Source organism: Meles meles, chromosome 9, assembly GCF_922984935.1.
Source record: "Meles meles chromosome 9, mMelMel3.1 paternal haplotype, whole genome shotgun sequence".
In the NCBI taxonomy this organism is placed as follows: domain Eukaryota; kingdom Metazoa; phylum Chordata; class Mammalia; order Carnivora; family Mustelidae; genus Meles; species Meles meles.
The window spans coordinates 25,527,746-25,671,924 of NC_060074.1; the positions used below are offsets into that span (position 1 = coordinate 25,527,746).

The 144,179-nt window shown below is 38.9% G+C and overlaps 1 protein-coding gene across 1 annotated transcript; it reads right to left on the bottom strand.

Annotated features, from left to right (window-relative positions):
* Window positions 1-15,768: 15,768 nt before the first annotated feature.
* On the bottom strand, window positions 15,769-95,593 carry BARD1 (BRCA1 associated RING domain 1). The gene is made up of 11 exons (XM_046018028.1): window positions 95,339-95,593; window positions 83,265-83,321; window positions 78,342-78,490; window positions 65,234-66,168; window positions 56,173-56,253; window positions 54,274-54,446; window positions 37,332-37,440; window positions 31,042-31,174; window positions 30,401-30,493; window positions 19,089-19,186; window positions 15,769-18,036 (listed from the first exon to the last, which is right to left on the bottom strand). The coding sequence occupies exons 1-11, from the start codon at window positions 95,479-95,481 to the stop codon at window positions 17,704-17,706; spliced, it is 2,304 nt and encodes a 767-aa protein (XP_045873984.1). The 5' UTR covers window positions 95,482-95,593; the 3' UTR covers window positions 15,769-17,703.
* Between the last annotated feature and the right edge of the window lie 48,586 nt (window positions 95,594-144,179).

Here is a 144,179-nt window from a genome sequence, read left to right on the forward strand (position 1 = left end):
ATCAACACAATATAGGTGTAAAGCAGTAAATAGGAACCCTCTTTTCCCCCAATAGGGAAGAGAAGCAAAGGGGTTTCCTAAGATCTGGAAAAGCGGGGAAGTCATAAGATAAAACTTTGCATATTTCATTGGCAAGCAGTCCACACTGTAGAGAGAAGACAGAAGCCTTTAGGAGGTATGTTTCCAGGAAAAAAACTATTACCTAATTTTGTCAAGGAGAAAAATTAAATTGTGAGACTTTTTTCAAAGATGTCAGAAAGTAGTTGAAGATGTAGACAGGTTCAAACATGTAGACAGAGTTTTAAAAACTGACAAAAATTTAAGAAAAACAAAAAGGTTTACAAAAAGGAAATGCAATCACTACAAAGAAACATGGAAGAGCAGGGACTATGTCCATAGTCATCATTGTGAAAGCCCTGAGAAGAAATTTAAGTTATCTGTTTGGAATAATTTAGAAAGGAAAGAAGGAATCTTAGAGTGGAAAGAAAAAAAAAAATCAGATACCACAATAGGAAATCACAGTCCTTTAAAATACATTAATCAAAAGAATGCAGTAATCCATACTTCCTTATATAGAAGGCAAATACCAGTGTAAACTACTAAAAGAGTACAAAATGATTATTTCTGAAGAGAAACTAAGAAAGATGTACAAAAGAGTGAAGCCTTTTAGTCTAAATCTCCTAGCACTATTTCACCTTTTAAACTATGTATACAAACTACTTTTCTATAAAATAGAAAATTTCAAAGTATCAACAACTCATTTAAAAACATTTTTTATTGGTACGTGGGTGGCTCAGTCAGTTAAGCAGCTGTCTTCAGCTCAGGTCACCATCCCAAAGTCCTCAGATCAAGCCCCGCACTGGGCTTCCTGCTCAGTGGAGAGCCTGCTTCTCCCTCCCCCTCTGCCTACTGCTCTGTCTACTTGTACTCTCTCTGTATCTCTCTGCCAAATAGATAAATAAAAATCTTCAAAAAAAAGCACAACACATTTTTTACATTAAAAAAAAATACCTTCCTTCTAATGACTATATCTGAATTCATAGAAAACCAGCATGAATATTAAAATGATGCATTTTTTCAAAAAGGTGGATGGAATAAAGCTGGATAGCTTTAACTAATGTTTAAATTATCTTGAGATTAAATTTGTTAACTTGGCAAATTAAACACTGATAGCAAAAGACTCATTTCCTATTCATGGCTTCAGCACGCTGCATTTCCTATTTCTGACTTGTCTTCTTAATTAAAAGAAAAAATAAAAAAATAAAACTCTCTAATAAAATATGGATAAAATGTCATTTCTGCAAAAGACAAGAAGTGTCACTCAAGGGGAATCAAAAAATGCTTAGTGAATATCATGGTGAATATCAAGTCATCTCATCCTAAAAATGAGTCTCAGGTACCCTTCCAAAAAATACTTGATTATGTCCAGAGCAAACACTGGTTGCTTCTTCTCCCAAGCAGGTGAAGTAGACTTGTAGAAGTATATGCTGATGTGGAAAAGCCCATTTGTGTGCAGGTTTTCACCAACACATTCCTCCTGCACAGGTCACAGGGGTGTGACTCACCAAGAACAATGCCTGTGAAATCTTTATTTTCTATTTTACTATCTTACTTGTTTGACTCTCCTACTAGAGCTCAAGCCCCTTGAGAGTTGTAGCCATGTCTTATTCACCTTCGTTGTTCCAAGTAAGCAACACAACGTGATGCCCAGTAGTTTCCCAATAAAAATCCAATGAATCACTGTACAAATTTGTGAGTAAATCAGTATCAGACTCTCAACCTCTTTTGAAAATGTAAAACGAGATCTATTTTTTTTTTTTTTAAGACAAAACTCGGGGTGCCTGGGTGGTTCAGTGGGTTAAGCCTCTGCCTTCGGCTCTGGTCATGGTCTCAGGGCCCTGGGATCAAGTCCCACATCAGGCTACCTGCTCAGCGGGGAGCCTGCTTCCCCCGCTCTCTTTCTGCCTGTCTCTCTTCCTACTTGTAATCTCTGTCAAATAAATAAAATCTTTTAAAATTTAAAAAAAAAAAAGACAAAACTCGTATGTGTAACTGCTAGTGAACCTTTGCACAGCATTTTAAGTAAGAGGATACTGGGGCACCTGGGTGGCTCAATGGTTTAAAGCCTCTGCCTTTGGCTCAGGTCATGATCCCAGGGTCCTGGGATTGAGTCCTGCATCGGGCTCTCTGCTCAGCAGGGAGCCTGCTTCCCTTCCTCTCTCTGCCTGCCTCTCTGTCTACTTGTGATCTCTGTCAAATAAATAAATAAAATCTTTAAAAATAAATAAATAAATAAGAGGATACTTTTTGAAAGCCAATTGCCTACTCTTTGTGCTTCTGTCACACATCTGCAAAGGAAAGGTCAATAGGAAAAAAAATATTTAGATTTCATTTACTTTTCAGAATGTAATAATTCCCTTTTAAAATAAACATCACACTTGCTAATTATTACTTCTACTGTTCAGAAAAATAGTCTGAACTTACTACCAGGTATCAGAACTTTAGCTCTCACAGGGCAAGGAAATGATTATTACAATGAGAATAGTGATATTACTGCACCTGCATCATCATATTCTACCTCAAGTTCCACATGCCTCAGCTTTAAAAATGTAGGTCTTGGGAAATCAGACACATTATATATATATTACATGGTCACATTTACACACACACACACACACATACACATTCTGCATTGCAGTAGATACCTGAATCAGAAATACAGTGTCACAAGGAAATTTTCAACAATAAACAGTGCCAAGCAGTGCCTTGCAACTGTGGTAAGTACAGGCATAAAAATAACCTAGAAAGCATTTTCAAATATATTTCTCCTTTCTATGCCCTCCCTATCTTGAAGGTTTTCCTTTTTGTTGTTTTTGTTGTTGTTGTTCTTGCTCCTTTAACTCCCATGGTCTGCCAGTTAAGAATCATTTCTGTACTGAGCCACAATTATTGACTGAAATATGTCCTATACTCCTGGCATGCTGTGGGGACAGCAACAAACATATAAAGGTCACCTACATTTTTAAGACATGGTTCAGTTTGGTGATGAATACAGCCTAGCTAATAAACCAACTTCACCAATTGGTGTGGCTGCCTGAAATCAAAGTTGAAAAATATTTTAAGACCCTTTTTGGATTCAGAAACAGATGTAGTAATTAGGAATGTCTGCTGAGGTAGAAGTAGGGGCTACAACATATTTGGGATAGATGCCATCTCCTCTTCTAGATGTCATAGGCCAGCCCACTAAGTTCACTCACGGTGAAGATCACAGGCTCCTTTAACAGCAAACACCTCGATTTACTTGAAGAAGTAATTAGGTTGGGAGGCAGTATGGCAGGAAGAAAGGAGCACACGTGCTCATCTGGGCCCTGCTAACAATGAGCTGTATGATCTGGTTCTCTGGGCAAGTTTCCTCATCTTAACACAAGCAAAGGGATCTCTGAGGTCTCTACCAAAAGGTCTAAGATTCCTTTTTTTCTTTTTTTTTTTTCTTTCTGTAGTTTCTAACCCATGAGAGCAGGAGTGTTTGAAACTTACATTTAAATCTCATCAACTCACAAAAATCACAGCAATCAATTAAGGCTCATCTTCTAATTTTTGTACTTTAAGCATAACCAGAGGCCTTAATTTAAATATGTAGGGTGTGCCCTGCATTTTGTAGAGATGGTAATGATAGATGGTGACTTAGTTTGACATTTTAAAGAAAATGTCCTCCTTCCCCCAGGAACAAAACTTATCATAACAGTATTTATACAGATTTATCTATGATTGAAACATTCCAAATATGAAAGAGCAGGGATTTAGTTAAATTATTATACATCTTGTTGATAGGCTACCATACAATTATTGGAAATTATGCATGAGAATGTTTAAATACATGGGAAAATATGGGAAGTAAAAGTATATTCGGGGTTTAATCCTTTAGGTATAAAAGCTACATGTGTTTGAGCTTAAGGAGAAAAAAACAAAAGAAAGACAAGAATGTTTTTTCTGGATTATAGACTAACTCTGGATGTCCAAAGCCAAAGTAAGTGAATAAAGGGTTACATATCTCTAGTGTGGAGGCCAAAGCAGTCCTGGTATCCAAAATAAATGTATGCATAGGATGAAGCCTAAAAAAAAAAAAAAAAATGTTAGCTGAATGAGTAGGAGAGGCCACACAGATGGAGACACTTCACTCAGAGATGGAGAGAGAAGTGAAGAGGTGAAAAATTAGTCAGCAAGGCTGGGTCCTAGTTACTTAAGACTAAACCCAGCAGAAGAAGAGTAAATAATAAAGATTAGAGTAGAAATCAATGAAACAGAAATGAACAGTAGAATAGATCAACAAAACTAACTATAGGATAGGAAAGCAACTGCTATGAAAGAATAAATAAGATTGATTAACTCTTGGACAAACTTAACAAAAAAAAGAGAGAAAGGACCCAAATTAATAAACTTATGTATGAAAGAGATCAAAATGAACACCAAAGAAATACAAACAATTAGAAGAACATATTATGAGCAACTATATGCCGACAATTAGGCGATGTGAAAGAAATGGATGAATCCCTAGAGAAGTATAAACTACCAAAACTGAAACAGGAGGAAATTGAAAACCTAAACAGACACATAACCAGTAAGGAAATTGAAGCAGTCATCAAAAATCTCCCAACAAACAAGAGCCCAGGGCCAGATGGATTCCTAGGGGAAGTCTACCAAATACTTAAAGAAGAACTAATATCTATTCTTCTGAAGCTGTCTCAAAAAATAGAAATGGAAGAAACTCTTCCAAACTATTTCTATGAGGCCAGCATTACCTTGATCCCAAAATTAAACAAAGACTCCACCAAAAAGGAGAATTACAGACCAATATCCCTAATGATCATGGATGCAAAACTTCTCACCAAGATACTAGCTAACAGGATTCAAGAGCGGGCTATGGACATTGGGGAGGGGAGGCGAACCATAAGAGACTATGGACTCTGAAAAACAACCTGAGGGTTTTGAAGGGTCAGGGGTGGGAGGTTGGGGGAACAGGTGGTGGGTGATGGGGAGGGCACGTTTTGCATGGAGCACTGGGTGTTGTGCAAAAAGAATGAATACTGTTACGCTGAAAAAATAAATAAAAAGGGAAAAAAAACAAAAAAAAAAACAAACAAAAAAAAACAATACATGAAAAGGATTATTCACCATGATCAAGTAGGATTTATTCCTGGGCTGCAAAGGTGGTTCAAAATCCCTAAATCAATCAGTGAGATACACTACATAAATAAAAGAAAGGACTAGAACCATATGATCCTGTCAAGAGATGCAGAAAAAGCATTTGACAAATTACAGCATCCTTTCTTGATCAAAACTCTTTACAGTGTAGGGATAGAGGGTTCATACCTCAATATCATAAAAGCCATATATGAAAAGCCCACAGAAAATATCATTCTCAATGGGGAAAAACTGAGAGCTTCTCCCCTAAGGTCAGGAAGAGGACATGGATGTCCACGCTCACCATTGCTGTTCAACATAGTACTAGAAGTCTTAGCCTCCACAATCAGACAACAAATAAAAGTCATCAGAATTGGCAAAGAAGTCAAACTCTCACTCTTTTCAGATGACATTATACTCTATGTGGAAAACCCAAAGGACTCCACCCCCAAATTGCTAGAACTCATACAGGAATTCAGCAAAGTGGTAGAATATAAAATCAACGCACATAAAGCGGTTGCATTCCTATACACTAACAATGAGACTGAAGAAAGAGAAATTAAGGAGTCAGCCCCAATTACAACCGTATCCAAAACCATAAGATACCAAAGAGGCAAAGGATCTGTACTCAGAAAACTATAGGGCACTCATGAAAGAAATTAAGGAAGACACAAAGAAATGGAATAACATTCCATGCTCATGGATTGGAAGAACAAATATTATTAAAATATCTATGCTGTGTAGAGCAATCTATACACACAATGCAATCCCCATCAAAATACCACCAACTTTTTCACAGAGCTGGAACAAATCATCCAAAAATTTGTATGGAACCAGAAAAGACACTGAAGAGCCAAAGGAATATTGAAAAAACAAACAAATAAAGCTGATGGCATCACAATTCCAGACTTCAAGCCCTATAACAAAGCTGTAATCATCAAGACAGTATGGTACTGGCACAAAAACAGACACTTAGATCAATGGAACAGACCTGAAATACCGGAAATGGACCCTTAATTCCATGGTCAACTAATCTTTGACAAGGAGGAAAGAATAGCCAATGGAAAATAGTCTCTTCAACAAGAAGACAGTCTCTTCACATGCTGAAGAATGAAACTGGACCATTTCCTTACACCACACACAAAAATAGACTCAAAATGGATGAAAGACCTAAATGTGAGATAGGAATCCATCAAAATACTAGAGGAGAACACAGGCAGCAACTTCTTTGACCTTGGCCTCAAGAATTTCTTGCTAATTCTAGGAACAGAAAATCAACCACTTTCTCAAAAGTAGGACATGCAGAGAAGTGAATCCAAAGCCACAGGAACATGGACTGCAGGGGCAGGGACCAGCAACTGGCAAGCAATTGAGCAGCAGAGCACAAAATCGTAATTTTTAGAAGTTTGCTCCAGTGAGGGACATAGCTCCAGAGGTTAAAAGGGGGTGAACCCTCACAGCAACAGTGTAGTCTCAGGACCCATGGGGACACAAAAAGACCAGGGGTGTCTGAGGGTGGTAGAGCCCCCAGGTATCAGAGCAGGGAAGCTGGCTGGAGAGACAGAGCCAGACTGTGGGCTCTCAGTTCGGGATTACCTTAAACTGTGATCCTAGGCACAGTCAGACCACTGCTCTTTAAGCAGGGACCCCACAAGTCATAGATCTGGAGACCCCCTTCCTTCCTCCTCTGGGAGGAGAGGCACGGGAGTGGACAGCAGGAATCTGCTGGGTTTGGAGACTCCAAAGGGGCCATGCACCAGAGATAGAAATGCTCAGTCTCAGGCAGAGTGCGTCCAGAGACCAGGGAATTAGGAGGGATTGAGTGCTTTTTTCTGAACACACACTGAGGAGTGGAGCCCCAAGCTCTTGGCTCCTACAGGGCCAGAAATTGGGAGGCCGCCATTTTCATTCCTATCCTCCAAATCTCTATGGAAAGCATTCAGAGAACTGAAAGCTACCTAGAGTGAACTGGAGTAGATTATTTAGACTGGCCCCTGGCAAGGGCGGTGCAATTCCACCTTGGGCAAAGACATTTCAGAAGCACTGCAAACAGGTTTCGTCCCCCAGAAGATCAGCAAGAACATCAGGCCAAGACCAGGTTCATGGATCAATGAGAACTGCAAAACTCCACAGCTAGGGGAAAGCAAAACATGGATTTCATGACTTTTTTTCCCATGATCCTTTAGTCTTTCAAAGTTGAATTTTTTAATTTTATTTTTTCTTATTCTATTTTTTTAATATTGCTTCTTTCGTATTTTAACATCTTTTAACTATTTATCTTATCAACACTCTTTTAAAAATCTTTTAAAATTTTCATTGTTATAGTCATCTTTATTCTTTCATTGTATTTAACCTTATTTCTTGTAGACATATAGGGTTTTCCTCTTTAAAATTTTGGAATACAATTTCTTATAATAGATCAAAATACACCCTAAATCTAGCACATAACTTTGTTCTAGCCTCCAGCCTGATCATTCTTTCCTCTTTCCTTCTTTTATGACCAACTTCTTATCAATTCCTTTTTAGAATATTTTTTAATTTTCATCATTACATTCATATTCCATCCCTTCATCATGTCTACCTTATTTTTGTAAATTTTTTTTGTTTAAAATTTGGGGAGGTAGTTTCTTCTAACAGATGAAAATACACCCCAAATCAAGTGTATATAAATTATTATATTACACTATATTAACTATATCTATTATATTAGATATAATTATTATATATAAATTATATGTTATACTATATATGATATATGTATAAATATATTTTTTTCTTTTTCTTTTTTCCCCCTTACCTCTCCCCCTAGTTCTAGGTCTCTACTGATTTTGTTAGTGTATATTTTTCTGGGGTCATTGCTAACTTTTTAGTATTTTGTTCTCTCATTCATCTATTCCTACCTGGATAAAATGACAAGGTGGAAAAACTCACTACAAAAAAAGAACAAGAGGCAGTACTGATGGCTAGGGACCTAATCAATATGGACATTAGTAATACGTCAGAACTAGAGTTCAGAATGACGACTATCAAGGTGCTAGCTGGGCTCATAAAAAGCATGGAGATATTAGAGAATCCCTTTCTGGAGAAATAAAAGAACTAAAATCTAACCAACTTGAAATCAAAAAAGCTACTAATGAGGTGCAATAAAAAATAGAGGCTCTAACTGCTAGGATAAATGAGACAGAAAAGAGAATTAGTGATATAGAAGACCAAATGACAGAGAATAAAGAAGCTGAGTAAAAGATACACAAACAACTACTGGACTACAAGGGGAGAATTCGAGAGATAAGTGATACCATAAGATGAAACAATATTAGAATAATTGGGATCCCAGAAGAAGAAGAGAGGGGCAGAAGGTATACTAGAGCAAATGATAGCAGGAAACTTCCCTAATTTGGCAAAGGGAAAAAGCATCAAAATCCAGGAGGCACAGAGAATCCCCCTCAAAAGCAATAAAAATAGGTCCACACCACGTCATGTAATAGTAAAACTTACAAGTCTCACTGACAAAGAGAAAATACTGAAAGCAGCTCAGAACAATAGGTCTGTAACATACAACAGTAGAAATTTAGATTGGCAACAGACCTTTCTCCAGAGACGTGGCAGGGCAGAAAGGACTGGCATGATATATTCAGAGCACTAAATGAGAAAAACATGCAGCCAAAAATACTATATCCAGCTAGGCTGTCACTGAAAAATAGGAGAGATAAAAAGCTCCCAGGACAAATAAAAACTAAAAGGATTTGTAAACATCAACCAGTATTCAGGAAATACTGAAAGGGGTCCTCTAAGCAAAGAGAGAGTCTAAAAGAAACAGACCAGAAAGGAACAGAGACAATATACGGTAACGGTCACCTTACAGGCAATACAATGGCACTAAATTCATCTCTTTCAATAGTTACCCTGAATGTAACTGGGCTAAGTGCCCCAATCAAAAGACACAGGGAGTCAGAATGGATTTTTTAAAAAATGAGACCTATTGATATGCCGTCTGCCAGAGACTCATTTTAGACCCAAAGACACCTCCAGATTTAAAGTGAGGAGGTGGAAAACAATTTGCCATGCTAATAGACATCAAAAGAAAGCTGGGGTGGCAATTCTTATATCAGATAAACTAGATTTTAAGCCAAAGAGTATAATTAGAGATTAGGAAGGACACTGTATCATACTTAAAGGGTCTGTCCAACAAGAAGATCTAACAATATTAAATATCTATGCCCCAATATGAGAGCAATCAATTACATAAACCAATTAATAACAATATCAAAGAAACACACATTGACAATAATACAATAATAGTAGGGGACTTTAACACCTCCCTCACTGAAATGGACAGGTCATCCAAGCAAAAGATCAACAAGGAAATAGAGGCTTTAAATGACACACTGGACTAGATGGACATCATAGATATATTCAGAACATTCCATCCCAAAGCAACAGAATACACATTCTTCTCTAGTGCACAAGGAACATTCTCCAGAATAGATCACATTGTGGGTCACAAATCAGGTCTCAACTGATACCAGAAGATGGGGATCCTCCTAGCATATTTTTAGACCACAATGCTCTGACACTAGAACTCAATCACAAGAGGAAAGCTGGAAAGAACTCAAATACATGGAGGCTAAAGAGCATCCTATTAAAGAATGAATGGGTCAACCAGGAAGTTAAAGAAGAATTTTAAAAATTCAAGGAAACAAATGAAAATGAAAATGCAACTGCTCAAAATCTTTGGGACACAGCAAAGGCAGTCCTGAGAGGAAAGTATATAGCCTTACAAGACATTCTCAAGAAACAAGAAAGGTCTTAAGTACACAACCTAACCCTACACTTAAAGGAACTCGAGAAAGAACAGCAAAGAAAGCCTAAACCTAGCAGGAAAAGAGAAATAGGAAAGATCAGACAGAAATCAATGAAATAAAAACCAAAAGTATAGTAGAACAAATCAATGAAACTAGGAGCTGGTTCTTTGAAAAAATTAACAAGATTGATAAACCCCTGGCTAGAATGATCAAAAAGAAAAGAGAAAGGCCCAAATTAATAAAATCATGAATTAAAGAGGAGATATCACAACCGACACCAAAGAAATACAAACAAGTATGAGAACATATTATGAGCAACAATATGCCAGCAAATTTGACAATATGGAAGAAATGGATGCATTCCTAGAGACACATAAACTACCACAACTGAACCAGGAAGAAATATAAGACCTGAACAGATCCACAACCAGTAAGGAGATTGAAGCAGTCATCAAATACCTCCCAATAAACAAGAGCCCAGGGCCAGACGGCTTCCCAGGGGGATTCTACCAAATATTTAAAGAAGACTTCATACCTTTTCTCCCGAAACTGTTCCAAAAAACAGAAATGGAAGGAAAACTTCCAAACTCATTTTATGAGGCCAGTATTACCTTGATCCCAAAACCAGACAAAGAACCTATCAAAAAGGGGAATTACACAACAATATCTTTGAAGAACGCAAATGCAAAGACTAGCCAAAGACTAGCCAAAGGCTAGCCAATAGGATCCAGCAGTACATTAAAAGGATTAGTCACCAGAGTGCCTGGGTGGCTCAGTGGGGTAAGCCTCTGCCTTCAGCTCAGGTCATGATCTCAGGGTCCTGGGATCGAGCCCCGCATGGGGCTCTCTGCTCAGCAGGGAGCCTACTTACTCCTGTCTCTCTACCTGCCTCTCTGCCTACTTGTGATCTCTCTCTCTCTGTCAAATAAATAAATAAAATCTTAAAAAAAAAAAAAAAAAGGATTAGTCACCACAAACAAGTGGGATTTATTCCTGGGTTACAAGGTTGTTTCAACACCCACAAATCAATCAATGTGATACAATACATTAATAAAAGAAAGAAAAAGAACCATATCATACTCTCAATAGATGCTGAAAAAGCATTTAACAATGTATAGCATCCTTTCTTGATCAAAACTCTTCAAAGTGTAGGCATAGAGAGTATATACCTCAATATCATCAAAGCCATCTTTGAAAAACCGACAGCCAATATCATTCTCAATGGGGGAAAACTGAGAGCTTCTCCCCTAAGGTCAGGAACATGGCATGGATGTCCACTATCACCATTGCTATTCAACATAGTATTAGAGGTCCTAGCCTCAGCAATCAGACAACAAAAAGAAATAAAAGGCATTCAAATCAGCAAAGAAATCAAACTCTCACTCTTCTCAGATGATGTGATACTTTATGTGGAAAACCCAAAAGACTCCACTCCAAAAGTGTCAGGATATAAAATCAAGCCACAGAAATCAGTTACATTATGAACAGCAAGTCAGAAGAAAGAGAAATTAAGGAGTCAATTCCATTTACCATTGCACCCAAAACCATAAGATACCTAGGAATAAACCTAACCAAAAAGGCAAAGAATCTGTACTCAGAAAACTGTAGAAAGAAACTATAGAAAGAAATTGAGGAAGACACAAAGAAATGGAAAAATGTTCCATGCTCATGGATTGGAAGAACAAATATTGTATAAATGTCTATGGTACCTAAAGCAATCTACACTTTTAATATGATCCCTATCAAAATACCATCAATTTTTTCCAAAGAACTAGAACAAATAATCCTAAAATTTGTATGGAACCAGAAAAGACCCCAAATAGCCAGAGGAGTATTGAAAAAGAAAACCAAAGTTGGCGGCATCACAATTCCAGACTTCAAGCCATTTTACAAAGCTATAATCATCAAGCCAGTAAGGTACTGACACAAAAACAGACACATAGATCAATGGAACAGAATAGAGAGCCCAGAAATGGACCTTCAACTCTATGGTCAACTAACCCTCGACAAAGCAGGAAAGAATGTCCAATGGAAAAAAGACAGTCTCTTCAACAAATGGTGTTGAAAAAATTGGACAGCCCCATGCAGAAGAATGAAACTGGACTACTCCCTTACACCACACACAAAAGTAGCCTCAAAATGGATGAAAGACCTCAATGTGAGACAGGAATCCATCAAAATCCTTGAGAATACAGGCAGCAAGAGAGTACCATGCTAAGCAAAATAAGCCAATCAGAGAAAGAAAATTAACATATGATCTCTCTGATATGAGGAATTTGAGAGGCAGAGTGGGGGCCCATGGTGGGTAGGGAGGGAGAAAATGAAACTAGATAGGCTCGGGAGGGAGACAAACCATAAGAGACTCTTAATCTCAAGAAACAAACTGAGGGTTGCTGGGGGGTGGCAGATAGGGATATGGTGGTTGGGTTATGGACATTGGGGAGGGTATGTGCTATGGTGAGTGTTATGAAATGTGTAAGCCTGATGAATCATAGATCTGTACCCCCTTGGGCAAATAATACATTATATGTTAATTTAAAAAATAATAATAATTTTAAAAAATTTTTTAAACTTCTTGCTACACTCATCTCCCAAGGAATGGGAAACAAAGCCAAAAATTAACTATTGGGACTTACAACAAGATTAAAACCTTCTCCACAGCAAAGGAAACATTAGACAAAACTAAAAGATGACCCACAGAATGGAAGAAGATATTTGCAAACGACATATCAGATAAAGGGCTAGTATCCAAAATCTATAAAGAATTTATCAAACTAGCTCTCCCTGCTTATGCTCTCTCACTCTCAAAAAAAACAAAAACAAAAACAAAACAAAAAAACTATTAGAAAAAAGAGCGAGGGGGGGCGCCTGGGTGGCTCTGTCGGTTAAGCATCTGCTTTCAGCTCAGGTCATGATCTCAGGGTCCTGAGATCGAGCCCCGCATCCTCCGCAGGGAGTCTCCTTCTCTCTTTCCCTCTGCTGCTTTACCTGCTTATGCTCCCTCACTTGTGCTCTTTCTCTCCCCAAAAACAAAAACAAACCAAAAATATCAAACTCAACACCCAAAGAACAAATAATCCAATCAAGAAATGGCAGAAGATATGAACAGACATTTCTCTAAAGACATACAAATGGCCAACAGACACATGAAAAAAATGCTCCACATCATTCTGCATCAGGGAAATATGAATCAAAACCATCATGAGATACCAACTCACACCAGGATGGCTAAAATTAACAAGTCAGGAAACAGATGTTGGTGAGGATGCAGACAAAGGTGAACCCTCTTATACTGTCGGTGGGAATGCAAGCTGGTGCAGCCGCTCTGGAAAACAGTATGGGGGTTCCTCAAAATGCTGAAAATAGAGCTACCCTACAACCCAGCAATTGCACTACAGGGCATTTAACCTAAAGATACAAATGTAGTGATCCACAGGGGCATGCGTACCCCTATGCTCATAGCAGCAATGTCCACAATAGGCAAACTATGGAAGGAGCCCAGATGTTCATCAACAGATGAATGGATAAAGAAGATGTGGTACATATATACAATATAACATTACACAGCCATCAAAAAATTGAAATCTTGCCATTTGCAATGACCTGGACGGAACTAGAGGGTATTATGCTAAGTGAAATAAGTCAATCACAGAAAGACAATTATCCTATGATCTCACTCAGTTGTGGAATTTAAGAAACAAAACAGAGGATCATAGGGGAAGAGAGGAAAAAATAAAACAAGACAAAACCAGAGAGGGAAATAAACCACAATAGACTCTTCATCACAAGAAACAAACTGAGGGTTCCTTGAGTGGAGCGAGTGGAGGAATGGGGTAACAGGGATGGACATTTAACATGCAACATAATGAGAACCAGGTGTTGTATAAGTCTGATGAACACAGACCTGTACCTCTGAAACCAAGAATACATTATGTGTTAATTAATTGGGTTAAAAACAAAACAAAAAAACAAAGAAACAAAAAAGCACAGCCCAGCAAAATGAGGACAGGACAGCCAGCTGTTGAGCAGGAGTTGCGGACAAGAGCCAGGACTATTCAGAACTGAAATGAGCTGTGCTACCAGAAGTCACCTTCTCATGAACAGCTTTTAGAGCGGTCTCTGATCCATATTGCTCACCAAGGTTTTGGAAGGTGGATCCTCTACATGCCCAAACAAGGTGCTCAACGTTTTTGTCCGTCTTTTTGCCCATGTGAGATGGAGACTATTTTTCCCACTTCGTAACTGCAGACACAGGCTAGCTAGTAGAGATGATAAACCCTAGTCCAACTGAACCCAAAGCCTCTGCAGGAGTCACATCCCACCCCTCAGCTCGCCAGTCCAATCTATCTATAATCCAATCTCCAAGTATGACAATAGGCTTACTGACCTTCTGGAAGTAAACTACATAGGCCCACAAGGAGCACTGGGGCCAAAGGAATCCTCTTCAGGTCTGGCGGAGTTAGTCATCAACCTTTTAAGCCAGGTCAAGGTCAGAAAGGTCTAGGGCCTTCAACTTCTCCCACATTGCTATTCTAATAATAGGGAAGTGTGATATGTGCCTTAGAAAGCGACATAATCGACAATCCTTAATTCATAAGAGAGCATGTAACCAAGTAGCCACAGTATATATTAGTTGACTGAAAAAAAATTAGAACTTAGTTTTCATTCATAATGTGATCATACATGAAGTTCACAATTTATAGTTCAAACAGAATAGTGGCTTACAGTTATTAAATAAAATAAGCCCCGCTTCCCACCATTTTGTGTCCTGGTTAGAGAATACACTTTCGCGGCTGTCATGAGGTCCACAAACCTTCAGATCACAAGAGACTTTTTCTGCCCCAACCCAAGGAAGTAATTACAGCTCATGTATGGTGTGACTGCCCCTCCCTGCATTTTCTTATTCCCACAGAAACATCACACCTCGCAGAAGGTAATCTTCACCTGTGCAGATGTCACTTCATCACGAAATTCACAAAGCAGTCTCGAAAGAAGTCAAGACAGGTGGAATAAACGGTAAATCTTTTCTACAAAAATCTCTTAGGTGAATCATTCAAACCATCACATATTGCTTATTTATCCTCAACTCACTCCTAATTTTAATATGGTCCCTGCCTGGTTTTCAGTCCTTAGCAAGTCAAAAGGAAAAAAAATTAGGGTGAAGTATTAATGGAAACAGGTAAGTGGGGAGACCAGGGGGCTCAGTTAGTTAAGCAGCTGCCTGGAACCAAGCCCCACATCTGGCTCCCTGCTCAGTGGGGACTCTGCTTCTCCTTCTCCCTGTGACCCTCCCCTGGCTTGCTCTCTCTCTTCAAATAAATCAGTAAAATCTTAAAAAAAAAATTTTTTTTTAAAAGGAAATAGAAAAGTAGCTACAAAGTAGCAGCTGCCAAGGGAAGAAGCTCCAAAATGCAGGCAGTAGAAAGCAGCCATGTGATGCTGTGGACAGGCGGACGACCCTCTGGCTCTAATGGAATGATGAAGGAATCACTGTGTAGTCACTGACCCTCCTAATGATGATTCCAAACTATCAAGGTTACATTGTACTCAGACAATTTATTTAAGGTGGTAAAGTATCTAATATAGTTAAGAACTATTTCTATCCAAAATTAACTACAATGTGTTAAGTGTTCCAAAAGATAAGCTTTTGTTAGCTCAAAGGTCTCCTCCCACTCTTACTGAGTCTCACTCTTCAATAGTCCAAAATAAAAGTAAACCACTTCTATAAGAAGACACAGAAATACAGAAACACAAATAACTTTAATGATTTATAGTCAAGAAAAGGGAAGCTTGAATCTGTGATTGAAAAATGAAAAGTTACAAGCATATCTACACAGAAATTACAAGGTTCAAGAGCTTAACATCAACCAACTGCTGTAAAAATAAAGGTTTAAAGAAACACAAAATAAAACCGCTTAATAGTGGGGGACAATGAGGGAAGGGGTATAAACCAAGAAAATGAATAGAGGCCAGGCAGCAACTCCCGAATTTGTTTTACAAACAGGGGTCCACATCAGAGGAATAGACACAAACCTGTCTAGGAATGTGACTGATGAGAGAACAGAGAGTGACCACAAGTAAGTTATAAATCAAAAATGACAACCGAAATCCCAGAGAGCTCTGAATTATTTAATCCAGACATTATCTAACCCCTCAGATTTGCTTGGGGCTCTGGTGTTCGTCATTCTCCATTAGAATGGGACAAACACATTATTGGTTGGAGGGGGCTGCAGAGCTAATCCACCTGTGAGGGTTAGGGTCCACAGTGTATCAGTGTGCTTATATAATGCGTTTCTTGATATGGAAACGTGACATGTCACGTGACATGTCAAGAAAGAACTACAGTAAGATTTATTTTGAAATAATCAACAGAATTTCAAACTTAGAAATAAATGAATCTCACTGTGTTCCTTCACTTCAGACTCTCATCTGGTACTTCACAAATCTCCAGCCTCAGGGACCAAACCTGGTAGGTCCCACAGTGTCTCCCTTCCCATGTTTCAGAAGTATATTCAGTTTCTAGGAAGACTTATTAAAGAATTCCTCTTACAAATATTTTTAAATGAGCTAATTTATCTTGTCGATTCATTCACAAACATGAACACTCCAATCAGAGTAACCTCCCCAGGACTCCCCAGGCTCGGGCATGTCTCCTATTCTGCAGCCCTGCCAGTCATGGATTAGGAGCCCTTCCTACTCCAGCGTTCAGACTTATTGTGATAGCCTTTTATACCACCTGGACAAAATCTGTTCTAATCAGATAATCCCCAATTTCTGCCTCCACAGCAATCTAAAAATGGAAAATAAAAAGCTTCACAAAAAAAGAAATTAAGACCTTCCAAAACAATTATTTTAGCAATATGTAGTGAGGTCTACCAGCAAAAGGACTGGCCCCTAATTTAATTAACATCTGATGGACAATTTACTAATCTGGTGAGACCTAAGGAATACTGATACTAAAATGTGTTACAGAAAATGCTCAACGTATATATACATATACTGTAGATAATAAACAGTCACAAATTGATAATTAACTGTAAGTAAATATATACAATAAAAATAGGTACCATGAGTCCAATGTTGATTTTCACCACCAAGGAAAAATGCTATGGTTTAAATCATGATTTCTTGATGACTACATATGATAAAAAGCGATAAAAACGTAGGAACTGACATCCACGTAAATTTCAAGAAACTAAACACAATGCAAGATGAAGACAATTGTAGACAGGAGAATTTAACACCTATGGTGGTACATTCAGACCAGGTACTCTACTACAATAAAGCCAGAATCAGTTATTTGACAATATTCTTTGTTTACTAAGGATGGCAAGTACTTTTGCTCATGGCAAGCGTGGACTGTTTTCATCAAAGAACATTAAAAGGCTGAGATAGTAACGATACTGCTTGTATTTAAACCAATAGTTCTGATACTCTCTCATTAATCTTTGATAGCTGATTATTTGAATAAAAAGACATGATGAATCAAAACATACACCAGTTTTAAAAAGAAAAATCCTTCAAAGCAATCTCAGCATCTAAATGATAAACAGAGAACAAATCCCAATTCTGGCATGTTTTGTTTTGTTTTTTTAATTCAAGGAAAAAGTATGTATGAACGAAGCCTACTATTTATAAAAACGTGAATGATCGAAACAGTGCAATGGCTGGGTTCTCACACCATGTGAGTTCAATGTGAAACGTTCACCTGGTGCAATATTCAGCTGTCAAGAGGGAGCAGCTCAAAGGACATCACACAATCGATAAACCAGCTGGAAGGAGCCATCCAGACTTTGCCCTGCCGAACCCTCTCCGGGCGATGATTAGACAAATCTTCATAGATGATATACTGTGTGCAGAAGCGCTGATCGGAGTCCGGTCTCGCATGATACGCAACCGTATTGATGGTCTGAGTCACGTCACTGTCTGGCTTGGGCTTTCTACTGAGGACCTGGCCCCCAGCTGCAGCGACAAGCTTAATAAGGTTGTCCTTTGGATGGTGTTTGAAGGTTCCCCCAAAATAGAAGTAACATCCATCAAACAGCTTTGGCAACTGAAATAACAAGAAAAGGCTTGTTAAAAGCAGATCAAAATATTTTAAAACACTGAATATGAATGAGGAAAATAAAGATAAATAGTCATGAGCTGTTATGAAGCTGCTAGGATAAACTGTATTTCAAGTACATTATTTAGGTCAAGAAATACTTGTGTATTTATAGGTTTCCTAGTTATAATTTCTCTCCTAAAACTCAGTCACTATCTCAGGAACTTCACTCTCCTCAGATTTTAGGTGTTAGGTGGAGTGTGTATGTTTCTGATCCACACACACATTTTAAAAAGCAAACAGAAATTGCTCATCAGACTTTATCAGAATGTTATCACATTTGAGGGACTCAAAGTCCACAAACTCCTAGGGGATCTGAAATGTGCTTCAGGGATACGCAGCTACAATTAATAAAATTATACGAGTAACATCACTTCTGTGGATCTTGATCCAGTTCTGTCCATCCTTACTCAGGTCCCTATGTGTGACCAACCTTGAATCTCGAGGACAGCCCCAGTGGGCATGTGGCCTCCAAGGTTCCAGATACATCTTCCCTGGGGTCCAATATACTATGAAGGCATGGTCAGGCATCCAATTAGCTATGAAACACAGCACTTTGTGTGTTATGAAAAAAAAGTTCCACAACTGCCTTTTATGAAAAGTTTTCTTCGTCCTTTCTAATACATATACACACACGGATAATGGAGTATTATCCATTAAATCTGCAACATGTGACAATCCAGACATATGGGAACTAAATCCAAGCAGCAGCCATAATCCTCTTTCAAGTTACTCTCTGTATCTGAGACTTATCTCAGATTCAGAAAGGCTTATGGGAAGAAGGTTCAAGATGCCAACAATCCATTAACAGTATGAAATTATCACCTTCTGGATTTTACTGCTCATTGCCATCATCTCTCAGAATCAAGTGCTTGAAACAAGCACAATTAAAATTTTAATCAGTCACCTGTACTTGTTGAAAGGGCAAGAGACGTTTTTCCTGATGGTGATACTATTAAATTACAATAAGACCAACGAAAGTAGTATCAAAACACAAATACCAGCTGCTCCTTGTTGAGCCTGCTTCGCTGTGGTCCTTCAGGAATCTCATATTTTTCCTCCCGTTCACATGCTTTTCTCTGGAGACATGCTTTCACCCCTAATAAAAAATAAGGATAAAAGCAAAGTAAGTATCAAGTGAGTATTTGTTTCTCACTGAAACAAGTAATTGACCTAGGTGATGTGTTGTAACTATTGTGAAACAGAAAAGAAATCTTACTTATGCTAAAACAAAATGGTAATAAAAATGGTTTTCCACATAAAGAAAATATAAGAAATCTTTCCTTCAGAGAACTGAGCAATGAAGTGCACTGAACACTAATTTTAGTTTCTCTTCTGAAAACCTAAATCAATATGCTATTTCACACGCAAATATTTATAGCAATGACGAAAAGGACGGTGGATAAAAAGTCCCTCATTTAGTTCAGCCCACAGTGATTTCAACTTGAGGGCTGATCTCCTGCGCTCCTCATTTCCACAGTCCTGGGTCTAACCTCCTGTTAAGACTCTACAGTGAGCCGACAGAAGGAAAAGTGCTTCAGCCCACAGAGCCTCGCTCAGCCGGCCACCCAGCAGAGACTCGAGAGTGCTTGTTAAATGTTAAGCAGAGCTTGGGACTCGCTTGGAATTTGACAGGTACACAGCAGAAGTCTCTAGTCTAGAGATGACTTGGTGAATATTTCAAATGCTTTAGAGCTGCTTCAATAGAGATGTTCCAAGATACTGCTGAATATAGAAAAGTCGCGAGATTTTAACAACTCTATTCTCCATGTCTCCAGAAGCAGAGCTTTGTCAAGAGACTGAATTTTTTCTTAACTTGGGACTGTTAATGCATACTCAAATTCAACACTCCACCTTGGGATAGCTGTAATTCCTTATCATGTGATTCTTAATTTGTTAATTTTGCTTATGTTTTGGTATCCCTTTCTTCCAATTTTTTTTTAAAGATTTTTATTTATTTATTTGACAGATGGAGATTGCAAGTAGGCAGAGGAGATAGGCAGAGAGAGAGGAGGAAGCAGGCTCCCCGCTGAGCAGAGAGCCTGATGTGGGGCTCGATCCCAGGACCCTGGGACCACGACCTGAGCCGAAGGCAGAGGCTTTAACCCACTGAGCCACCCAGGCGCCCCACCTCCAATGTTTTTAATACAAAAACCGTATTTAGCCAAGTTTGTTATGCTGAACTTCTGAATATTATTCTAACTTATCATAAACACAATCATTCTGTAAAATTGCTGGGTTTCTACATGTAATGAAAACTGCATCTTAAAAATATAATTTTTAATAACTGCCCACTGAGTAAAAAACTGTCTTTCTAATGAACCTAATATTAAAATACATACATATACTGAAAATGAGTCTCAATATTTTTGAGTAGGTCTAAGTATCATACCAGAAACAATGCCAGTGTGTGTACATTGCATCATACACTGTTTCTAATATTAAAAACCAACCTAAAAAAATTAGCAATCCAGCTCAATCAACTCATTATTTTACATGTAATTTCTTCTTTTTACTTTTTATCACTTAAGCATGTAGTCCCCTTCCTAAATCTCCTTTCCTAACGACACTCGCAGAGCATTCCTGCCAGTATCTTTAGATGAATGAACATGACAGCATATAAAGCCAAGGACTGAATACTCCTGTAACGACTGTAAGAAATGAAGAGCAAATGTCTTCATTACAGAATAAAATGCGCTGGGCTTATGCTTGCTGCTTATCCATTTTACAAATTCATTTGGTTGATTATTTAAAGAAAATAATTTTAAAAAACCATGCTTTAAAAAAATATATTAAAACGGTATCTATCGATCCTGGTGATATGCTGGCATTAGCGTCAGTCACCAGATACAGAAACGAGAGAAGTGTAGCATCTGGCAGTCACAGTTAGGGCAGCAGTTCCATGGGAAGACGCCAGCGCTTCTACTGCGTGACTGCCTCAAGTCATAAAATGTACAGCTTTATAGCAGTTGTTCAATAAATTTCTATAGAGTAAGAAAGAAAAATCCGGTGCTCTAATTAGTGCTTTGAATTAAGAATACATTCTTCTGACATTCTCTTATTCTAAGCAACAATCTGCCAACTCTGTGCCACTTCATTACCAAGAAGAAAGAAAATAAAGCATTTTTCCCTCTGAAAGTTAAGGAACAGTGTGTAGGTCTTTAATAACAAGCTTGAATGGTGGGTAAGTGTTCTGGTGTTCTGTTAGTTGCTGTCATAGCACAGAAAACATCAAGAAGTTTTTGAAACTTTAGGAGTGACCTCATCTACTCCAAGGGTTGTAATTTCAATGCCCACAAGGGCAAAATGTGTTACGTAAACATATAAGGAACACGATTTCCAGGGCCAGGAAATCATGGCGACTGTAACCAATAGGAAAATGAACATCATACATAAAGACACAAAACGTAAGGGAAAAAAAAGACACAAAACAGAAATGGTTTACTGGACTGAGCTGTCCACGTAAACTGTATTTGCTTTGGCCCTTAGACTACCAATCTGAAACGCCTGATGCTTCATCTAATCAATCTCTTCATTTCAGATAAGAAACTTAAGTCTTTTTTTTTTTTAAAAAATTCTAATTATTTATTTATTTGAGAGAGCAAAAGCAGAAGCGGGGGAGGGGCCGAGGGAGAAGGAGAAGCAGACTCTGCAGACTCTGAGCAGGGACCTGACCTGCGACTGGATTCCAGGAGCCCAGGATGGTGACTTGAACTGAAGGCAGATGCTTAACCAAATGAGCCACCTTGGTGCCCTGAAACTTAAGTGTTAAGATATCTAGGCAGTATTCTCAGTGACACAACTAAGAACAAAAACTCAGGTATCTTTAACTCGTAGATCAGTTTTTTAATCTTTATCCTTCTTTAATCTTTATTCTTTATTTTATTAAAAACTAAAGCATCTAAGGAAATGTCAGGCATTCTCTACTCAGATTTAACATATTGTACCCTTCTTACAATAAGTCCTATAGCCACTTAATAGACAACTAAATAGAAGGATCTTCATTTTTAAGAGATTAACAAAAAAGTGTACCAAATGACAAAAACTGGTGACTGCCGTGGGGAGAGGAGGTGTGGGAAGAACAATGCATTTGACTTTGTCTTAGTGAATCATTAAGTTTATTGCTACTCTTTCTCAATACTTACTTATTGACATTTATGAAAATTACATGTCAATTCATATCAATCTTCTAGTGAACCTCTTTTGAGATAAACCAACTACCTTGATCTACTAGACAAGTTAAAAAAAAAAGAAGAAAAGGATAAGATTCTTTCTTCCTTTCTTTTTAAGATTTATTTATTTGACAGAAACAGCAAGAGAGGGAACACAAGCATTGGGGGGTGGAGTGGTAGAGGGAGAGGAAGGCTTCCCGCAGGGCAGAGAGCAGAGAGCCCAGTGTGGGGCTGGATCCCAGGACCTGAATCTGAGCCCAAGGCAGCGGATTAAGGGCTGAGCCACCCAGGCGCCCGGAAGAGAATAAGATGCTTTAAAATAAACTTGCAGCAATTTAAATGTGATACATTAACATCATCAATGGACTTGAAGGAATCTACCAGACAAAACATTATCAAATTAACAAGTCGAGATAATGGATGGTATTTTAAGATTTTATTTACTCAATGGAAGTTAAGCAAACTGTAGCAAGAAAATTCCTAAATCTATCTCCCATGTTAAACAAAATATCAGAACTTTCATAACATTCATTGACATAAAGTAATCCAAAGTAAATTTATACTATAATCCTTAGTCTCTATATGTACATCGATTTTAAAATAGGCCATTTTCCACCAAATAAAAGACACTTCTTAGGGTGCCTGGGTGGCTCAGTGGGTTAAAGCCTCTGCCTTCGGCTCAGGTCATGGTCTCAGGCTCCTGGGATGGAGCCCCACATCGGGCTCTCTGCTTAGTGGGGAGCCTGATTCCCCCACTCTCTCTGCCTGCCTCTCTGCCTACTTGTGATCTCTCTCTGCCTGTCAAATACATGAATAAAATCTTAAAAAAAAAAAAAGACACTTCTTAAAGCTTAACCAAAAAATGTTTTGTTTGTAATATTTATTTACTAAAGTTGGTATTATTCCATCATCAGACACTAAAACAGCTTAGCAGAAAGATGGATACTTATTCTCTCTTTTGAAGAAGTCAGAAGCATATGCAAGACCACTTACTGGCTTTTCAGCTAATAATTTCCAAACTAAAATGACTTTAAATGAACAGGCTATGTTATTTATGTAAATACAGATTTCTACATATGCCAGAATGATATATACATTAAAATGTATGGAGCCACTATCCTTATAAAAAGTTCATATCCTTTCTTCCTTTTTACGTGTTCCATTATGTTTTGAGATTTTGACTGATGCTATCACTTTGCGAAATATAGGAATAAATTACCTCTTTTATTAAAATTCAGAGATTCTTTTAGCCCACATATATTCCTGATCATGTCTACCACTTCAGGTAATCTTTCCTTTGGCCCTGATTTATTACTTTTTTACATATAGGAAGCAGCCCAATTCCCAAAGTACTGCTTAACTCAAAGTCATTAAAAGTAGCTCTGGCTACCTTAGCAAAGCCTGGAATTTTTGCATACTAATGCAGCTTATGAATACTGGGCTACAATAATTTTTTAAAAAGAAGCTTGTACTATACAGAAAGATATTCCTTTATCTTAAATCTCTAGTAACCACTCTTACCTCCTACACCTCGTAATAGCACATATATCAAAGAATGTGTATTTTCATGAACTGATGATGATGTTTGTGAATCTATACTAAGCTTAACCACTTTTTTCTAGTTTTAGAAGGGAAAATCTAATTTTAAATCATGGTAATGGGAAGGAGTAGGAAAGCCAGTTCCTAAATCCATAGTTATATACAAATGATTATAAAATACAATGAAGACAGGATAAAGCTTTAAAATGGAAATCTATTAAATGTCCAAAGTGGGAAACTACCCTTCCACAGAAGGCCACAGAATCTGCTCACTTTTGTCAAAACCTAGAGCAGTAAATAAACTCCTATTTTAAAGAACTGCTATTTTTCTGGAGTCACTGGCTATCCGTAACTGGAAGCACTGAAAATCAGAATTAAATATCACTCTCAGCCAACACCTAAGTCCTAAATAAGTAAAAATACAGAATCAAATATCATTCTATGTCAAAATCAAAAGTCCTAATAAATATATCATTGATCCAAACCAGGCACTTACGAAGTTCAAAGTAACGGCATATTAGTAAAACAGACATTGAGAAATTCCCCCTCTGACTCTATTAAAAATGAATATCCAAGCTGTACAAATAAAATAATTTATTTTTTAAGTGCTTTTCTATTGGACTTTTTAGGGGAAAAAGCTATGATATTACTAAACTTCAGAAAAAAGAAACTCATCACAGGAAAACTTTCACAACAGTGACAAAAACAATGGAAAAACAACTTACACTCTCCCTGCAATTTCTGAAAACCTGGCACTGGTACAAGAAATAAGCCCAATATTATGAAATGCCACAGTATAGAGTACAAGGACAAGGAAATGAAGAATGAAAATATAAAATAAAAGCTAAATGTTTCACTCATGCCATCATAAACTTCTAGACTAGGGATATCAGAGAAAATGCTATCACAGATCATTAAACTTTGTAATTCTATATAAATACCTTTAACAACTGGTTATTTCTGGCTACTTTTTAAGCTACTATTCCAATTACAAACATATTTATATATAATAACATATATCTTCATAGGACAGTATGCTGAATTTATTTTATTCAATGCATATTGAAAAGCAGATCAAATTCTACCACAAAAATATATTACATGCTGTATTGGGGTGGCTGGGTGGCTCAGTCGGTTGAGTGTCTGACTCTCGACTAGCTCAGGTCATGGCCTCAGGGCCATGATCTCGAGGTCATGAGATCAAACCCTGCCTCAGGCTCTGCACTCAGCCAGGGTCTGCTTGAGATTCTCTCTCCCTCTCCCTCTGCCCTTTCCCCTGCTCACACATACTCTCTCTAAAATAAATAAATATATCTTTAAGTATTTAGATATATATTACAGGCTGTATCACAAGATTTTATCAGGCAAAATGTGGGTATCAATTCTAAAACCTCATATTATGAATAATACCAATATCCCCTTTTTATTTTTTTAAGGATTTTATTTATTTATTTGAGAGAGAGAGCATGAGCGAGCACGTACAAGCAAGGGGAACAGCACAGGGAGAAGGAGAAGCAGACTCCCCACTGAGCAGGGAGCCCGATGTGGGGCTCGACCCATAACCCTGAGATCATGACCTGAGCCGATGGCAGGTGCTTACCTGGCTGAGCCTCCCAGGTGCTCCCAAATAATCCGCTTTTTTAGAGTTGTGGTTAAAGACTAAACTTCTTTCCTTTTTTTAAACATTCAAAATTTTTCCTTAATATAATAATTTAAAAACTCATACTTGGCGTTCTTTAGTCATATATTTAAATTTTAAATAGGTACATCAGAATTTCTGTTTTGACTGGTAGAATATCATCACAATAAAACATACCTGCTAGGTCTACAGAACTATACCCAAAAGACTGGGTATATCTGACTGCAGCAAAGTACACACACGTGTTAATTTCCATATAAAGACTGAAGCCCTTGTCTAGCCAATTCATCTTTGGAAAGTTCCAAAAGAAGACAAACTTTCTAAATGTCATGACAGCTTGAGAAGCTGAGTTTCTTCCTAGAGCACCTGGATTTCATTTAAAAGACACATGGGGTGTTTTCGTTTTTGTTTTTGTTTTTCAGAGAGAGAGAAAGAGCAAGCAGGGGGAGGGGCAAAGAGAAGGGGAGAGAGAGAATCTCAAGCCGACTCCACACTGGGCACAGAGCCTGATGCATGAGCAGGAGCTCCATCTCACAACCCTGAGACTACGGCCCAAGGTGAAATCGAGTCAGATGCTTAACTGACTGAGACACAAGGCGCCCCAGACACACATCGTTTTTTTTAAATGTCACGAAACAGGCCTCTGCCTATCAATCCACCTGTGTTTTCTCTTGACTGTCCTTCGCCTGTCATTCACACATTTAAATAATGTTAAAAGTGAAGAGATAATTGTTTTATGCTTTTTAAAAATTTCAACAATCCTGTTTTTTATAATACTTTTCGTCTTAAAAGTTATCACATAAAAATATAAAGTTTTTCAGAGAATATAATTTAAACTTTTCTTAATTATTTCTGATTTAAGGTTATCCCCCCTATGTCCTGCTATTGGGAATAACAATGAAAATAACTTTTTTCTTTCTTCTGTATTTCTTGCTTAGGACAAATCCTCAGAAGTGGGACTATTAGATTAAAAGACTTTTTTTTTTTTTAAATAATTCCTACAGAATCTTTTGTGAAGGATTTCAGTAAACATGAAGTTGCCTATCAATTTTAGTTGATAGAAATGCTTTGGTGTATTTATTTTCTTAGAAATTAGCAAACTTTAAATAGAACTAAATAGATTCTATTCTATTTTATTGAATAGAATAAAATTTGAAGAACATATTTAAGTATAAGTCTGTTAGCCTAAATATAAGGTTATTTATAATATGAGAGGATAATGATTGTCTTTTAGGTTCCATCCTCCTCAACTAAAACAGAAACAAAAAAAAAACCATCCTATTTGGCACTTCCTCACCTCAAAGACACTAGTCTAGAGTAAAATATTTGGCACATTCCCATGGCAATGCCCTTGGGTGCTAAGGACTTTCAAAACTTCTCCAGCAGCTAAACTTAGAGGAGAATGGGGAAGAAGGAGAGATTATTAAAGAAAAGATGACAGCCATCTGCTCTCCTCTTCACATTGAGATGAGAAGTGAAGAGGCAGAATTTAAAAAAAAAAAAAAAAAAAAAGTCAGGCTAGAGGAAAATTCTGAAAGCAGTGTACTAAGAGGAAAGGTCAATAGAAGATACGTCCTCTTTTTGAAGGCTAGTTTACATCTTTAGGATGTAGTTCCATCATATTCACAGTCTACAAGGTGAATAAAAATCACTTATCATGTATCTTCTATTTTTTCATTCTAGTCATGTCTTTTAGTTACCCAGATTCACCCTTGTACGATGATGGTTCTAAGTTGCATGTGAGGAATTAGCACCAGAACCAGGACTTAAGCAGGAGCTCAGCTTTACATTTAATCTTAAAGGCATTTTCCAACTGTTATCTCCCATTTCTGTAAAATAAGTATAAAATAAATACGATGAAACAAATGGCTGGCACAATAATTTAAGTAGAGCCTCGGCTCAGAATCTCCACTGGTGTGTCCATTAACTGTGACATTGTAATATACTCTTCACATACAATGTGGGAAAATAAGAGACAGTAACCAATTAAGACAAAACATGGTTAAACAGAGAATTTCCAATAGCTAAACTTAGAGAACTATAATTCTCTTCTGTTAATTTGTTTAAATTCATTTGATTTGTTACATTATTTTGGTAATTATCTGCAGAGAAAAGTTTAGATAGAATTTCATCTTGAATCTACTTGGCTTATGGAATGTTCCATGAAAAGATAATACTGAAGTTTCCATGTAGTTAAACAAGTCAAGATTTTGTCTACTGGCAAGCTAACTTCTATCTTCAACCACAAGACCTACTTTTAATAAATCATAAATCTTTACAATTAATTTTGAAAGCTTTGGTCCATCTCATGTTTCTTCAATACACATGTTTGTTTCAGAAAGTTCTGAACAGATCCAAACATTTTTAAAAAAGCAAACTGACATGTCTGATACAAAAAAAACAACGAAGTGAGAAATATATATTAAGACAGAAGGTATTTGCAGTTTCTTGTCTTCTCTTGATAAACCCAGTGACTATTTACAGTAATTGCCCCAAACCCTGACCCTATTTCTCTCTGGATTCTTTGTTAGAAAGTACGAGGATATGAACTTTTAAAGAGATGTCATACGACAAGGGCACTGGGTGGCTCAGTGGGTTAAGCATCTGCCTTCGGCTCAGGTCATGATCAAAGGGTCCTGGGATGAAACCATGTGGGGCTCCCACTCAGCAGGGAACCTGCTTCTTCCTCTCCCTCTTCCTCTGCCTGCTGCTCTGCCTACTTGTGCCCCCCACCCCTGTCCGTGTGTCTAATAAATAAATAAATAAATAAATCGTTTAAAAATAAAAAATTTAAAAAATTAAAAGGAAAAAAAAGAGATTCCACACATCCTTTATCCTACAGAACTATGGACACTGGAGGGTGTTATTCACCACTGAGAGCATCCCCAAATAGCACACTACTGAGTCAGCTTGAGTCCATCGTGATTCTATAAAAATGACAGGCCAAGCCATTAAAATGATAAAACTTCCATTTCCTAAAGAAGGCAGATTTTATGGAAATGAATCACGTAGCCTGTATATTTAACCAGGTACAAGTTAAGCATATTCACAAGCACAAGACTTAAACTGGCAATGCCTTAACATTCAAAATTTCACATGCCTTCTTTATTGTTAAGACTTTGTTATTACGAAAATCTGTTCCTTCCCGTAACCACTGGCAAAGCCTCTGGAGTAGGTTCGGTAAAACAGCATCTACAGTCATGAAACCAAACGTTTTAAACACTGAGACCTAGTAAGACTTAGCACAGATTTAAAAGGAAAAAGAAATTCAAAAGAAAGAATGACACAGAAAGGGAAACTTTTTTTTTTTCTATGTACATAATCAGTCAGTCCGACTGCTTATCATACTCCTTGAACTGGTGGTCATAACCAGGCCAGACTCATCACAGATAGGATGAGCAGAGATGAGTGACAGTGCTGGTCACAGACTTAGCTGGATCTGACCCAGCGGTGGAGACGGGCCTCACAAGGACAGTGGTAGCTGCATTTAAAAAGGACATGAATACCAAGTACTAAAGGGAAACTGTTCTACAAACCAAATTATTTTAAACTAGAGATCAAATTAATAACACAATTAAGATCTTGATAAATCAAGTATTCCTACCATAAAAACTTCAAAGCACAAAGCCATAACATGGAGTTTTTAAAAACTAATTCTAATCCAATCTTTGCTTCCTAAAAAGAACATTCCATTAAAAATACTGGTTATCCTTTATTAACTTTTTAATTTGGAATAATTAATCAGAGGAAGATACACAGAAATGTGCGGGGAAGTCCCATGAGCCCTTCTTCCGGTGTCCAATCTAACTCCCTATACGCAGTTAGAGCACAGGATCAAAACCAAGAATTTGACACAAACACAATCCATTGAGCTTCTCCAGATTTCATCAGTTATACATGCGTTCCGGTCTGTGTGTGCATATAGGCACGCAGATCTGTACAATGCAATCACATATGTAGCCCTGTGCAATGTAACCACCACCAGGATCAAGATACTCACCCCCATCATCACAAGACCCCAGTGCACCCCTTTACTGCCATTATTCTCTTCTAAAAATTTGTTCAAAAAACAGGTATACCCACTGTCCAATTTTAGCCATTGTATGCAAAGCAGATACTTTAGCTAATGACGAATAGGAAATAACAGTGTATGAGCTTTTTTTCTGAAGTCCTAAGTGAATCCAAGGACAAGTAAAGCCAGTAAGCAGAGCAGGGAAGGAAAAAGGCAGTTCTCAGAGTAGTGGTGCTTGACCATCAACAAAGAAGCAGATAAGGACAATACATCTGTGGCAGAGGTGTGGTTAACAGCCGGTGTAATTGCTCCAAATCAGTTAGTACAAGGCAGTCTAAACTTCCAACAGTTTCCAAAAATATACTGGATCAGCTAAGAAAGCATACACAGTTTTTAGAAATCATAAAGCGAGGGGTGGCTGGATGGTTCAGGAGGTTAAGCATCTGACTCCTGGTTTCAGCTCAGGTCATGATCTTAGGTGGTGAGACTGAGCCCCAGGTCAGGCTCCACACTGGGCATGGAGCCTGCTTAAGATTCTCTCCCTCTCCCTCTATTCCTTTCCCACCCCTAAAAAAATATCATAAAACGAAAGCCTTAAACTATTTCTATCATGGTAGCATATTTTAAACATGTGTTTATTAAGTTAAATATATCGTAACATTGATATGTATTGCTTAAGCTTCAAAGTCTACTATATAATCCATTTATTCTTTATTAAAATAGTTCATAGTGTATTAAAAAAGACTTCAAAAAAGACTAAAAAGCACTTCTGTGGACACATCAAGAACATCTAAATGATACCAATATAAGAAGCTTTTTCAAAATGCAGTGACTAACCAGAGGTTAAAAAAAAAAAAAAGTTCCTTAAATAATTATAGGCAGTAGCGTACCATACAAAATGAAATTAGTCAACTTAATTCATTTTGTAGTTCTCCCAAGTCCAGTACTTACATTCAAATTTTAAGATCCAACATCCATTGAGAATCCCAAGCATACATTTTAGGGTACTTTGAACTGTATCCCCAGGAACAATGACATGAGTCACTAGAATACAAAAAAAAAAAAAAAAGAGAGAGAGAGAGAGAGAGAGAAACAAAGATATAAACCAAAATAATTCTCCAACTATTATAATCTGTACCTCATAATCTGGGTTCTCTTCAAAAGCAACAATCTTTATACTACTTTTTAAATTTAATATCATTCTCCATCCTGGCCAACAACATGAAAAATCAGATCATAAACCATGAAACTTAAAGCCATATTAGCAAACATATTTTTCTCTTATTTTCAAATTATAACTAAGAATTAAAGCGTTACATTGCACACAATTTATTTGTCATTAGTGAACTCAAAAGTTTGCCTTTCTGATGCAGTTCTGTCCTAAAATACGTGCAAAGCTTTAAACTTCATATTTCCTAACTAAATTAGACCTATAAGTAGTTTATAACTATAAACACATTTTCAACATATTACAAGATTCAAAGTACACTGCCAATCCCCAGTGGTTAAAACATATAAATTATCAAGGGAGGTCTACAAAGGGATTACTTATTTAAAATTTTTTTGAACCAAAGTAAGTATATAAATCTCACCTGTATTGTCAAATTCAGCACATTTTTTAGCCTTAAGAATTGCTGCAAGCTCGCTGAGCATTTTTTGTTGTTCTGAAGAAAGCCCACTGCCTATAAGCACAAGAGGTCCATCCCTACGCTGACCGGTGTTCATCTGTTAAGGGAGATACCACAGTGTTAAAATCATTTAAAGACTAGAGAAAGATAGTAAATGACTTGCACTTGATAGAAGCTTGAGTCTCTTATCTTCCTCTATCTAGTAATTCCCCACAATTTCCATCAAATTGTCACTCAGAGCCTTAATGCTCAATGCATTTTATTAGTCCTTTATTTTTTCCCCAATAAAACGCTATTTGGAATAGCAATCTAAATGCAGGGCATCTTGTTTTCTTGATACTGCATTGGATCTCTGTAGGATTTTACAACTTCATTCTGTCACCAGGAAGCCTTTTTTTTCTTAAGTAACCCAAAACACTAAAAAATATCAATTCCCTATCCCCCCTCCACTAAAGTTAAAACTCAATTTGGTCTTTTTATTTTAAACTGAGATTATGTGAAAAATCAAAGAACACTAAAGCTTCTAATCGCACTGAGCTCAAAAATCGAAAACAAACTCTTAACATCAAAACAGCTACCTACTAAAACAAAGAAAATAAAAAGAAACAAGGAAATGCAAAAGTTAGATCAGATTGGACTCTGAAAAACAACCTGAGGGTTTTGAAGGGTCAGGGGTGGGATGTTGGGGGAACAGGTGGTGGGTAATAGGGAGGGCACGTTTTGCATGGAGCACTGGGTGTTGTGCAAAAACAATGAATACTGTTACGCTGAAAAAATAAATAAAATGGAAAAAATAAATAAAAAAAAAAAGTTAGATCAGATTCACCAACAGTAATAACTCAACATAGCTCATGAAAAGGAAAGAACTGCTCTAAAAACGACCAATATTTTCACTTGAAGGGAAAGACACAGAACTTACACGAGACAAAGACAACAAAAATAAAGAGAAGACACCAATGGGTAGCATTTGAGATTAGAAGTGAAAGATTCGGGACGCCTGGGTCGCTCAGTTGGTTAACCCGCTGCCTTCGGCTCAGGTCACGATCCCGGCATCCTGGGATCGAGTCCACATCAGGCTCCTTGTTCGGCAGGGAGCCTGCTTCTTCCTCTGCCTGCTACTCTGTGTGCCTGTGCTCGCTCACTCGCTCTCTCTGACAAATAAATAAATAAAATCTTAAAAAAAAAAAAAAAAAGAAGAAGCAAAAGATTCAAAGAAACAATGAGATGGATAATGCCTCCAACACCAGCCAACAGAACTTAACGAATAGAACTGGAATGAGAGTTAGCCACAAGCTATCTGATACAAGACATTGATGCAATGACCCAGCAAAGAAGAAAAGAAAAAGCAAATCACCACCACTGTATTAGAGGATAAAAAGCCACACAGTACTGTAATTTTCAAATATAAGACATAGGGCCCTCTAACGTGTGTGACTTTATATGCAGAGGATTTTTCTGGATTGTCAAAAGCTCCAAAGAACACGAGTGAAACACTGAAGGTATGATCACTAGCACAGTTCAACAACTAGATTCAAGAAAGTTTGTATTTAAATATTCACTTTACACGTCAGAGTAGTGATGATTCAGTCTGATGCCCTACAGTGAAACATCTAAGTGGTTTAGCTACATCTATAAACAGATCGAACTCATTCACTGAAATCTATTGACGGATTCTACTACTTATTAAGCAAGTATGTATACAAGAATTTTTAAGAGATGTCTAAGACAAGTTTTTTTTAAATGGCAATATTTAGCACTTAAAAGTTCAGTTTCCTGAATTACTTATTTATATAAGGTTCAAGGGGTAAGGTTTTACTGGACAAGTTGGCACACACTTCTGTATATGTATCTTCCCTATTCTCTAACTTATAAGGTGATGTAACCATGCCTAACCTAAACTAAATATTCCTTAAGATGGAAATAGTGCGGTACACTTTATGGATCATTCAATCACTAAATAATAGTAAAAAATAGTAATTCAAAAATTATCGTTATAATTATACAAGTAAGTGCCACAAAAATAGCTCTAAATGCAACACATTACTTTCTAATTTATATAACTCTACTTGAGCTAAATGAGTTCTCTGCACAAAACACAAGAGTGGAAAGATATCAATTCTAAATATAGCATATGATACTATTTCCATCAACCCCAGAAAAAGCACCAAAGTGGGTCAAGCATTTTCCTATCATAGTTTCTACATTTGAATACAAAATAGAAACTGGCACTAATTTCTCATAGTTAAGAAATACTATTCAAAAAAAAAAAAAAAAAAAAACATAAAGCAAACGGCCATCAAAGCTACACATTTGATTTGGAACAGGAGGTGAGGGGTGGGCAAGGAATTTGGTTAGAATAAACAAAGATCTTAGAACCACGAGGTTCAAAAGATGTTGAGAAAATATCCCATGGGCTCAATACTTTGATTTTATAGATATTTGTTACTATCTAAAATGACATTAAATAAACTTTTTTTAAAAATATTTTATTTATTTGAGAGAGAGGAAGAGAGAAAGAGTGAGCACAAGCAGGAGGGAGGGCAGAGGGAGGGGGGAAAGCAGGCTCCGTGCTGAACAGGGAGCCTACCAGGGACCTACCAAGGGAGCTTGATCCCAGGACCCTGGGATCATGACCTGAGCTGAAGGCAGATGCTTAACCAACTGATCCACCCAGGTGTCCCATGTTGTCTCCATCTTCACTCTTGCATTGAAGCTCCAACTTAGCAGAGATCACAGTATCCCCAAGTGCCTGAAACACTTGACTGACAGATTCCAGACACCCAATAAGTATTTGTCAGATACGTGAACACATTTACCATCATGCCTGCATTGCTGTTTCTCTTAGAGCTGATAAACATTTCTCAATACCCATGCCATTCTCTTAAGGGCCTGAGATAAGGAGGTACATTCTAAGAAATCAAAGTTCAGAGTCTTGGGTCTGTTGCTATCTGGGCACTTGGCTGTGGAGATGTAAGAACAATGGAGGAAAAAATCCGATAAAATAAAAATACATTTGGCCAGATTAGTGGTATGGGAAAAGAAAGCCAGGTTGGGAGGACAGGAAGGCACTTTGCTACGTAAGCTATGGCAGTACAGAGCCCTGATAGGACTACCCCAGAGCTGGATGCCATGCGTACACCCAGCTCCTTGCAACTGTTCCTGGCAGAGAAGACAGCCAGCGTAGAGGACCTGGAATCGGAACGTGTTTGGTGGATTCAAGAAACAGTGAGGCAGCCCAACGTGGCTGAAAAAGAGGGAGTGAAAGGGAGTCTGGCAACAGCTGAGGGAAGAAATTCCAGAAAGACACAACCCTTTCAACTTAGGACTTCCGTCCACTATCTTTTCCTTAGCCAAGAACCTACCACCACGATAGTAAGTAAGGATATTCTCAGGCCACATCCATGTGACATGAGGAAAATATGTTTCTTACATTTAATAAAAACACAACAGTAACTGGACAGAACTGAGAGGAGGATAACCAATTTCCTCTTCTCTGAAGGACAGCCCCATTTTCACGCTCCAAGAATCCCATAATGACATCCTTATTTTTGACACATTTAAAACAATTCTTCTCCAGCTTTTCATAAAAGCAACACTGGCAAATGACAGCTTAGTTCTTAGTTCTATGTTCTGCCAGGAGAGACCAAGTCCAAATGAATAAAATAAATGCCAGTTTATTTTATCATATTAAGTGTGGTGGGACTGAAGGGGTACTGACCTAAGATATAAGAATTTCAAGTTCTAACTGATCCATTCAAATAAAAAAAAAAACAAAAAACTTACTTTTCTTTTTTTGTAATGGCTCCTCAACCAAGAGCAAATCAGACTAGGTTTCAGCTTTCTCATCTGTAAGCTAAGAAAATTAAACTGCTGATTTCTACTTTCTCTTTCAGTTCATTATCAACATTCCAGCTCAGTGCCCACTTGCAGAGCTGACATCCAGAAGGCAGGAGACAGCGAGTTCTCCGAGTACAAAAGTTATTGGCCGGCGACAGCACCTATGACCCTCTCCCGTACCTCAGCTCACCTCCTCATCCTCAACAACGGGATCAATCACTGTACCACTGCCCTCACTAGACAAGAAGTGCAGGGCCTCTGGGCACAAACCTCAACTCATCCCTCTCTCTCATCTTCGCCAGTCTTGTCAGTTGCAACGTGCCCACCACACCCCTCCTGAAAACCCCACTTCTTCTCTCCCTGCCCACATCACCCTACCCTGTCACTGCAGAGCTCTGACTATCACACAGCCTCGCACCCAGCCGGCCCACTCCGAGTGTCCTCTGCCCTGGAACTCACCGAGACTGCCCCACTGAGTAGGGCAGTCATGTCCAAACTCCTCCTCAGGGAACCCCAAAGCTTTTATGATCTGATCCCAACCGTGCTCTTGACCTCCGGTTCCTCTCTAATAATACACCTTGTGCTCCTCACGCTAAATCTAGTTTCTCAGATTTCAAAGGTCCTTTACGCCTCCTTGTCTTTCAGCTGTTGGTTCCTTAAATTTGGACTGCCATCCCCATTTTGTACACCTGGTCACAGTGCGGCACGCTCACTGGATCCCAGACCTCACTCCCTCCACACTACCAAAATCCCAGTGTTTACAGACATATCTGCTCTTCAAGGACTGACCCCGTCTTCAGACACAAGGTATATCAACACCAATTGTGTGACCAATTCTGACCAGTAAAAAGTAAGGGAAATCCAGGAGAAGGCTCCTGGGGAAGGTTTCAGACACCAGACACTGCCCCATGGACAACTGCAATCATCCTATAACCACTGAGGGGAGATTAGTGAGGACAAAGCCCTCAAGCTGAGGATGGTAATGCAGAAAGACAGAAAGAATTTGGGTCTCTGGAGCAACCATTTAATTGCTGAACTCACCAAGGAAAGCTCTCCTATACTGAGATTATCTTCATACAAAATAATACACTGCCTTGAGGCATCTGAGTCAATGTTTTTGTTATTTGCAGCCAACATTCTATTAGACACCTTGCTGAAACTTTTACAAGTTTACATGCCTTCTCTGTCACCTTCTCTGTGAAGCTCTTCTGATCCCTCCTGAAGTCAGCTTCTCCTTTCTCTATAAATCTATTGTACATTTTTATGGCTTCTATTATAAATTTACTACAGTACTTAATGAACTTTTTTCACATCTATAGTCCCCACTAAACCGTAAGTTCTTAAGGAATAAGCGTTCTTTCCACTTTCCAGCTTATAGCTCTTTCCTAAGCTACAGACACCAGCCTGTTCAACATGTTTGCTGCCTTAGAGGCATAAAATTGGCAGAGAATTACTGATTTCTTTCCCCACACCAGGAAACGGCACCGGCACCGGCCCCCACGGCTGAAGTCACACCAGCTCTATTTATCCACACTGCATACAGAATCCGTCAGAAAATGTGTTGCCATTAACTCAAAAATATACACTAAACCTCATCACTTCTCACAATCTCCACTCATTACCTCAATCCGGAGGATCATATCCCTTCTTGTCACAGTGCATTAGTCCTCCATAATCGTCCTGGTTCTGCTCTTGTCCCACCCGTCTCCTTCCTACAACGCAGCCAGAGTGAACTTTCTAAAACATACATCGAATCATGTCATTCCCTTGCTTTAATTCCTTTCAGTGGTTTCCATTACTCTTGGACACTGACTAGTAGCCAGCAAGTATGACCTTCTCTCTAACCTTCAAACACACCAAGCTCATCCCCAGAGGGACTACAGGGAACACTGTAGGGAACACTTGTCATCCAGAGAGATGTTCCCCTGGATGCCTCCTCCTCCTCGTTCAAGTTTCAAATCAAACAACAGCTCTCTGCAGGCCCTCCCCAAGGACACAGCTAACGTAGAGTCTTTCCTGGAGCCCTCAACCTCCACTCAGTTATACTCTACAAAATCTCCAAACCACACATTTATAAGTTCCTGAAATTATTTCATTTATATAGGCTTACATATTTACAGTCTTTCCCTTTCCTATCTCTCCTTACAATGTTAGCTCCTTGAGAATAAGGGCTCCATCCATCACACTGGTTGCAGTGTGAATGCTCCCTAAAACATACAGGGGGCTCCAAAAAATACTTGTTTGACTTATTCTGATTATAACTGTCTTTGAATTCACAATTCCTAATACAAAAGAAGTGTTCGATAATTGCTTGGTGATTGAAAGTAATGTGTTAACTGGAAATTTTCCTATTATGTTCCCTTCACAGCCAATTTCAATAAAAGACATACATTTCCCAAAGTCTAATCCATACTTACTACCGAGCAATGGCGAGTGGATGATGAGTCATTCTTCTCTGGTAGCAACAATAGTGATTTCATATTTTCACCGTCTGCATAATCCACAGGCCGCAAACCAAATATGTTACTGGCAAAAATAAGTGCAGATGGGTTTAAGTAAATAGAATGTGTGACTTGAATTTTAACTAAATGGATGCACCAGGGGAAGATTTCTTTTAACTTCCTTAATAATATACAACTTTTGGGGCGCCTGGGTGGCTCGGTGGGTTAAGCAGCCGCCTTCGGCTCAGGTCATGATCTCGGGGTCCTGGGATCGAGTCCCACATCGGGCTCTCTGCTCAGCAGGGAGCCTGCTTACCTCTCTCTCTCTCTCTGCCTGCCTCTCTATCTACTTGTGATCTCTCTCTGTCAAATAAATAAAAAATTAAAATTAAAAAAAAAAAATAATATACAACTTTTAGGGCGCCTGGGTGGCTCAGTGGTTAAGCCGCTGCCTTCGGCTCAGGTCATGATCTCAGGGTCCTGGGATCTAGCCCCGCATCGGGCTCTCTGCTCAGCAGGGAGCCTGCTTCCTTCCCCTCTCTCTGCCTGCCTCTCTGCCTACTTGTGATCTCTCTCTCTGTCAAATAAATAAATAAATCTTTAAAAAATAATAATAATAATAATATACAACTTTTACTAAAATAAATGACTCAGAATTCACACAAAGCATAAGGCTCAAGTATCCCAACCTGCTGAATTCAATGGAAAAAAGATGTGAAATTTCATTTGACATCAGACCATTCTAGGGAGTATTTTTAATTGAATAGGTTGTTACTTACACATGAATTTTTTTTTTACAACTCTGCATGCTTCTGTATTCATATTCACATTTATAATATAGCTTCATAATCATTAATCACCAAGGGAAAGATGCTTTCGAATGCAAATAAAAATAATTTACCATAGCTATTACAAGCTCTATATTCCATATAAACAAATGCAGAAATTAGATAAACACACAGGACAGACATTCAGATCTGCAGAAAGAAAAGCATGCCAGAGGACAAATAAATGAATAAAGCAGAGAGCAGGGCACTTTTAAAATTAACTTTAATATGTATGTACGTTGTATAGTAATCACATTCATCGAGAGAATCAACTGGTGGTTTGGGGAACAAGTGGACGCAGACTTCTCAGCATGTCCTAACTCACAAGTCACAGAATATGTTACACTGGAAGAGAATTCAGAAACAGTACAAATCTGCTATTTCCATAGATAAGAAAACAGAACAAAGTTCCAATGACTTGACTAAAGCTGTGTTTTTCTTGTGTATTCCAATGATGGTCAATATTGGCCATGATTCGTTTCTTTTGTCTACTCTTCCACTTCCTTACATATGGTTTCAGAATAATTTAAAATATACAAAATGTATTTTATTATGACAAAAAGTTTCCTAAAATGAGCATTTCTTTTATAAGCTTTTATGGTTTTTAAAATTGTGGTGTATCCAAGTAATGGCCTTTAAAGTGCATATGTACATGCAATGTGTTCAACAGGACACAAGACGTAAACATGGTACAATGGTACAATAAATGATAAACATGGTCCTTACACACAATACCGCTTTTTAAAACTATACTGAATGTACAGAAAAAGATCTGCAAGGGAACAGTGGAAGGAAGAGGAAAGAGGAAGGTGTCAACTCTGATGCTGTGTGAACGGCATAGAGATGAGGGACAGAAGCATCAATTTGGCTTGGAGACAAGGTCAGACCTTGGAGAAAGTGGTTTTGATGGCAGAGCAGGAAGAGATGGCTAGTGCATGAAGCAATAAACCACAGTAACTGTTTCTCTAGTGAGTGCTACTCATGACTATCAGTTTACTCATGGGATGTGCCCACAAATATCAATAAATTAGTACTCTCAGATTTCCCTTTACACCTAGGTTCAATAATTTGCAACCTTTCTGGGGCAACTGTCCTTCTCCAGCCAAGAACTGTATTGTGTTTCTGCTTTCTGGTTTACAACAAAGTGACAAGCTATTGTGCTGGACTTGGTGTCTTTCCAAATTCCCATACATTTAGAGCAGACAATCTCAGTTTATTTCAAAATGCAGCTGATTTCATCCATTATCCTTGATACTTCTTAATTCCATTCTCTTAAATTACTGTGCTTACTGGCCAAATAAACAATCCCCTCACACATATATTCTGCGAGTATGCCAATCAAAAGAGAAATCTGAGAGTATTAATCAATATTCTAGGTCTTAAACCACCAAGTACAAAAATGAATAATCAACAAAAAAGATATCACATTATATGGCATCAAAAAAAAATCACCGTGTACCAAAGGACTTTTTAAAAAAGACAACTGTAAATCTCATATTTCAAAGAAACAAAATGTCAGAGCCGAAGCAAGTACATTCATAAACAGTAACTACAGTAACTTGTTTTACACAGATAGGAGTAAGTCCACTATGACAACATTAAACAACGTCAATGAAAGTACTTCCCAAAAGTACCACGAGCAGCCAGTGGGCTTCAAAGAAAAAGTAACCAATAAAACAACTGTCTGAACAAGTGAGATGCTCCGACTATCTAAAGTTTTCCTTCATAAAACGGCTGGCAGGATTTTAGTTTACATTTCAAGTCCTTATACACAAAGCTCACTATCTCATACGGTTTTCAAACACACGCTTGGACGCTTCTGCTTATACACAGCCCGTTAAACCCTAAGCCCTCCTGTATTGCTAATAAACTGGAGAATGGCACAGACAAACGCTACAGATGGAAAGATACTCAGTTAAACCTCAGCCCCGCATCACAGGAGACGGAGCCTATTAAATCCTGTCATGTTTCTGCTCTGTTGTGGACCACTGAAATTTGAAATGAGGATCAAGTTTTTATGCAGCACCTTCAAAACCCCATAGCAAGAGGAGACAGGGCATACGTAAGATTTCTCCTTTATCACATGGGCACAAAAAGTCGCATGACTTTTTTTCCCCATAGTGATATATTTCAATGGACTAACACTTTCTTCAGACTTACTGTAAAAAACAAAACAAACAAATAAAAAAAAACGGTTTTAAATGTACATAATTAGGGGTGCTTGGGTGGCTCAGTCAGGTAAGCAACTGCTTCATGGCTTAGGCTCAGGCTGTAATCTCATGGGGCGGGGGAGTCTGCCTAAGATTCTCTCCCTCCTCGCAATGGCGCCTGCTCCCCCCTCCATCTCTTTCTCTCAAGTAAATAAATCTTTAAGCAAATAAATACATAAATAAAATGTACATACTTAGATTTATCTTCTTTTTTGCAAAACGGTAACATTTGGAAGAAAAGTCACATGTCATTACATGCACAGAAGACTATCAATGTGACTGATTATTAATTGAAGACAATGAGAATAACTTTGCTCACTAGGGTTCTTTCTGATTACTAAGACTAATGAGAAGAAGTTCTTGTTAAAGAGTTGAACTGTTGTGTTTAACACTGCAGCTTTATCCCAAAGGCAAGAGTTCAGAATACAGTATAACCCTTTAGTGTCCTTTTCACTCAAGAATATGGTAGAACCTGCCCACAGCAAGGCCCAAAAGAAGACTCACCACTCAAAAAAAAGGGGGGGGGGGCGGGGAGGAGGAGAGATGGACAAATTCAAATTTGCACATACACATACAGAGCATCCAGTCCCAAACACTCATGCAAAAAGGCATTTTTACTAATACTAAACCTATCGCTCATGACAGGCTACCAAGACAGTTCATGAATGAAATCCTTCATGAATTCTATAAAATTGCAAACACATAGACTTTAATTTTTCAAGTCACTTGGCTTGCTGTGAAGCAGGAAAGGCACAGAAATTCAAAAGAGCAACAATTTTTTAAGCTATGAAACAAATTATGTTATACCAGATTAATTTTTTAAAAAATTAACTAGGGCAGTGGGACAATTAATAGGTCCAATGGTCCACGTAATATTTTCTAATTACGAATTCTTACACCCTTGCAAAAAAAAAACTGTGTTAATGTCAGACCAAGTACCAAATTGTAAACTTTATACATCTCTTAAAAAAAAAAACATATGCTATTCTCCATATACTCAAAGTGGTTCTGATGGGATGAAGAATTTTTTTTTTATGTTTGTGGGGGATGAACTGAAGGCAAAAGAGGGCCAACCACTGAGGTTTTGACCAGTCACCAATATAAATATTCTCAGACAAAAATGAAGCACAGAAGATATGAACCTTTTAATCTGAGGTTGAAACAGAAGTCATTTTCCCTCTTGCATAATGGACTCTTATTTTAGTGCATAAGAAGTAAATTTCCCATGTAAAACATCAGTAAAATCAGAGTTAAGTGAATTAATACTGCACTTAAATGCAAAATTTATCTTTAAAAGTGGCAGAGTTTGCATAGCAGAAACCCAAAGCATGTAAGAAAGTATTCTAAGTGGAAAGTGATTTAAAAAACAGTATGGTGTTAGATTAACATTAAATCTAAACAAAAGATCAAGTCTGAAGTAGATACATATAACCTTCTACTATATAATTATAAAGACTTAGGGTCCCAAAATCTTGCAGTAGGAAATTCATAGTTCAGGATCATAGCCTCCACGAGGAAATACAGGACTGGGTAACTTCACTGGTGAATTTATCAAAGTCCTTGTGTTTTTAAATTAAACAGTGAAGATGGTAGATAATATGAATGATAGTACTGTATGTAGTTAATACCTAGTTACCTTGTCTTGCCTTATTTGTAGGTTTCAAGATTTCCCTGCACCAGTATTCAATGCTTTTAGATTTGCTTAGCTTTGCGATAAATCATATTCTATTCTTTCTTTTCCTATACCTGACCTTCCATCGGTATTCAGTGCCTAATTACATTTCTGAGTTGTTGACTCTCTCCATCTCCTAAACTTACAAAAAGATTGTTATTTTCACATTTTAAAAGTATTACTGGTGCCTGGGTGGCTCAGTGGGTTAAAGCCTCTGCCTTTGGCTCAGGTCATGATACCAGGGTCCTGGGATTGAGCCCTGCACTGGGCTCTCTGCTCAGCAAAGAGCCTGCTTCCCTTTCTCTCTCTCTGCCTGCCTCTCTGCCTAGTTGTGATCTCTGTCTGTCAAATAAATAAATAAAATATTAAAAAATACTAATAAAAGTATTACTAAAACAAATAGCTCTTGAGCCTTCTTTCCAAAATTTAAAGTCACATGGTCTTACTACCTTTTATGACAGCTTAATACCAGAACATATCAGAATATATAGCTTTCTAATCTAGATCCCTTAGTCCTCATATACAAGATTTGCTCTCTTCTAAAGACAACCAAAAATAATTCCAAGGCTGGATTTTTGTCTCAGATTTTCTTTGTCCTACCAGCGCTAAGTTACAAAAATTTTTACCCCTCTCTATAAGTTTGCTTTACACACAACTGAAATAATTCAAGTTAAATTCTTATAGTAGCAGAAAGGGTATAAAGTCAATCAAAAAGTATAAAATGTTGGGACGACTGACTGGCTTGGTCAGTAATGCATGTGACTCTTGATCTTGAGATCTTGACTACAACACTCACACTGGGTGTAGAGATTACTTAATATATATATATTTTTTCTATGTTTGGTATTTTATATATATATATATATATATATATTTATATATATATATTGATCTATATTTGGTATAAGGACATATGTCTTCCATCAAACTTGCTTTCAATAGAGACGACATTAGCCATGACTTCCTTATGTCTGTAGTGCAATGAAAATCAACAGACTCAAGACAGGTTTATACGCCTCCTTTAGCTTACAGGGTCCTCAAGTATATGGAAACAAAGACAGTATTTTTTGGCATTCAGTACTCAAGAACTACCACAACATTTGACTAAAATATACAGAGGCAGACCCAAAGCTTTATAGATTTGAGATACTCTGCTATACATACGAGAAATATAATAAAGACAGTAATTTCCTCACAGAGTCTGTCTCACTGGTGTGCCCTGTGCTAAGGATCAATAAGATGATCTTCATGGGCCTTCTCTTAAAAATCATAACCTTAATGGTGAGTGCTGTGAAATGTGTGAGCCTGATGATTCACAGACCTGTAGCCCTGGGGCAAATAATACATTATATGTTAATTTAAAAAAAAAAAAGGATTCGGGTAAAAAAAAAAAATCATAGCCTTAGATAAAACTGCAAAATAATTTACAGAGACTGTTTAAAGACAAATTTAATGAGATAACAAAAAATCCATCTTCTCTTTAAACCTGTATTCTACTATTAATATATTACTACTTGAGAGTGATAACTACTAATAACAAAACTGGAGAAATCTCCAAATGTTATGTACTACGCAAATTATAAAACTGACAATGGTGTGCCGAACAGTTTATTTCTGTAAGGTACTCCATTCATGTTCAAGTAACCAGAAAAGGTAGAAAGCATCCTTGATTATCCTTAAGAAGTGGAGTAGGAGACTGGGAAGATGGTGAAGTAAAAGGATTCTAAGATCAATCACCTTGTCCCATGGATACAACTAGATAACACTCCTGTCAGTGTAAATAACCCAGAAAACAACCCAATGACTGGCAGAACAAACCCCACAATGAAAGACAGAAAAGGGGTTAAGAAGAACAGAGACATGGTGGGAGGCCAATCAGACCATGGCATCCCTGAGAGGGAAGGAGCCATGGGCATAGAGAAGGGAGAAAAAACAAGACTGTCACCAGGGAGCTAACACAGGTAAGACAATTCCCCATAACATTTGGTTTTTAAAGTGAGTTCTTACAACAAGAGGGAGTTAAAGCCTAAAATTTAAAAATCAGCCAACTGGGTTCTGGGAGAGCACAAAGGGCATTAGAAGTAGAGTTCCCACCCTTAAAGAAACATAATGAACAGCCAGGGGAGATGCAGCATAGAAGCACCAGTTTAAAAACCATGGGTGGTGGGGGTAGAGAAACCATCTGGGGGATACCAAGAGTTATTTACTCATCTCAGAGTGGGAGGGAGTTTCACAGGGAGACTGCACCAGGAACAAAGGAGTCATTTTCCTCCCCTGCCACCAGGCACAAATGAACTGTAGGGGAAACAGCACAATGCCAACATTCACTAACTTGTTTATATTAAGTCCCGCCCCCTACAACCCATCTTGCCTCAGTCCCAGCCCCTCCAGAAGACCTGTGCAAGCCTTGCCAACACCACATCTCTCTACCCGCACACATTGCAGGGCCTTGGTCAGAGGAGTGGTGGAGAGCCCCCATGGACTACCATACACCCTATTAAAACTACATACCTCACCCTAGCTAGGGACCCAACAGTGCCCGTAACTACACTACAGATGACTAGATTTGAGGGGAAAAGTAGCCAGGACACAACATCAGGGGTCGTGCTACATACACAGGAGACACTTCAGAAGGACCAGGTTCTGGGGAAAGGGAACACTGCACTGCAGGGCACTACAGGACCTCTTCTTCACAAGGCCACTACTTTTAAGAGCAGGAGACACAGCTGACTTTCCTAACATACACAGACAGACACAGAAAGTCAGACAAAATGAGGATACACAGAAATACATCCCAAATGAAAAATAGGACAAAACCACACAAAAGACGTAACAAAAACTGATATAAGTAGTATGCCTGATAGAGAATTTAAAGTCATGATCATAAAGATACTCACTGGACTTGAAAAAAGAGTGGAGGACACCAGTGAGACCCTTAATAAAAAGATAAAAAAGAACCAATCAGAGATGAAGAATATAATAAATGAAATTAAAAATACACTAGGTGAAATAAACAGAAATAAACAGGTAGAAATAAACAGTTAAAGGAAGCAGAAGAATGAATTAGAAACTGGGAGGAAAGAGTAATGGAAAGTAATCAAGCTGAGCAGGTGAGAGGAAAAAATTGGGCAAAATTAAAATAGACTAAGGAAACGCAATGTCCATCAAGTGTAATAACATTTGTATAGATACACCAGAAAAAGAAGAGAAAAAAAGGAGGCAGAAAATTTATTTCAAGAAATAATCTCTGAAAACTTCCTTAAAGTGGGGAAGGAAACAGATATCCAGATCCATCCAGTGGGCACAAATATTCCTCCAACAACATCAAGCCAAGGAACTGCACACCAAGACATATAGTAATTAAAATGGCAAAAAAAAGGGGGGGGGAGGGTACCTGGGTGGCTTAATCAGTTACTCAGCCGATTTTTGATTTCAGCTCAGGTCATCATCTCAGGGCTAGGTGATCAAGCCCCTAGTTGAGTTCAGCACTCAGCGTGGGGTCTGCATGAGATTCTCTCTCCCTCTTCCTCTGCCCCTCCCCCTACTTGTGTGAGCATGCACTCTCTCAATAAATAAATAAATAAATAAATAAAATCTTTTAAATAAAATGGCAAAAAGTGATAAGGAGAGAGTTTGGAAAGCAGCAAGAGAAAAGACAGTTACATACAAGGGGAAACCCCATATGGCTATCAGCGGATTTTTCAGCAGAAACTTTGTAGGCCAGAAGAGAATGGCATGATAAATTCAAAGTGCTGAAAGGAAAAACTCTGAAGCCAAGAATACTCTGTCCAGCAAGGCTATTATTCAGAATAGAAGGAAAGATTCCTAGACAAACAAAAGCTAAAGGACGAGTTCATAACCATTAAACCAGCCTTCTAAGACTGTTAAAGGGAACTTTCTCAGTGTAAAGACAAGACCACAAGTAAGGGTAAGAAAAGCAGGAAGCACAAAAGCACTAAAAATAAATCAATAAAAATAAATCAGTCAAGGGAATTAGAAAATTAGAAAATAAAATAACATAAAGTATAACACCATATTCCTAAAATGGGAGTAAGGGGGGAGAAGGATTCAAACTTAAATGACCATCAACTTTATGCAGACTACTATATACAGAAGGTATTATACACAACCTAATGGTACTCACAAATTAAAAACCAGTAATAGAAATACAAAATAAAAAGAAAGGAATTCAAGTGTATCACTAAAGAAAACCATGAGAGACTAAAGCAAGAGAAGAAAGGATCAGAAAAGAACTACAAAAACAACCACAAAACAGGTTAACAAAACAGCAATAATAAATACGTACCTATCAATAATTAGAATGCAAATAGACTACACTCTCCAATCAAAAGATGGAATGGGTGACTGGAATGGATTAAAAAAACAAGACTCATCCATATGCTGCCTATGAGAGACTCCTTTCAAACCTAAAGACAAATGCAGCTTGAAAGCGAGGGGAGAAAGAAACATTTATCATGCAAATGCATGTCAAAAGAACACCAGGGCAGCAATACTTGTATCAGACAAAATAGACTTCGAAACAAAGATTGTAACAAGAGACAAAGAACACCATATAATCATTAAGGGGACAATGCAACAAGAAGATAAAATGATTGTAAATATTGATGCATCCAACATGGAGGTATCCAAATACATAAAACAGTTAGTAACAAACATAAAGGAACTAATCAATATAGTGATACATTACTAGGGACTTTAACAACCGACTTACATAAATGGACACATGACTGAAACAGAAAATTAACAAGGAAACCGTGAACGACACACTGGACCATACAGATTTAACAGATATATTCAGAACAGTCATCCTAAAACAGAATACACATTCCTTTCAAATGCATAAGGAACATTCCCAGAATAGGTCACATAGGTCACAAGTCTCAACAAATTCCAAAATATCAATGTCAGACCATGCATCTTTCCTGACTGTAACAAAATGAAACTAGAAATAAAACATGTGAAAAAAATTAAGCACAAATACAAGGAAGTTAAATCAAATGCTCCTAAATAATGACCAAGTCAACCAAGATATCAGGTAAGAAATCAAAAAGCACATGGAGACAAATGACAATGAAAACACAATGGTCCAAAATCTTTCGGATGCAGCAAAAGCAGTTATAAAAGGGAAGCTGGCAGCTATACAGGACTACCTCAAGAAGCAAGAAAAATCTCAGATACAAAACCTAATCTTACACTTAAAGGAGCTAGAAAAAGAATATATAAAATTCAAACCAGCAGAAGGAAAGAAATCATAAAGATTAGAACAGAGATAATCTATACAGAAACTAAAAAAAAAAAAAAAAAAAAGAATAGGTCAATGAAACCAGGAGATGGTTCTTTGAGAAGATCAACAAAAGTGATAAACCTCTAGCCAGACTCATGAGAAAATCGAAACAAAAAAATTATAAGGCTCAAAAAAACAAAATCACAAATGGAAGACAAGAAATAACAAATGACACCAAAGAAATAAAGGATTTTAAGAGAACATTATGAAAAATTACATGCCAACAACTGCACAACTACTGATAAATAAATTAAGGTCGCAGGATACAAAATCAATGCACAGACATCTCTTGCATTTCTATATACTAATAATGAAGCAGCAGAAAGAGAAATTCAGGAAACAATCCCATTTAGAGCTGCACCCAAAAAAATCCATTTATGATAAAAACCCTCATAAAAACTTTCAACAAACTATAGTTAGAAGAAGCAAACATCAACAATAAAGGCCTTATATGAAAAACCCACAGTGAACATCATATTCAATAGGGCAGAAACTGAGAGGTTTTCCCCAAAGGTCAGGAATAAGTCAAGGATGCCCACTCTCACTTCACTTGTATTCAACATAGTACTAGAAGTCCTAGCCACAGCAATCAGATAACAAAAAGAAATAAAAGGCATCCGAATTGGTAAGGAAGAAGTGAAACTTTTGCCATTTGCAGACAACATGACACTATATATAGAAAACCCAAAGACTCCACTGGAAAATTGCTACTTTACACTACACACAAAAATAAGCTCAAAATGGATTAAAGACCTAAATGTGAGACATGAAACCACAAAAATCCTCTAAGAGATCCCAAGCAGTAATGTCTCTGACACTGGCCATAGCAACATCTTTCTAGGTAGGTCTCCTGAGGCAAGGAAAAACAAAAGCAAAAATAAACTACAGGGACTATAGCAAAATAAAAAGCTTCTAACATAGCAAAGGAAACAACCAACAAAAAAAGAGAACCTACTGAAGGGGGGAAGGTAATTTGCAAATAACCTATCATCCAATAAAGGGTTATGTTATCTAACTATATCAAGAACTTAGATAGCTCAACACCAAAACCCCCAAATAATCCAATTAAAAGTGGGCAGAAGACATGAACAGACATTTCTACAAAGAAGACACACAGATGGCCAAGATGCTCATCACTGATCATCAAGGAAATGCAAATCAAAACCACAATGAGATACCACCTCACACCTGTCAGAATGACGAAAATCAAAAATACAAGAAACAAGTGCTGAGGAGCATGTGGACAAAAAGGAACCCTCTTCCACTGTTGGTAGGAATGCAGACTGGTGCAGCCACTGTGGAAAACAGTGTAGAGGTTCCTGAAAAAATTAAACATAGAACCATCTTACAATCTGTAATTGTACTACTATTTTCCCAAAGAATATGAAAACACTAATTTGAAGGGAGACATGCACCCTTATGTTTATGGCAGCATTACCTAAAGCCAAACTATGGAAGCAGCCCAAGTGTCCATCAAAAGATGAATAAAGAAGATATAATGTGATATACACACACACGCACACACACAAAAATATTATTCAGTCATTAAAAAAAAGAAAATGATCTTGCCAATTGCAAAGGGCATGGATAGATCTAGAGTATCAAACTATGTGAAAAAAGCCAACCCAAGAAAGACAAATTCTGTATGATTCCACTCAAATGTAAAATTTAAGAAACAAAGCAAACGAACAAAGGAAAAGAAAGAGACAAACCAAAAAACTACCTCTTAACTAAAGGGAAGAAACAGATGACCAGAGGAGAGGTGGGTGGGAAGACGAGTGAAAGAATGCACTTACCTTAAGAGCACTGAGGAGTACATGGTATCACTAAATCACTGTATTGTACACCTGATACTAATACAACACTGTATGTTAGCTACACGGGAATTAAAAATTTTTAAATAAATTTTTTTAAAAACTACTTTTTTAAAATAAATTTTAAAAAAGAAATTTAAAAAAGTATAATTTTAATATCAAAATCTGAAGGCAAGATTTAATAAAAGATTATCTTTTATTAAAGATAAAAACAGATCATTTCAACTTATAAATGCAAAAATACTAAATAAAATTCTAGCAAACTGATATAAAATATTTGTTTAAAGAATAAGCACACTGGGGTGCCTGGGTGGCTCAGTCCGTTAAGAGTCTGCCTTCAGGGGCGCCTGCGTGGCTCAGTAGGTTAAGCCTCTGCCTTCGGCTCAGGTCCTGGTCTCAGGGTCCTGGGATTGAGCCCCCCATCGGGCTCTCTGCTTAGCAGAGAGCCTGCTTCCCCCTGCCTGCCTCTGTCCCTACTTGTGATCTCTCTCTGTCAAATAAATAAATAAAATTTTTCAAAAAAAAAAAAAAAGTCTGCCTTCAGCTGAGGTCATAGTCCCAGGGTCCTGGGATGGAACCCCACATCAGGCTCCCTGCTCAGCGGGAAGCCTGCTTCTCCCTCTCCTCCCTGCTTGTGTTCCCTCTCTCGCTGTCTCTCCCTCTCTGTCAAATAAATTTAAAAAATCTTTAAAAAGAAAGAAAGAAAGAAAGAAAAAAAGAAAGAATAAGCACACTATATTAAGTCAAGTTTATCACAGGAATACAACACGGTTTAACATTTTAAAATATATTAATGACATCAATAAGCAAAAGGTCTAAGATTATCTCAGTGTAAGTGAAAATTCGTGTAATAAAATATAGTCTTGTTAAAAAATAGTAAAATTACTAGATCTTTATTTTTAATATTGATTTTAATGCTAACTATAAACCTACATTCAATATTTCTTAAAAATGAAAATAGAACTATGCCAACTATCACATTATTTTATAATATTGTCCTAGAAACTCAGACAAATGCAGTAAGAAATTAATAAATGATAATCCAATCCTTAGAATTAGGTGTTAGCTAGCTTTCCCGTATGTCAGAAATAACAAGCTCTATTTATTAACAGAACAGCCAGTTCACCAGAGCAACAAAAGAATCAAATACCTAGAAAATCTCTATAAATACTAAGTGAAGTTTATTAAATCTACTGTAATCCATACCCTTATTCAATTTCAATCACAACCCTAATAAGATATTTCTTAACACCGTGTATCAGACTTCATGTGTAGGAAGCAGCTGATAAAAAAAGTAAACTCCCTCCCTCACTGTCACTGAGTGTCACTCCCTCCCTCAGCCACCACTGTCCCCACCACCACTTCAGCTCAGACTCACCCCTCCAGGTTACCTGACACACCTCCCTGCTGAGCTCCTGTGCAGGATGAACTTTTCAATGTAAAATCTGAACCCTCTGGCACACAGGGTCTCTCTGCCTCTGCCACCTTCTGCAGCCTCAAGGGGTCACCTTCTTCCCTTTCATACCAGTCTTACCGTCACTAACCAAAGCTCCTAGAACTGAATGGAAAAATGGTCTTGGCTACCGTGTACCTCAATGCCCACCAACTCCTTCTGAAAAGCCTATTCTCCTATTCCTCGTCCTCAAAAGCCAGTGGAAGTCCTCCTTCCTCTAGAAGCCTTTTACGATTGCCTCTAGTCACACGTATAGCCCCTAATCTAGATTTTCACAGAATCTTATGCACTGACCTAGGAAGGCATGTGTCACAGGGCTCTGTAATCACTGCTCTGTTCATGTCACTAGAAAACGTGGGGATGAGGAAGCAGGGAATGAGGAAGGCAAGGAGCAGTGGGGAGAGTCGGAGAACACCTAACAGGATGTCACTGAAGACCCAGGAAATGAAGGCATCCAAGTAAGAAAACTCCTTCAACCTCCAAAGAATGAAGAAGACTACCAAAATGTCTGTTACGGAGCTGAAGATTTTCCCTTGGAAACTCAGAAGAAGCAAACCAGAAACTCTACCCGCCTACAACTTCAATTAGTCAAAGTACCAAGCCATCAAGAAGGAAGGACAGAAGAACAGCTTTCACCCTTTCCCGTTCCAACCCTTCTTCCTTCTTCCAGGGATAGAAAGAGTCTAGTCCTGGTTATTGAGAGAAGAGTTCCATTAAAAGTAAGTGACATGTACAGAAATAAAAGTATAAGCAGAGAAAATTAAAGTAATATGTTTGCCAACTCAGATTCTAGAGTCAGAGATATTAATGGCTTAAAATGAACAAGAGCTTCAGGCCAAAAAAAAAAAAGAAAGAAAGAAAAAATGTAGTTAAGAAGTCCATATAGTCCCCTGGCTCCCTCCCCAGGCTCTACTCTTAAACGGAGAAAGTCAAGAAATGAATTCCATCTATTGTCACTTGTCAGTACTTAACTCAAAAGGACAATATACAGAACCCTGGCAGCAAGAAAAACAGATCTTAAAAATGTCAAGGCAACAGGAATGGGAAGCCATGAGCCCACGGAAGGTAACATATGGCTGCCCAATGGACAAGAGACTAAGGATTCTGCCCAGGGAGCACATGTCATTTACTCTAAAATGTGCCATGAACCAGAGCTACTGCCCCGGAAAAGGAGTAGCTTACGAGAACTTGGTTTCAGACTTTGACTCCGCACTTACAGTGACTCAGGGAGCAGAAGGAGGTAATTCCTGTTGCTGTCAGATCTGACCCTTTTTCAAAAGGAAGGAAAAAATATACCATCTTTTCACGCATTCGAACACTTAACTCATTTCCACTACAAATGAATGTGGGTACAGATATGTTAGGCACTTGGCAGGACCACGAGAGAAGGCATGATTTAGAAAGGCTGGAATAAAAAATGCTGGAGGTCCAGGGGGGTGGGAGGAAGAGCCGCAAGAGGAGGCTGGAGAAGCTGGCGGTGCCACACCACCCAGGACCTTATGAACCACGTTGTGAAGTTTACTTTAAAAGCATGAAGAGGTGCCAGTGAAGGGTTTTAAGCAAGTGATTTGACCAGACATCTTTTTAAAAGTTCCTGGGCTGCGGTGTGGGGAATGAACAAAGAAAAATAATCTGAAAAGGAGGAGACCAGTTAGGAAACTGGTGAAGCCAATCAGGTGAACAAGTACTATGAAATAATGCAGTGAAAAACACAGCAAATACCAGAGAATGATGCCCACCAGTCTGGAAATGAAGGAATAAGGGTATTTAGAAACCGCTACCACACACTCTCACAGCTACGTGAAATCTACTGCTCTATTTGCACGATAGCTGCCCCACCAATCTCTACCTGATGTTATCCCCAACCCCTCACCAGATAAATCCTCTTCCCCCACTACCCTAACTTTATCAGCCAGCTGTCCGACTCAGTAGCCACCTGGCCCATGTGGCTATTTATATTAACTAAAGTTCATTTTCAAATTTAGTTTCTCAGTAGCAACAGCCACAGTTCAAGTCTTCACCAGCAACAGATGGCTAGTGGCTACTGAGCGCCCGGCACGGAGAGAGAGCATTTCCATCGCTGCAGAAAGATCTTACTGGATGGCGCTGCACTACAGGGATACCTCAATCTGCCACTGCACTAGGTAAGCCCATTTAAAAACAACACATTCATCTGAGAGGCACCTGTGAAGGCAGACTCGGCTCACTGTCTCGTGCCCACACCTGGTATATTAATAAGCTTCACGGTGTAGTGAAGAATCATGGTGTACAAACCACCAGACAGGCCCTGTGTTTTGGCTCATTAATCCTCACTATGCTCTGAAGAAATAGAAAGGCAGCAGGCATCACCCATGTTTTATAGGTGAGGACACCAAGGCACAGAAATTAACCTGCCTGAGGTTATAACGTCAATAATGGAGTCACAAATAAAACCTGAATTCCCTAACGCCCTGACCAGTGCTCCATTCATTAAAGTAGTCATGGCTGATTTAAGAACCCAAGGATGGAAACTATTCAGTTTCACCTGACCCAAACAACCATTTGCTTAGCAAATGGCTGGCTATACCCACAGGAGGGTCATACCTGTTGGTCCACGTGCGTGTGTCTACACACTCACACACACATATATAGACAGATGATACATGTGTGCACGCACACGCATGCAAGCCAGAAAAACAAAAATATAGAAAAATGGTACCCCTTGAGTGTGCCCCAACAATCTCACCACATGTGATAGAAAATAGAGATATTAGACCCCCTTTCTGAAACTAACAACACCAAGGTACTCCTGCATTATTAGCTTTTCAATTATGCTATAAAAAAATTACAACCTAAAAGCTCTGCATTCTATAATTCTTGTTTGCCTCTGTAATCAAAGTAAGCGTGACTTTCGCGTGCTCTTTCCAAACCTATATAAGCAACGGGGACATGAAGAGGCAGTTCTTCTATTTCGATTTCAACTCCCTCATTAACTGAAAAGAATAAAATAATATATAGGGAGACATGAACCAAGTTATAGATTAAAGATATAAAATCCATATACGGCAATTGCTTGTGACACTCTTGACAATAGCAATTTTAAAATGCAGCCGCCAGCATTCGCTAATGCATCTCTGTGCCCTGACACTGCAAAACAATTTACCCCGAACTTCATTTGACTGATGTGGAAAGTCTAAGAAATAACTTGATAGCACTTGCCCAACATCTGAATTCTTACATATTTTAACTATATATGCAGAAAAAGCATAAAAAAATAGAATTTCTAAAACAAATCTAAAGTACTGGGAAGCATACAAAATAGTTATTTCTATGCTTCTAATTCTTTTCTCATTAATAAGTATGACTCAATCTACAGAATATAACTAAGTTAATTTATGCAGAAAAATCAAAGCTTCCGAAATTAATTTGCCAATCGTTTCTAAAGTAAAGAAGCAAGTTCCTCAAAAATGTAAGTATTCCAAAAGAAAAAGGCACGAACGCTGATTTTAAATACAGACTATAATGGTCACGTCTGACTTCAGTTGTGAAAGGCAATAAAGAGAGCCACCCAGCTGGGTCTCCCAGGGTGTGTTCCGTCACAGTCTTGACTCAGGAATACAAGTCAACTGAACAATAGTATTTAAGCTGAACGACTTACACAGCGTTCCTGGAGGCTCCATAGGAAAGTAAGAGCTTGACTATATCCAAGTGCCCGTTCTTGGCAGCATCATGAAGCGGTGAGTCATTCTGATAGCCAGTGGTGTTCACCAATGCCTTATGCTGTAGCAACAACTCCACTACCTTCAGGTGCCCATGATTGCAGGCTTCATGCTAATTAAGTAATAAGAAAAGAAGGGAGAAAGGTGATGAGGAAGAACGATGTCTAGTATCACAATAAAATTGCACTTTAGAAAAATAAATGTGAACTTCAGTCAGTAAATTGGCTCTACCTAAAAATTCATACAGACCGTAAGTGTTGACCCAGAGTAAAGCCCTGTTAATAATCTTAATGATCCAGATATATGATGATCAAGATCTATGCAACTGATGGATAAAGGGGTTATTTATCTGAGCCTTTGGTCACCTTCTTTTTGTTTAAGAAAATGTAGCTGACCAACTCTATATATGCATAAACCAACTCTAGTTCCTAAACTCTTCCACAGTAAAAAATTACAAACAACAAAAAACTCAAAGTATTTAACAACTAGATCAACATAAATAGTGAAATTCTCCATGGCCAAATAGCATTCACTAAATCAGGTACTTAGCCATATGCTAAGTGGGGCACCCACACATATATATAATCACCCCACAAAGTGAATATCCAGGAGACAGTATCTACAAGACAGTCTTTTCTCTTTGCTGAAGCTACAGATTACTGTATGGCTGGTGTCGATAACAGAAATAACAGGGTAAGGGCTCAAAAAGAAGGAATGATGTAACAGGTAACAATGCAATATTCAAGATGCCTCATGTGCAAATCTTTCCTCACGTCTAATGAACTGTTAACGAAGCCACAATGCTGTCCTCCCATAAATCTCTAGCATACTGTGCTTTTTATGTACATCTATTCAATTCATAAAAAGAAATACCACGTGAAATGCCTGTAAAGTCTATTTCTAGGAGAAAGGAAGCCAAATCAGACATTGGGTCTTCTAATAAATCACTCATCAAACTTTACTACAATGTGCCTTACTGGCTTCAAAAAACAAAAACCAAAACCAAACAAACTAACAAACAAAAAACTGACCTTTCTCTGAAGAGGTTAGCTAGCCTGTGAAATAAAAACAACAAAGTGACTTTGATCCAGACTAAACCCTCCCAGCTTAGAAATTTGGTGAGAAGTTATCATACACAACTTTGAGCCTTTTTGATACCTGGCCTAATGAAAATCTCCCAATTTCTATGATAAATTTCCAGCTCATGGGGTAAGTTTTTACCTCCTCTACTGATATCACTACAGCTGTCTTCAAATTGCCCACGAGCCCAAATAGCATTTGTTTCCATGAATTTGTGCCATTTCTTTTCCAGACTATACTTCATATTGCATCTTTAGTAATAATAAAAGATTTTTTTAAATGTTTAATGTAAGTCAAGATTTTCTACTACCCCTCTATATTTGCAATTAGGTAGGGTATAAATGAGGCCACAACAGATCCTCAGTAAGAATCACTGCCTGTGATACAATCCTGTACCCTATTCCTCTGACGTCTCTGTTCCAAGAAATCTGGTTCCAATGACATGCAATGTGGCAAAAGGGAGCTTCATGTCAGTTATAGCAGTCACCTCCATATGCTGGCTACATTAAGCAATATAGTGTGACTCGATTCCTAAATCTAAAGGTAGTCAGTGAAAAGGTAGCCAATTTCTTACCTGTCACAATTGAAAAGTTAGATGAAAAATCATTACTTTCCCTTATTTGGTGAAAATACAAGTTCTTCAAATTAAAAAGAGAGTATATACTGCAGAAGATAATATACAGATAACTACATAACTATAAAGTATAGTAACTATAAAACACAAGCAAAATGAAAATATAAAACAAAAAGGAAACTACCAATGGTGTCCATCCAGCATGGTCTTTAACATTTGGGTCACTTCCATTTTGTAAGAGGTACTCAACAGAAGGTATGTCGCCCTAGTAGAACAATGAAAAAATAAAAAGAAATTAAAATCATCAAAAAAGAAAAGAAGACATTGAGATTCGGGTTTGGTTTGAAGATTCAGTCTTCTTAAAGATAGAATCAAACTTAAATCTTTTCTCTAATGCCTACTGCTCAAGAATCATAAGTAAGAACTAATATATGGATGAAGTATTCTGAGGTACCAAGTCATGAAGTCATACAGTCCATCCTTGAATATCAAGTACAAAATCCCTGAGATTAGCAACCTTTATCAAAAGTCATTTCAAAATACCAAATAAAGGGCATTAGCCAAAAATCATCTGATGATAATGAAGTATTTAAAGTCATCACTTCATTTGTGAAAAACATCCTTTTTGAGCATGCATTAAAGTAATTTCCAAGTACTGTTTAAAGAAAAATTACAGCTAAGGTTACTCAGTTAAAACTGCCAAAAATTGTTTTCTTATTGACAGTTACTCCATTTATCCTTAATACATCAATTTAGTTTATATCCACTTTATTTGCTCTTATTTTTCTAGGCAAAAGCAAGGCTTATTATCTCCAAATAATTCTGACACAGCTTACTCTGAAAAAGGCTGAGTAAGTTACATATGGCAAAAGTTACAGCGATGACTAAGCTACGTTTAACTGGTTTTGTGAAGTTTTAGGGAGAAGGAAATCTCTCTTCTCCAACTCCCAGCCCCAATATTCTTCTGAAATGAGTTTTTCCCTACTGGGTGGATTATCTAGAAGTCATTAAATCTCCTAAAAACAATAGCTTTTATTTGCTTGTTTTGGGCTACCTCTCAAACACAGCAAATCTTAAGACAATAGCTTACTTAGTTTTCTACTGAAAAAAAGTAGACTTGCAACATACATCTTTATGTTCCTAAATTAACAAAAAGAACTAAACACTTAATGGATCTAAAAAATAAACATGATATATGTTTCAAATCAATTGCCTAGCTTCAGTTAAAAAAACATTTTCCCAGAGAATCTTAGGGGTGCAAATTCTATACCGGTAGTACAAGTTAACATTTAGTTAGCAGCATTCACTCTATCTTCAAGTCAATTCCAAATAAAACTAGGAACATCCGTCAAGATACAAATTTGAAATTTTTTTTAAATTTTATTTATTTATTTGATAGAGAGACAGTGAGAGAGGGAACACAAGCAGGGGGAATGGTAGAGGGAGAAGTAGGCTCCCTGTGGAGCTTGATCCTGGAACCCTGGGATCATGACCTGAGCCAAAGGCAGACGCTTAACGACTGAGCCACCCAGGCGTCCCTTGAATTTTTTTAAACAATCCCATGAATCACTTCTCAGCCTTTTGGCTAAGATCAAGTGAAACAATCCCATAAATGTAGAGGCAGATGAACTGCCAGAACCATATGCATTCATACATTTCCAACCATCAACATGAAAGTATCCACAAACACACACACACACACACACACACACACAACACAATAAACCCTCTAAAAGATTTCCTCATTCTAATACACAGTAGTCACGAAAACACATTAACCTAAAGAAGCCCATAAAATAATATAAACACAACTATGTCACGGGGAAACAGTCACACAGAAACAGTGACAATCTAAAGACTCTTGTACGGTTGCTGGACAGTGGCATTTTTCTTTCATGTCGCCCTGTCATACTATCAAAGTGTCTTCTGTGAACAAACCATCCCCAGACTTCCCCGAAACATACAGCTGGTATGCAAACTGTTTGTTATTTATACCCACCCTGCTTTCTCCTCCCTAGTACTTAAAAGTCTGCCATAATTTCATTGTCCTATTTTATGTAAATTTAATGTCATGCACATAAATAAAATTATGAAAATTATAGATAGAGTCCACACCAAATGAGTAAGCTTGAACCAGTATGGAGTTTCTGGGAAATAAATTAACTTCTGCTTCTGATTTCTTTAAATTACTGTCTTTGCTAACAGAATATTTTCTGAATAATAAGTACTCACTTTTACACTCCCCACAACTTAAAAGAATAATTGAGATTTTCTTAAACCACAGCAAGAAAAAAAAAAATCATCTAAGGGGTTTTTCCCAATGCTTGTAAGAAATTTTAAATGGATTTGGTATTTTCAAGTAATACCTAAGAGGCTGAAAATAAAGGGAGATGTGTACCACAATCAATTTTCTTATTGCTAAACTTTTGTTCAAAAAGATCCTTCACACATCCATACATGTTACAGCAGTATAAATTAACTTTCCAAACACACACACACAATTTTCCTAATTATAAAGACCAGCTCTTTTAAAATACAATTAAGAATATTTTGATAAAAATGGTACCAGACATTATAATAATGGCAACTTACCCCAAATGGTTAAGCTTTTCCACATAAATGAACTAATCAGCTACCTAAAACTTCTAGATACTGTTAAAAAATTGTTTTTAGTCATCCAGAATGAAGCTCTAAAATATATTAAACACTTCCCTGGCTTCTGAGACTTTACTGAATACAACAGTTCCACAGATGATTCTGACAACCTCGTCTGTGATGGCAAGGTCCCGATATGAAGGAGGTTCAGTATTATAAAAGTGGAGGGTGACAGAGGGAGAAATGGATACTGAATCTAAAAGATGTTCTAGAAATTAAAATCTTGAAAATATCATGTTGCAAGTTTGCTTGAGTCCTTTACTACTTTCTCAGGAAGGTAGCATGAAGGACATGTAGTAACATGACTTGATACACACCATGAATGCCTTAAAATTCAATGAGAATTACAAAGCCAAATCCTAAAGGAGACTCCTCACTAGGGATGTTCTCTCTACCCAGGAGATTCCCATCACCTTTGTTATGTTAAGTGTATCATGCCTTGTAAGTTGCCTTCAAAATATGATTCATTATGTCTGCATCAAAAGTCTATCATGACATGCCAAGGTCAAGCCTTTTTTCTATTTCGTGATACATTCAATGCTATAGCATGAATTATGAGTAATCATTACCATTTTAAGAATCTGCTAGAAATTTGAGGACGTTTACTCCAGCAACTACAAATCTTTAAAGAAAGATGACATAATGAAATAACAAATCAAAATTTTCTCTATGTCTAAAGAAATACCAAATACTAAGTTTTTTAAAATGGAACCAGAAGAATAAATAACGAGTGTTTATTGTAGTTTCTACTTAGGTGGAACACTTTCTCATAAAATCTCACATTTATGACATAATATTCTCAGTAGCATTTTAACTATAGGTGACATTTACATTCAAATACACCTAGAAACACGGGCAATAAAGAGAACTGACTGGATCTCAACTTATGTTCTGGTTAAATGAGCACAACATCCCAGACATCCTATTAATGAATATTCTGCTTGAAATTCCACAGTGTAATAAAATGAAAGTATAAATAAGGAATTCAAGAATAATCCTCTGTGGGATTGACATCCAAATAGTACCGAATGTACAAAAATTAGATGGCTCATCTGTAAATCCACGATTCTAAGGGAAAAAGGATTTGAGAACTAATAATACAAACAGAATATGCCAGCAACAGAGTAGCTGTCTACGTTCAGGTAGCCTGAATTCAGGCAGACTGAGTATTTACTAAGACGCTTCTGTTGCCAAGTACAGAGGTTATCAAGATAAATATGCCTTCCATGAATCCAGAAGTCCACTTCCAGGAATTTATCCTAAAGATACACCCCCTCACATATGAAACAAAGATTGCTTACCACAGCACTGTTCATAAAAGCAAAAGAATAGAAACAAACAGGCATTTATTAGTAAGGGACTAGTTAAAAATAACTCACAGAAAAACTTCATAGAAAGCAATGCAACTATGAAAATATACAGAAACCTCTGTCCTAATATGAAAGCATTTGTTTACATTTACATAAAGAAATTCACAAAGGACACACAAGTAAGAAAGGTGAGTAGGAAAAAGGGGTTGCCAGTAATAGGGTGGCTAGGGGCCAAAATGGAAGTGAAGTTTTCTACTGCAAATACTTTTATTCTTCTTATTAAAACATGCAGTTATCACTCATATTTTGAAGTTAAATTTTAAAAGAAGAATATGCTCTAGATAACCACAGTATTTGAGTCATGCCATAAGCAGAAAGCTAAATGAATATAAACACAAACAAAATAATGTCACCATAGAGAAGAAACTAACTCTGGGAATTCTGAGACTTATTAAAAAGGTAGGATGTACTATGGACTCTGAAAAACAACCTGAGGGTTTTGAAGGGTCAGGGGTGGGAGGCTGGGGGAACAGGTGGTGGGTAATAGGGAGGGCAAGTATTGCATGGAGCACTGGGTGTTGTGCAAAAACAATGAATACTGTTACGCTGAAAAAATAAATAAAATGGGAAAAAAAAAAAAGGTAGGATGTAAACTGGATTTTGAAGGTTGTGTACAAAGAGCCAGTATGGAAAAAGGAAGCATGTAAAGGAAAGAATTTAAGAGTCAGAGAAAAGAACATGTGAAAAGTATTGGTAGCATTAATGAACGTACCAGAATAATTCATAAAACTAAAAGTTCAGTGTGACAAGAGAATGGAATGGGGTTCAGATAATGACGGCATAGAAAATTTGCTCATTTATTCAAAAAATTCACCTGTTATGTTCCAGGCAACATTTTAGATCTTGAAGACATAAGAGTGAACAAACAGAATTCCTGCTCTCGTTCTAAAGGGAAAGGCAAGAGACTAAGAGATCTATAATCATGTGGGGAAATAACAGGAAGAAATATAAAACAAGCAGGGCTGCTACTTTAGGTAAGCTAGGAAGTCCCTCTGACATTTGAGCAGAAGCCTGAAAGAGGATGAATGCATTGGGCTGTGTAGGCCATAGGAAGGACTGTGGATTTTATTTTAAGTGGGCCAGGAAGTTACTGGTAGGGGAACAGAGAATGACAAATTTTGACTTGGGTCAGATTATTCTGGCTTCCATATAGGGATCTGAATACAGGAAGTGTATAGGAAAGCAGGGCAAGAAATTAGGAAGCCACTTCAGTGGTGGTGGTTAGAATAATCTCCTCCCTACCCCTGCAAAACTGTCTGTGTCCTAAACCCCAGAACTTGAAAATGTTATATCATTGTATGTTATACAAAAGGGACTTTGTCATGTGCTACAGTTTCTACTATATTTTAGGGTACTGAGCTTCAATGGGGAGATTCTGCTTCACTTGTCCAGGTCACCCCACTCTAACCATAGGATTGTTTAGAAGCATCTGCTGTTGCAAGCTTTGAAGACAGAGGAAGGGGGGGCACAAAGTAAAGAACAAGAGAATGGGGGCACCTGGTTCACTCAGTCAGTGGAGCGTGCAGACTCTTGATCTCGGGGTTGTGAGTTCAAGGCCCCATATTGGGTGTAGAGATTACTTTAAAAAAAAGAGAGAGAATGCTTAGTGAAATAAGTCAATCGGAAAAGACAACTATCAAATGATCTCCCTGATATGAGGACGTGGAGATGTAACATGGGGGGTTAGGGGGGTAGGAGAAGAATAAATGAAACAAGATGGGATTGGGAGGGAGACAAACCATAAATGACTCTTAATCTCACAAAACAAACTGAGGGTTGCTGGGGGGAGGGGGGTTGGGAGAGGGGGAGTGGGATTAAGGACACTGGGGAGGGTATGTGCTATGGTGAGTGCTGTGAAGTGTGTAAACCTGGCGATTCACAGACCTGTACCCCTGGGGATAAAAATACATTATATGTTTATAAAAAATAAGAAATAAATAAAAAATTTAAAAAAAAAAAAGAGAGAGAGAGAGAGAACGGCCCTCAGCAGAAAGTCAGCAAGAAACAGGATCTCAGTCCTCCAACCACAAGGATCTATCCAGTTCTGTGCAACATCCCAAATAAGTAAGGAAACGTGTTCTCTCTTAGAGCATCTAGAATGTAACACAACTGACAAACTCATTTTAGTCCAGTGAGACCCATACTGGCCTTCTAACCTATAGAACTGCTGAAGAAGGAAGAAGAAGAAGAAGGGTGAAGAAAGAAGAAAGAAAAAGAACAAGAAGAAAGAAAATTAATTTGCCTTGTTTTAAGTCACTAAATGTGTCATAACTTGTTACGAGAGCAACAGGAAACATGCGGTCAGGGCAAGAAAGATAAATAACTTCCACTAAAGCAGTAGCTGTGGAAAGGTTATAACCAAGAAAGATGCCAAGAGACAGGTGCGTTGCAAGGTATTAAAGAACTTTTATCAACGACGTTAGCAAGATCGGAGATGACTCTGTAAAGCCGTACCTGCATAGGAGAAGCTAACTAGCTGGGAGAACCAGCCCAATATAACTGCTGGGGGGAGAGGTCCTCTACCCTCAGTACACACACCAAGCAAGTGCACCCATAGAAGCTGACTGGACAATGGAAACGGCTAGTCTACCGAGACACTCTGGGGAAGAACATCCACAACAAAAATCTACCTCTGACAGCAAAAACCTGGTACCGCCCCTGATCTGGCTTGGCTGCCTGAAAGGTCATCAGATCTACATTCCATTCAGCCACAGTAAATCTTTCCTCTTCCCCTGCTCCTTGTTCCATTTTTACTATCTGAACTTCAGAGCCACCTCAGAATCTTTTCCTAAAGGAGGTGGGCCCAAAACATAAATCGAGATAGCAGAATCACAGTATGTGGTTTTCTAGTACACGCAGATCATTCATTCTTGTCTGCAAGTGAGAAACTAGGGCAGAAAATGAAATGAATGCTATTTATAAAAAGATAAATATCCTGAGAAATCCACTGGGATTTTCCCCAAGTATTTGTTCTATCAAAATCAACCTGGGTGGGGGGTTTTCATTCAACTCATTAACAAATTTTTAAGAGAGAGCATCGTTGTTAAATAGTAACTTAAAAACAACAGAAGTCAGTTAGCTTTTCTTAAAAGTACTGTATCAGAATCTGCCAACTAATGACAATAACAGTATTTGCCAAAATTCAAGAGAATCAAATGGGTAATTTTAACACGGGCAATAGTCTTCGTAGATAAACTAATAATCCTTCAATGGAGAAAATTTACAAGATAGCATCTTTTTTTTCCCCTGGTCTTAAAATTCTGTGTCTTTTTTCCATTGCTGAGGCCTGGGGTAGGAAAGCTATGGCCTATAGGCCAGAGACACAATTTTACACATCAACTTTTATTGGTTTACAGACATATTGTCTATGGCTGCTTCTGAACTACGGGCAGACAGGTCAGACAGGAATAATTGTAGAGACTGTATGTCCCACGAAGCTGAAAATGTTTACTCTGCCCCTTTAAGAAAGAGTTTGTCAAACCATGGCCTAGCTCCTAGAGATCTTCATTAGTAAAGATAAATTATTACTATGCTTAAAGGAAAAATTCTCTACCAATGAAAATGTAGGCTTGCCTGGTGGTCTGAAAATAATTACCAGAAAGCAAAATGTAGAAACTGAAGCAGTCTACATTCTTATGCATTAGTCAGAAAAATGAAAAAATTATTATTATGCTAGCTACTTATGTCTAATGAAGCATTTATAGCATTATAAAGTTAAGATTATAATAACTTATGGGCATATATATTAAACATATAACAAGCAGGACAAAAAATATAGTCTGATTTTTTAAATCAATGCTTTGCAAAAAATAAACTAAAGTATAACTGGGACAAACTCTGAAAATTCAAGTTGTTTAAAGGACATGTATGTAGCTGTTTTCCTCCTCCCTGGTATCAGATATAGAATATTTTATATTCACCATTTATTAGAATATAAAGCAAGGAAAAATAAACAAATAAAAATAAAACCTAGGGGCACCTGGGTGGCTCAGTCCATTAAGCGTCTGCCTTCAGCTCAGGTCCTGATCCCAGGGTCCTAGGATGGAGAGTCCCTGCATCGGGCTCCCTGCTCAGTGGGAAGCCTGCTCCTCCCTCTTCTTCCCGCTCCTACTGTCTCTCGCTATCTCGGTCTCTCATAAGTAAATAAATAAATAATAAATGAAAGTCTTTAAAAAAATAAAATAAAATAATAAAATTCTTAACCGTTGGGGAAACTCCTTTTTGTAAATTTTCCCTTTCTCCATACAAAAATATAGGAAGGCCTGGACTCAATGCTACTCCATGTTCTTCCCAGATGTTTCATGTTACCTATCAGCTGTCTGTTTGGGGATCTTCCAATGGCTTCCAGATCTCCCGAAGTTCTCTAACCATGCAAAAGACCCAAGGATTTCCTGTGAATTTACTAACAGATCGTAAAAGCTATCCAAACTCAGTCCTAAGTTCTCCCATATTTTATTTTGGTAACACTTGCACGAGATCACGAAGTCTACGAAGCTATGGTGCTAACAGCTGCCCATATGTGCAATTCTTGAGTCGGTTGCAAAGATGAACCCTTGCAAGTATATCTCATGCCTGACAAATGGGCTAGGTTCCCAAAAATTCACGTGACTGCACCTCCAGTATAAAGGCAATAAATAAAGAGAGGTAACTTTAATGAGCAGGCTCGTAAAAGAAACAGCTTGCTGTGGGATACAGACAAATTCCCTCATGGACAACCACGTGGCCATTTCTGAGAGTCAAATGACCAGGTCATTGGAAAAACGTACAGACCACATCTTTCAACCCTGCAAATCCTGGCAGTGCCCACAAGCATGCACCACATGCAAATCTGTGGCTTCCCACACAGTCCCTAGCCCTCCGGCTAGGTAAAGATGTGCAGCCAGCAGTAACCTGGCAATTGTCTATATTCATAAAGCAAGCAGGAGAACGTGGTGAAAACTCAACAAAACCATTAAAGAATAGACAAATGAAAGCCCTTGGCAAAGCAGAAGCTGAAATATTGAAATATTCATTTTTCTCCTATAAGATCATGCTCCTCAGGCCCAGGGGCCACTGCTCTGAGGAGGGGATGCAGTCCCATGAATTTTCTTCTCTGGTTCAAAGCATCACATGTGATAGGTTAATTATCCTAGTCATCTTACGTCATTGTCCCTAAGCCCTGCAGACATGGCTTTATGGCTGGTCTCACCCCCAAACTGTATTTCAGGGTAAGCATCCTACCTTAATTGAAGCAATATGAAGCAGAGTCTCTCCTCTATGATTTCTTTTCACAGCCAGAAGGCTGGTGGGTGACAGCTTCGCTGCTGAGGGGCTGGACATCATCCGTCTGTAACTCGGGCTGTTCAGTGCAGACGGTGGTGTTCCTGGGGAGAGGCTCATGGACTCGTCTGATACATTACTGTTTTTCCTCCTCAGAGTGTCAGCAACTTTGAGTTTGCTCGAGGGTGGTGAGGAGCAGCCAGGCAACTGTTTGTTCTCTGCAAGCACTATGCGCTGTCTGCTGGTGCCAGGAATGCTGCTCCTGTATCGCTTAGGGACAGGACTGGACGGTCCGCTGCGACGGCCGTGTCGCCCACTGGGACCCGACGGACGAGGGTTCTCACAGAGCTTCTTCTCGGGAGTCACATCTTCACTCCTGCCCTCCGTTTCCGGAGACTCGATGTGCTCAGCCAACGGTAAAGAGATTTCAGTGAAGCTGCCACAACCCTGTGATTCCGCGACGGAGCCACTGGCGAGTAAGTCTATCTCACCATTTGTCTGAGGACTGGCGATGACCGATGGCTGGCTGCAGAAAGACACCAGCTTCTCCTTCAACTCCTCTTTGGAGTCAAGTTCACCATCTTCTTTCTCTGCCTCTAAGTTCCATTCCTGGTTGATTTCAGCTAAAGTTTTCTTTTTTTGTTTTTTTCTAGCTCTTGTAGAAGCCTTTTTAGCCCTCTCAGAAACACTTGTTGGGGGACTTGCAGAAACAAATTCGTACATGGAGGCCTGCCGAGCACCCTCATCATTTATCACCTGAGGCTGGGTTTGCACTGAAACTTTACTCACAACGTATCGCACCTTCTTACTTCGAGGACTGAACCACATTTTTATTGAATTCTTCTTATTTTCTGCATCATTAAATAAATTTCCCCTAGATGTGTCTTTTTCCAAATCTGACAGAAAAAAAGGAAAAGAAATCTGTTACGTGAACTTAATCTCCCCCATCTTGAGCTCCCAAATTGCTTTTTTAGTTCTCCTAAGTTGTATCACATTTCTGTACCTCTTTCTCCCCTCTTAGACTATAAGTTCCTCGAGAGCAGATATTCACTTACTGAACAAATATTTACAGTCCTACTTTAATTCCAGACAACATTCTAGGGACTGGCGATACATCAGAGAATTAAAATATGGATCTTAAATTCCACTGGGGATTCCACAGAATATGCAAATAAATAAGTAGAACATACAGCATGCTCAAAGTAGTAAGAACCACGGAGAAAAGATATATTAGATGGATAGGCAGGCCAATGTGGGATTTAATAAGCAGTTGTCAAAAAATTTTAAGACATGTTAAAGGATGCTTAATTTTTTAAAAAGACTTCTGGAAAACAATGAACACACTACAATAATCAATAATTCACTACAAAAATCAACAATTCACGACATAGCTAAACTAAAGGAAAATCATATGATTTTGTCAACAGATATGGAGGGGAAAAAAGACAAAACCAATATCCATTTATGATTTTAAAAAACGAATCACCAAGTTAGGGATAGAAAGGAAATCTTCAACCTGATGAAGGGCACCTACAAAAATACACAGAGCTACTATCTTCCTTTGTAGCAAAGGACCGCAACTACCATTTTGTTCCTACTATCAAGAACAAAGATGTGTGTTCTCACCACTTCTACTCAGCAACATAGAGAAAGGTTATCCTAGATAGGACACCAAAGTAAGAAAAAGATAACAAAAATTAATAAAAAAAAGTTTTAAAAAGATACGAAGTCACCGAGATTATACAGGAAGATATAAAACTGTTATGTATTTACAACTGACTTGCATCACTATATAGAATATCCCAAAGAATTTTTTTTTAATTTAATGAAACTAACAAGTAACTTTAACTTACCAAGGTCACAGAACACAAAGTCAATATAGCAAGTTCAACTTCAACTCTATTTCTATAAAATAACAATGAACAAATGCAGAATGAAAAAATTTTTTAATTGGTAGTATTTATAATAGATCAAAAAAACAAAGTACTTAAAGTAAATCGAATCAAGTATGTACAAGTTATGAAAATTATAAAACACTGCTCATGAATAGGAAGACTCAGAATTGCCAAGATGTCAATTCTCACCAATAGATCTACAGACTATAATACAATCCAATGAAAATTCCAGGCTTTTTTTGTAAAAACAGACAAGCTGATTCTAAAACTTATATGAGAAAGCAAAGGAGCTATAATATGGAAGGCAAAAGACCTGGAAGAGCCAAATCAATGCTGAAGAAGAACAAAACTGGAGGACGACTCACATTACCGAACTTCAACTGACTTCAGACAAAATCAGTCCAGGGGATTAAAGACAATGGTCACAACTCTCTAGGTCCACCTAATATAACCACAAGCTATGTAAAACCAGAATGGGAATGAATGAACTACAACTACATACTCGAATATATTCTTGAGCAAAAGAAGCCAGGCACAAAAGAATACATAAAAACAACTAAAATGAATCTGATATGTTAAGTCAAAATAGTGATTATCCAATAACATCAGTAATTATCCAATAACTCCCCTGGGGAAAGGAGTTAGCAACTCAAAAGGAGCAAAGGGGGCTTCCAGAATATTATTGATTTTTCTGGGTAAGTTCAGTCTGTGAAAATTCACCAAGCTATATTTATAATGTGTATACTATTAAGAATTCTTTTAACTCTTTGTTAATAACCAGATATTAAAACACAAAGATTCAGTAGAGCTTAAAAAAGAAAAGAATCACTGCTCTAAGTAGATCAGGTGCCACATTTGTGGGTGAGTATTCTTGTACAAACACCTTGTTGTGTTAGCTAAGGTCATCAAGGAAGGCCTCTCCGTGAAGCTCACTTCCGAGATGAGACCTCATAACAAATGACAAAAGGGAAACAACCACATAAGGATCTAGGAAAGTGGTTCCCAAGTACAAGGAAGAGAAAGTACCAAGGTCCTAAGTTGGAAATGAGTTTAGCGCATTTAATGGACAGAAAGCCATTGTGGCTGGAACATGGAGAAGGAGAAGAAAATTGAGTCCAAGGGGCAAGCAAAAGCATTCTGTAGAGTCAGCCTCAATTACTGCTGGTGTTCCTCCTTCCAACAGCCTCTCAAGTGGGAGGGCTTAGGACTTCTCCATCTGCAGTCACTCCCTTGGTAACCTTACATCTATCTATCGATAGATATAAGAACAACTTCAAATGGGTACGTAGAACCCAGACCTCTCGCATGACCTCCAGACTGATATTCAACTGCCTACTAAACAGCTCTTACATGCAAGTCTACTAGTAAGTATCTCACACCGAACATGACCAAAATGAGTTCCTGATCCCAGTCCTCCCAAACCTGCTCCTCCTACAGTTGTCTGCATCTCGGGAAATAACACATCATTGATCCAGTAGTTCAGGACAAACACTTTAGAATCAAACTTAGCTCTGTCTCTTACATATCCTATATGCAAAATGCAAGTTCTATAGTTCTACCTGCAAAATACATCCAAAATCTGAGAAAATAAATTCAAATTCACTTACCGCCTCCATTCCCGCTAACACGGTATAAGACACCATCATTTTGCACTAGATTATTGTAATAACCTCCTAAATCATCTCCCTGATTATGTACTTACTTTCTCCCCCATAAGTGTATTCTTAACACAGCAGTCAGTGATCCTTTTATAATTGGTCAAATCATGTTACTAAAACCCTCCAGACTTCCACTTGACTCTGAATAAAAGCCAAAATGTTAGTAGCCATCTAACAGGTCCGAAACAACCTGATCTTCCATTACCTTCCTGATTCCATTTCCTGTTCTCTCTCTACTCCATTCAAGCCACTGGATTTCCTTGCTGTTTCTCAAACCAAAAAAATGTTCTATGTAAGTCAGATGGCATGACTACATCTGTGTTTAACAAGATCAGCCTTGACTGGAGAGAAAACAGATTGGAAGAAGGCAATGGGTAAGAGGCCAAAGTAGGAGTATAAGTAGAAGATAACAGACTGGGAAGGTGGTAAAAAGGGAAGAAAAAAAAAAACTCGCTGAGTATTCAGGAGATAAAATTTACAGAATTTGGTGATGAAGTGAGTACAAGACAGCGGCAGTGACAAAGATGATAGGATGATTCCCATGTTTCTGGCTTACACCCCTGAAGGCACACAGAAGCACTGACGTGGGGAACACAAGCTGCCAGGGATCCCGAGAAACCTGTATGTTCTTCAGGGTGTGGCAAGGAGACAAGGTCCTGGCTGCTCTTTACCCAGGCCACTTTTCAGGACTGTGTTTGCAGCAAGCCTGAGGGATGTGGCAGTGTCTCCCTGTGGGGAACAAAAGCAGGCCTATTTCTGCTTACTATGAAAAGTCAATTCCCCAAGGTGAGAGTTCATTTCCTATATCGCAACCCACTGTGTGTGCAGGAATCTATGATGAGGCCTTTGCCAATTATGATCAAAGATGAAAAATTGTTAAATAAAACATTAGCAAATCAAATCCAGGAATTTCCAAGGCAATACAGTAAGATATTTGCAAATTTTAAATGTATATACCCTTTCACAAAGCAATTTCACTTCTAGTCATCTTTCTTACCGAATATTGAAAATATCCACACACGAACCTGCAAACATAAATGTGTAAGAGTATTAACTGCAGCAGTATTTGAACAGCATAAATTAGGAGGAAAAGTCAGTGTTCATCAGTCAGCAATCAGTTAACTATGGAGCATTTAGACTACAAAATCTTCTGTGGTCACTATATTTGTCAATGACAACCCAAAGATCTACAAGACGCTTTTACATGTAGCACAACCCCATTTGTGTTCTAAAAGTTCTACTGCATTTATGTCCAAATATTTTCATAAATTCATAAAAGAAAAAGGAGAAAGTTATACAATGAAAACAACACCTCTGTAAAAGAATGGGATTTTCTACTTTTCAGCTGAGGAAAAAGGATAGAGGAGGACTTTCACACTATTTTATATACACTTTTATATAGCTTAATCGGTTGTAAAAAAAGAATGCTCTCTTTTATTTCTTATCTAAATTAAACAAACAGAAAACAAAACTTGTTTAAGGTTATAAACTTGGTTCCTGAAAGAGCTGGGATTTGAAGCCATAGCTATTTTTACTAAATAAACATTAAAACTTTTCACCAAGCACAACTTATATGCGATATTGTAATGTAAGAAAGTATATTTGGTCTCCATCTATGGCTCCCGGTACAGAGGTTCAAAAACCCTAGTAATTTCCTAGAGAATCCACAGGGGTATCTTTTCTTTCAAGTATTTAGTCACGTTTCCAGGGCCTAGGGTAGTTTCAGAGTAATAAAGAGGAAATGGGTGTCTTTTATTCATCACAGCTTTTTTCAACCGCACCTAAGCTCCCGTTAATGAGGTGACTTCTAGAGTCCCTCTAAGGATGGGGGCTGGTTGCCCAGGGAACCAATCAAGATCAGAGGAGTTACAACTTGCAGTCTCACCCTCAACCTTCAAGAAGGGAGAAGAGTTACATGTTGAATCAATCACCAATGGCCACGGGTTTAATGAAGATTTACCTTTTCTTTAAAAGAAAAACCCAAAAGGAAGGGTTTGGAGAACTTCCACATTGGTGAACACATGGAGGCACTTAGCCAGTGGCACACCCAGAGAGCGCATATAAACTCCACACCCCTTCCCACACTCCTTGACCTACACGAAATCTCTTCTATCTGGCTGCTCCTGAGTTATCTCCATTTATAATGAACAGTAATCTAATAAGTAAAACATTTTCTTGAGTGAGCCACTCTAGCAAATCAATCAAACCCAAGGATGTCATGGGAACCTCCAATACAGAGTCAGCATCTGAAGATGGGGACGGGGGGGGGGGGGGGGGGGTCTTGTGGGATTGAGCTCCTAACCTGTGGCTCTGACATTATCTGCAGACAGGCAGTGTCAGAATTGAGTGAAAGAAATTGTAGGAGACCCAGTCAGTGTCACAGAATGGCTAAATGTGTAGAAAACCCACACATAAGACATCAGAATGAAACAGAGGAAACATACAGGCAAAGTGAGTTTTTCTTCAGACTATATATATTATAATCTCTATATGGATTGTATTTGTTTAGACCTACCAATCTTGCCCATTAACAATGCTTACAAAACAGTCAGTGAGTGAGTTGTATAGTGATCTACTTTCTGATTCTGTCAGTGAGCCCCCTTTCAAGTTGTCTTATTTTGTTTTTGCCTTTAAGCCCATTCATTTCTCTTTAAAAAACATTCCCTAAACATTCTTTCCTCCCACTGCACACAGACAGGTAAAACCAACCCAGGTCAGCCCCACAGAGTGGTGAGCACAAACAACAGTGCTCAAAAAATACTGATGAATAAATTATTTGATATCTGCTTTTAAACCCTCACAAGTATTTAAATGAAAGGTTAGATTTTTAAGGCCTAGAAGAAAACTTGAGAATCATACATTCAATTCTCTCATGGAAAGATGAGAAATTAGAGTTAAAAAGAAAGGAGAGGGAGGTCGGTCGCCCAATCCAGCACTCCTCTCCTCCACACGAACTGGATTGCCAAGAGGCTCTTTCAGTCAAAGAGCGAGCACAGGAACAGCAGGTTAAACTGGCAAACCACCACCTTTCAGGATTAACAATGCCTGACAAATAATTTCCTACTGCCTGGTAACTCATTCTCCAAATTAACAAAGACTTAATCTCCTTTGACCAACTAGAGTACTTGGAATATGTTCTGTTCGTCCTACTCAAAAGAGAAAGGAAGCTATCTGATTATGTTTTTCTCCTGAGAAGTCACTCTTCATTCAAGATGACGAAAACCCTTTATAAGCCTTCTCTGACATTACAGAATCTAAAGAAAAGTTTTAATGAACTTAGTTCTAAAACGAAGTTACTTTAAGAAGAAAACAAATGGCATCTTACTCCTAAGAACTGGTAACATCTGCTGTGTAGGAAATCAATGTGTCTGATGCTACAAAGGTGTTACATAAAATTGTCAAGTGTGCTTATTCCCGAAAAGTTTTCATATTTAAGAGATAAAACATAATTTTAGTTTCATTTTTCTTATTTGTTTCTGGGAACAGATTTCTTCTCAACATCCTCATGTCTTAAAATCTCAGCAAGGGAAAATGACATTATGAAATATTATTTTTTAATTCCTTTTGTGTTTTTTATTCACACAAAACACTATTATTTTATCAGCTTAAAATTATTAATACACCGGGGATGAGTGAACTACAATCTCTCAAATCTCTGAAGTTGAAAATTGATTCTTCTATTCCTCTTCCACCTCATATTTCTTGAGCATAAAACCCCTATCTTTATAAATAGATCTGCCAAGTAAAGATAGTAATTAAAACAGGCAAGAAAAAAATTTTTTAAAGTGGATTATAAAAAAACAAATAATTCGCATTTAACTCTGTAGAAATTTCATAGACCTTCTACTCTGCCTAGCAAAGGAATTCAGTCAAACTCCATTCGACTCCAGAGAAGCCATCTCTTCCTCCTGGGACAGATGGAAGCATCACAAGTAGCTAGACAGGGAGCCAACAAACCCAGCTGGACGCAGGAGCGTGTATCTGAGTAAGGTCAGACTCTGGGACACCCTTCTTATGTCCTAGCTGAAAATCAGCTGATCCACAAAGTGTTATCAGGTCAAGATCTTGAAAATAAAAACAATCAGAATGAGGTATCCATTTGGACAGAGACTTTATGTCTAATTTCTAACAAGGTCTTTTCTTTGTGGTGATCTGTATATTTCAAAAAACAAGTCATTTGTGATACATAGTCTCGAATCTAGAGGAAAGGTCAACATGAAATGTTACCAGCATTGCTTTTTTAAGACTCAGGATTACAAAGACTGAAAGGTTAATCCGCTGGTAGTCTGTAAAAACTTAAATCTGATGTTCTAAAATTTATTTTAAAGACAGATGATGACATTTTCAATTAAACACAAGTCAATTGCTGAGGTCTTTAATACTTACAAGATTTACAAAATGTAGAATTGGGCGCTTAAAGGAAAATTAAGGCTGCTAAGTAGTAGCAACACCCTCAACTGACTAAAAAAATCGAAATCTAAAATTTAAGATAACCATTTCATAGTCGGGTGTACCTGCCCCTTAGAAGAAGTGAATGAGAAGAGCATATGTTCGTGTAATTTATATGTACATAGTAATTGACCAGTTCATCTAGTAACAATGCATATACTCGGGAAGATTTCATGTTGACCTTTCCTCTAGATTTGAGATTTTATCAGAAATGACTTACTTTTGAAATTATGCTTCTTGTCCTAACTAAGCAAGGACCACAACAGCAAATGTGATTGTAAATCCTGGATTTTACACAGCATATCTAAGTTAAGGCCGTAAAAAGCAAAACCACCACCCCTGCTGGAACGTAAATCATATTACTAACAGCGACAACAATTTTTATGAGTGAATGCTTTGAAGCACGATAAATTGTCATATTCATTCCATGAAGAAAAATAGTGGTCCTTCCTCTACACAGTAAATTTCTTAATGATTGCATTAAAAAAAATTCTACTCTCTGAATATAAATATTTCTCAGAAAACCTTACAAAACATCAAGGAACAGAGATACACATGTTACTAAGGAGCAGCTTAGCCAAGTTTTTTCTTAAAATTTAATAATAAACCACAGAAGAAGGAGGCAATTAGAAAATGTGATTTAGCTATCATTAATCTACATCAAAGGATTATAATGATGTACATTGTGTGCCTTTCAAATTATTCTCTATCACAGGTTTCACAACAGAAGTTGAGAAATCTCTTTGACAAACTAGTCCCTTATTAAAAATCAAAGGAAAGTATTTGCTACCATCTGTGCAACATTATGCCTTCACTGAAGAATGATTATTTTGTAAGTTAAGAAGTATTCAGTTCCATTTAAAAAAAAAAACAAAAAACAGCAACACTACTATTCAAATGTTCATCTTCATCTATTATAAAAAAGTTATAACATATATGAAACGCTATGTAATTCGCTCCAATAAGACAGGCATCTCTCCGGAAACCAGGAAACAGAAAAGGAAACTGTGATGCAATGAAAGCATAATCAAAGTGCTTTTTCTTCTTTTTTTTTAACTGCATCACCACCAACACATTCTTCACAGAGCCTGACCAGCACCTGCAAGGTCTGATTTAATATGATGGGATGCAATATAAAATATAAACTCTTAAATTTAACTCTATTAGTAGAAAACAGATTATGTTATAAAGAATAAGGTAGAATTATCCATAAATGGTTGTCAGAAAAATTTGAGACAATCTTTTCTCTTTAAAGTACACTGAACCGAGGAAAATCTGTTTGAGTATTTAGAAGCTGATTTTAAAAAGTATCACTATAAATCAGGCTTCTTTATCTCCAGTATACCATATACCATGTCCATGATTTGACAAGTTCTTCCTAATTACCCACCTTAATTATGGTAATTATATATTTTATAGTAAATGCAAGGAACAAGGTTCATTTGAAAGGTAAATTGTGAACTACAGGGTTTAAAAAAAAGAGAGATGTAGGAGATATCCAACCATCCTGCTTAATTCATCATCCTCAACACCCGTTTAACAGAACCATATTATTTTTAAGCCAGACTTTAATTTAATACCTTTATTTTAGGAGAGCCATTTCCAATTTCCTCACTATAAAGAGGAAAAACCATTATTTGTCCCCAACTGGTTGTACCCATTCACCTAGTATACACCTTATACCGCTTTAGTTTTACAAGTACTTGCTACATAAACTAACATGAATTACTACAGCAAATACTGAATGTGCCATAAAGACAGCGCAATACTCTCCAACTCAAATGCCCTTTGAGGCTGGTTTGCTTTGAAGCCCTCGGAGGAAAAGCTGATGACAACGTAACTGGTAAGCAGACAAGGCTCTGCACCATGTAATTTGCAGATCTGGACAGAGATTTTTATTTCAGTATGCTTACTCTCTAGAATAAGAACTCTCATCTTCTGTAAAAGGAGCAAAAGAGGATGTTACCATTAGAAAATGAATGGCTGAAATCAAACCCTAAGAATTTGTTTTAAAACTGCTTTAATTAAGTTTAGTCTTCGAGATAAGAATTAAGCCTTAGCACTGCCAATTTGTCCCAACTCCACAAATAGAATGAACACCTACACTCCTCACGAAAGCTTTGAGCTAAACGATAAACAAGAAACTTACAGTATGACCTCCCTGTATAACCTAAGTCCTCGATTTCCTCACCCACAGAATAAGGGATTCAAGATGACCTTCCTGCTCCTAAAATTCTGATTATATGTTATCCAAACGGAAATGTCAATTCATCTTAAAATAAGTAATGTTGGGGGTGCCTGGATGGCTCAGTCGTTTAGTGCCTGCCTTGGGCTCAGGTCACGATCCCAGGTCCTGGGATACAGTCCCACATCAGGTTCCCAGCTCAGTGGGGAGCCTGCTTCTCCCTCTCCTACTTCCCCTGCTTGTGTCCCCTCTCTTGCTGTCTCTAATAAATAAAATCGTAAAAAAAATAATAATGTTGAAGCCAGAACTGCCAAAGTCTGTAAGGACAAAAGTAGTTATTTTTCACTATAATGAGGAAAATGACCACAAAATGGCTTTTGAAAAATTAATCACTGAATTCCCTCCCCAAACTCTACATCTATTTTTGTTTTGTTTGGTTTTTTTTTAAGATTTTATTTATTTTTCAGAGAGAGTGAGCACAAGCAAGGAAGCAGCAGGCAGAGGTAGAGGAAGAATGGGATCACGGGATCCTGGGATAGTGACCTGGGCCGAAGGCAGCCACTTAACTGACTGAGCCACTCAGGCGTCCCACCACATATATTTTTAGAGAAAGACAGCATTCCACAAGGCCTCAGGCCCCACACAAAATCTTGTTCTAAACTCAATGATTCTCCTAAATATCTTTAGTAATGATGAAATGTGGATGCATTTCATAGTCTGAGTCCACAAAATATGAAAATCATACTAAAAATTCAAACATCACTAACCACAAAAAATCTCTGGAAAAGTTCCCTAGCATGTTCTTCTCTGCACTCCAAAGTACCATATCGGTACCCCATCATGCCATAATTCACTACCCATCCAGAGTTACCCTGTTTCCTTTTTATCAGCATTAAAAATGTCACTTAAAAAAAATGTCACATTACTTGTCACAGGTTAAACTGTGTTCCTCACAAATTCATATATCCAAGACCTACTTCTAGTACCTGACAACGTGACCTTATTTTTGGAAACAGTCATTACTGATGTAATTAGTAAAAATGAGTAGAGTGAGTGGGACTCAATAATTCAGTATGACTGATATCCTTATAAAAAGGGGAAATCTGGCACAAACAAATATAAGCAGAACACCACGTGGACACAAAGACAAACCAAGCAGAGAGGCCCTTCCCGCGCAGACGTCCTTCCCTCACAGACCTTGAAAGCACCAACTGTACCAACACCTCAGTGTAAAATCCCTAGACTCCACAACTGTGAGGCAATAAACATGTATTTTTTAAGCCACCCAGTTTGTTACTGCAGCCCCAGCAAGCTAATATATTACTACACAGCAACTGGAGAAGAATCAAATCAAAACACCCTGACAGAACTCTCAGGGTAGCACCCCAAATGTCAATGCATGGCCAACATTTCTAATACACCACACGTCTTCAAGAATCTGATGCAAGCCATTTTCACACAGACATGAACATTTTTTATGCTGTACGCTTCAATCAAGAGTTTCAGGGCACCTGGCTAGCTCAGCTGGTGGAGCAAGTGACTCTTACTCTTGATCCTGGAGTTGTTAAGTTTGAGCCCCACACTAGGTGTGCAAGTGACTTGAAAATAAAAAATCTTACTAAAGAAAAAAAAGAGTTCAATCCTACCTCTCCACCCCCAACATGCCAAAGATGCATGAACTCTCTTTACTCAATGGTATTTGTATGTTGCGGGGTGGGGGGGGGGGCAGATAATATACTGAACTTTTTTAATTAGAAAATAAACACTACCACCCCTACCTCTGAGTAAGAAGGAAAATACAGATGAATAATGCAACTATTCCTCTTTGTGCTCTTAAAAGGATTTACAACACGTATTATATTTTCAAAAAGGTAAGTATTTTTTGAACTGTGTGTGTATAATTACACCTGAGAAGTAAGTACAACTTTATCACCATAGCACAGTGTATCCTAAAAGAACAGAGTCTGATACGATGATCAGATGAAAAAAACTTTTCATAGGTAGACTATGTAATTTAAATTCTTCTTAAAAATATGTAAGACTCAAAGTATTTGTCTTGTTTATTTTGTCTAATCAACTTCACCTTTAGTAGCTGACAATAACACATCGTGTCAGACATCTAAGATCAAAACATTTAAAAACAGAAATTCAGCCATTTTATATAAACAATATCAATCATTCACAGCATCCTGCCAGTCAAGAAAAGGTTATCCTATAGACATAAGCAAAATGACATGCTCTGGTCAATCAAAGGGTAATTCTAACATCTAATTATGAAGATTCAAAATGCTTTACTTTCTTTCCCCAGCTAATTAGTTCTCAGCAGAAAGCACAATGGGAAGATAGTTAAGACACAGAGTTTAGGAACAATTTGAAAAACTCTAACCCCCATTTAAATAGAAAAGAAAATCAATATTAGATTTTTGCTTTCAAAACGTGCTCCTCTAATTAATTCAGTCTGGAAAACAGATGCACAGAAAGTTGTATTCTATCATGTAAAAGTGTATTTAAGTGAATTTAAGGACAAAATTTCTTTTCCATATACGTTACCCAGAAATTATTATAACTGTAATTCTTACAGTTATATAACTATAAAAACAGGCAATGCAGGTGGTGAAAGTGTCTGGACTAACACTCAGAAGAAATGGGCTCTATGTCTCCTGCTTCTGCTACTAACTACACACGTGACATTAGGCAAGATCATTTAACCTCTTCGGACCTCGGTTTCTCTAAGTTATCTGTCACTTCTCAAAATAACTGTAAACTATAAATCTTAAAATCTGAAATATGTCATCAGAATTCTTGATAGATGTCTACATATTTTATAAGATCAATATGAATTCATCAGCTATTTAAGGAAGAGAGTCAGTGCTATTTCTCACCTGAAAGCTTATCGTCATGTAGCAAATTCCGAAGCTTACTACAAAGCTGGATCATGCTGTCCAATTGTCTATTTATCTTCACATCTTGTATCCAGGCTGGGGTGTAACACACTGGACATCCGGTTCCAATGCAGTCACTTACACAATTACTTTAAAAAAGGTTAAAAGAAAAAAAAAATATATATATATATGTAACATGTACATCTATATATCTCAATGCATTCAGCAGAATCTCAATTCCAAAATATAAGCATAAACAGACTTTGAACAGAGGTAAATGAAGCAAAAGTTGTTTTAACAAGCAATGGGCAAACAAAATATTTTTTAAAATAATATTTCTGGGGCGCCTGGGTGGCTCAGTGGGTTAGGCCGCTGCCTTCAGCTCAGGTCATGATCTCAGGGTCCTGGGATCGAGTCCCACATCGGGCTCTCTGCTCAGCGGAGAGCCTGCTTCCCTTCCTCTCTCTCTGCCTGCCCCTCTTGTGATTGAAAGAGTCTAATACACACACATACAAAATCAAAATCTAAAGTTCCTTAGGAAAATTAATATGAAGAGACTTTAATTAGCCAGACATTAGTCTGCATAATTTTTCATGCAAACAAATCTATAAATCTATAGCTTCTAAAGGGTAAGAGTACAGAAAAGGACGTAAATAAACACATTTACTACCAAATGCATAATAGCCATGCATCTCAACCTTTCGTATCCTAAATCTTAACACTGTGCTTCATGGAACATTACCGCAAAGACACCAGGAAAGGTATTTTTTGTTTTGTTACCGACAAGTGTCTAAAGGCTTTAACGTGGTTTCTGAGAAAAGACACTTGGTTCTTTCAGACACTTTTCTAACCTGTAGACTCGATTAAATTACCACAAGTAATCTGCCTAGTAGTGAAATCTAAAATCCTTTGCTTATCTGAAGATATACATAAACTCTTGTTTAAAAAAAGAGAGAAAAAGAGAGAGAGAGAGAATTGGGAGTAGGGTTCATAATCCCCCCTCCAAAGTTTATCTGTGGATTCAGAAATAAAAAACCTAAAAATCCACTCCTTAGCCTCACCAGAGGAACTCCAGCAAGACTGGGAGCCTAACAGTGATGAAAGCCACATCTCCCCCAAACACCACATTCCTTTCCATGGGACCTACTCATTTGTAGGCACAGAGGATTCTTCTAATACGAGCTCCTTCCAGAAAAAGCCGGTGGCATTTCTACTCCGCAACTTAGATTCTGGCATAATTCTGATGCAAAGTAACATCAATAAATGTTATAGAACAAATCTGTAAACCACAGTAGAGAGTAGAGCTAGGAGAGGCTGCACTCAATAAATGTCAAATTTCTTTCTTCCTTCTTTTTTTTTTTTTTTTGAGAGTGTGTGCAAGGGGCTGCTATGGGCAGACAGAGAGGGAAGAGAATCTTAAGCAGACTCCACACTCATGGGGCTCAATCTTACAACCCTGAAATCATGAAATGTCAATCTTCTGTAGCAAATAAAGGAACTTCTTAGAGTTTCTTTGCTTGTAGTTACAAACTCTTAACTTAAAACCCCACATATAAAAAAGGAAACTGATTTCACAAGAGATTTAACAGTTATAATCCACTCATTAAGAATAATTACCTTATTTTCAGATGAAGAAAATGAGATTCAGTTAGGTCAGACACTTACCTACTACCACTCTGGTACCCAGATCAGTCTATTTTATACACTCTATAATGTTCATCTTTTAACTGTTCTCAAATTATTTTGTAAACATAAATCTAGAATTCTGGGGATAGATGTCATTTCTCAATAGATCTGTATAACTCAGTAAGTCAATATTTTCCAGATGACCAAAGCATGACATCAGAAAATCCTGCTGGGTAAAAGACCCATTCAAAGCACAGGATAAAGCAGTGAAATTTAATGTAACAGATACCAAAAACTCACTGTTATCCTTTTAGATTCCACAAATTAACAAATCTAAAGAAACAAGGACTTGCCAAGTAATGATGTAGTATCAAAGAACATCCACAATTACCTAAAAAAACTATTTAAACATCTTTCCTTTTTCTAGTTACACACATGTATAATACAACAAGATTTTCCTCACACGCTGCAATCAAAAGAATGTATCACAACAGGTTGATTACATAAGCAGGTATGAGAATCTACTGTCTTTCTATGCAGCAAAACAATAAAGAGATTTGCATAAATAGAAGTGTCAATCTTCTCACTAGTTTTTCTTTGGTTTATGGTTATTTTTCCTTAAAAAGGTGTTACTTATGTTACTATGTAAAGAGTTTATTATTGCTACTTTTAACTGAATAGTATTTTTTAAATGTCTCAGTTTCACCCAGCAAATATACAAACAAAACTGCTTTGGGGTCCTCAATTTTTAAGGGTATAAAACGATCCAAAGCCAAAAAGTTTGCCTATGTCTGCCTTAAGTTTTAAACAATTTCTATCTTAAAAAGAATACAGGGACTATTTTTATCAGGGATTGGCAGAAAAGTACCTTGAAACTACCACAACACTGTCAATGCCTAAAGATCAGCACCCCTCCAACCTACCCCCCACCACCTCTATGCTTCAGCTAGATTGGTATATATCAAACCATCTTTTAAAATTGCATGGTATTTATAGCATTGCTCCACAGTTTTACACAGCTTCAAATCTGCAAAGACTACAGTTTCCTTAATTCTTGGCATCACATAATCAAAATGAACCAAAATTGCACTGAATCTATTCTTTCCTGTTTTCAGGTCATATAGAGATGACCACCTTCTCTTTAAGATGTTCTCATGCCTATCTTAATCTTTCACTGAACATTTTAAGTCACAGACCCTTTTAGAACCCAATAAAGGCACAGATCTCCCTCACACTCAACACACACACACACCACACACTCTACCTATAATTTCATGGAGTTTGTTATGCTCCAGATTTGTCACTGATCTATTATATACAGTGAGTCCATCAGCTGGAACAAAATCAATCTGCTTACTAGCAAGTGAGGACAGGAATGGGGCATCATTTAATAAGGGGATTAAATGATTGAAAGAGCTCATGGGAGCTCTTTTGGAGAAGGCGACATACAAGCTGAAATGTAACTGATGAAAAGTCAGCCTCACAACAATTTGGCAGTACATTCTAGATGGAAGAAATAGCAAGTGCAAAAGTCCTGGGGCAGTTATAAACTCGGTATGTTTAACGAACTAAAAAGAGAAGATGGCTGGAACAGGGTGAGCTAGCGGGAAGTGTAGTTAGAGAAGCAGGTAGGAATTGGGTCCTGCACAAGTTCTTCCAAACTTTAGAGCGAAGAGTGTGGATTTTATTCTAACTGTAATAGAAGCCATTGGAGGCTTTTAAGAAGGGTAATGACATGGATGTGATTTATATTTTTAAAAGACCACTGATAAGAATGCAGAAAATGGGGAAGGGACCAGTTATGAACTTATGACAACAATCTGAGGAGAGATAATAGGATAGTGGCTTGCACCAAAGTGCTAACAGTAATAAATATGGAGAAAAGTGAGGAAAAATTCAAGATTCAAGACACATTTTGAGGTGGAAGTGACAGAACTTAATAAGGTGGTAAGGAAGAAAAGAGCAATTGGGTATTACTTGTGGTTTTTGCCTGGAGTAACTCTGCAATCAGTGGTACCCTTTATGGGCACGAAGATCGCCGAGATAGGCACAGTGGAAGGGGTGAGTGTCCAACAGACGTGCTCTGCACATGTCAAGTCTGAAATCCCTTGTCATCCTCCACATGGAGTTATCAGGTAGGTAACAGGTACTATTTCCTATCCCATCCTCCAGCTGGATATGTCCCATATATCAGATCCACGTTTCCAGAAAGAAAATTGCGATCCCAAGCGTAATTGCTTCCCACACATCCCCAGCCTGCGGCAGTCACACAGTAAATTATTTTCATATGTGCTTAAACTTCACATCGCAGTTGCTCATGCCAGATAGTCACACAGTCGTAACTGAAATCATGAAAAAAATACTCAAAGGAGGCTACATCAACCCTGTCTCACAATTAAACTAAGACATTCAGTCCCTGAATTTATTTCTCCAAATAAGAAATAGAATGAAATGAAAATCTAGTATTCTAATCTATAAACCAGAGCTTTCCTACTAGAACATGGATATAACTTCATAGTCACTGTTACGGCTTGAACTGTGACCCCAAAAAGATGTTGAAGTCTTAATGTCCAGTACCCAAGAATGGGATCTTGTTTGGAAACAAGATCTTTCTAGATGATCAAATTAACATGAGATCATCGAAGTGACGCTCAATCGAATGTAACTAGCATTCTTACAGGAAGGGGAAGTTTGGACACAGGGACAAACATGCATACAAGAGAGAATGCCGTGTGAACATGAAGGTGAAAATCAGAGTGATAGCTCTACAAGCCAAGGAATGCCAAAGACGGACAGAAGACAAAGATTCTCCACCAGGAGGTAGAGGACAATCACAGAACAGGGTCTTCCTCACTGCCCTGCCTGTCACCTTGCTCTCAGACTTCCAGCCTCCCGAACTGTGAGACAATAAACTTCTGTCATTCACCCTGTCTTCGGTACTTTGTTACAGCAGCCCTAGAAAACCAACCCAATAACTACAAGAATTAGATTTTCATAAATTGGAAAGTCTAGACTCAAAACTAACTGGAAGGAAAAAAGAGACATACTTCAAACACACAATAGGTTTTCCTCCCAAGCTGTGCCAAGTACTCAGTTAGCTTGGCAACTTTGGACAAGCCATCCTCTTTGAGTTCTGATGCTCTTATTTGTAAATGAAGACAGTTATAAGAATCAAAATGAGCGATCTGCAGTTTACGAGAGCTACGTAAATATAACGTAATGTTATTAATATGGTTACATCATGATGACCCAGTAAGAAAATATAGTTACACTAAGTATCAAGCCATAATTACTTACCTACAGAAGATGTGCTCACACCCCCCTAAACACACAGGCTCCCTCAGAATCTGAGTGCTGTTTGAAGAAAGGAAAAGAATCAAGACTTAGGTCATTGTTAGAGAAACATTTTACACCCAACATTTCATAAATCCAGTGACTTAGGTCATTGTTAGAGAAACATTTTACAGCCAACATTTCATAAATTCAAGGCCTAACACTAGCACATTTCTCTTCCTCAAAGCAGAAGGATGTATTTATTTGAAAGGCTGCTGGTACCCGATTAAATACTGTATCATCACCACCTGCCGGCCTCAAACAGCTACCACCAAACTCAGTGCAGAGTGTAACGTTTTTCTAATGCACATACTGGGAAATCACAGAAGCAACTTTGTGCCAGTAGCTCTATACTTCCTACAGGCAAAACCAGCCACTGGCTGCTTCTTTCAACTACCAAGATATACCTTCACTTAATGATTCAAAGTACAGACCATACTTTCAAAGTAAGGCTTAAAAATAGAATGACCATATATTATCCATATGAGAACATTTCTGAGAGTGAAAGGGCATGATAATTGAATAGGACACTGGGACCCAGGGATAAATCAGGGCTGACCCAGGAAAATCAGGACATCTGATCACTCTGACCCTAAGAATTCACGGTTTCCCATACGAATGCATTGGTTTCTGGCTACTGTTAAGTGGCCATTTACATTTCATCAATGCCTTGTCAAAAATACAGCCATTTTTTTAGTTTACAGTTGGTTAACTGTTTTGTACTTCAAACAACTGCAAATAGGAATCATCAGGTTGACATCGAGCAGACTAAATGAAATTCATGGCATTGGGGGAAGAGAGACAGAAATACAATTACTGTCCATCAAAATACCTGTTACCTTTGATAAGCTTCTGAAAGTAACAGTACTTATTAATAAACACATCAAGTCATTATTTTCAGGGGGCATAATGCAGTGAGAGCAAACAGGAAAAAAAAAAGCTTTCAAAGGATGTATATTTTTTGTGCTTGGTTTATTACACTAACCTTAGGACCTTAAGGTATTTACACCACTATTATCCAATTACCTCTGTACACATTACCACATATCAATAAAAACAGTTTTCCACATTTCTTGAAAGATCAAAAGTATCACGCTGCACATTTTAATAGTTACGAACATTACAGTGAAATTGAGCTTTCAGAAAGAATGCTAAAAACATTGGTAGGTGTACACACCTACAATGTTATCCTCAAGATACCAAAAATGGTGCTCACTGACATTATAAAACCCATTACTTTTTTTAAAACTCACAATATCTTTTAAAACTCACAATATCTGATTTTTCTATCACACTACACAGATCACAGCGCTAAAAATACGACTTGTGACGTGCCAGCCACTTTTGTGATTCTGGCAAATTAAGATGATCTCTGCTCCAACGATCATGCTCCTCTTGCAATTTTTGTTCATGATCTCATCTACCAAACTTAATCTCTTATCTCCTAATCAACTGTGTTGAATTCTACTTCATTACAAACTCTGCTCTACGATCTCAGAAGTGGTAGTATCTCACCTCCCCCATCATAATAATCCCCTGTATCTCTTCATTCCATCACTCCCACCAAACCTCCACCTTCAGGTCACTCTCCACCTCGACAGACCACCATTCAGGTCACTAGCTCCTTGGATTCCCTAGGCCACACCTTTACCACCACCCTATTTCCACTGACCTCTTAGACACTCACAGATGCCAATCTATAGTGCCTGATAGACCCCGCTCATTCCTCTTCTACTCTCAGGCTATGAATAACAACTGCACAAAGACAGAGAGGCAGGAGTGTCTAGGTGGTTCAGGCAGTTAAGCGCTGGACTTGATCTCAGCTCAAGTCACGATCTCAAGGTCGTGAGATGGAGCTCAGCCTTGGGTCTAATGCAGAGTCAACTTGGGATTCTTTCCCTCACCCTCTCCCTCTGCCCCTCCCCCTGCTCGCTCTCTGTTAAGGAAAAAAAAAAGGAAAGAGAGAGATATAAATGTGCCTCTATGAACTTAGTTGGTAGTTTCTTCACCTTTGTCTCTCTACCAAAGTAGCACATTTTATTTTCGGTGAGTAAACAAATGAATAAATGTTATTTGAAACAATCTCCATGCTCTGAAATTCCATTAATGTGACTGGAGATGAACAGTGTAAGCATTTCACCACCTGAACCCATTCCTACCTCTTCATCCATAATCCTATCCCTCCCTTCCGTTCAGAGGAAAAGATTTCCTGCTATCACTCTTCCTTCTTAAAATACGCTGCTGCTCTCTCTCTCCCTAGATCCTTATCTTCTGTCTCCTAAAGTGGTCGATTCTCATCATTATAGCCACCTTTCTTCTTCCGTCTGCCTAAACCTGCCTAAACCTGCACCGTAGGCATTCTCTCCTCCACCCTAAAAAACTGCACTTTAGATCCTGCCTCTCACTCTACCTCCTGCCCCAGCTCTCGCCCACAGATGGAAGGTCCTAACGGAGGGCTCCACAGTGTTCACTCCGTCTCCTTACCTCCCCAGCTTTAACTCCCGACAATGCTGAACCTGCTCCCCAAAAACACTTTTAGGCCTCATTCTCCCAACCCCTTCTGTAAAGGAAATTGACCTCAACTTTCTTCCTGAAACCTTTCCTTCTGTTGAATCTTAATTTTCTTATAGCACATTTATCTGCCTATTTCAGCATTTTGTTAACTGCTTCTTTCCTGTCTCTCCATTGTCGGCTTATCCCCAGAACGCAGTCCACAGACTTTTGACTTTCCATCATAGTACTCTACACTCAATACCTTGATTCTGTTTCTAAACTTAAATGTCCTTTCGAAGATGACTCTGAACCTTTTATCTATGGTTCTGACCCTTCCCCCTAGCAATGAGATGCTACAGTTTGATTAGCAATGAATCTAGTATCTATGAATAACTGATTAATTGTACTAATTACTCTAATTAGTGAGCTAGAATATATTTTGTTGCTGTTAACAAATAAAGAACAACACTGAAGGAGTGTTGGAGAAGTACGTGCCCGGGAGCACAGGGGAAGGAGCAGGGACGGGGTGTTACAACCAAGCCTGGGCGGGGACCATGTCAAGTCAAAAGAACGTTAATGTACCCCTCAGAAGCACAGATATACAGAGGGCAGCAATGATTTACGTCAAAGCCAGCTTTCTGACAATGCCTAGAACTTGCTTAGCTGAGAAGATACTGGAGAATAAAACAACTTCTATTACAACCAGACAATATCTATTAAAATTTTAAATGCATCTACTTTCAATTCAACTTTTCCCTTGCCAGGAATTTATCCTTTAGAAATACTCAGATGCTTGCAAAACTGAAACTTCAAAACAGCAAAGCTATCTACTTAGGATACGAAGAGAGTCCAGAGATTAAGAAATAATAAAACTAAAATGTCATAAACATATACATATATGTGTGTGTGTGTGTATATATTTTAATTTTTTTAAGGATTCAGAATAGCATAAGACATCTCAAGGGTAACAAGGGATGCCTGGCCTTTAAAATAATGACTGAAAATTATTTTGTATTACAAATTCTAACCAAGTCATCTTCCATAGTAGAAAGTTAATAGATAATAAGAAAACCATCTTTTAGAGTAGGAAGTTAGAAAGTGGATAAATAAATGTCTAAAATGGAAAAATTCAAGAAGTAGCAATAGAAACATGTCATTTGGAAATGTAGACTAAGAACCAAGAGATGAAAGAGGCTGTTTCTAAAGTATAGATGAAGCAAAAAAAATGTTTTTATTGCCTTTGCCTTATTGACTTTGTTGACTGTGTTCATGGATAATTTTAATAAAAATTTTTAAAATGTAAAGGCTGATTGACAAGGATATTCACTCTAGCACAGATTATAGCAAAAGACCAGAAACAATCTCAATTTAATCAACAAGAAGATGGTTACATGTGTCATGATACATCTCCTGATACATGGCATCTTCTCAGTTGAGGCATATGCTGCTTATATAAATACAGACGATCTCTTATTTGTGTAAAAGATACACAAAAAATTGATCATAGTGGGTCCTTAAAGAAAAGGATTTGGGGGGCACCTGGGTGGCTCAGTCATTAGGCAGCTGCCTTAGGTTCAGGTCATGATCCCAGGGTCCTGGGATCAAGCCCCGCATCAGGCTCCCTGCTCAGTGGGAAGCCTGCTTCTCCGTCTCCCACTCCCCCTGTTTGTGTCCCCTCTCTTGTTGTGTCTCTTTGTCAAATAAATAAATAAAATATTTTTTTAAAAAAATTTAAAAAAGAGAAAGAAAAGGACCGGGGCTCACCTGCCATTCACTTATTTAATGACCATATACCTTGAAATTTTAACGCATGTATTACTTTCAATTTTTAAAAACTTAATATTAAGAAGTTCTTCACAACCCAGTGACTCCAAAGCAAGCAACCTTTTCTTATACTGCTCCTCCACAAAAACTCTGCTCTCAACTCTGCCCTCTGTAACATTTCTCAAGTAATACCCAATGTCCAAAACCAAGCTCAGGATTGTTGAGACTACTCTCCACAGCCTAGAATACCCTTCCTCCCTTCCACCCCCAAAACTATTCGAGCCCAACACATCCTAATACTATGCAGGATGATATAATAAAAACAACACTAAACAAAGTTTGGGCACAGAAATTCTTGGATTTCAATTTCCACACCATCATCTACGCAAAATCTGTACCTTGTGCCAGTCATGTAAGGACACAATGTTGCCTGCAACACAATCTGTGTATTAAGGGGCTTATAATTGAACTAGGTGATTTTATAAGCAAAGTTAGTATATGACTTCAGAAAAGTACAAAATATAAAGTTCCAGAGAGATGGCATCTCGTTGGAGCTCTGGAAATCAATGCTGAAAGAGAAATATTTTCTCTTTTATCTGCTTGATTCCCTATTTTCCCTGCTAGTCTCCAAATAGACTGTAGCTCTACAAACAAGAAATCTGGACTTTTATTTTTTCTGAGCTCCCCAGCCACACTATTACCTCCCTAGCATGGTGCTATATGAACAGCAGAATTTCGATAAATCCTTAGTGAATGAAGCAAATGGAAAACTACATGCAAAAATGAATTTATATTAACAATTCTATTTTATCCTTACCCTATTCTTTGTTTGATATACATATATATTAGAAAGAAAAAAAATCCGAAAGAATAAGAAAAGACATTTGCATGGTAACAGGATTTCTGTACCTTGAAAATTCAGCTACTCTACTTTTTCCCATCTGTAGTCATATTTCTGTTACTTTACATGTAGTTGATTTGGAGAGATCGGCGTGGCCAGAGGATTATAACTTAGGGAAGAAATAAGTAGTAAGAAAAAACAAATTAAAAAAATATATATCCTATTGAAATAAAAATTTCTTTGCAAAGAAGAAAAGGAAAGTAAATTCAGCTGAGATTACAATACTGAGGCAGACCTATTTCTTAACAGAATGGCTCCCTAAGCTTCTATGAGATAAACTGCTATTTAACGATAGGCAAGATAGCTAGCTACCACAGTGCTCTTACATTTTAGAAAATTGCCAAGTTATTTTGCCAAGTGTGCACCAACACATTTGGTTAACAAACTCTCCAAGCCAATTAAACAATTTCTTTTATCTATCTTTAGAATAAACAAAATTGTTATCAAGTAAGGGATATGAATAATGACACAAAGCATCTTATTCTGTGTATTTTGTATGCCAGATTGAAGTAAATCACATGGGAAAAATTTTTTAAAAATCATGTCTGATTGTTTAGTGTTGATAAATGCTGAATAAACCAATGAGCCAATATAGCAAAAGCCAAATGGGCAACAGACTTCTACTAACAATTAACTATAATAGGACCTACTCTTATGAGACAGATAAGCCACAGAGAATATCATGTGTATCTGACTCAAATAGTACTGGTTTACTCTGTCCTCTATTCCCTTTCTTCCAAAGCAAAACAGTATCTAAGGAACTGTCCTTAAAGCTTCACTTCTTCCACCTAATATGCAAATGTTGAGTTTCAAGGCTCAGACACAGTCGTTCATCTTTATATTCGCTTCCCTGCTCACTTCTAGAAGTAGGACTTAAATTACCGTCTACATGCAGATGACTGTCAAGTGTGCTCCGAGCCTGAAATCTTTCCTCTAAGTCCCAGACCCATATAACAGAAACTCCACTTGTCAGATGATCCCCTATACTATAGGAAACAGGTGCTCAATATCTCTAGTAAGTTTCTCTGGCAGTCCCAAGCCCTATATAACACCAGGCATGTGTAGGCCTGTGATGGGTCTGTACAAGCCATGGTTCTAGCCCTAACTCCCAGGGACAAAGACCTTTGCCTTCTACTTTTGCCCTAAGACCTTAGTCATTGTTTACTCTGGGTAACTAACCCCAGGAACCTATGGAGGATTTTTGGTGAGCAAGTGAAATTAACCAGGTCCTTCTAGTATTTCCACCTGCAAAGGCTCCTCAAATATGATCCTAACTTAGCCTAGATTCTTTTATACACTCATTAATTTAGCAAACACTAAGAAACTGTGTGTTCAGAAATGTGAACCAGTCTTTATGAAATGTGTACCTGGTCTTTATGAAATGTGTAGTATAACTGAAGGCAACAGGTATCAAAGAATCAAAATACCACATGAGTAAATAAATCCCACAATTAGGAAGGCTATATGATACAAGCTGAACACCAATGATTTCTGCCCTTTTCTGGATGTTAAACTTCAAAAGAAAGTTTTAAACGACGATTTACATCTAGTGGAAACTAATAATTATAGAATCTGCAAACTGGAGGGAGTCTTAGAAAGCACTTACTCCAGCTTCCTCATTTTACAGATGAGGACACTAGACTTACAGGAAAATTACACGAATTGCTTCTCCATAGGAACTATGCGAACTAGTGTCTTGTTAGGCCAAGAAACACTGTCTGATCTGACCCTTTCTTAACTCTTTGCCCACCTGACTCACTTTCCTTTATTCTACAGTACCTTTTAGCATATTGTGATTAGCACATTCCACCTGTCTTTGTCTATGAAAATCTTTCCAAGACGGCATTCAGCTTTCCTCTACTGGCAAATCCAAGTACTCTTCCCTGCATCTCGTTGGCCCTCATGATAATTCTCCCCGAACTCTGTGTGCATTTTATCCTTTATAGTTAAGCACTTGCTCCTTAAGGGTGGAAAATGTCTCACCACAGCATCACTAATGTAGTGCCTCAGTGATCGCTTGAGGTCCTAATGAAGAATCAGCATCAGAGCAAGCCAAAGGAGTAATCATCCCATTTAAGGATCATTGGCCTATTAAAATGCTTCTGAACATTCAAAACTAATGAAAGCAAAAGCTTAACGCGAGGGTCAGGAAATCTATCCTGTATTTTACAAACATTCATACAGCACTTAGAACATAATAGGCACTGCTCTAAGTATCTTATAAATATTAACTCACTTAATTCCCGTAACAACCTTATAAGATAGAAACTATTACTAATTCATTTTGCAAATGAGAAAAAGCATACAAAGATAAAATAATTTATCCAAAATCACTGAGCAACGATTTGAAGCCAGTGTTCAAAATCAATGCTCTTAAAATCTAAGCTATGAAATAAACAAAAACAATCCTGACTGCCTTTAAAATGACAAAAGATGGGGCGCCTGGGTGGCTCAGGGGGTTAAAGCCTCTGCCTTCGGCTCAGGTCATGGTCCCAGGGTCCAGGGGGTTAAAGCCTCTGCCTTTGGCCCAGGGTCCTGGGATCGAGCCCCGCATCGGGCTCTCTGCTCTGTGGAGAGCCTGCTTCCTCCTCTCTCTCTGCTTGCCTCTCTGCCTACTTGTGATCTCTGTCAAATAAATAAATAAAATATTTTTTAAAAAAATAAAATGACAAAAGATGATTTAGAAAAATAAAATCACCTACCCTAAAAAAAAAATCAAAAGATCACTTTTTTACTTTTTACCAGAAGTTGATTTAAAACGTGCTAGAACTCCAAATTACATTGTAGTAGAGATCAAAGCCCCCCGCCCAATGGCAAGAGGTACCTAATTATTTTAATTCACAAAACAGTGTCATATGACACTTGGGCTTTTAACACTACAGCTCCTATTATTTTTTCCTACTTCCATTATTACTAATTACGCTTTCTGTCAGCTTCTCAAATGATATGTTCTTCCTGTCTCATTTTTCCAAATCTTTAAATAGCTTCTATCTGGTTGTAAGGCTTGGACCTAACACAAATGTCACATCTGGCCTCTTGAAAAATGCCATCCGCTTCACCTTGGAGCCACACTTATGTTAAAGGTCAAGAAAGGATGCCCTGTAATGTAGCCAATCCACTCTCACCCACAAGTAATGCTTCCTGCAAAATAGATCCAATATGCTACACGAGACAGGTGACACCTGGGAACACAATATAGATGACAGCTGCAAGCTGAACGTGAGGGTAATCGGGGTAATCACCAGCCCACTGGGTAGAACTTTTAAAAGGGAATACTGACACACAATTTCAAATAATACGACACTGCTATGAATGGTGGGTAGCAAAAGCAAGAAGCAGACCGTCCAGAATTGCTCCTTTCAAGCAATGATATCAGGCGGATCCTAGGAAAAGGCAGCGGAGGAAAGAATGGGTTTGGGGTCTTTTTGTTTTTTTCCTATGGGTAAGGAGAAACTGCCACACTTTATTCACTACGAACAGTGTCAAAACAGACAGAGACATGGAGAAGAATGCAAAATCACTTCTAAATATTAAGTCTCAATAATTAATAAAATAAATATTAAGTCTCATGTGATATAAAATTTACACTGAGAAGGATCTTTAAACTTCAGACATTCTACTCATTTTAAGAGGTTGGCAAACCATAGCCTATGCACCAAATCTAGTCAGTAGACTGTCTTTGTACAGCATTGAGCTAAGAATGCTTTTTGGGTTTGTTGTGTTTAAAGATTTGATTTATTTGAGAGAGAGAGCACGTGTGTGCAAGAGATCAAGAGCGGGGGCATGGGGGGAGGCAGAGGGAGAGGGAGCAGCAGACTCCCTGCTGAGCAGGGAGCCCTATGCAGGGCTCCATCCCAGGACGCTGGGATCATGACCTGAACCAAAGGCAGAGCCTTAACAGACTGAACCACCCCATCCACATGCCCCTGGTTTTTTTGTTGTTACTGTTGTTGTTTTAAAGATGTTATTTATTTGAGAAAGAGAGAGCATGAGAGGGGAGAAGGTCAGAGGGAGAAGCAGACTCCCCGAAGAACTGGGATCCTGATGTGGGACTCGATCCGGGAACCCCAGGATCATGACCTGAGCCGGAAGCAGTGGCTTAACCAACTGAGCCACCCAGTTATCCCCGTGTCTCTGTTTTTAAGGGCTGTAAAAAACCAGAAAGAATAGGAACAGAAACCGTGGCCTGCAAAGCCTAAAACAATTACTGAAAGACTCTTTACAGAACAAATTTGCAGAGCCCTAGGTTAAAAAATGCAAAGAAACAGGTGAGTGTAGTGATTCCATCAGTGGTTCATATATTAATGTTTTAAGAAAAATCACTGGAGTTCACTATTATTCTCCAGCCAACAGAATGAACTGTATTCAAAGTCTGCACCTATTTAAAGTCTGATGTCCACTTTCAGGCCTTTGGCTCTTATTGTCTTCTCACTTCAGTTAGAAACTGGAAAAATATGTGGAAGGGGATAAAAAGTGAAATTGGCTGTATTCGATTTTAGGACAACCTGTAGATTATTCTTATAAATCACATACTTTGTCTTCCCCGAACCATTCAGGAAACAGGCTATACCTCTTTGTATTTTTTTTTTTAAAGATTTTATTTATTTATCTGACAGAGAGATCACAAGTAGGCAGAGAGGCAGGCAGAGAGAGAGGAGGAAGCAGGCTCCCTGCGGAGCAGAGAGCCCGATGCGGGACTCGATCCCAGGACCCTGAGATCATGACCTGAGCCGAAGGCAGCGGCTTAATCCACTGAGCCATCCAGGCGCCCCCCTCTTTGTATTTTTATAAGACAGTTATTATTCATCACTTATCCCATGACAACCACCATACTCAACCCGTCACATGTATAATTTCATTTCGTTTCTTCCCTCCCACAGAAGGTTAGTGTCCTAAGGATTAAGGTTTTTGTCTTTGTTCACTAACGAAGCCCTAAGGCCAAAAGAGCACTTTGCAGGGGCACAATAATCTTTTTTTCTTAAGAGTTTATTTATTTATTTGACAGACAGAGATCACAAGTAGGCAGAGAGAGAGGGGAAAGCAGGCACCCTGCTGAGCAGAGAGCCTGATGCGGGGCTAGATCCTAGGACCCTGAGATCATGACCTGAGCCGAAGGCAGAGGCTTTAACCCACTGAGCCACCCAGGCGCCCCGAATATCTTTTATTATTAAGGAAGACTCATAGGTAGATGAGTTGAGCACTATTATCACTCAGATGGGGAACTGAGGCAACGAATTTGACCTGGGCCATTGTGTCAAAGCTGGAACCTGAACTCAGGCAGCCTGACTCTCCAGCCTGGGTGAAGCACTATAATACTGGCCGCCCTAATGTCTTCCATACAGAAACCCCACGTGAATGTCTAACTTTTGTTAAACTATGAAGGTGTGATTATAACTGCTTCATTATAGCAACTAGCAGAGCCAGTTTTAAATTTCTTATTCTCAAATGGATGACCTGTGTTATGAAAAAACATACACAAGTCAGAATGTCTCCATGTGTTCTAGCAAAAGTGCCACTTTTCTAAGGGGTGCAATGATTTTTTGAAGTTTTATAAAACAAAATATAAGTGCAAAAGGTCTGTAACAGTTAAGTGTATTTCTTGTTGCTGTTGTTGTTAAGGTTTATTAATTGAGAAAAAAGAGTGCGAGCAGGGGAAGGGACAGAGGGACAGGGAGAGAGAATTTCAGACTCCCTACCCAGGGCTAGATCTCAGGACCCTGAGATTACTGATACCAGCCAAAATCAAGAGTCCCACCCTTACCCTACTGAGCCACCCAGGGGCCCCACAGTGAAGTCCATTTCATGTTTAAAGAAAAAGCTGCGGTGTTACTTGTACTTTATGGATATCAAATTTCTGCAGGTTGGAAATCAGGGGAAACAAACACAAATCAAAAGAAAGTCCAAAAAAGAAATACAGTCAGGACAGCTACACGCAGGCAAAAAACCTGCCTGAGTGATACTGATGCAGAAATACTGAGCTGTACACACAGCAGGCCCTCACTCAATGCTTTTGGAAGAAATGAAAAAGGTGACAAGTCCTTTTTGCGTTTTATAAGCCTCCTTGGTGTGTACGGTACGAAAAGCTATAGGACAAGAAGCATGGAGTACCAGTCATGAAAATGATGCCTCCAGATATAATGAAAACCTGGAAATGAGAAGAGTCCCATGGTGCAACAGCATGAAGGAAAATAAGTAACAAAAAATGATAATAAACAGCATCTGTAAGAGCTGGAACCCCGAGCCGTCCAGGCTTTTGACTAAACCAAGGAGATGAGAAACTGAATGAGAAATGGAAGGGCGGCGTCATCACACTGCTATCTTCAATCTACCTCCCACGACGGTACCAAAATTCTCTCCAGAAATTGCTGCTACGGAGAAACGGTCAAGGAGCCAGCTCAGCCACGAGCAACACAAGCGGCCTCCCACTCAGCAGCGCTCGGTAGAGGTGCAGCGATTACTCCGGTCGGGAGGCATCCCGGGCCGGGTAGGAAGCGCGGACGCCTCAGCGCCCCCCCAGCCCAGCCCCAACAATTCAAACCCCGGAGGCGGGGCCTGCGATCTGCATCTTTAGCCACACCCCCAGACGCGTCTCCGGCCCGCTCAAGTTCGAAAACTACCATCTTAGTTGGGTTTGGTGAAGAAAAGGCAAGAAAGCCGCGCGGAAAGACTGTGAATGGGGCGGGGGGGCGGGGGGAGACCAGGGAGGGGATAACTAACAGCAGATCCCAGGGAAGGTACTGACTCTGCTCGCCGGCCGACTGCCCGACGGCAATGGGAAGAGGGATCCCGGGGGTTGAAAAGATCCCCGCCCCCTCCCCCGAGACGGGGGCGACCCCCGCCCCCCACCCTCGCAGCCACCCGCCGGAGGGTCCGTCTTTACCAACGCGAGCAGCGCAGCAGCTTCTCCAGCCGGTCGAGCGCTGCGCGGCTGTGGGCCCAGGCCCCGCGGCCCTCCGGCTCCATGCTGGGCGCTGGACCAGGCTCGTTCCCGGAGCGGACCCTCGGCTGCCGGTTCCCCGGCATCGCCCCGCCTTCCCGGCAAGGGCACTTCCCAGGGCTGGAACCGCGGCAGCCTCGGGCAACGACCGAGATGCCGCCGGCCTGCGACCCGACCCCGGCCCGAGCGGTCCCCGAGTTTGGGCCGGCTGAACGCTGGGGAGGGGGGCGGGGCCCAAGGGGCGGGGCCGCGGAAACGCGCCAAAAGCCGCGGCGCGCGGGACCGGGAGGGGTGGGGCCTGCGGTTGGCGGGAAAGGGGGCGGGTCCAGACCGCCCCGAGGGGTGAAAATGAGAGAAAAAAGCAAGTCCTTGACTTTCCTGAACCCTTGGCTCTAGGGACCGTCGGCAAGGATTAAGGGATGGAAAGTCACAAACCGAGGAATTTTTGGTTGAGAGTCATCTCTAAGGAGTGCTGTTTCGGCTATCGGAAAGCTTGGAAAAGTTTTGATCATGACCCTGAATGTGCCGCCTTCTTCTAAAAAAGTAACTTTCTCCTCCCTTCCACCTTTTCCAGGCTTTTTGTTTTGTTAAAGTTATGTCTACCCTCCACATAAGAATCCTTCATTGATCATCATATTATATGGACAACAGAGGCAGAGAACCCTCCCCATCCAATCCACTCCCAGATCTTTTCATCTACCCCCCCCCCCCACACACACACACACTTACTCTCAAATCTACCCACTTCTGTCTTCACCACAGGCCCTTTGTCTCATTCTCACCTAGATTGTTCCCATAGCCTTCTGGCTGATATCCCTATGTCCACCCAAGTCCTCTCCAACCCTTAGGCTACACTGTAGCCACCTAAAACATTTCCATTGTGTAAGACTGATGAGTCACAGACCTGTACCCCTGAAAAAACAATACGTTATATGGTAAAAGTAAAATAAAATAATAAAATAACATTTCCAAATAAACGCTTGGTTAGTAGAAGCAGAATGGGTAAAACTAAGTAAAATCTTATAGGGTGTTTTAACTGACCTATAATAACATGGTAAACTAACCCAGATTTTTCTTAAACTCACAGGTAATCATGAAATTGATTATTAACCCTGTTAAGCCATTGCTTACTCTTTGCAGAGCCTCAGAGAAATCAAACTGTAGGAATGCTGAACTTGAAGAGATGCCATGGTGTGTGTAATGGAGTTAACTGGGGATATCAGGAGCCAACCAGTCCTACTTATAATCCCACTTCCTCTACTATCTAATTATATGATTTAAATCAAGTCTTAAGTTGTCTGAACATTAGTTTCCTGTAAGGTGAGAATGATATTTATATTCTGTAGATCTGGAGAATTATTGAAGGAGATAAATATATAATCACCTACATCATAACTACTCAATCAACAGTAGCTAATATTAATATAATTATATATATGTGTGTGTGTATATATATATATCCATTTCTGTTAATGCTTTATTTACCACAGAATAGCACTGAATTTTTTTACCAGATGCTTTTTTTAATTAAGATTTTATTTATTTTTTTTTAAAGATTTTATTTATTTATTTGACAGAGAGAGATCACAAGTAGATAGGCAGGCAGAGAGAGAGAGAGAGAGGGAAGCAGGCTCCCTGCTGAGCAGAGAGCCCGATGTGGGGCTCGATCCCAGGACCCTGAGATCGTGACCTGAGCCGAAGGCAGCGGCTTAACCCACTGAGCCACCCAGGGGCCCCAAGATTTTATTTATTTATTTAATTTTTTTACCAGATGCTTTTTTTTTATTAAGATTTTATTTATTTATTTATAGAGATCACAAGTAGGCAGAGAGGCAGGTAGAGGGGGAAGCAGTCTCCCGGAGGAGCAGGGAGCCCAATGTGGGGCTTGATCCCAGGACTCTGAAATCATGACCTGAGCCCAAGGCAGAGGCCCAACCCACTGAGCCAACCCAGGGGCCCCTATCAGATGCTTTTTTAATTAGAGCAAATATGTGATGTTGTAAGGGCCTATTTAGCTAGAGCAGCTCTATATGGTTAAACAGTGATTTTGTTGTTTATGTAGTAAAACTTAAACTGACCCTGCCCCACCCCCCAGGGGAACTTACTTAAAAGCAAGTCAGGGAAACCAGTAAAATATGGTTGACCAGTCCCTGATAACAGAGCCCAAATACAAGGGCGGGTCAGGTCAGGTGGAGACAACAGCCCGAATACAGGGATGAGTGGGGCCAGGTGGAGACATCCAATCAGTGGGGCGCCCGTACTGACGCCCTAGCTACCAAGGAGTGTGCAGGCTCAACCACAGGGCCTTTGCTCTATAAAAGTTAGTCTGTAAGGCAAGGAGGGGTCACCCTCTCTGTAAGAGGCGGCCCCGAACGGTGGGTTTGATTCTCCATGCTTGGCGCAAATTAAAGTTTTGCTCGACTTTCGCTTTGTATCAGTCTCACTCCTTTGATTACCGACCTAACAATGCCATGGTGGCTCAGTCATTTAAGCATCTGCCCTCAGATCAGGTAAGGATCCCAGGGTTGTGGAATCAAGTCCCATATTGGGCTCCTTGCCCACCAGGGAGCCTGCTTCTCCTTCTACCTACCCTCCCCCTGCTTGTGCTCTCACTTGCTCTCTTTCCTGCGCATTCTCTCTGGCAAATAAATAAATAATATCTTAAAAAATACCTACTACATAATGTAACTGATGAGAGTAAATGCAAATTTCACATTTTGGTAAAATGCTGTAAGGACCAAACAGTTGTCACTGGCCTATTTGTGTGGTGCTGATAAATGAATTGTGATACAGGGGCAATGATAGCATTAGTTTCCTTTTCTTTCCCTCTGCCATTGCCCAGTACCTCTCCCCAAATCTCATGAAATTCCCAGCAGCTGTTTGATGGTGGCCATAATGAACTCATCAAGAGAATAAGCAAGGTTACTCCCCATCTGCAACTTTCCCTTCCACTACTTTCCTTCCAACCCCTCCTTGTTAAAGTGCAAATGGGTGACAATTTACTTGCTAAATTCCAGTATAATCAGCACAGTTATATTAGTTACCAGGTGTATAATATAGTGATTCAGCAATTCTATATACTCAGTGCTCATCACAATTAGTGTACTCTTGGGGGGGTCTGGGAGGCTCAGGTCATGATCTCAGGGTCCTGGGATTGAGCCCCATTAATGGCTCTCCGCTCAGCAGGGAGTCAGCTTCTCCCTCTGCCTGCTTCTCTTTTTCTGTCAAATAAATAAATAAAATCTTTGAAGGAAAAAAAAAAAGGCCGTGTCCTCTTAATCTCCTTCATTTATTTCACCCATCCCCCTACCCATGTGCCCTTTGGTAACTACCAATTCTTTATAAGTAAGAGTCTGTTTCTTGATTTGTCTTTTTTTCCCTGTGTTCATTTGTTTTGTTTCTTAAACTCCACATTTTAACATTTTTATTTATTTATTTATTTGACAAAGAGCTCACAAGTAGGCAGAGAGGCAGGCAGAGAGAGAGGGGGAAGCTCCCCACTGAGCAAAGAATCCAATGTGGGGCTCAATCCCAGAGCCCCAAGATCATGACCTGAGCCGAAGGCAGGGGCTTAATCCACTGAGCCACCCAAGCACCCCTAAATTCCACATTTGAGTGAAATCATGGTATTTGTCTTTCTCTGACATGCTTATTTCACTTAGCATAATACTCTCTGGATCTATCCATATTGTTGCAAATAACAAGATTTCATTATTTTTATGACTGAGTAATATTCCATCGTGTGTGTGTGTGTGTGTACATCTTTATACATTCATCTATGGATGGACGATTGGGCTACTTCCATATTTTTTTTTAAAGATTTTGTTTATATATTTGACACAGAGACATCACAAGTAGGGGAAAGCAGGCTCCCTGCTGAATAGAGAGCCCAGTGCGGGGCTCAGTCCCAGGACACTGAGATCATGACCTGAGCCGAAGGCAGAGGCTTAACTCACTGAGCCACCCAGGCACCCTGGGCTGCTTCCATGTTTTGGCTATTGCAAATAATAGGGTGCATGTACCTTTTCTTTTTTTTTTTTTTAATTGACACATAATGTATTATCTGCCCCAAGGATACAAGTCTGTGAATCATCAGGCTTACATATTTCACAGCACTCACCATAGCACATACCCTTCAGCCATCCACAGATGGTGGCTGTCCATCAGCCAGCCACCCCATCCCTACACCCCCACCCCCAGCAACCCTCAGTTTGTTTCATTAGATTAAGAATCTCTTATGGTTTGTCTCCCTCCTAATCCCATCTTGTTGCACATTTTTCCCTCCCTAACCCCCACAACCTCCAGCCCTGCCTCTCAAATTCCTTGTATCAGAGAGATCATATGATAATTGTCTTTCTCTGACTGACTTACTTCGCTCAGCGTAATACCCTCGAGTTCCATCCACGTCGTTGCAAATGGCAGGATTCTGGGGGTTTTGATGGCTGCATAGTATTCCTGTGTGTGTGTGTGTGTGTGTGGACACCACATCTTCTTTATGCATTCATCTGTTGATGGACACCTAGGTTCTTTCCATAGTTTGGCTATTGTGGACATCGCTGCTATAAACATTCGGGTGCACGTGCCCCTTCAGATCACAACACTTGTTATCTTTAGGGTAAATACCCAGTAGTGTGATTGCTGGGTCATAGGGTAGCCCTATTTTCAACTTTTTGAGGAACCGCCATGCTGTTTTATGTTCTTTGGGTTAAATACCCAGTAGCAGAATTACTGGATCATATGATAATTCCATTTTTAACATTTTGAGGAGCCTTCACACTGTTTTCCAGAGTGGCTGTGTTGCACAAGAATGAGACAGGGTTCTTGTCTCACAGAGTCGAAGAATGAATCTCACAGACACAAAAGGGTGAGGTGAAGTGAAAATTTATTAAGTGAAGGTGAGAGCTGAAAGGAAAGAAAAAAGCTCTCTAGAGTGAGAATGGGTTGCCACTGAGGGCTTTTAGAGGCAGTCTTTGATTGAGAACTGACTGGAAAGCTTGTGGCCTTGAGATTCTTGGGCTGTCTTAGTTTGTTCCCTTACCTCTTGTTCCTGCTCTGTCTCAGCATCTCCACCTGCCAGGAATAGCTTCAGAGCCAAGCCCAGGCTCCTGCCTAGACCTTAACTACTTCCCTACTCAAGGGACAGGACCTGTGGGCAGAAGGGCTGTACTGGGATTGTGAGGAATGCCTGATTGTATACTTTTTAATTAGCAGGGTTAGGGATAGGGCAAGATCCAGGGAATCTGGAAGCAAAGCTCTCAAGACCTTGAGGCCAGCTGCTGCCAAGATAAGGTTACTTTTAAACAAGAAGGCACGAAGGCAGCCATGAATTCCTTGTGGAAGGTCCCACTCTGCAGGTTTCGGGTATCTGTCCGTGGGCTGCAAGCTGTAAGGAGATTTTAAGCTACATTTCTTTTGCCTTTAGTCTCCCACATCAGCTGCACCACTCTGCGTTCCCACCAAAAGTGCACGAAGGTTTCTTTTTCCCCACATCCTTGCCAACGTTGGTTATTTCTTGTGTTTTTGATTTTAGCCATTCTGACAGGTGTGAGGTGGTATGATATTTGTCTTTGAATCAACCCTTACTCTCAGCCCCGGATCCTGAATTTCAAGAGCCAATTCTTTCTCCCATGAGCACTTCTATGTGTGCGTAAAAGATGGGCAACCGACCCAGCATGAGGTACAGCAAGAATACGTCAAATCCTGAAATTCTGCTTCCAGAGAAAAACCACCTAGGAAAATCCAGTCCATCTATAGGGTCTTGGTAAAGCCTTAGCTTAGGGCATTCGCAATAGCTTGTCTTCACTTTAAAAGGGACTATAGGGGGTGCCTAGGTGGCTCAGTGGGTTAAAGCCTCTGCCTTCGGCTCAGGTCATGATCTCAGGGTCCTGGGATCGAGCCCCACATCGGGCTCTCTGCTCCGCAGGGAGCCTGCTTCCTCCTCTCTCTCTGCCTGCCTCTCTGCCTAGTTGTGATCTCTCTCTGTTAAATAAATAAAATATTAAAAAAATAATAATAATAAAAAAAATAAAAGGGACTATAGGTCTTAATTCCCTTTCCGTGTGCCCGCAAGGACCTCCCAAAGGACATTGGAGTTTAGGCGTGTTGCTCTGTTTTCTCCCAGTCTGCTCTCTTCCAGGAAAGCAGTATTCCTCAGTACTTTGGCCTCTTCCAAAATTATTCAGCCTACCCAGGTCCTACAGGTCCAACTCGGGTCCTACAGGCATTCTGAGGCAGATAAATTGGCTTGTTTGAGCCTGTTTTCCTCTCTTTCTCTCTCCGGTGCCCTTCCTCACTGCACTGATTTCCATCTGTAGTGCTGCTATCCTCCAAGGCGTCTCAGTCTGGTCTCTTTCCTGATCTGCAGGCTCAATATAACAGTTTGTTGAAAACAGTCTAAATGCTAATTTTTTTTCTTCTGTTGTGTTGTGAAGGATTTCACAAAGTAGTAAATCTTCCTCATATTCACTTGGATAAACATATTTAACAAGCAAAACGGGACAAACATAACACCAAGCCTCTCCTGCCCCGGCATGGGAAGCTAGTTCCCCAATCCAGCCATGTACACTAATTCTTCTCTGGCTTTTAATTATGGTGTCAGGCAGCAGAATCAACTGCTTGGACTCTTTTGTGTGCATTCTCTTTGTCAGATATAAATTTGGTTTGCAAGGACTTCTATGAAACCTAGACTCCCCCCAAAACTTTATTAATTGAGAACAATTAATTAGGAACCACTGAATGTGGTAATTGGTGGCATGGAACAAACCACGCTCAGAGCATCAAGGAGTGCGGTCTGTGCTCTCTACATTTGACTGTGCCAGCCTTCCTACATGAAAATGCTCTCAACCTAAGTTAAAGTCATAAGCTCTGTGCTGTTTTTTTCTGGAATCCATTGTGGCATAATGATTAAATGCACAGAGCTCTGGAGTGAAGCAGAATGGGGTTACAGACCAAGCCCTGCCATTTCCTAGGATGGTCCCCAGGGGCCCATTGTTTTAATCTATTTTGGAACTTAGTTTCATCTTTCGTAAATTTAGAATACATGTATACCAACCTCACGCTTGTAGGGTTGTTATGAGAAAGGAATTACAAATCATGAAAAATGTTCTAAACCAGGAACACCGCACAACCAATGGAAATCCCTTCACGCTGGACGTGCACTGTGCTTTAATACATATATTTGCAGTAAGCTTAATTCACAACAAGCACCTGATACATTTTCCCAATTTTAGGACTAGTTCTAGCATTTTTGAGTTGCACTAAGCCAGTTATCCTTGCTTTAAAATTCTCTCCGGACAGAGGACATATTCTGAGTAAGAAGGAGCCAGTCCTTTCACGACTACTGGGGCAGTGATACTTGCTGTAGGAATTCCTTTGTAAATAGGACACAGTAACTCTGAAGGCAGCTTGGATTTTGTTTAAGGACCATAGTCTCTTTTAGTATCATCTCAAATGAAGTATCCACTGGCTTCCTAACACCATCCATGGCATGATATTAGGACCAGATAATAGAAAAATCATTATGGTTTTTGTTCAATTAACGTGGAGATCTTTTATTGACAACGTTCATCCTTTAAGGGCAAAATATCCTCAGCAATGAAAAACAATAATTTCGTTCTGTGTACTAGATACAGCTTATAAGAATGAAACAAAAAAAGATATGGCCCAAACTATTCAGTACCCACCACTCAAGACCAGTGCGGAGCTCTTCTTGATTGGCACAGTTGGGCTACATCTAGTGATCAAGTTATCCGTTGCAGTGGATTCCACTGAACTGTTTTGACTTGCTGCTGTCTCTGACTTGCACATAAGGACACAATCTCAATGTCACGTAGACCTTGGCGTTTACTGAAAAGTTACCCAAGTCTCTAGAAGCATCTAGATATTTCCAGATGATGTTTGAAAGCATGTTAGCTCCGTTCTTGCAGGCATCCACCAAATTTCTGTCACAAGATCAAGTAAATAGTCTAAAGACATAGTTACATTAATACAACCCTTACGGCCATGGTTTTAAAGGTTTGGGTGTCTTCTGTACTGCCCGATCATTCATCAAATACAGTCTGACACAGATATTTCACTGGTCATTGTTTTTTGTTCAATAGATTTGAGAGTTCAACCCATTCCACTGCCTTTTATTGCTTGCTATTTTTAAAGAGACACCTCAGTAGAAAGCCCCTTTTTCTGTACAGTGTAATTACTGAAGCACATAAAGCGGTTATAGCAGGAATTTATCACTTTCAGGTGGAAATACTCCCAGCCAAATAAAAGATAGAGTAGGAATGCCGGAAGCAATTTATAACAGGCTCACTGACATTTTGTGTTGAGAAGCTGTACCACTGAATAAGCGTCAAGTCATAAGTCTCTGTAAACGTGATTAAAGCAAGCAAGTTACTCTTTGAGGGGACACTATAATAAAAAAAAAAAACAACGCTGTGATGCAAAGCAGGAAAATTCTGTTGACAAAAATCACCAAAAACAGCTGTCAGTAAAATTTACAAACAGCTTGTTTTAAATTCTGTTGAATTCCAGCAGCTGTTTGTTTGCACATAAAATGTTCACTTAGGAAATGAGCATTGGCCCTCGTTTGGGTTCCATTGTGTTTCAAAATTTTGTAATCAGCCTAATCAAAATTCATACAATAATTTAAAGTTCTTTCTGTGGACAAGTGAGAGGTAGCTAGTATATTTAAGTATGCCTTGTATAGCGTATGTGTTCAATAAAAAGAAGAAGAAATGAGTGAATGACTATATACCATTATCCCTGAAAGCGGTGGTCATTACAAAGCTTTATTTTTTTTTCCATCTCTCTATATATGCTGCTTTGGAAATTATGTCTTGTTCATACAGGATTCACTTTACTACTATTGGTAATAACCCTTCATACCCCTTCAGCAATGCTTTCTAGAGTATTAGAAAGCCAAATTAAAATTGAGTTACTGTTGTAAAGTCACTCTCTGTGAGGGATAGTTCATTAAGTCTCTCCTCATTTCTTTGCAAATGTCTTCATTTAGTTATTTTTCTCACTATCTCAAAAAATAGATTATATATATATTTTTATCTGTGAAATGGGAATAATAGAAAATACACTGCTGCTATTGTATGAATACAAGCTAATACACTTAGCAAAGTCCTTAGAACATAGTAAGTTCTTCATAAATGCTAGCACTTATTACTGCACAAAAAACCTCTAGGTTCAGGGATAATAAAATGATAGGAATTTTATTCTTAGGTAATAAGAACCACAATATCTTAATGTATACTCAACTAGACAGGAATCCAGTGTGTTTCAACTTTTAAATGTATCTGTGTCCCCCCCTGAACAACCATCTTTCTATTGATCTGCCTATACATCTATCCATTTATCTGTGCCATTTTAAGGTATCAGTTTGGAAGACTGGGAAATTGAGTCAAACCAAAAAGCATTACCTAAAAAATAACTGTAATACTTCTCACTCTTAAGCCAGACATACACAGTGATAATCGTACCTTTCCCTGAATTACTCAAAACATTAACAAAAGTGGATTACATTCACCTGAAACTTCCAGAGAAGAGTTTATATAACCCAGATTTATCATAAAACCCTAACATTAGAGGAGAGTCAAGATGGCGGGGAAGTAGGAGGAGGCACCATTTCAACCTGTACCCCAAAGTGAGCTGATTACCTACCAAAGAACTCCGACCACCCATGAAATCAGCCTGAGATCAGAATTATACACGTCTGGATCTCTACTGGAGCAGAAGACGCCAGTGGCAGGTAAAACAGACTGGGAGCATCAGACTGATATCAGAAGATAAACAAAAGGGGGAGGGAGCCACCAGAGGTGACCGATTGGAAAGTAACACCCCAACACGAGAGTGCTCTGCGTCTGGGGACCAGCATTAACTTGGAGTCTGGTTGAAAGCACTCAAAAAACAAACAGCAAAGGATCGTGGTGGGGGGGGAGTAATAGTGGGAACCTGGGCGGTTAGGGTCAGGGACCTAAGTCCCCGGACCCAGGACAGCCTCCCCTGGCGCAGAGCCAGAGAGAGTGCGGCGGAGAAATCAGGTCTCCGTCCCTGAGCCGCGAGTGCACCTGAACGCCAGCGTGCCTGAGAACGAGTGGGGTCTGGCTCCCGTGAGGGGCTGGGAGCCTGGCCTGACAGCAATCCTGAACCGCGCGCGTCCCACACCCTCCCTTGGGATAGGTGCTCATAGGCGCTAGCCTGGAGCTCTGGCAGCCGGAAAAACCAGACATTCCCCGCCCGGGACAGCGGGAAAATCTCAGTGCGCGATCTCTGCTCCGAACCTCTCTGGCGGTCGGGAGCTGCCTAGACAGCCACCGCTGCCCTGGTTTTGGGCACAACGAGGAGCTCCTGCATCCCCAGGGACAGTGACTCAGAACCAACTCTGCCAGCAGCTTTTGCAAAACAGTCTGAGGCATCTCTTTGAGAGGGAGGTTGGGGTGCTGTTTGCTCTCCTCTAAACCTCCAAAAACCATCAAAAGCTGTCAAGGCAAGAGAAAGCAGATGAAAGAACATAAAAACCCCCAGAGAACAAAAGGCTGAAAAAAAAAAAAAAAAAACAGTTTCCTGAAAAAAAAAAAAGAGCTCACCCCCTTGAGGGGAGTGGGAGGACCTAACTCAGGGAACATCATTGTCTGAAAACCCACGTAGCAGGCCCCTCCCCCAGAAAACCAACCAGGAAGGAAGAAAAAAAAAAAAAGACTACAAGAGAACAACCACCACTACTTCATAAATACAACTTTTATTTTTAACTCTTTGCCAATATTCTGGTTTTTTTTTTTTATACATACACATAATTTTTTAACCTATTTACCATCACACTGAGATGTCCAGTACATCAAATTCTTTAATAACCTTCTAACCTGAACTTTTTGATACATACACCCGTGTTTTTCTTTTGTTTTTCTATTTTTTTAAATTCTTTTTTAATTTTAACTTAGTTTAGTCTAGTTTATTCTTTTTTTAATTTTTATTTTCTACTATACATATAGAGTTAAACTTCAAGGTAATCCCCTTTCCCCAATCAATGCTACCCCTATAGGCAAACCAGTTTCTAATCCCCCTGTAACTTAGGAAAGTTGAGTCCCTTAACAAAAACATCAAGATACCTTCAGGAAGAATCAAAATAACCTTCCTCACCCACACTGAGAATCTACAACCATTCTCCCAATTTTTCCTTCTGTCAGTGTTTCTGTGAATTTGTGTCTGTCCTGAAAATATATAAATCTTATACTTGGGGTTCTTTCTGAGGAGGTTTTTCCCTTTTTTTTTTTTTTTTACTTATATATACATTTTTTTTCTCTTGTCATATACTTTTATCACTCTTTTTGTCTGTCTGTTTTTGTTTGTATACTCCACAAATCTTACCTTGTGGCCCATTTGGGCTGAGCCTTCTCTTGTATCTTCCCTTTTTTTCCTATCTCTCTCTCTCTTTTTTTTTCCTTTTTTCTTTCTTCTTCTCTATTTCTTTTTCTTGTCTTTTTTCTCTCATTTGGGTGGGGAATCCTGATTGCACAGAAGCGTTCCAGGGTGCACATTGACTGCACCACAATCGATAAGTCCAGCTGCATCTGTTTAGTCATCTCTTACCAAAATGACTAGGAGGAGGAATACCCAACAGAAGAAAAATACAGAGGATGGGCCTTCTGCAACAGAACTAATGGCTATCGACATAGACAATATGTCAGAAAAGGAATTCAGACTAACAATTATCCAGGCAATAGCTAGGTTGGAGAAAGCCATGGATGACCAAACAGAATTGATTAGGGCAGAACTGAAAGCCACCAGGGATGATGTTCACAATGTTAGGGCAGAACTGAAAGCCACCAGGGATGATGTTCAAAATGCTCTCAATGAGTTCCAATCCAATCTAAACTCTCTAAAAGCTAGGGTAACTGAGACAGAAGATAGAATTAGTGATCTGGAGGACAAACAGATAGAGAGAAAGGATCAGGAGGAAGCCTGGAACAAACAGCTCAGAAGCCACGAAAACAGAATCAGGGAAATAAACGATGCCATGAAACGTTCCAACGTCAGAATTATTGGAATCCCTGAAGGGGAAGAAAAAGAAAGAAGTCTAGAAGATATAGTGGAAGAAGTTGTCTATGAAAATTTTCCCAATCTCACGAATGGAAACAACATTCATGTACTAGAGGCAGAAAGATTTCCTCCCAAGATTTTAGATTCTCGAAAGTCCTCACGGCGCCTTATAGTTAAAATGGGGAATTATGTTTCAAGAGAGACCCTCTTAAAAGCAGCTAGGACAAAGAAGCTTCTTACATACAGAGGAAAGCCCATTAGAATACCGTCAGACCTTTCCACAGAGACCTGGAAAGCCAGGAAGGGCTGGCAAAATATATTCAGAGTACTAAATGAGAAGAACATGCAACCATACTCTATCCAGCAAGACTGACATTTAAAATGGATGGAGAGATAAAGAGTTTCCAAGACCAGCAAGGCTTAAAAGACTATGCAACCACCAAGCCGACACTGCAGGAAATATTAAGGGGGGTCCTATAAAAGAGAAAAAATCCTAAGAATATCATTGAACAGAAATATAGAAACAATCTATAGACAGAAAGACTTCAAAGGCAACACGATGTCAATAAAAACCTATCTCTCAATAATCACTCTCAATGTGAATGGCCTAAATGCGCCCATAAAACGACACAGGGTTGCAGACTGGATAAAACGACAGGACCCATCCATATGTTGTCTACAAGAGACCCATTTTGAACCTAAGGATACACCCAGACTGAAAGTGAAGGGATGGAGAAGCATCTTTCATGCCAATGGGCCTCAAAAGAAGGCCGGAGTAGCAATTCTCATATCAGATAAATTAGATTTTAAACTAAGGACTGTAGTCAGAGATACAGAAGGACACTACATAATTCTTAAAGGTACTATCCGCCAAGACGATCTAACAATTGTGAATATCTATGCCCCCAATATGGGAGCACCCAATTACGTAAGAAAACTATTAATCAAGATAAAGAGCCATATTGATATAAATACAATAATAGTAGGAGATCTTAATATGCCTCTCTCAGAAATAGACAGATCATTGAAGCAGAAAATTAATAAAGAAATAAGAGCATTGAATGAAACATTGGACCAGATGGACCTCATAGACATATACAGAACATTCCACCCTAAAACAACAGAATACTCATTCTTCTCAGGTGCACATGGAACCTTCTCCAGAATAGACCACATACTGGGTCACAAAGCAGGACTCAACCGATACCAAAAGACTGACATTATTCCCTGCATATTCTCCGATCACAATGCTTTGAAACTGGAGCTCAATCACAAGGAAAAGTTCAGAAGGAACTCAAACACCTGGAAGCTAAAGACCACCTTGCTTAAGAATGCTTGGATCAACCAGGAGATCAAAGATGAACTTAAACAATTCATGGAAACCAATGAGAATGAAGACACCTCGGTCCAAAATCTATGGGATACAGCAAAGGCGGTTCTAAGGGGGAAATACATAGCCATCCAAGCCTCCCTCAAAAACATTGAAAAATCCAGAATACACCAGCTGTCTCTACACCTTAAAGAACTGGAGAATCAACAACAAATCAAACCAACTCCACATGCAAGAAGGGAAATAATCAAGATTAGAGCAGAGATCAATGAGGTAGAAACGAGAGATACAGTAGAACGTATCAATGAAACTAGAAGCTGGTTTTTTGAGAGAATCAATAAGATCGATAAACCATTGGCCACACTAATCCAAAAGAAAAGAGAGAAAGCCCAAATTAATAAAATTATGAATGAAAAGGGAGAGATCACAATTAACACCAAGGAAATAGAAACAATCATCAGAAACTATTACCAACAGTTATATGCCAATAAGCTAAGCAACCTAGATCAAATGGATGCATTCCTGGAAAGCTACAAACTCCCAAAATTGAACCAGGAAGAAATTGACAACCTGAATAGACCAATATCTAGCAATGAGATTGAAGCAGTGATCAAAAACCTCCCAAAAAACAAGAGCCCAGGACCTGACGGATTCCCTGGGGAATTCTACCAAACTTTCAAAGAAGAAATAACACCAATTCTCCTGAAGCTGTTCCAAAAAATTGAAGCAGAAGGAAAACTTCCAGACTCTTTTTATGAAGCCAGCATTACCCTGATCCCCAAACCAGGCAAAGACCCTACCAAAAAGGAGAATTTCAGACCAATATCACTGATGAATATGGATGCAAAGATTCTCAACAAGATCCTAGCAAACAGGATCCAGCAGCACATTAAAAAGATTATCCACCATGACCAGGTAGGATTCATCCCTGGGTTGCAAGGTTGGTTCAACATTCGCAAATCAATCAGTGTGATAGAACACATCAATAAGAGAAGAGAGAAGAACCACATGGTCCTCTCAATTGATGCAGAAAAAGCATTTGACAAAATCCAGCATCCGTTCCTGATGAAAACGCTTCAAAGTATAGGGATAGAGGGAACATTCCTGAACTTCATAAAATCTATCTATGAAAGACCCACAGCAAATATCATCCTCAATGGGAAAAAGCTTGCAGCCTTCCCGTTGAGATCAGGAACACGACAAGGATGCCCACTCTCACCACTCTTGTTCAACATAGTATTAGAAGTTCTAGCAACGGCAATCAGACAACAAAGAGAAATCAAAGGTATCCAAATTGGCAAGGAAGAAGTCAAACTCTCTCTCTTCGCAGATGACATGATTCTTTATATGGAAAACCCCAAAGACTCCACCCCCAAACTACTAGAACTAATACAGCAATTCAGTAACGTGGCAGGATACAAAGTCAATGTACAGAAATCAGTGGCTTTCTTATACACTAACAATGAAAATACAGAAAGGGAAATTAGAGAATCGATTCCATTTACTATAGCACCAAGAACCATAAGATACCTGGGCATAAACCTAACCAAAGAAGTAAAGGACCTGTACTCGAGGAACTACAGAACACTCGTGAAAGAAATTGAAGAAGACACAAAAAGATGGAAGACTGTTCCATGCTCTTGGATTGGAAGAATAAACATTGTTAAAATGTCTATACTGCCTAGAGCAATCTATACTTTTAATGCCATTCCGATCAAAAGTCCACCGATATTTTTCAAAGAGCTGGAGCAAATAATCCTAAAATTTGTATGGAGCCAGAAGAGACCCCGAATTGCTAAGGAAATGTTGAAAAACAAAAACGAAACTGGCGGCATCACGTTACCCGATTTCAAGCTTTACTACAAAGCTGTGATCACCAAGACAGCGTGGTACTGGCATAAAAACAGACACATAGACCAGTGGAACAGAGTAGAGAGCCCAGATATGGACCCTCAACTCTATGGTCAAATAATCTTCGACAAAACAGGAAAAAATATTCAATGGAAAAAAGACAGTCTCTTCAATAAATGGTGCTGGGAAAACTGGACAGCGATATGTAGAAGAATGAAACTCAACCATTCTCTTACACCGTTCACAAAGATAAACTCGAAATGGATAAAAGACCTCAACGTGAGACAGGAACCTATCAGAATCCTAGAGGAGAACATAGGCAGTAACCTCTTCGATATCAGCCACAGCAACTTCTTTCAAGATATGTCTCCAAAGGCCAAGGAAACAAAAGCAAAAATGAACTTTTGGGACTTCATCAAGATCAAAAGCTTCTGCACAGCAAAGGAAACAGTCAACAAAACAAAGAGGCAACCCACGGAATGGGAGAAGATATTTGTAAATGACAGTACAGACAAAAGGTTGATATCCAGGATCTACAAAGAACTTCTCAAACTCAACACACACAAAACAGATAATCATATCAAAAAATGGGCAGAAGATATGAACAGACACTTCTCCAACGAAGACATACAAATGGCTATCAGACACATGAAAAAATGTTCATCATCACTAGCCATCAGGGAGATTCAAATTAAAACAACATTGAGATACCACCTAACACCAGTTAGAATGGCCAAAATTAGCAAGACAGGAAACAACGTGTGCTGGAGAGGATGTGGAGAAAGGGGAACCCTCTTACACTGTTGGTGGGAATGCAAGTTAGTGCAGCCACTTTGGAGAACAGTGTGGAGATTCCTGAAGAAATTAAAAATAGAGCTTCCCTATGACCCTGCAATTGCACTGCTGGGTATTTACCCCAAAGATACAGATGTAGTGAAAAGAAGGGCCATTTGTACCCCAATGTTTATTGCAGCAATGGCTACGGTCGCCAAACTGTGGAAAGAACCAAGATGCCCTTCAATGGATGAATGGATAAGGAAGATGTGGTCCATATACACAATGGAGTATTATGCCTCCATCAGAAAGGACGAATACCCAACTTTTGTAGCAACATGGACAGGACTGGAAGAAATTATGCTGAGCGAAATAAGTCAAGCAGAGAGAGTCAAGTATCATATGGTCTCACTTATTTGTGGAGCATAACAAATAACATGGAGGACATGGGGAGATGGAGAGGAGAGGGAGTTGAGGGAAACTGGAAGGGGAGATGAACCATAAGAGACTATGGACTCTGAAAAACAACCAGAGGGTTATGAAGGGGCGGCAGGAGGGTGGGGTGGGAGGTTGAGGAACCAGGTGGTGGGTAATAGGGAGGGCACGTACTGCATGGAGCACTGGGTGTGATGCCAAAACAATGAACACTGTTATGCTGTAAATAAGCAAATAAAAATAAATTAATTAATTAAAAAAAAAAAAACCCTAACATTACTCTACCATGTTGACATCATTATCTATCCATTTGACAGAGGAGGAAAAGGGGCTTCATGGTGTTAAATTCTAGTTCCTCCCTTCAAAGAATTGACCATCTAGTTACAGACAAGACTAATAGGAGAAACCATACAAATAATATAAGACAGACTGCAATCATGTTCAATTATGTGGTATACATACAAGTATCACAAAAGGTCAGGGGAGACAACACTTAGAATTGTTTAATGAATATTCAAGTGATCAGGGTTAGGTTTGTGGGAGACGCGAAAGTAGGAGTTAAGTCTTAGAAGATGAGAGGTTTGAAGTAGCGGGAGGGAGGAGAAAAACTATTTCGGATGCGAAAAATTGCATGAACACAGAGACACAAATGACAGAGGAACATCAGGACCAATTTGACTAGAGCAAAGATATTTGATTGAAACCTATGAAATTACTGTTTTTCTAGGTCAAAAATGGTTGGATAGCAGCGATTCCATCTGGTTCCACCTAATACATATTAGATAGCAGTGATTATAGATAGTATGGAGCTGAATGCAATAAACAACTCCTCGCATTTAGGGAGTCATCCGTGAAAAGTCACCTTTCTGAGAGGAAAGCTGGCAGGAATCAACAACTAATGGCTGAGATTATTCTCTGCTCATTTACGTACCCTAAGAGATTTGGAAATCTGCTACTTAGCTATTCAAAGGAAAGCCCCAGTCCCATCAAAGCAAACAGTAAAATTAAAAAACTAAAATATTTGTTTTTAAACTTGCCTTTTTGGGGCAATTTGAGTCCGGGAATAAAATTTAGTCACATTGCTGATAATAACCCATATTTATATAGTTTGGGCACCTACCAGCAGTGTGTGATAGCTGGCTTGTACGGGCTCACAAGAGCCGGTATTAAATTTGCCCAAATTTTACTAGCTGTTTGTTAAACATAACCACTGTTAAAAACCATATTGTGTCAACTTAGAATCAAATATATTATTTCTTAGGGGCGCCTGGGTGGCTCAGCGGGTTAAAGCCTCTGCCTTCGGCTCAGGTCATGATCCCAGGGTCCTGGGATCGAGCCCCGCATCGGGCTCTCTGCTTGGCTGGGAGCCTGCTTCCTCCTCTCTCTCTCTGCCTGCCTCTCTGCCTACTTGCCTACTTGTAATCTCTATCTGTCAAATAAATAAATCTTAAAAAAAAAAAAAATCATGCAAATATATTATTTCTTAAAGCAAATGTAGTAAATTTTAAAACTCATATACTTCCTGAATATTTTACTACCTTTCTTATTATCTATCCTCTCAATGGGATTTATATTATTTTTTTTGTCTCTCTGGTGGAAATACTCTAGTATATATGGTGGTACCATCTTGCACATTTCTTGCCAACACCAGGTTCCTTGGTGGCTTGAAGTCAACCACAGTGAGAGCTTTTACAAGTACCTACACCATGGAGATGGACAGTGTTGCAAATTAGGGCCTGATACATCGTTTTGCCGGTCGTGTAGTCTCTACTTAGATGAAGAAGATGTTAATAATGCAGATGACTATGTCATGTCCACAGCTCTTACGCTGTGGACAGGCACACGAAGCTGGATTCTTGCAATACTCAAAACGTAGGCAGCAAACAATTCACTCATATCACTGACAAACAAGTTTCACTTCCGTCTAACTCATGAATTTAACATGAATATCAACCAACACGTGTGTTGGAACTACACTCAGAAAGCCAGCTGCCCAACAAACACCAGCAGATCGGTGCATCGACCCGTTAGGTCAGATCTGGTGTCTCTCCTGCCTGCTCCCCTGCAGGAGTCCGCAGGATGTGATTCACATTTTACGCACAGACCCAGTACCATCACCCACGATGAGGCTCTGAGGCTGAGCCCCACAGTGATTTCCGCTCGGCTCAGAAGCCTGGCATGATCCAAAGTCTTAAGATCTTCATGCCTTTGGGCCCCCCAACACTTCCAAGCCCCAAAATGCTGCCGTTGGAAGGTATTCCATGTCAACACTGCTCTGCTCAAACAGAATTCCTATTCCCCTACCTTTTTGTACTTAGGCTGAACTATTTGAGTGCTACATGGTGCCCTCAGTATCTCAGAATTATTGTATGAAATTGGCTATTTTTGTTTTGTTGTGGTTTTTACACTCACATCACAAGCCCATGATGGCCTTATTTGGAGGAACGCTTGCTACCCTTCTTTACCTCCTTTACGTTTTTCTAGCAGGTATCACTTAAGCTAACGCATTATATATTTAACTGATTTATATAATTTATTATCTGTCTTTCCTTAGGGAATGCAGGCGCCAAGGGGTTTTTGTCTATTCATTGCTCTATCCCCAGCACTCAAAACAGCTCCAGGGCCATCGGAGGTACTCAGGGGAATGAACGAATGAATGAATGAGGACAAAATGAATGATTTATGTTGTAGGCAGAGTCAGCTTGGCCCTTCGATGTGGGGGGGGGCATTATTTCTGGGCCAAACTTGCTTTACTTTCCCAGTGCTTAAGATAAGTTGTTTTCCCCGAAATCTCTAGATCAATTGTGCCTCACAGTTTGTCTATGACTGAATTCTTCTCTGCGGGGGGGTGTGTGGGGGGGTGCTGCTTAGATTCCCCTCCCCCACCATCCATCAACCACGACTACTGGTATGTGACTGGAACATTATAATACAACTGTCTGAAGAAAAAAAAAACCTCTGAGTGTATAAAATCAGAATGTAAAAAGTGCCTTTTTTAGACCAGATTTTGTCTGTGGAATGATTTGGGAAAATTCTTGATGAGATGCTTGGCTGAGAGTGTAGTAGCAAAAGCTAAAGTAGCAATGGACAATATTTAAACTACTTTGCATGGGACAAGGAGAGAGAAATTAGGCTTAGGCCTGGGAAGGAGGAAGAGAGAAGAAGAGAAGGGGCAGGGAGAGGGAACACCATTGTCATGAGACTGAACTTACAAACAGAAAAGGCATCCAGGGACGCCTGGGTGGCTCAGTGGTTAAGTGTCTGCCATAGGCTCAGGTCATGATGTTGGGGTCCTGGGATGAGCCCAGCGTTGTCCAATTCCCTGTCATTGAGGAGGTTGCTTCTCTCTCTCCCTCTGCCCCTCCTCCCTCTCTCAAATAAATAAATAAAACCTTAGAAAAGACAGCCAGTGAAAAGTCCCAGGAGCTGGGGTCTGAAAACTTTTAAGAACAAGTTTTAACTCTGGAATGCTTTTAGCTTGATATAGGATTGCTATGGAAACAAACCTGAAATCTATGAATTTATGGGGACTGGCTCCCTTGAAAATACCATCTAACCGATGTAATTGAGTGTAAAGGTGAAGATATTTCATATCTGAACACATAGGTCTCTTTGGTGCAAGTGAAGTACCTGTACACATTATTGTTTACAGATCAGAGCCAAAGCACATCATTATGTAGCCAAAAAAAAAAAAAAAAAGAAAGAAAGAAAAGGTGTGTATGGGAGGGGCGCTTAGCAAACTCGGATCTTGAAATAACTGAGAAAGTATGTGGTACCTGGATGGCTCAGTCATTAAGCGTCTGCCTTCGGCTCAGGTCATGATCTCAGGGTCCTGGGATCAAGCCCCATATCGGGCTCCCTGCTCAGCAGGGAGCCTGCTTCCCCCTTTCCAGCTCCCCTGTGCTTGTGTTCCTTCTCTCCCTGTCGTAAATAAATAAAGTCTTAAAAAAATATATGAAATTTTTAACAAAGATGTTAAGAGCTCTGAATTGTGAGAGTCTGGTTTGAAATCTCGTCTTTTGTTTTACTTCAGTAGGGCTAGATAAGAAAGCCTTCTGGGTTTTTTTGTTTTTTGTTTTTTGGGTTTTTTTTTTTTACATAGATACTGCCTGTCCCCCCTCCCCAAGGAGAAATATTTTGCTACAGAGCAGGATGGGCAAAGGCTACGGGGCTAGAAGGTGTTTCAGGTTTCTATTGTCTCACTCTCAAAATTGTCAAAACAGCCCAAGAATTGTAGGCTTTTCCTTCCAGAGTAAGAAATGACAGTTTTTGTGGGGAAAATATATTACCGGAAATTTTTTCTGATCATAGTATCTTCTCAATAGAGTTCTATTTTTCGCACTCAGTGACTTGATGTCAAAGATTTTCACATCTTTCAGGCATATTGCTTTAGGTGAATGTGGATGCTGTGATAGCAGTAATTATCAAAACTGAGAAAGAACAGAAAAAGAAAAAAATGTCCTTTGTTTTCCAGCTATTTTTATTGGCCAAGAGTATTTAAAACTAAAGGAAGAAATATGTATGTATATGTATGCATATGTGTATATATATATACTTTAAAGATTTATTTATTATTTTAGAGAGAGAGAGAGTATGCACTAGGAAGGGACAGAGGGAGAGAATCTGTGCTCCCCACTGAGCACAGAGTCCAACTCAGGGCTCCATCCATGACCCCAAGATCATGACCTGAGGGGCAGCTGGGTGGCTCAGTCGTTAACCGTCTGCCTTCAGCTCAAGTCATGATCCCAGAGTCCTCGGATCGAGCCTGGCATTGGTCTTCCTGCTCAGCAGGAAACCTGCTTCTCCTTCTCCCTCTCCCTCTGCAGCTTCCCCTGCTTGTGTTCCTTCTCTCACTATGTCTCTCTCTATCAAATTAATAAGTAAAAATCTTAAAAAAGATAAAAGCAAGAAAGCAAGCAAGCAAGCAAGCAAGCGATCATGACCTGAGCTGGAATTGAGTCATATGCTTAACTTGACCGAGCCACCCAGGCACCCTGAGAAGAATACATTTTTGATGTATACAGATTATTGAAAGAATTCACAAGCATCTATTTGGGAGATGGGGAGCAGGAAGGAGAAAACAGGAGGGATGGGATAACTACTAATGAAAAGCCAAACAAAAGCAAAAAAAACGGCGCAGTGTTTTGGGAGCTACAAGATACATGTTCCCGCCCTGGCCTCCCATGTACTAATTTTTTTTTTTTAACCTTAGTGAAGCCATTTCATACATCCTTCCACTTAAAATCTCATGCGCCAAGTGGTCTACTTGAGAGCTTATCATATGCCAGTCCCTACTTTAGGTGCTGGGAAAACCGGGGTGAATGAGACTAACTGTCTGTCCTCATAGAGTTTACAATCTGCGCTTCCCTTTGATCAACTCCAAAATCGGGGAAATAATAATTGCCTTCTCTTTGTGTCGCTGTGAGAATCAAATGAGAATAGCTTATGTTAAAGCAGTTTGTAAACCATCCCTGAGAGAGCTTATTATTATACTTCTCTTTGTCCAAACTTAAATTAAGAGGTACTTAGCCAACCCCACATTTGTTAAAATTAAAACAAAACCATTAACTTCAATTGTCAGTGCACAATTGCCTCTGTAGAAGAAAATACCTTCTTTAAAAAAACCCATCAAGGTTTTGTCCAAATCCCATTATAATCGACAGACAATGCAGCTTGCTTTGAAATTTTCCTCTATGTTTCATTTCCAAGTAGGAGTTAAATTTCCTTTCTTGAATTATAGGGTGCCAGAATAAATGGTTGAAACATTGGGTGAGAATCACAAAAATCTAACTCATTCTGAATCTGAACCACAGACCAAAAAAAAAAAAAAAAAAAAAAAAAAAAAAGACACCCTTCTTTGAATAGAGATATTCTCAGATGACAGGTATTTTTTATTATAAAATATCAGTATAACACAGTAAAAAAAAAAAAAAAAAAAAAAAAAAACCTAAGGATAATTTTTAAAATACTGAATTAGCTATTCCATTCATTCAGAGACTAAATTTAACATCAAATCAAACACTAAGATAGCCCTATATCCCCTCTTCTTCTCATTTAAATTTTCTGTCTCTTTAAGTAAAATTACAACACTCACATGTTCACAGATCAAGCAATCTTGACAAGCTCAGCTTCTCGAAGTGTTTTGTAATCATTCAAAAATCATTAAGTATTACTTGAAATGAGTGTGTCTTATATTTCAAGTGTTATTTGTTGATAAGCATACCTGATCTGAAGCGGTGGCAACACCGATTTTAAACAGTATTTGATCCATTAGTTTTCTAAATAAAGTCGCCATTAACTTTTGAAAACAAAGGATAGCAGTAGAGACTTCGTAAGACAATAAAATAGAAAAATACATCATCTTCCCTTCCATAAACTGAAATATGTTTGCAGTCTTTGTCAATAAATCAGCACGTGTGTGCATTTCTCTGTTGTGCTGTCCTTAAATTTACAACCAAGTAAGCACAGAGCAAACCTCTGTACATTACAACTAAGAGCAAATATATATGAATATAGCAGCACATACATACAAATATATTATTGTAGTAAGTTATAACATTAAACTGGCTCATTCCTAAATCCATAGAGTAAAAGAGTTACAGATTCTAGAAATAGGGGAAAGAGTTTTTTCTGCAGTAAATTATCGCAGACAGTTGGACATTGCGAAGTGCAAACAACTTGGTCCATGCAGGAGTGAAGAATAAACAGATCACTAAATTTGGTTTATGCGGTGTTTAAGCACAGGCAAAGCAGTCTTTGCCTTTATAAGGCAAATGTATTTTAAAATCAATTTGTAATGTGACAGAAAGCCAGCAAAATAGTTTCAGTCGGGGTATGATCTACTGTGATAGTTTAGTTCTATGCAAACATGAATCAAAACCTCTGTATCCTGTCAAGGCAACAAAGAACCTAACCTTGCTAAGGGAGGAATATGAATTCCAAACAATGTGCTTCTTAAAGGAAAAACTTGAGGTGAAAAATGGCACCAACGTTTTTTGGAAGAGAAGTACAACCGTATTCCAAGTAGATAGTACTGAAGTCTCTCCATTTTCACGTACCTTAACATAGCATCTCCATCTTTGTGGACTATGATGTACCAATGTCTTATTTATCAAAATGCCGAGAAGAAATTTTGAACCAAAATATAGCACTCGTTATTTTGCAAGGTTTGGTATGTTGTTGTTGTTTTAATATAGTGAAAGTTAAAAATGTTCATGTTTGTGAAAATCAGTATTTTAACTTCCTGAAATAAAAGTACAGGAAAAGCAACGTCAAAATTGTGAATTTGTTTTTAAAATAATAAGCCTTTTTGTATTGCTTTACAACATGACTTGAGAGGGGATAACAGTTCCTTGCTGCAATACATTACTCATTCTCTCTGTAAATGAAATGAAGAATATCATGAAATAATTTATAAAGTTTATAATCACAGTTGATGAACCACATTTTACCTAATGTCTATTTTTTAAGTGAAATATATACTAAAATCCTGTATAAAGCATGTTCTTGTAAAGAATCATCATTTCACATTTTATATTGCAGCTTATCACTAAAGAGATTTTCATTAAATAATCTCTGCGGACCAACTGTATGGTATCTGAAGAATATAATTTGCAAGTATGGATAGCCTCTTAAGATTAGAATCCAACCTATAAGGTACGCCTAATATTTCTATTATACCTCCATACTAGAACTAGGGGTGACCCAAAGATCCAGTATTAATTACCTATGGTTCCCATATTTCTTACTCCTCACGGATATGGATGGTCTCTGCTGAATCATAATGAGCAAGGCAGTCCAGTAATATTTCCTTTTTCAATTACTGATGCATGGAAGAAACTGAAATTTTATTCTGGCAATGGTATTCTCTGATATTTGCAATTAATGAAAAGAATGTATTAACTAGGAAGAGATTCAGTTTCAAATCCCAACTGAAAGGGAAGATGTGAGAGATTTGTTTCCACATATGGCAGAACAGTAAGACGAGAAGGCCCCCTGGGAGGCTGTACAGTGTACCTGTTCCATTTGTTAAAGCCTGGCTTTCATGCAGAAAAAAAAATTTTTACTTATTTATTTTTGGTCAGAAATCTATTTGGAAAATCCCTAAAACATACCTGTTTACCAGGTGAGCAATGAAACCATTTAAAAACACAGTCTCCTAATTGCCCAGACATTCAAGGGAAAGCATGGAGGAAAGGAGGGGCAAACACCTTAAGGTAGGCCTACACGTAGGAGGCAGGACAAGCAAGAGCATTAAAAGAAAAAATAATAATAAAATAATAATAGTCCATAAGTTAACATAAATATGTTAATAATAACATATAATTTAGGCTTGAAAAACCTCATTTTGAAGAAAAGGTTGGGAATCTAAGTGAATAAGGAGGGCATGAGACTACAAAGTGTTAACTGATCACATTCTGCTTTTGGAAAGACTCCCCTCCAGCACTGAGAAGTTAATGCCTGAGAACTGGGAAGTTCACAGAATTAGAATATCTGCCTCCCAAAGATGATGGCATTCCAGAGCAGGTATCATTACCCCTATTCCTGTCTTTTTCAGGTTATTGAGATTTGAAATGGCCCAGCTCATTCCTTTCTCTGTTTCTGCCCAAAAGGTTCTCATGATCTGACACTTTGGCAGGAGGAGAAATCAACTGAAGGTGAGTCCTCTTAACCCTGGGGCCAAAATGTCTTCATAAAAACCGAAGGGCGAGAACGGAAAAAAGAGAAAAAAGAGGAGGAAGGGAAGGAAAAAGAGGAAGTGAAAGAGATCGGATGGACCTTTAGCTTGGAAAATGAAATAGAAATTGTGAAAATAATCATATTTAACAACATTTAGTTTACAACTTGTAATTGTGTATTGATTTTTGGTATGAACAGAGAAGGAGTCAAAATTTCATTGCTTTGAGGCATAACGTTGCAAACAAATGTTTTTGATAATAAGATCTGACGTCTTCAATTCAATTCACCTTTCTCCACAGGTCTCCCTTAACCCTTTAGTGTTGAAAGAATTCTCTTTTGAAGCTCCTACTCTCTCGTCACTCCTGCTGCTTTTGCCTTCTCCTGTGGTTGAACGTTTACATATGCATTTGCCTGTCATCCTAGCAGCTCTCCAATGTCACTCTCAGTGATTTTATGAAAGTTGGCATCTTGTGGAAGTTTTGCATTTTCACGTTGCCTTACATTATATTTTACAACAGACTGGCCAGATACTGATGCTAAAAGCCATGGGGAGTATTAAAGGCTAACATTATGCATAGAGAATTCTGTGTTCTTTGAGAGGGGACTAAATTTTATAAATTTTATAAATGGTAGTTTTGTATTACATATTTGTAAGAATTTTGTATTTTGTATTTTGCTTTCCTATAAGATCTGATGTAAATCCAGAAATTTGATTATGAAAACTCAGAAGACCTCTCTGATTTCTGAATAATCAAGAATAGACTGTCTTTCCAAATATCCATAAATGACTAAATTTTTATATAAAGGAAACCTACCCATTGAGAAACATGATTTTATTTCAACTTCAGAAATTATATCACGCTATTCTTAAGCCATAACAATATATTTTGGGAATATATGACTAGTCTTTAGCAAGTCAGTTGTTCATCTTAAAATTTAACTTAAAAAAAAAAAGTCAGGGTGCCTGCCTGACTCAGTCGGTAAAGCATGAAACTCTTGATCTCAGGAGCATGAGTTCGAGTCCCATGCTGGATGTAGCCATTACCTAAAAAAAAACCTTTATCTTAAAAAAAAAAAAAGGGCAGAAAAAAGAATTGCTTACCCATTTGACTGGTGAGCTGTTAACAAAGAAAAGCTTCTCTAATTAATTGCTTTCTCTATGGCACTTTAAGTTGGTAAAAAATTATTAGTCAGTTTGTTAGGTTTGACTTTAATTTTGTTAAGTTGTTTGAATATGTAGGAAAAAATAACTACATTATGACAATTTGAAATGTAATTATAATCTTATGATACAATGCATATGCACTGTTGGAAAAATATAACATCAATATGAGACTTGTTGCTAGGAAATGAAGCTATCTCTACCAATTCTTATTTCTTGAAATTTCCGATTAAAGGGATGTTGATTCATTTTGAAATGAAAGTTTCTTCAGATTAATTTGAATTTTCAAATCAGGTTTACACAATGAATTAAGATGATAAAGCATATAAATCAAACTTAAGTCTATTCAATTAGGATGGATAATTTGGCAAAGTCCCATTTATATTTTAAAATCTCCACATTCTATTTTTACTACTGGTATAGGGATAAAACCATTATAATTCATTGTAAAATTCATTTGTTTGGCTTTGCAAAAAAAGATTTACTTGTGGAATAATGATCTTCATTGCCCAAATCGCTTTGCATTTGGTTGCATTAGAAGCTAAGTCAATGTTGGCCAAGAAGCAACGGGTATATGAAAAGTTATACTGGGGCGCCTGGGTGGCTCAGTGGGTTAAGCCACTGCCTTTGGCTCAGGTCATGATCTCAGGGTCCTGGGATCGAGTTCCGCATCAGGCTCTCTGCTCAGCAGCGAGCCTGCTTCCCTCTCTCTCTCTCTGCCTGCCTCTCTGTCTACTTGTGATCTCTCTCTGTCAAATAAATAAATAAAATCTTTAAAAAAAAAAAAGTTATACTATATTTAATGCTTTTCTAGTCTAGTAATTTGCCCTTCCTGAAACATCCTTTTTAATCATTTCTTTATTTAGAATTCTGTGAAACTTCTCATTGCTTTGAAGTAAGGGCCACTTCTGAAGATAAACGTTTTGACTTCACTTTTTCTTTATTGTTGGCCACAAACATTCCCCAGCAATCATGAGAAGTGGCCGCCATAGGATTGTTTTAGATCTTGGTCTACAGCAGGGACAAAATACTCTGTCACACACACTACTCCTCTCACTTTCTAATTAATGAGTAACAAAGAAGTATGATTGTGTAAGGATAGGTCAGGGAGATAATATAAACAACAATGTTGTTTTAAGAGAATTCTCAACTATTGTTAGTCTTGTTTTAAATAAGTTTTTCAATAAATCCAATTACATAGTAATTTTAATTCATGTAAACCAAAATTTAGCAAGTTCTAGAAACTCAATAGTATGTAAAAATTACCAAATGATTTGAAATTTCCCAAGGAGATTTTAAAAATTTTATACTTCTATAGAAGTAATGGGGGGGAAGACTATGAAAAGATTGGATCATGGTAATTGCTGTATCTTTCCTCCAAACAACCTCTATGAAAACTGCAAACATTATCTGTCATTTTACTTCTCTGAAGCTTTCAGACTCATGACAGTACTACAGAAATAAAAATATGGTAGAAAAACCCTGAATTGTGAGCCTGGATGCCAGAGTTTTAGACTGGGCTCCTGCTCACTAGAAGTCACAATACACATAAATTTAACTTTCCATTGAATTCCCTCATCTACTTTGTTCCAACTTAATTTGTCTACTTAAAGCAAATTGCTGCTTAGTCTTGCATATGTGATTCTCTCACTTTGACTTGCTTCTGCATTTACTTTTACCCCCAAAAGTGTTTTTCTGTTCCTTTGTTCCAAAGAGAAGAGCCTTTGGTCATACAAGAAATCAATAAAGATATAAGAACTCATCGGCAATTTCCTCAAATTCAACCAACCTTCCTCTTTACCCTAAACATTTAGTAACTCTTTTAGTTTTGTACACAGCCATAACTGATAGTGAAAAAGACTTAATGAATTTGAATAGTCTCCCCTGAATGTACCCTATCTCCTCAGATATAGCTATTTAGCGATTGTCATTATTCTGTAGTTCATAGAAGCATGGACTCCGTTCTCCTTTTACTAAAGAAATTATGCAGCTAAACTTGCAACTAGACCGCCCACATTTGAGGAACTGCCGACCATGCCAAGATCCTCTTTTTTAGAAGACTTCTGTAGGAAGTGCCCAATGCATCACTGGACCTGCTAATGCTTATCCCATAACAAGGGCTGGGGAGAATGCCCTGAAAGCTCTGTCCAAAGGAGATGACCTCTAAGAATGCTTCAGGGTTGACCAATCAGATCCTTTCTGTGAGGAAAGTCAAAACTCAGCCTGGAAGGAGCTAAATCACCATGATGATGGGACAAGCAGACCAGAGAGATACTGTGTGCCCAAAAATCTGATAGTCTGAGACAATAAACTGATACATGCATGGGACGATGAGATGGCCACCTAAGAGCTGAATGCCATCATGCAATTTCATGCATGTGTCTATACTGCATTCATATTTCATGTCCTGAGTAAAGGCCAATTAAAGTAAATGCGATTTTTTCAGTAATGTAACTTGAGAACAGTGTTGGGAACACTGAGTGGTAACAGTCAAGAAAAGCTTTTGCACAGCAGTCAGTACCACCATACTTGGGTCGTAAGGAGATTTTGATAGGCTACACTGGTCCCCAGAAACAGGCAGATCCTCATCCCCAGAACTGTGAAAGTTGTTCTACATAGCAAATGAGACTTTGCAGATGTCATTAAGGTAAAGACTTTAAGATTGGGAGATTATCTGGATAACCTAAATGTAATCACAAGTGTCATGAGACAGAAGAGGAGAAGGTGGTGTATGATGATGAAGCAAAGAGAGATTTGAAAATATAACATTGCTCGCTGCGGTGCCCGGGTGGCTTAGTTGGTTGAACATCTGATTCTTGACCTCAGCTCAGGTCTTCATCTCAGGGTTGCGAGTTCAAGCTCCATGTAGGGCTCCACACTGGGCATGTTTAAATGTTACATTTTTTTAAAATGTAATATTTTAAAAATGTGTTAAATGTTTCGTTTTTTTAAAAATGTAACATTGCTGACCTTAAAGATGAACATTGCTGAATCCTAAAGAGGAGGGGACCATGAGCCAAGGAATGCATCTCTAGAAACCAGAAAAGGCAAGGAAATAGATTCTCCCCTAGAGCCTCCAGGGGGAGTGTGGCCTTGCCAACACCTTTGTTTCAGTCCAACAAAGCTGATTTTGGACTCTTGACTCTAAGAACTAACCTTAAGAGATTAAGTATATGTTGTTTTATGCCACCAAGTGTGTGATAAATTGGGCAGTAGGAAACTAATATTGGGGTGTGTGTGCATTTTCTATTTATGAATATAACATATAGAAAAGGAGATACACGTTAAAGATTTTTTTCTTCTCCTCATCAATAACTAGATTTATGTACCTATTTTATATAAAATTCAATGAACTGACAATCAAGCATTGTTTCTGGCCAAATTTTGATTAAGCATGACATGCAATTATCTTCACCTAGCAGATAATTCTTGAAATTATTAATATTAATGTGAATTGGCACGCTATGTACTAGTTTTGTTGAGGTCAAGAAATGTATATGAAAATACAAAATCTGACCTGATACCTTTGAAATCTTTTTCTTCTTTAGTTTCACCAAAGTAGTAGCACAAATTATATTAATTTTTTAATTTAAATTGTTAGTTTTTATGATTTATGCTTAATTTGAAAATTTGTTTATTTTCTATGTATATATTTATTTAAGTTTATAGGAGCTGTTAACCTGAGAAGCGTAGGCTTAGTCTTATCTTTCTGTTTAAGTCAACATCTGAGACTGAAACATTTTTTAAGCTATTATTTTAAAAGCTAATAGATTGGGAAACATTATTCAAAATCTTTGTGACACTTAGTAGGCAATGACTTTCTTTCTCTACCTTTAAAAGGTAAACTGAGGCATATTAAAAATTCCTAGAGTTTATTTGAGCAAAAAGTGATTCTTCCAATCAGGCAGTGCCAAACCAGAAGTGGATAGGAGCCCTCCACCTCCGGGAACCAGGAGAAAGACTTACATAAAGAATGTGTGAAACCAAAGAAAAGGAACTATTTGATTGGTTAAAACTCAAAGCCTAGTTGCCTGCTTATGACTGGTTGTCCTTAGTGTTTTGATTTCATAACCTTGACTCATTTATAGGCTTAGATTTTGGTTTGCTTGCATAGGCAATCCTGGCATTAGAGTCACTTCAGTCTAACGCCTCCCTGTTTAATTAATTTAACAGTACTTTCCCAATAAACTTCCAGTAACAGCATATATATCTCTTGAAGACTAAGAAATCTCATAATGCCCCTATTTAGCCACCCCTTATTGTTAAAGGTATTCCCAGATACCTCTGCTCTGGGATGTAATTGGACAAATGCAATCTTTACAACAAATTCACCAGCTGGGTGAGTGAAGCATACTTTTCAAAGTAACCGGTTCCCACTCTGGTTAAAACTTTTGAAGTTTGGAGGCACTTGGATGGCTCAGTCAGCTAAGCAATGGACTACTGGTTTCAGCTCATTCATGATCTCCAGCAGTTTGTGAGATAGAGTCCCAAGTTGGGCTCACCATTCAGTGTGGAGTCTGCTGGAGATTCTCTCTCCCTCTCCCTCTTTTTTCCCCCCAACTCACATACTCTCTCTCCCTCTTCCTCTCTAAAATAAATAAATAAAGCTTAAACAAACAAACAAAAGGAACCCTTGTAGTTTGAATACACAAAGTTTCAGTTAAACTGATATTAATCCTTGGGGCACCTGGGTGGCTCAGTCGGTTGGGCAACCAACTCGATTTTGGTTTAAGTCATGATCTCGGGGTCGTGGGATCAACCACCAAACCAGGTTCCATGCTCAGTATGGAGTCTGCTCGAGATTCTCTTTCCCTCCCTCTCTCTCTGCCCCTCTCCCTACTCATGCTCTCTTTCTCTCTAAATAAATAAATAAATCTTAAAAAAAAAACAAAACGGTATCAATTCTTAGATGACAGTTTATGCATACAAATTCAGTAAGTAAGAAACAACAGACAGTGAATGGATGGTGATTGAGGTTCCAAAGGTAAACCCCTTCAGTATCTCTGAAAACTGCTTTGTCATTTCTTCCAGGAAGGGTTACTGGGTTCCCATGGTCTGCTAGTATGCATGATGGTGTTCCTTCATACATTCAGGGTACCTATCCTTGCTGTGCTGTTTCCCCATTCAGCAGTGGGGAGAAGGCAGGGGCAGGTGTTTTTTTATCACCACATCCCTACTGTCTCAAAGGCAGGTACTCCTTTCCCTCATACCGGCATACCTAGTATACAGTTGACACCCAATTAATGTTTGTTCAATGAGGCCAGTTTCTACACGTGCTATGTTCTGGAGGAGGAGCACTTTCTCAGGGGCTACTCAGCAAATGTCAAGCCTTTTAAACTATCGCCTAGAAAAATCTGACACTGGCAACATTAACCTTTAGAAGCCATCTTAGCATTTATTTAAAGGCTACGTTTTGCTATGAATAACAGGCTATATCTAAAGTCTGGTAATGTACTCCAATAACACAGATTTAATAAAAATGTAAAATGGATTGAGAAATTATCAAAAACCATAAACTCACAGCTTATTACTCTATAGCAAAGAACGTATTCTCTGGTTAATCTTCTTCTATGTCCTAAAGATCTATGACCACTTAATCAGCCTTAGAATCCAGTCAAATCAATTACCACATGAGTTCTTACAGCTTCCAGACAGGAATATCCTTCACCTGCCCAAATCCTCATGTTCCCTTGTGGATCTAGATTTCATTGCATCACCAGGTGAGAGCTTATTTTAAAAATGACATGTGCTTTAAGCGATTTGCCCTGTTTAAAAAAAAAGAAATGGAAAAATAGGGAGATTTGGAATCATGAGCAGTACAACTGAACTTAATCTGTGTCTACTAAGGTTTTATCTGTGTTCACTACTCTGTGCAGTGCTGCGTGGTGTATAAAAGAGGCGTAAAACACCAGACTTTATGCAGCCTTATGGCACAGTCATGTGAAATATTTAATAACATTAAAAAGCAAGAGTGTGATTAAGTGTCAAAATGAGATGCACAGTCAGTAAGTGATTTTGAAAGATACCTGCAGGGATGTCTAAAGAAGTTGGTTCAAGGTAGATTCAAGACAGAGCCTGCTGGTGGACCACAGATTTGGGTAGGGGTAACACTAGAGATCTCTGAACAACCATGGTAGCATGAGCACAATCACGAGCAGAGGGAGAAGAATAACCAATGAGGGGAAATGGAGAGGAGAGAAGGAAATAGAAGAAATTTTAGAAGGTCAAGACCAATGAGAAAAGTCAAACTGAAAAGTAGACATAATAAAATTTTACAGTTAAATCTGGGTCTGAGCTGACAGTTGAAGAAGAGATGCCATTATAATATTTTAATGTTTGCATTTGTTTAAGCCAGGGGTTCTTTTAATTTTTTATTTAAATTCAATTTAATTAACATTTACTGCATTATTAGTTTCAGAGGCAAAATTTAATGACTCATCAGTTGCATACAACCCAGTGCTCATTGCTTCAAGTGCCCTCCATAATACCCAACACCCAATTACCCTATCCCCCCACTGACCTCCCCTCCAGCAGCCTCAGTTTGCTTCCCATAGTTATGAGTCTCTCGTGATTTGCCTCCCTATTTTCATCTTATTTTATTTTTCCTTCCCTCCCCTTTATGTTCATCTGGTTTGTTTCTTAAATTCCACATAGGTGTGAAATCATATGGTTTTTGTCTTTCTCTGACTGACTTATTTTGCTTAGCATAATACCCTCTAGTTCTACCCACATCATTACAAATGGCAAGATTTTGTTCTTTTTGATGGCTGAGTAATATCCCATTGTATATAGATCCCACATCTTCTTTATCAATTCATCCACCAATGGGCATTTGGACTCTTTCCATAGTTTAGCTATTGTGGACATTGCTATTATAAACATTGGGGTACACGTGCCCCTTTGAATCACTGTGTTTGTATCCTTTGGAGAAATAGCTATTAGTGTAATTGCTGGGTCATGGGGAGTTCTATTTTTAGCTTTTAAGGAACCTCTATACTGTTTTCCAGAGAGGCTGCACAAGTTTGCATTCCCATGAACAGTGTAAGAGTTCCCCTTTCTCCACATCCCTTGCTAAGATCTATCGCCTCCTGACTTGTTCATTTTAGCCATTCTGACTGGTGTGAGGTGGCATCTCATTGAGGTTTTTTTGTTTTGGTTTGGTTTTTTAAAGAATTTATTTATTTATTTGACAGACAGAAATCACAAGTAGGCAGAGAGGCAGGCAGGGGAGGGGGAGAGCAGGCTCCCCACTGAGCAGAGGGCCCAATGCAGGGCTTGATCCCAGGACCCTGAGATCATGACTTGAGCCAAAGGCAGAGACTTTAATCCACTGAGCCACCCAGGCACTCCTCATGGAGGTTTTGATTGGCATTTCCCTGATGCCGAGTGATGTTAAACACTTTTTCATGTGTCTGTTGGCTATTTGGATGTCTTCTTTGGAGAAATGCCTATTCATGTCTTCTGCCCATTTCTTGACTGTTTTGGTTCGATTTTTTTGTTTGGTTTGGTTTTGGTTTTTTTTTTGTTTGTTTGGTTTTTTTTTTGTATTTTGGGTGCTGAGTTTGATAAGTTCTTTACAGATTTTGGATACTAGGCCTTTATCTGATATGTCATTTGAAAATATCTTCTCCCATTCCATAGGTTGCCTCTCAGTTTTGTTGACTGTCTCCTTTGCTGTGCAAAAGCTTTTTAATCTTGATGAAGTCCCAATAGTTCATTTTTGCCTTTGTTTTGCTGCCTTTGGAGATGTGTCTAGCAAGAAGTTGCTATGGCAGAGGTTGAAGAGATTGCTGCCTATGTTCTCCTCTAGGACTTTGATGGATTCCTGTCTCACATTGAGGTCTTTCTCCATTTTGACTTTATTTTTGTATATGGCATAAGAAAGTGTTCTAGTTTCATCCTCCTGTATGTGAAAGTCCAATTTTCCCAGCCCCATTTGTTGAAGAGGCTGTCTATTTTCCACTGGGTATTTTCTCTCCTGCTTTTTCAAAGATTAGTTGACCATAGAACTGTAGGTCTATTTCCGGGTTCTCTATTCTGTTCCATTGATCTAGATGTTTTTGTGCCAGTCCCATACTGTCTTGATGAGTACAGCTTTGTAATCCAACTTGAAGTCTGGAATTGTGATGCTGCCAGCTTTGGTTTTCTTTTTCAACATTCCTTTGGTTATTTGGGGTCTTTTCTGGTTCCATACAAATTTTAGGATTGTTTGTTCCAGCTCTGTGAAAAATGTTGATGGTATTTTGATAGGGATCGAACTGAATGTTGAGCCAGGGATTCTTAAACTGCATCTATGGAATCCTTAATAGTTTATGAACAACTTTCAGGGAGTTCATGAACATACTGACATTTTCTGCAAAATATCGTTCATATGGATATTTTCCTGAGGAAAGTATCCATAATTTCATAAGATTTTTTTAATTAAAAATTTTTTCCAAAGATTTTATTTATTTGAGATAGAAACTAAGAGACAAAGCATGATCCAGGGGGCAGAGGGTGAGGGAGAGGGAGAAGAAAGCTCCCCGCTAAGCAGGGAGTCTGATGCAGGGCTCGATCCCAGGACTCTGGGATCATGACCTGAGCAGAAGGCAGAGGCTTAACCGACTGAACCATGCAGATGTCCCATTTCATCAGATTCTTAAAAGAGTTTGTGACTAAAAATGTTAAGAACCACTGAGAAAATGATGTTAAGTTTACATGTCATTAACACATAATTATACTATCTGAAGCCCACAAAGATTAAGTCCAAGGTCAAAATTAAGATCCCAAGAGGCAAGTTTGGCCTATTGATATGTTTTGCTTGCTCCTACAGTATTTCCTAGAAAAATGAGATTGCCAACATTTAGAAGTGTTGAAAAACTGATAAATTTGGCAAGATGAGACTCACATTCCAGCATAGTAGTAAGGATCAAGCTAAGAAAGGACTGCCCTTGGGAATCAAGCAAATATTCTCAAATTTATCCTCTGGCCACCATTACTGATAGTTCTAGACCCTTTTCTGCTGCCCAGCTACTGTAGAAGTGTTTGAGAGTCCCAAATTAAATAATGTATGCAGAAGCAGATAACTGGATCTAGTTTGGGCTACAACTCAAAATGGAGTCTACTATGCCAGGGGTTCTCGAACTATATGCCTGTTGGAACCCTCCCATTATGTGTTCTTTGCCTGTTGCCACCATTTATCTAACAAGCAAGTGTCAACAAACACATCTATAAATAGCTTATGATTCTTAGTGGCTTTTTTTGCAAGGACGCATATTATATTTTTACACTTGCATTCATTCATTCAGTAGATATTTCTTGAGCATATAATAGTACATTATTATAACATAGTATATTATCATACTGTAGTAATAGTATAGTAGTATACTAAGTACTTTTAAGTTCTATTTATATATATAATAAATATATTATATATTTAAATGCATATATATTATATAGATATGTAGATATAGGTAATATCTATATATAGATATAGACATATATAGAAATACATTTATATTTATTTACAGTATTTACCTATATATTTATAATATTATAAATGCATATATGTCTGCCAGTATTTTCTGACTTATACAATGAGATTAAATATATCAATATTTTGTAATGTTCTATAAAAAGTGCTATAAATCCATGTGTTCTGCACCTCAACACAATCAATCACTGCCTTCTCCAAGTTACAGCACATTAAACTGTGACTAATTTTTAGTCTTCTTCCATGAACAAAAAAGATAACTCTCCGGATGCCTGGGTGGCTCAGTCGGTTGAGCTGCTGCCTTCGGCTTGGGTCATGATCCCGGGGTCCTGGGATCGAGTCCCCCATCAGGCTCCTTGCTCAGCAGGGAGCTTGGTTCTCTCTCTGCCTCTGCCTGTTTGTGTGTGCTCTCTCTCTCTCTGAGATAAATAAATAAAATCTTTAAAAAAAAAAAAGATAACTCTCTAAGGACGTTTTTCTTTCTTCCTTAATTGCAATTTATTAACACTGATTGACATAACCTGGAAAATACATTATTCTGGTATGTTACTTTCTCCTATCTGCTCTTCATAGAACTCTTGATTGTGCATCAAAATATATCCCTCCCTTAGCTTTCCAATATCAGCAAATGACACTGCCATCAACACATTGCATCATTTCAAAAATTTGAAGAGAATCAAGATTCAAGAAAGAGAGAAATCAAGAATCAAGATATCCTTGATTCTTGATATCTTGATTCTTGATTTCTCTCTTTCTTGAATTCTTGATAGAAATCATGAATCAAGATATCCTTGATTCTTGATATCTTGATTCGTGATTTCTCTCTTCCTCTCATCCCCTCCTCGGTATCTAATCTAATCAACACTTTGCTAACTGTACCACTAGTGTACGTCTTCAAATGTACCACAAATTCATTAACTTATCTCTGTCTTCTCTGCTCTTACCCTAGTCCCCATCATCTCTCATTTAGATCAGTGCCATAATCTCACTATTAGTTTTTCTACTTCTATTCTTGCAATTTTATTGTTATATTTTTAAATTTTAAAAATACTTTATTTATTTATTTGGCAGAAAGAGAGATAGTGAGAGAGGAAACACAAGCAGGGGAAGCTTCCTGAAAAGAAGGGAGCCTGATGTGGGCCTCAGTCCCAGGACCCTGGGATCACGACCTGAGCCGAAGGCAGACGCTTTGTGACTGAGCCACCCAGACACCCCATACTCTTGCAATTTTGTAATTTGATTGCTACACAGCAGCCAGGGCAGTGCTTTAAATGTATAATAGACCCTGTCACTCCATGGCTTAAAACTCCCCTACGGCACTTTCTTCCATTTGGGATAAAACTCAACCCCCTTACTTCAGGGGCCATGAGATTCATGATGTAGCCCGTACTTCTATCTCTAAGTTCATGTCCGACGTTTCTGCCCTCTGCTCACTGAACCGCAGCCACACTGGCTTTTTGTATGTATATTGAGAAGGCCAAATCTATTTCTTCTTTAGGGACTTTGCATTTCTGTTCCCTGGACCAGGAACATTCTCCCCCGAGTTCTTTGTACAATTGTTTACCTCTTATTCTTCAGAGCTTCAAACAAAGTTCATGTCCTCAGAAAAGGCTTCCTGGCCAGCCAATCTAAATGAGTTGCCCTCCCTTCCTATGCCAACCAGTCTCACTCATTAACCTGCTTCATTATCTCATTTTATTTACTTATTTAGTACCTGCTTCTATACACCTGATCATAATCTCCATGAAAGCAGGGGAACCTGTCTCTCTTATTCATCTGAATGCCTGGATCAGGCACTTGTTCACCTAAATGGGTACTTGACACACAAGCCAAAAATATTTGTTGTATGAATGAGTGAATGAATGAATGAATGAAAATAGAGGAAAAAATGGCCAACACTCTCAAAATCTAAAAGTGCTCATGCAGAACACTGTAGTACAGGTTTCTAACACTCAGAACAATATACCACATACGTTTTCCCATGATGTAGGTAGTTTGAGGACGGATGGATGGATTTATTTGTTTGGTTGGTTATTGCACTTGGGTGCACTGGTGTGAGCAAAGCTCAGTCATTTGATTTTGTTTGAGAGGGTCTTGCCTCTGACCTAGGCACATGAACAACCAAACTCTTCTCGAGTATATATCACTTTAACAGAAAATAAACCGATTCTTCTGTTTCTTTTCTCAAGCAAGCATAATTCACTGCCTGCTTTCTGAAACCAATGTTCTAGCTCCAGAGAAAAACAGACTCACAAAGACCACTTTAAACAAAGACCAATCTTTAAAAAAAAAATTTCTATATGGGTAAACAAAAATCATTTTTAATCATGCAAATTCATAATATTTGATAAAGGGAAAAATACAGTGCCTCAGTGATATGCAATAAACATGGAATATATGCTAATATTCCAACCACACACATTTGGTTTGACAGAAAAATTAGTTTTTTAAAGGATAAGCCTCGAGGCACCTGGGTATCTCAATCAGTTAGGAGGTTAGGCATCTAGCTCTTTTTTTTTTTTATATTTTTTTTATTTATTTGACAGAGATCACAAGTAGACAAAGAGGCAGGCAGAGAGAGAGGAGGAAGCAGGCTCCCTGCTGAGCAGACAGCCCGCTGTGGGGCTCGATCCCAGGACCTGTGATCATGACCCGGGCTGAAGGCAGAGGCTTTAACCCACGTGAGCCACACAGGTGCCCCAGGCATCTGGCTCTTGATTGCAACTCAGGTCATGATCTCAGGGTCATGGGATACAGCCCTGCCTCTGGCTCTGTGCTCAGCCCGAGTCTGCTTGGGATTCTCTTTTCTCCCTCTCCCTCTGCCCCTCCCCGTATGTGTGCTTATTCTCTCTCAAAAAATATATATCTTTATAAATAGATAAAAATAAAAGATAAACCTCTAAAGACCTATGTAATTCACTTATAAGACATAGTAAATGAATTTTTAAAAATTAATTAGCAGGTAAGGGAGGATCTAATCAATTTTTACTGAAGGAAGAAATGAGTTATTTTAATAAATATCCAAATTCAGCTCTTGGGTCAGGCAGGTAAAGAAATATTTCAAGTCACAAGGGAAAATGAAATGTTCTTCTGGGACAAAAGTAAGAAAGGCTCAAAAGTTTCCCAATGAGGCAAAAGAGAAAATAAAAAAAAATATTTTTTAAAAGGTTATTATGAAACACATGCAGTGTTTTATTCTTAAGAAAAACACTCCTTGCTTTATGAAAATATTCAGAACCTGTCCCTAATTCTACCTGGAACTCAAAGCTGTACTGAATGCAGAACAGAATTTAGCAGTTTTGAGAGATCTGGGACTTAGGAATAAGGAATCTCCAGATTTGCCTTGAATGCCAATGAATATTTAATTCATAAAACTTACTAATAATAGCACTAACATTTGTGTAATACTTTATAGTTTATGGGTATTTTGAAATACATTATCTCATTTGGTGTTCAAAATAACCCTAGGGATAACTGAAATACATTTAGTATTATTTTACTGATAGAATTTAGGGCAGGCCCAAAGTCACTCATTCTGTACTAAAATAAGGAAAATCTTCTCTGCTGCTTGACATCACTTGCCTTGAGAACAAAGCCTCTCATGGCACAAGAGTACCTAGGTTTAATCTGCAAATGCCCTGGGAGATTTAACACATCAACTTACATGTCCACTTAGATGTAAAGGAGTGATTTCCAGATCCTTGGGAAGTGATGAAGGAAAGCTCCTTGACGAGGTGGTTGTCCTTCAGTGAATGAGGTTGCTGGAAGGAAGATGGAGGCCTTGAAGAGAAACCTGTCCTTATTCACAGTCATCTGAGGCCACCCTGTCCTCACGTTAAGCTATGTTAGTGAGCATCATGTATGAAAGTAGATTTATGCTCTTGAAATGTTCAATTGTTGGTTTTTTGGGTTATTTTTTTCTTTTTTAAAGATTTTATTTATTTATTTGACAGAGAGATAGAGAGCACAAGTAGTCAGAACGGCAGGCAAAGGCAGTGGGAGAAGCAGGCTCTCTGCTGAACAGGGAGCTTGACACAGGACCCTGGGACCATGACCTGACCTGACCTGAGCCAAAGGCAGATGATTAACGACTGAGCCACCCAGGCGCCCCTCAATTGTTGACTTCTAAAAAATAATCAAGGCATGCTTTAAATGTGCTAAGTATTGTTTTAACTAGGATACAAAGAGTGAGTAGGAGTTAGCCAGGTAAGGAGGAAGGGAAAACACGCATATTCTAGGAAGAGAGAGCAACATGTGTGAAGGCCAGAGATGCTATGGCCCATTTTATGATGTGCTGGAATAATTCATGGAGATAAAACATTGAGTTTTGTTTGTATAGCTGTAAATGGACGAGAAGCATAAGGGCTATTTTTTCTTCCTTCCCAAACGTTTCTCAGTCACAATTGGGTTTTTGGTTGAAAACCAAAGTTTGGTTTTGGTTGGGGCTTGTCTTACAGAGTTAAGAACATTTTGTTTTGTAAGAGTCCAAGAAAGAGGATGGACTCTGAGACTCTGCAATCAGGAACCAGAAGTGACAAAAACTAAAAGATGCTTTTAGAAGGGTTGGTGGGCTGGGGTTCTGGAAGTTGAAGACCTGCATTCCACCTCCTAACTGCAACCCGGGACAGCACTAGGAGCTCGAAGAAGAATCACCAAAGCTCTCAGCCTTTGCAAGGATCTCAGTGCTCAGGTCAACAATAAGCCTCTTTGCAAAGAAAATTCAGCTGTGGACAATAAGCTGTGACCCATGTGAACCAAAGACAACCTGCTGAATCTGAATGGTGTGGTTGGCAGAAGGATATGCATAATCTCGCTTTTCTTAGAAGTATGCAATTACTGTAAATACTCATTTGGCATATGTCAATTGCTCTCTTAGGTTCAGAGATCTTAAGATTTCTAGGTCTGATTCAGGAACAAGAATGACTCATACCCATCTTCCTCTTTAGAATTTGTAGGATTTCTAGAAGTTTCAGAATCATCCTTTCCTGCACATTCATACATTTTAGAACTAGAAGTATCATTCTCACCATGATTTGATGAGGTCTATATTTTATAACTGGTCATGGTCACATGTCCCAGAAATCCACATAATGGTAGGCAATGCAGAGATGGAAGCTTTGCTCTATAAGGGTAAATAGAAGAAGTAGCTCTGACACTTTGAGCACAAGGTCTTTCCCAAGTACTGTTCTACATGATTTAAGTATGCTAGATTAAACCACATGACCCTCCACAACGCCATAGGTAGAGACTCTTTTTATCTCAAGTGCAGCTACTGCCAAGAGAAGCACAGTGGATGAAGAAATGCAAACAGCAGTAGGCAGCATCTTCCATCAGGAGAGATGACATTGCCCCCTGCTAAAGTAAGCTCGAGGTAATTCCTGGACCAAACTGAAATGCTATCACAAGAGAGAGAAAAATCCATCATTTGTACCAGAGTACAACTAGACACAGAACAACTTTTTGCCATGTAGAGAGTGGATGAAATGATTACATAGACTTAGTTTGCCCCCTACTTCCTGAGAGTCGGTTGCTTTTTGAGCATAAGACTTTCAGCATTATCCCTCCTGGATTCTCATTGAACAGTTGAGACTTACTGTCAGGTGACTTCCAGCATTATTATCAGGGGGCTGTACTATCCTGAATCAAGCCATCATTTCCAGGGTATCTAGGGGCCTCCCATTGATTACAATAAGCTGAAAACACTCTGCAATTGGAAATTGTAGGTACTATTGTTCAGTAGAATCTACCATACAATTTATTTTACAGCAAAATCTATCACAAAAGCATTCAGTAAATTAACCTAGCTTGACTGCTGGGAGATTCTAGTGTTATTGTATTTTCTCCACCCCTACCCCCCAGGGCACCCAGGGGATTTTGTTCATTTGCCTTTCATATTATTCTCAATGTTTTATTGTCAGTGACATGGCTGACTCTAGGCAAGATTGCAAAGTAGCCAAAAATTCGCTTTATTTTATTTATTTTAAAGATTTTACTTATTTATTTGTCAGAGAGAAAGGGAGAGCACAATCAAGGGGAGTAGCAGGTAGAGGGAGAGGCAGGCTCCGTCCCCACTGAGTAAGAAGCCTGACTCTGGAATTGATCCCAGGACCCTGGGATCATGACCCCAGTCGAAAGCAGACGCTTCAAAGGCAGACGCTTAACTGACTGAGCCATCCAGGGCCAAAATGCATCTTATTAAAAAAAAAAGTCCTTCCTTTTTTTCATACATATCGTCCCCATTTCTTGATGGAGACTTGATTGTATTCAGCCCCAGGAATGCTCAGATAGCTACTGAAACTCATTTAATTCATGAAGGGTTTTAGGCATTAAACTTTGTCTTCAGACTCAAACTGATCTTCCTGCTACTAAACACACTCATAAATAGTCCTTATTTGACCTGACTTATCAGCAGCATTTAATACAGCTGGTCACTCCCTTCTCCTTAATATACAATTTTTTTTTTAAATTTTTTGGTCTCATTGGCATCCTGGACATCTCATTTCCTGAGTTTTCTTTCTATGCCACTGATAACTTCTTTCCAATCTCCTTTGCCTATTCCTTCCCTTTTCTCTATAGCACTGGGGGATCCAGGGCTCATGCCTTGTTCCTCTACTCCTTCTCTCTTTTGGTCATCTCACTGCTTGAACTAACAGCCTTATACTAATGATTTTCATCATATCTCTTCTGTTGGCCTTCCCTGTGAATTCTAGACTCATGTCTCCAACCGCCTATTTGAAATCTGTCTCTTGAATATTTACTAGGTATCTCAATGTTAAGCTGACCAAAATTGAGTTCTATATCTTTCCTAGAAAATCTGTTCCTCCTGAAGTCTTTTCTGTCCCACTTGAAACTCAATCATTCTAGTTAATCCAGGCAAAAATCTCTGGAAACATCCTGGGCTCCTTTTTTACCTTATAGCATATATTCAGCTTCACACATCAAACTTCAAAATACATCCAGAATTCATCTCCTCCTGATCATATCCAATTACTTGCATTTCTATCCCTCTTATTGAGCCATCATTACAACTTTGGGTTTACAATCACTTTGTAACTACATTCCTCATTTCTACCCTTGTCTTGGTTTAGGTCCCTTCAAGAGCAGATCTTATTGGGTATAATTATTTAGGAAGTGATGCTAGGAAGTGTTGTGCAGAGAGAAGGGTAAAAAGCCAAAAAAAGATTTCTGCTTGTGGACAACTGAGGCTCAATCCTGGCTTGGGATCCTCCAAGGAGCTGGGTGAGAAGCGATTTTTGCCTCCAAGGAGCAAGGAATCTTAGTTAGTTAACCTAACTGATAGGATATCTCTAAAATCTAAAGAAGGCTAAGTGTTGTGACTTTTTCTTTGTTATAGAATAATGCCTTCTTGTCCTTTACCACTGAAGGAATGTCCTGGCATTCCTCAAAACACTGGACCATAAAAATATCACTGATGTACCATGAATTTTTCTAAGGTTGGTCCAATTTCCAATTCACATATGACTTACCAGAGTATCCAGAGCATTTGCCACTTCATGCTCACTAGTTTGATTAATATGATGTCATTCGCCAGTGGACCAGCATGATGTTCCGTGCAGTGTCCCTTTAAAATCTATTGCAACAGACAGCAGGAAGATTAATGAAGACCTAGGGCAAGACTCAGAACGTGCACTGCTCTGCATCCAGGTGAATGCAAAGTGGATTTGGTCCTCTTTTCAGATAATGATTTTTAAAAATCATTTTCCAGGTCAACAGCAGCTGTGTTGATTTGTTCTCGTAGTGACGACACCACCTACAACACAGAAGCTGTGAATAAAGCTGCCACCCTAGTCTGTTTTATGGCGGTCCACTATCATTCGCTGGGATCAACCTGATTTTTCTAAGGGCCATACCAGTAACTTAAATGAGAATGTAATGGGGCCCCTCTTTTAAGACCCTGAGGATGGCACGGATTTCTGTCATTCCATCTGAGGTACAGACTGCTTTCAATTTGCTCTCTGGGGTTGTGTTCCTGGACTCAGGTCCTTGGGCCCAGCAATGGTCGAAACAAGGGTGGACCCCAAATTTAAAGGTGTAGGCAAGGCTTCACTTGGGCAACACCTGCCGCTGAAGGGAGACACAGTCAAGACAAAGGTGACAAACTAGTGCCGAGAACAACAGCCAGGATAAGTTTTAAAGGACCCAAGGTGGGAAAGGAGTCCTGGCTCCCCTGGTTGGGGGTTGGGGGGACATAGATAACTGGGCAGGGAGGTGTGGCTGAGGAACCTTTTTATCTGATAGCCTATGTTTCATTTGCATATTAAGCCTCCACCCCTGGGTGTGATTTTTTAAACATTAGAATGAGGAAAAGGTAGTGAAAGGTTAAACTTGGGCGCCATCATGGTCTCTGCCTAGTTTGAACCAGTCTCAGTCTACTTTGCTCCCCAGTCTGTACTCCATGCTGCAAGAAAAGTGTTGAGAACCAACAGGCAGTGCCCCAGGTGAACAAGGGCTCCCTCCCAAGGCCCCTGACTCTGTCAGCTGAATGCAGGGGTAGTTTCAGAAACTTACACCTGGCTTTTCTAACCACCATGGCTTAGGAGATTCCAAAAGGCTCTTACTAGAAAATTGTCACCATGGCTGTGATAAAAGTTGTAGAAGTTAGAAAAGAGATAGTCTGCTGTGAACTTTAGTTCTTGCTGCATGATTCTGACCTGTATTTTTCTAGGTGGCTGTCCTTCATGGCATACCACTGAGTTACACAGGAGAACATGGATATTTTCTGCCTTGGTACTCCCAAAACAGCAGCAACTTGCCTCTACTCAGTCTCTATAAAGAGAAAGATAACCATAGCGAATGACTCCGCACACGACTTCTCTTTTTTTGTTTTGGACCCTGGAAGTCATACTTGAGCAAGATAAACTTGCCAGAAGCATGATTAAGATCAGTGAATCTGTCCAAAGCAAAGCAAAAAAGGGTACAAGCTTCCTCATAAACGCCTTAAAAGAAGTTCTAGCTATAATTTGTTACTCGTCCTTGAATGTCCCTGAGACCTGCCTGTTATGTCCTTATTACAAAAGACCCAGTGGGATGTGAGAGCCAATGCTTCCCTCTCTTGCTGACTGGGTGCACCTTTTCCCAACTCTGCACTCAGTGACATCACCACTGGTCGTTTGAAATCAGTCACAGGTGACAAGTATTTATAAGGTGGAAATAAATTCTGGCCTTTTTTTATCTCTTAGAGACCTAACTATTAATATTTCCCAGCACACTGCTGACACCTTTTGCTTAACAAGTATGAGTAGCTTTTGACTCCCTATAGCCAAAAATGAATGGACAAGAATTAAAGTCCAAAGCCATGAAAAGACATGGAGGAAACTTAAACACTTATTACTGCATAAAAGGAGCCAATCTGAAAAGGTTACATACTCTATGATTCTAATTATACAATGTTCTGGAAAAGACAAAACTATGGAGACAGTCAAAAAAGATCCGTGGTTGCTGGGTGTGGAGTGAGTGGATATGAGTAGGAGGGCACGGAGGATCTGTAGGGTAGTGAAAAAACCCTGTATGTTATCATGATACATGTCATTACACATTTGTCCAAACTTATAGAATGTGCAACACCAAGAGTGAATCCTAACGTGAGCTGTGGGTTTTGGATGATCATGATTGTCAATGTAGGCACATTGATTATTGAAAGAGGACTTCAACTACCTCCATTTTGACCTCACTCTAATAGACTCTTCCTAATTGATTAAATTCTTCTTTCCAGCTTATCTCCAAACTGGGTAAAAGACCCTGGGGCAGGGGCGTGGGGGAGATGGGAGGGCAAATCACCCTTGACTGAACTGAAACAACCCCCTCCAGCAATAAGGAAAGTTCTGAGCCAGCAAGACCCCGCCCACCTGAGATTGACTCCAAGAGGATGATCTTTTTTTAAAGATTTTATTTATTTATTTGACAGAGATCACAAGTAGGCAGAGAGACAGGCAGAGAGAGAGGAGGAAGCAAGCTCCCTGCTGAGCAGAGAGCCCAACTCCGGGCTTGATCCCAGGACCCTGGGATCATGACCTGAGCTGAAGGGAGAGGCTTTAACCCACTGAGCCACCCAGGCGCCCCCAGGATGATCATTTAAGCCTCACTGCCTACCTGTTCTTACTCACCACCTTTCCTTGCATAAGGTATTTTTGGCATTTCGGAGAGACTTTTTGAGACATCTGCTGTCTTCCTGGTGTTGGCATTCATTGTTTCATCACCACCTGATTCTCTGCCTTTGGATTTTGTCAGCAGTGAGTGGTGAAACCTGGTCTATTTGCTCCCCACCCCACCCCCACCTCCCCACTTCCTTGGAAGCCACGTGCTCTGGCAGCCCTGCCCCCAGGCTGCCCTGTGACAAATGTACTGATCTGGTAAGAGCGGCTGATGATGGGAGAGGATGCGCCTATGTGGGGACAAGGGGTATATGGGAAGTCTCTGTACCTTCCACTCAAGTTTGCTAGGAACCTATAACAACTCTAAAAAATAAAGTCGCTAAAAAAAACTCAGCAGATGCCGTCAATAAGAAAAAAAGAATCAAAGCTCCAGTTACTTTTCACTTGGCCGAGTTACTATCTCTGAAGCCCAGTTCCTCATCTGCAAAATGGAAAGTATGATACTGCCCTATTTACAGAAAATAATGATTTTATTAGAACATTTTTAAAAACTACAAGGTATTTGATAAGCATTTCAAGACGGGGATCGAAAGCTGTATTCCTGAAGCATTTCATTTTTCCTGGGGGTAACTGGAGTGCCTGGCAGACAACTTGTCCCTCTGAACTTCTCCCACAAAAAACAAAACCAAAGCCCTGCGAAGCCATTAGCAAGAAATAAGAAATGTTAGGTTTACAAGTAATTTCACAGCAGAGGTGAAAGCATTTTACTTCGAATGCTACTTAGTCAAGGATTTGGTAGTATTTCTCCCAAATCTGTTAGGTTGGGCCACTAACTGTGTTGTCTTCTTTCTGGAAACATGCCTCTCCCGGCACCTAGGCCTGCCCCTATCCTCCCTTCACATTATGTAAATTACAACCCACTTCGTGAATCTTGGGAGACAAACAGGAAGCTTTTTAGGACCCCGCTACTGGCACTCCTGTAACAAATCTGTCTTTTCCTACAAAGGCATTCTCCTGCAAGCTGCAAAGAAAAGAGCATTTTTTCTCAGGTACTATATATTCCCCTACGAAAATATTTCTATCCTGACATTTATATAAACTCTGTCCCTTTAGGTTGAATGAATGGAAGAAAAACACAAGATTTATACGCGCTTTTCAAGCCTCAGGGCTCAGCCACTCCTGCCAGGATGGGTGAGGGTGTGGGTACTGAAAATGCTGTTTTTCACCTCTTCCCGGAGGGCATCTTCCCCTCCCGAGCCCACCCGCAGTCCAAAGAGTCTGCGGTTCTTACAGAAGTGGGTAATTTTAGGAGCCCAGGAACACAGAGATGCCTGGGAGAGCAGGTGTAAAGTCCAGGCTGGATTCTCAACCACCTCAAAGCCCGGACACCTGACTCTTGGGCTTGTGGCGCTCACCCCCACACTGTTGTCCAGGAGCGCTAGCCTGGGCTTCTATCAGCCCCTCCCTGAGGCTCCCTGCCTCCAGTCGGGGGAAAGAGGGCTGGGAAGGCAGGTTACCCTGACCAGCTGGAATATCCATGAATACCTAAAAACTAGAGTAGCTTCCTGCCTTAGCTCTTGGTCTCAATTTCTGGGAGACCAGAGTAGATTTTGCCTCATTGATATACTCTATTTTGAGATAACTTTCCAGCCCACAATAGAAAAAAAGAAAAAAGCCGATTATTTCTCTCTACAGAGTCCTGGCCCTCCATGTTTTCGGTCTTGTTCCGGAATAGGCAGCCTCTACCCGCTGGTCCTAAGTGGGTGGAGTCTAACAAGGGCCTGAGGCTTTTTCTCTGCATCCTTCTTCGGGGGCACTGGGCTTTTCTGTCTTGGGGAATTCGTCCTCTGGGGAACTGGCCAGGAGCTGGGGGCTGAAACATCCCAATTGGAGTTGCCCAAGTTTGAAGGGCAACTTCCCTACACAAACTCCCTTTTTTGGTTTACTTGTAACCTGAAAGTGGCCAAGTATCTCCCGTCCTTCCTCATTCTAAATCATCTTTACCAGTTGTAAAATTTTGGCAAATTTCTTACCTATCTTGCTTCTATCTCTTAGCTCCCCGAGCTTCTTCAGAAAAATCTTACTGTAAATTGCTCCTGTAACCAGAGGATGTGGGAGCATCCGCTGGTTGGAATCCATCCTGACATAATCTCCCCCATTTGGGAACCCGGGCTGAGACCTTGTCTCCCCCGTACCTGGATGGTCAGAGCAGATATGCTATCCCTGACAAATCCCTATCTTTCCGGATATCCATACTCCCAGGTACCTGTTTGAGGTCGCAGGAGACATTTGAGGGCCTGAAACCTTGAATAATTCTGAATGCCAGGCCTGGGAATTTATATTTTCAACCCAAAAGCTTCCTTTCCGGTCCTTAGCACTGCGTGTCTTTAAAAAAATGTTTGTATTTTCTAGGCGTGCCTGGCTGGTTCAGTTGGTGGAATGTACGACTCTTGATCTTGGCGTTGTAAGTTTGAGCCCCGTATTGGGTGTGGAGATTAGTTAAAAATTCAAAAAAAAAGAATATTTTTTTAATCTTTTAAAAAATGCTTTTATTTTCTACTAATATGTAGCTTTCACTGGACAGGACTCTACTTCAGCTGCCGAGCGGCAGAATATGCCGTGACTTAACCTGTTATTCTCTACCTTAGAACTCGGATCTTCCTTGATCCCCACTTTCTAAAAGCATCCATGGACACAGGGTTAACCATCAGTCTCTAAGGCTGCTCTTTCATGAGGTTGTTTCTTGGACTCAAGCTTGGTGGTTCACCAGATGCTACATTTATCACATTCCCAGTGAAACAGGTATAACGTGAACCTTCGTCATTCGCGCTGAAGACCGGATCGCCCATCTCATTACAGTTTCCACATTCTCATGTGGAATCTGGAAGGTTGTTCCAAGAACTGACAATCTCCCTGAACTCTGCACTGAA

What these genes read in the sequence shown, in the direction of transcription:
- BARD1 (XM_046018028.1), bottom strand. Translation starts at nt 95,481, where the DNA reads ATGCCGGGGAACCGGCAGCCGAGGGTCCGCTCCGGGAACGAGCCTGGT. An exon ending in TGTGAGCACATCTTCTGTAG is followed by an intron (nt 78,491 to 83,264) that starts GTAAGTAATTAT and finishes CCTTTTTTAAAG; the next exon opens with TAATTGTGTAAGTGACTGCA. An exon ending in ACATGACGATAAGCTTTCAG is followed by an intron (nt 66,169 to 78,341) that starts GTGAGAAATAGC and finishes TTTTTCTGTCAG; the next exon opens with ATTTGGAAAAAGACACATCT.